This window comes from Phodopus roborovskii, unplaced genomic scaffold, assembly GCF_943737965.1.
Source record: "Phodopus roborovskii unplaced genomic scaffold, PHOROB, whole genome shotgun sequence".
NCBI lineage: Eukaryota > Metazoa > Chordata > Mammalia > Rodentia > Cricetidae > Phodopus > Phodopus roborovskii.
The window spans coordinates 14338180-14482358 of record NW_026125391.1 but is presented as its reverse complement, the minus strand read 5'-3'; the positions used below and the strand labels follow the sequence as shown (position 1 = coordinate 14482358).

General features: G+C 41.6%; 2 protein-coding genes across 2 annotated transcripts; one reads left to right on the top strand and one right to left on the bottom strand.

Moving 5' to 3' along the window:
- The first annotated feature begins 33275 nt into the window (after window positions 1–33275).
- On the top strand, window positions 33276–55307 carry Dld (dihydrolipoamide dehydrogenase). Its single transcript, XM_051175105.1, has 14 exons — window positions 33276–33420; window positions 34978–35056; window positions 39692–39771; window positions 40417–40485; window positions 41005–41074; window positions 42321–42421; window positions 42763–42906; window positions 43558–43659; window positions 49886–50076; window positions 50960–51130; window positions 51894–52083; window positions 53161–53298; window positions 54440–54529; window positions 54615–55307. Exons 1-14 carry the CDS (start codon window positions 33382–33384, stop codon window positions 54678–54680), a joined length of 1530 nt encoding a protein of 509 aa, XP_051031062.1. The 5' UTR covers window positions 33276–33381; the 3' UTR covers window positions 54681–55307.
- A 2827-nt stretch (window positions 55308–58134) lies between these two features.
- Window positions 58135–123492, bottom strand: Lamb1 (laminin subunit beta 1). The gene is made up of 33 exons (XM_051175101.1): window positions 123145–123492; window positions 121765–121940; window positions 119327–119462; window positions 116309–116382; window positions 110053–110241; window positions 109898–109961; window positions 105999–106201; window positions 103069–103189; window positions 101683–101871; window positions 101236–101415; window positions 101000–101112; window positions 99406–99485; window positions 91122–91257; window positions 89914–90072; window positions 88840–88967; window positions 88543–88666; window positions 87654–87858; window positions 86573–86716; window positions 86156–86387; window positions 82688–82851; window positions 81495–81719; window positions 80402–80616; window positions 79676–79772; window positions 70581–70950; window positions 68524–68708; window positions 67479–67720; window positions 64803–65006; window positions 64124–64268; window positions 62109–62316; window positions 61456–61597; window positions 60261–60437; window positions 58528–58687; window positions 58135–58410 (listed from the first exon to the last, which is right to left on the bottom strand). Exons 1-33 carry the CDS (start codon window positions 123323–123325, stop codon window positions 58274–58276), a joined length of 5505 nt encoding a protein of 1834 aa, XP_051031058.1. The 5' UTR covers window positions 123326–123492; the 3' UTR covers window positions 58135–58273.
- Between the last annotated feature and the right edge of the window lie 20687 nt (window positions 123493–144179).

The following is a 144179-nucleotide window of genomic DNA, read 5'->3' as shown; positions in this document are numbered from 1 at the left end:
GGCAACAAATTCTTTAACTGTCTTGTTTTAATCGCGGTACCCTGTCTTTTCAATAGAGCCACTAATTGCCCACTGAGCATTTCCTTAGAGTTAGTGGCCCCTTCAATACACCCACCTTCAATACACCCTTATTCACTTATTTTGCTGGCCGGCCTTCGAGGGTGATCTCTTAGGTGATCCTTTCTTTCCTGATCTTGGTGGGACCTCCACTTGTAGCGCCCACGCCACGATCTGTTCCACAAATCAGGCGAAGTCCTAGAGATTGAAATAAAGGCAAGACAACAGGCCATTTGTTCAATGGAAATGTCAGAACACCAAATGCCAATGCCCTTTATTGAGGGGAAAGAATGGGCTTAAATACTGACTTACAGCACAGTGGAAAATTACAGGAATTTTAGGCTTAGCTCCTCCCCACGAGGTGTGTGTTGTCACAAGGTGTGTTGTCATGAGGTATGTGTTGTCACGGGAAGAGTACCAACAAGAGCCTTGGGGCAAAGAGTTCCAGCCAACAGCTTCAGGTTTGCTCAAGGTGCCTGGGGGGGGGGGGGTCCATGCAAGGTCCTACACATATAAAGTTGAGTATTGTCCTTTCAAGGTCTATGAAGAATTGTGCTGGGTTTTGATGGGGATTGCATTGGACCTGTAGATTGCTTTTTTGGCAAGATTGCCGTGTTTACTATGTTTATCCTACCTATCAAAGTGCACTTGAAATATAAAAGACCTCATGCTTTTACAACAAGACCGCTTCTCATGAGTGATTTGGGGTGTTGCCTTTCCTGAGTGGGAGGGTGAAGGTCCAGGCTCTGTAGGTCTTTCATTTGGTGTGTTGGCCGGGAAACCATGATCACCCCTCTCACCCGAGAACCGACTTGGAGGTACGGGGATCCTCTCTGATGTGTGTGTATGTTTGTGTGTCGGCCGGCATCTCTGTTCTGAGTATCTGTTTTCTGGAACGTGCGTTTTCGGTTTTGGTTTGCAGCTGTCCTCTTGGGCCATAAGGACCAGGGGACTGTGATCAGCAGATGTGCTAGGAGGGTCACAAGCTGTTGCCCTGGGGAAACCCCCAGTGGGGTATAGGAGGCCTGGGGATGCCCAGTTGTTAGCTTCCTTCTGTAAGTCAGTGAGACCGAGTCTGTTGTTGAAGCGGAAGCTTTCTCCGCGGCCGTTTGATTCTTTTGCCTGATGGTAGAAGACTTGGACGGGTTGCCTGTGTCTGGATCTGTTAGTTTCTGTTTTGTGCGTTTTCATTCTGTGTGTCTTTGGTGTCTTGGTCTGTAGTTTTATCATAGGACTGACTGTGACGAACGACTCCCCTTAGTTTGACTCTTGACCACTAAACTGAAGTTAAGTCTCGGGCCCATAATTCGTCAGTTGAGGTTAGGGAGATTCTGGCAGACTTTTTGTGCCTGAGTTGGTGGACATTCAGTGTTGGATGGTGTTTCATTCTGATACTATCCAAGCTGTTAAGGCAACTATTTTTTTTTTTTTTTTTTTTTTTTTTTTTTTTAGTACCTGGCTCTCTCTCATCCTGACCCGCTGCCAGAGAGCGGTCAGGTCCATCTTTGGATGAGACTGTGAGCACACACGTCCCCCACCCCCTGGAGTGTGCCACTGCTGCCACTGCCGCCGCCACCAAGGCTGAGCTTCAGCGGAGTGGCCATGGGCCAGGGTAGCAGAGGCAGAGCCACACCGGAATGGACAGATGGGTTATGACCCTGCCACTGTGCATGTTTGGCCCCCAAAGTTGGATGGCCAGATTGCAGCCTCCAGTACTGGCCCCCCCTCAGATCTTTGTAATTGGAAAACTTACCCCCCCTTTCTCAGAGGATCTCCAACACCTCATGGGGTTGGTGGAGTCTCTCATGTTTTCTCAACAGTCAACAGCTGCTGCAGACGCTCTTCACAACCAAGGAATGGGAGAGAATACTATTGACTTGGGATTCCCTTGGCTCATCCCAGTTGGGACTTCAACGCTGCTCAAGGTAGGGAAAGCTTGAAAATCTGTCACCAGGCTCTGGTGGTGGGTCTCCGAGGTGCTGTGAGATGGCCCACCAATTTGGCTAAGGTAAAGAGAGCCCTCCTTTTGACCCTACATCAGAAGCCCAGAGAGCTTCAATGGCTCTGGCCTTCATAGGGCAATCGGGCCCTAGATATTAGAAAGAAACTCCAGAGACTGGAAGGGTTACAGGAAGCTGAGTTATGTGATTTAGTGAAAGAAGCAGAGAATATGTATTACAAAAGGGAGACATAGAAAAGAGAAGGAAAAGAAAGAGAGAGAGGACAGGCATGACAGAAGTCAGGAAAAAAAAATTGGACTAAAATCTTGGCTGCAGTGGTTGAAAAAAAAATAGTAGAGAGAGAGAGAGAGAGAAAGAAATTAGAAAATTTAGAGCAGGCCCTAGACAGTCTGGCAACCTGGGCAACAGGACCTCACTTGACAAGGACCAATGTGCATATTGTAAAGAGAGAGGCCATTGGGCAAAGGACTGCCCCAAGAAGATAAACAAGGGATCGAAGGTGCTAGCCCTGGGGGAAGATGAAGATTAGGGAAGACTGGGTTTGGACCCCCTCCCCAAGCCCAAGGTAACTTTAAAAATGGAGGGACAACCACTTAAACTTTTGGTGGATACCAGAGCAGAGCATTCTGTGCTGATACAGCCATTAGGAAAATTAAAAGACAAAAAATCCTGGGTAACGGGTGCCACAGGGCAATGGTAGTATTCATGGACTACCCGAAGAGCAGTGGACCTTGGTGTGGGCCGGGTATCCCACTCGTTCCTGGTTATCCCAGAATGCCCTTACCCTCTGTTAGGAAGAGACATTCTATCAAAAGCAGGAGCCCAGATTCATTTTGACTCTGAACAGCCCCCAGTAACTGATAAACAGGGAAATCAATTGCAAGTCCTCACTGTTAGGCTAGAAGGTAAGTACAGACTCCACGAGGAGCCGGGGCTTGACCTCGACTGTTCAGATGGGGCCGGAAACTCCAATATGGACTGGTGATTGGCCCACACTCCCTTAGCTTGGGCTGAAGTATCCGGAATGGGTCTGGCAAAACAAGTGCCTCCACAGATTATTCAGCTGAAAGCTAGTGCTACACCAGTATCAGTTAAACAGTACCCCATGAGTAGAGAGGCTCGGAAAGGAATTTGACCCCATATCCAAAGATTGATCCAGCAAGGCGTCCTGGTTCCTGTTCAATCTCCCTGGAGCACTCCCTTGCTACCAGATAGAAAGCCTGGAACCAATGATTATTGGCCGCTGCAGGACTGGAGAGAGGTCAATAAAAGGGCGCAGGACATACATCCAACTGTCCCAAACCCTTATATCCTCCTGAGTGCCCTCCCACCTGAGCAGAGCTGGTACACTGCATTAGACCTAAAAGAAGCCTTCTTCTGCCTGAGGTTACATCCTACCAGCCAACAGCTTTTTGCCTTTGAATGGAGGTACCCTGACACATGCAGAACTGGGCAGCTCACCTGGACCCGACTGTCCCAAGGGTTTAAAATTCCCCGACCATCTTTGATGAGGCCCTTCATAAAGATCTGGCCAGCTTCAGGATCCAACACCCCCAGGTGAACCTTCAATATGTGGATGACCTACTTCTAGCAGGATCCACCCAACAGGTCTGTTTGAAAGGAACAAAAGCACTGCTGCTGGAATTGTCTGACCTAGACTATCGAGCCTCTGCCAAAAAGGCCCAGATTTGCTGAAGAGAGCCCCCAGTCTCTTCGACCAACAGTTGATGGCAGTCATGAGTCACTGGTGTTCGCAAAGATCTTATGGACATCCCACTGGCCAGGGAGGTGCTGACCTGGTTCACTGATGGAGCAGTTACGTTGTAAAAGGTAAAAAAGGCCTGGGGCGGTGGTGAGGGATGAAACCTGCTCGGTCTGGGCCAGCAGCCTACAGGAAGGAACCTCAGCACAAAAAGCTGAGCTCACAGCCCTTATGCAAACCTTGCTGCTAGCCAAACAGAAGTCCATAAGCATTACATGGACAGCAGGTATGCTTTTGCAACTGCACATGTGCACGGGGCTATCTATAAACAAAAGGGGTTGCCTCAATCGTGGTGCTTAAAAATTATTGGAAAAAAAATTTCCAAAGATTTAAAATACCTAAGGGAGTAAGATCAGACAATGGTCCAGTTTTTGTTGCCTAGGTAAGTCAGTAACTGGCCAAGACATTGGAGATTGATTGAAATTATATTGTGCATGCAGACCCCAAAGCTCATGTAGAAAGGATAATAAAACCATTAAAGAGACCTTCACTAAATTGGCCGAGGAGACTGGCATTAATGATCTGATAGCTCTCCTACCCTTTGTGCTTTTCAGGGTTAGAAACACCCCTGGACCTTTTGGGCTGACCCCCTATAAATGGCTCTATGGTGTGTGGGGGGACGTCCACTGGTGGAAATTGTCTCTGTACATAGTGCTGATGTGCTGTTTCCCCAGCCTCTGTTTGCTAGGCTTAAGGTGCTCAAATGGGTGAGACAGTGAGCATAGAAGCAGCTCCGGGAGTCCTATTTGGCAGAAGGTGACTTGGAAGTTCCACATCACTTCCAAGTTAGAGATTCAGTCTACATTAGATGTCACCTCACAGCAAAACTTGAGACTCGGTGAAAAGGCTCTCTTTGCGGCCGTTCTAGAATATGTCCTTTTCCCCTGAGCCCAACCCCACACCACTCGAGGTTATAGGACCCAGGAACAGCCTCTTACAACTGCTCATTTTTATTCCTATCTTGTTGCTTACTGTTAGAAAAATTGTTACTTTTGTTAGGAAACGAGTGCGGTCCAGATCATAGTACTTAGACAACAGTACAAGAGCCTTCCGAGCCAAGAGGAGGCTGCCCTTTAGTCTTCCCAGTTCTAGGATTAGAACTTATAACAAGAGAAGAAGTGGGGAATGTAAGGATGGAAAAATACAGCCTAACTCCAATGACCCCAGGATGCTAGAAGTTTAAAAGTACTAAACACCTTAAATTCCAGACACTGTCCCCTGGCAGTAAGTCGGCAAAAGATCACATTCTTTGCTGTTTATGACCGGGAGACCTCTGGGGCTATAGAAAACTGATTGATCTGTAAAGCACAGGCTTGGATGGTTTAAATTGATTGGTCGGCACCTCGAGGGCTCTGGATGCTATGAGATGATTGGTTTAAGATGTGTAGGCTTTGTTGTAACCCTACTCAATTCTGTCTCAATTCTGTACTCAGGATCCTTGGTCCTCTACCCCTGTGTGGTGTATGACTGTGGACCCCAGTGCACTTGGAATATAAAAGATCTCATGCTTTTGCATCAAGACCGCTTCTCCTGAGTGATTTGGGGTGTCGCCTTTCCTGAGTGGGAGCGTGAAGGTCCACCCTCTGCAGGTCTTTCAGTATGACTTGAGGAGTCTCTGGATTTTCTCGGTGTCTCTTGTTATGTTCCCCTTAATTTCTGATTTTTTAGATTTGCATGTTCTCTCTCTGCTTTTTGGTTAGTTTGGATAAGGGTTTGTCAATCTTGTTGATTTTCTAGAAGAACCAACTCTTTGTTTGTTACATTGATTCTTTGTATTGTTTTCCTAGTTTCTACTTTATTGATTTCAGCCCTCAAATTGATTATTTCCTGGAGTCTACTCCTCCAGGATGAGTTTGCTTCTTTTTGTTGTAGGGCTTTCAGTTGTGCTGTTAATTATCTAATGTGACTATCCTCCATTTTCTTCATATGGACATTTAATGCAATCAACTTTCCTCTTAGCACTGCTTTCAAAGTGTTCCATAAGTTTGGATATGTTGTGTTTTAATTCTCATTGAATTCTAGGAAGTCTTTAACTAATTTCTTCTTTGACCCAGGGATGGTTCAATTGTGCATCGTTCAGTTTCCATGAGTTTGTAGGGTTTCTGCAATTTGTGTTGTTTTTGAATTCCAAATTTAAAGCATGGTGGTCTGATAAGATATAGGAAGCTATTTCAATTTTTTTTTAATCTGTTGAAGTTTGTTATTTTCCCCAGTATATGATTGATTTTAGAGAAGGTTCCATATGGGGCTGAGAAGAAGGTATGTTCTTTTGTTTTGGGATGGAATGGAATGTTCTATAGATGTCTGTTAAACCCAATTGGGACATAACTTTTGGTGGTCCTGTTTAGTGGTTGAGAGTGGGGTGTTGAAGTCTCCCACTATGAGTGTGTGGGGTTTTATGTGAGATTTGTATTTGGGGCATAGATGTTCAGAATTGAGACTTTGTACTGATGGATTTTTCCTATAATGAATATGAAATGACCTTCATCTCTTTTGATTGATTTTGGTTTGAAGTCTAACTTGTTAGATATTAGGATAGCTACACCTTGGGTCCATTTGATTGGAAGATCTTTTCCCAACCTTTTACCCTGAGGTAGTGTCTGTCTTTGAAGCTTAGATGTGTTTCTTGTATGCAGAAGGATGGGGTTATGTCTTCATATCCATTCTGTTAGCCTGTGTCTTTTTATAGGCCAGTTAAGACCATTAATGTTGAGGGAAAGTAATTTTTGTTTGTTTTAGATTTGTTGTTGGCAGTGGTATTGTGAGCATATTTGCCCCGCTTTTGGGGGAGGGGGTTCTGATAAAGTGGAATTATCTATTACCTATGTCTTTGTGAGTATAGTTAACTTCCTTGGGTTGGAGTTTTCCTTCCAATAATTTCTGTTTGGCTGGTTTTGTAGATACGCATTGTGGAGATTTAGTTTTGTCATGGAATGTCTTGTTTTCTCCGTCTATAGTGATTGAGAGTGTTGCTGGGTATAGTAGCCTGGGCTGGCATCCGTGGACTCTTAGTATTTGTAGAACATCTACCCAGGACCTTCTGGCTTTCAGAGTTTCCATGGAGAAGTCAGGGGTAATTTTGATAGGTCTGCCTTTATATGTTACCTGTCCTTTTTCCTTCACTGCTCTTAATATTCTTTCTTTATTCTGTATGTTAGATGTTTTAATTATAATGTGTTGAGGGCACCTTTTCCCCCAGTCTATTTGGTGTTCATTAAGCTTCTTGTACTTTCATAGGAATGTCCTATGAAATTCTTCAGATTGAGAAAGTTTTCTTCAATGATTTCGTTGAATATGTTTTCTGCACCTTTGAGCTGGGCTTCTTCACCTTCTTCTATGCCTATTGTTCTTAGGTTTGGTCTTTTCAGGGTGTCCCACATTTCCTGGATGTTTTGTGTTAAGGCTTTGTTGGATTTAAGCTTTTCTTTGGTCAGTGAATCTATTTCCTCTAGTTTATCTTCAGCGCCCGAGATTCTCTCTTCAATCTCTTGTATTCTGTTGGTTATGCTTGCATCTGTAATTCCTGATCATTTGCCCAGTTTTTCTATTTCTAGCATTCCCTCAGTTTGTGTTTTCTTTATTGTCTCTATTTCAGTTTTCAGGTCTTGAACTGTTTGAATTGTTTCCTCCATCAGATTGTTTTTCTTGGCTGTCCTTGCTTTCTTTAAGAGATTTGTTGATTTCTTGCATTTTTGGGGCGAGGGATGACTTCTCTTTTTCCTGTATTTCTTCCAATTTTTTGTTTGGTTTTTCTTTCTCAAATCATCTTTGATGGCCTCTATCCTTTTCCTAAAGTTATTTTTTAGGTTGTTCTCTTCTGCTTCATCTGCTTTGGTGTGTTCAAGTCTAGTTTGTGTAGAGCCCTAGATTTTGGTGGTGTCATACTGGTCTTTCTATTGTTGAGTGTTTTCTTGTATTGTTGTCTTCCCATTGCTTCTTCCAATGGGTGCAGGTGGAGTCTCTCTATTTTGCTGTCCTGGTGGGTGTAGATGGGTCAGGAGTTTGATGTCAGTAACTCTGGATGATACGAGCTCTCTTAGACATCTCTCAAGCAGAGGCCACACAGCATGGCCAAGGATAAAGAGAAGGCAGGCTCCAGTTGGTGGATGGTCCAGAGTACCAATACTGGACCACTCAGGCAGAAGGCAGGCAAAGGGGCCCAAAGGTCAGGTGAGGGCCAGCTCCAGATGACGGGTCCAGTATGTGCAAAGACTACCCAGGAAGTTCTAATCTGATGGTGGGAGTATTGGACCAGAGCTGTGGCCAAACGCTCACCCTGAGCAGTGGGCCCAGCAGGCACAAGTATCCATTCTCCACTTCTATTGTTTATTCCCTACCTCCAGGTTAGCACTAACTTTTTTTCTTGTATATTCTCATTGTCTCGGAGTCTCTTCCGAACTCCTGTTAACATAGTTCAAACACTCAACACTTTGCTATTTTGGTTACTTCAACAACTCCTTCTTTTAAGATAAACTTTTTCTTTTAAGAAAAACTCCGAAAATTAATCCTCTTGAGTGAGAGAGTTAAAGAAACACTTCTCTCTGATCCTAAGCCAAGGAAACTAGGCAGAGAGACTATTCCAGATCAACCCAAGTCACCATCTTTTAATTAACAAATATTATGTTAATGTACCCTTACTACTAAGCTTTCCTTTTGTTTCCCTGAGAAAAGCTTTCTCTATCAGTCCTGGTTGTCCTGGAACTTGCTCTGTAGACCAGGGTGGCCTCGAACTCACAGAGATCCACCTACCTCTGCCGAGTGCTGGGATTAAAGGTGTGTGCTACCACTGCCTGACTACTACTGCCCTTTCGTGTGTGTATATGTGTTCAGGTGTGTGTGTGTGTGCATGCAGGTGCACATGTACCTATGTGTGGGTGCATGTGGAAGCCAGAGGGTGGCATTAGATGTCTTCTTCAATTGTACTCACCTTGCTTTGGGGGGATGGAACCTCTTATTGTACCTAGAACTCATTGATTTTGCTTGGTTGTCCAGGCAGGGAGCTGCCTCTACCTTGGTAATGCTGGGATTCCAGGGGAGTGCTGCTGCACTGAGGTTTGTTTACATGATGCTGGAGATCTACATTCAGATCCTCATGCTTGCTAGGCAAGCTCTTTACCTTAAATCATCTCTCCAGCCTCCCCACCTTTGCTCTTAATTATTTGTTTGCAATTTCACTAATGCCAAGGTGTATTAGTTAAGTATCTTTTTGCTGCAGCTGACAGAGATCTCACCCGAAATTTATTATGCAAAACAACCATATGTTAGCTAGTTACAACTGAACAGTGCAAGGGTAGAAGCAAGTACAAGCATGGCTTCACTTGTGGATCAGCATCCTCATGATGCCACTTCTCTGTTTTGATTTGCTACAAATTCTTCTCCAGTCTGTCTCCCCTAGGGATGTGCATGGAACAAGAGAGTGCAACGACTCTTATCTGTGTCCACTTGAGCTTCTAAAAAGAACAAAAGTGTGTTGTCTTCCTCCTGTGTTTTGAGTCTGTGAACTAGTAACTGTGGCCAAGCTTGAGTAATAAGCACTTCCTACAGTCAGTCTTCAGGGAAAAGATGTCCAAAAGAGATAAAGTGATAGCCACAAATGTACTGATAGATAAAAGCCACATATATAATTGTAAATTGCTCTAATAGCCACAGTTTTTTTTTTTAATAAAAAAGGAACAGGGGGATTTGGATGTGGTTCACAGTTGTTAATCAGCATTGGAGAGGCTGAAGCAGGAGGATGAGTTCAAGGCAATCAATGTAGGCTACACATCAAAGTGTGTGTGTGTGTGTGTGTGTGTGTGTGTGTGTGTCAGAGAGAGAGAGAGAGAGAGAGAGAGAGAGAGAGAGAGAGAGAGGGAAAGAGAGAGTACCCAATTAAATAAAAATATCGTTATTAACATGTAATCAATATTTTTGAGCATTTTACATTCTTTATTCACATTGAGGCATCAAAACCCATCATTTTAAAAACTTTTTTCCTATGATTATATTTTTTTTATTTAAATTTGAAACAGCTTGTTTTTACATGTAAATCCCAGTTCCTTCACCCCCTCTCCTCCTCTGTCCCCCTCCTAACCCCCATCCCATCCCTTTTCTGCTCCCCAGGGAGGGTGAGGCCTTCCGTGGGGGATCTTCAAAGTCTATCAAATCATTTGGAGCAGGGCCTAGGCCCTCGCCCATGTGTCTAGGCTGAGGGAGTATTCCCCTATGTGGAATGGGCTCCCAAAGTGCATTCATACACTAGAGATAAATACTGATGCACCACCAGAGGTCCATAGACTGCCCAGTCCTCTTGACTAACACCCACATTCAGGGGGTCTGGGTAGGTCCTATGCTGGTTTCCCAGCTACCAGAGTGGGGTCCATGAGCTCCCCATTGTTCAGGTCAGCTGTTTCTGTGGGCAAAACCCACCATTTTACTGAGTGTCCAAACCACAATAAACTGAAGGTGGAATGAGACGTACTCTGAGAAACAGTACCCTGGAGACACTTGCTTCCTTAGTGAATCCAATCTCACCTTTGGAGCGGTCAGAGGCCTGCTGACATGTTTGAACTATCAGTGAAGAAGGCTGGGTGTACCTGGGTGGACTCTACTGTTGCTGCTACAATGTTTCCCTCTGTTGGTCATAGTATATATCACAATCCATATAAGCAAAAATGAAACTGGGCCTTTGATGTTTCTGGCAGCCTTCCTTCAAGGGCTCTTGAAATGACTTTCTTTTTTAATTTTGATGCATCACAGAGCAAGAGAAATCTTCATGGTTTTATCATGGCTTATCTTAACTTGCCTATCAGGGTTTTTTCCTCCCTGCTTATTACATTAAAATCACTGCCCTTCAAACCCACCATTCATGTCTATTAAAGTATCCATTGCAAGCATTCTTGTTTTCTGTTTCTGCAAATTTTCTACTTCTTAAGAAAGCAAATAGAAAGATGTTTTGACATTCCTAAACTTTAATTGGTTCAGCCATAAAATATTGGATGATAATGTTACTTTTATGGTTTGTAAAGACACTGCTTGGTATATTTGAAGAACATTGTTATATTGTTACAAAACCTTAAAATCTGAACAATGACACATTGTTTTCTGACAGAAAAATGTGAATTTATACTCTCTTGTTTTTACTTTTTAATTAATTAATTAATTAATTAATTAATTAATTAATTAATTTACATATCGATCCCAGTTCCCTCTCCCTTCTTCTCTTTCTCCCTCCTTCCCTCCCTCCCTCTTACCCTACCTTCCCCCCTCATACACACCCTGACCACCCTCCCCTCCCATCCCTCCACCCCAATTCCACATGTAGGGCAATGCCATCCAGGTGGGGTCATTTGAAGTAGGGACTAGGACTTCTCTCCTGTCTCTAGGTTAAGGGAGTATCCCTCCATGGGGGATGTGTCCACAAGGTCCTTTTGCGCACCAGGGATACATCCTGTTTCCACTGTCTGAGGTCCCTTAGACTGCTCAGTCCTTCTGGCTGAGACCCATATTCAGGGGGGCCTGAGTCAGTCCCTTGCTGGATTCCCAGCTATCAGTCTGGGGGGCCATTAGCTTCTCCTTGTTCAGGTCAGCTGTCTCTATGTATTTCTGCAACCTGGTCTTGTCCTCTCCCTCTGCATCTGGATTCTAGTTCTACTCAGTGTTTAGGTATGGGTGTTTGCTTCTGTTTCCAACAGGTATTAGATGAGGGTTCCTTGGATAAGTTAGTTGTTGATCTCACTATCTGCGAAGAGCATTTATGGTAGCCTTTCCATGGTTGCTCAAATTGTTAGTTGGAGACAGTCTTGTAGGTCTCTAGACCTTTCTTTAGGTTCAGTTTTCTCTTCAAACCAATAATGGATCCCTCTTTTATGTTTGTTCTCCTCTCTCTGTCTCTCTGTCTCTCTGTCTCTGTCTCTCTCTCTCTCTCTCTTTCTCTCTCTCTCTCTTCTGTCTTCTATTCCTACCCTGACTCAATCTTCCTAGTCGCATGTGCTTTCCTCTCCTCCCATTCTCTTTCTCCTACTTCTCACTCCATTCACTGCCCCCCCCCACTTCCTATGTGTTCTGGGGGACTTGTCCCTTCCCCCTTCTGTGCGGGACTTTATATGAATCTCTTAGAATACACCTTGTATCCTAGTTCCTCTGGTGGTGTGAATTAAAGGCTGGTGATCCTTTGCTCTAGGTCTAAAATCCATATATGAGCAAGTACATACCATGTTCCTCTTTTTGTGACTGGGTTACCTCATTCAGCATGGTTTCTTCATGTTCCATCCACTTGCCTGCAAATTTCAAGATTCCATTATTTTTTTCTGCAGAGTAGTATTCCATTGTGTAGATGTGCCACATCTTCTTTATCCATTCTTCAGTTGAGGGGCATCTAGGTTGCTTCCAGGTTCTTCTTGCATTACAAATAATGCTGCTATGAACATAGTTGAGCACATGTCTTTTTGCATGGATGTGGATCATTTGGGTATATGCCTAAGAGGGGTATTGCTGGGTCCTGTGGTAAACTAATTCCCATTTTCCTGAGGAACCGACATACTGATTTCCAAAATGGCTGTACAAGTTGGCACTCCCACCAGCAGTGGAGGAGTGTTCCCCTTTCTCCACATCCTCTCCAGCATAAGTTGTCATTGGTGTTTCTAATTTTAGCCATTCTGGCAGGAGTAAGATGGTATCTCAAAGTTGTTTTGATTTGCATTTCCCTGATAGCTAAGGATGTTAAGCACTTTCTTAAGTGTCTTTCAGCCTTTTTGATTTCCTCTATTGAGAATTCTCTCTTCAGTTCTGTACCCCATTTTTTAATAGGGTTATTTGGTGTTTTTGTTGACTAGTTTCTTGAGTTCTTTGTATATTTTGGAGATCAGTCCTCTGTCAGATGTAGGATAGGTGAAAATCTTTTCCCAGTCTGTGGGCTGCTGTTTGGTCTTGTCCACTGTGTCTTTTGCCTTACAAAAGCTTCTAAGTTTGAGGAGGTCCCATTTATTAATTGTAGATCTCAATGTCTGTGCTGCTGGAGTTATGTTCAGGAAGCGGTCTCCTGTACCAATTTGTTCAAGGGTAGCTCAACTTTCTCTTCTAAGAGGTTCAGTGTGGCTGGATTGATGTTGAGGTCTGTGATCCATTTGGACTTGAGTTTTGTGCATGGCGACAGACATGGGTCTATCTGCATTCTTCTACAGACCATCATCCAATTGTGCCAGCACCATTTGATGAAGATGCTGTCCTTGCCCCATTGTATTCTTTTAGCTGTTTTGTCAAAAATCAGGTGTTCATAGGTGCGTGGATTAATATCAGGATTTTCAATTCGATTCCATTGGTCTACCTGTCTTTTTTTGTGCCAATACCAGGCTGTTTTCAGAACTATAGCTCTGTAGTAGAACTTAAAGTCAGGAATGATGATGCCTGCTGAAGTTCTTTTATTGTATAGGGTTGTTTTGGCTATCCTGGGTCTTTTGTTTTTCCATATAAAGTTGATTATTATTTGCCATTTTTACTATGTTTATCCTACCTATCCAAGACTTGGAAGATCTTTCCATTTTCTGGTATCTTTAATTTCTTTCTTTAGAGCCACAAAGTTCTTATTATATAGGTCTTTCACTTGTTTGGTAAGCCTTATCCCAAGATACTTTTTGTTGTTTGTGGCTATTGTAAAGGGTGATGTTTCTCTGATTTTTTTTTCTCAGCCTCTTTGTCGTCTAAATTAAGTAGGCCAATTGATTTTTTTGAGTTTATCTTGTATCCTGCTAGTTTGCTGAAGGTGTTTATCAGCTGTAGGAGTTCCCTGGTAGAGTTTATTGGGTCACTTATGTAAACTATCATATCATCTGCAAATAGAGACAGTTTGACTTCTTCCTTTCCAATTTGGATCCCCTTGATCTCCTTTTGTTGTCTTATTGCTTTAGTTAGAACTTCAAGTACGATATTGAAGAGATATGGAGAGACGGGGCAGCCTTGTCTTGTTCCTGATTTTAGAGGAATCGCCTTAAGCTTCTCTCCATTCAGTTTGATGTTGGCTGTTGGTTTACTGTATATTGCTCTTATTATGTTTAGGTATGCCCCTGTTATCCCTGATCTCTCCAAGACCTTTATCATGAAAGGGCGTTGAATTTTGTCAAAGGCTTTTTCAGCATCTAGGGAGATGATCATATGGTTTTTCTTTTTCAGTTTGTTTATATGGTGGATCATGTTGATAGATTTTCATATGTTAAACCATCCCTGCAATCCAGGGATGAAGCCTACTTGGTCATGGTGGATGATTTCTCTGATGTATTCTTGAATTTGGTTTGCCATTATTTTATTGAGTATTTTTGCATTGATGTTCATCAGGGACATTGGTCTGTAGTTTTCTTAGTTGTGTCTTTGTAAGGCTTGGGTACCAAGGTTATTGTGGCCTTGTAGAAAGAGTTTGGCAATGAACCTTCTGTTTCTATTGTGTGGAAGAATTTGAGGAGTGGAGTATTGGTATTAGTTCTTCCTTGAATTTCTGGTAGAATTTTGCACTGAAGCCATCTGGCCCTGGCCTTTTTTTGGTTGGAAGGCTTTAGATGGCTACGGGTTATAGATCTATTTAAGTTGTTTGTCTGTTCTTGATTTAATTTTGGTAAGTGATAGTTATCCAGAAATTTGTTCATTTCCTTTGAATTTTCAATTTTTGTGGAATACAGGTTTTTAAAGTATGAACTGAAAATTGTCTGGATTTTCTCTGTATCCATTGTTATGTTCCCCTTTTCCTTTTTGATTTTGTTAATTTGCATGTTCTCTCTCTGCTTTTTCATTAGTTTGGATAAAGGTTTGCCTTTTTGTTGATTTTCTCAAAAAACCAACTCTTTGTTGCATTTTTTTTTTTGTATTGTTTTTCTGGTTTCTGTTTTGTTGAATTCAGTCCTCAAATTGATTATTTCCTGGCATCTACTCCTCTGCGGTGAGTTTGCTTCTTTTTGTTCTAAGGCTTTCAGTTGTGCTGTTAATTCTCTTATGTGACTATCCTCTGTTTTCTTCATATGGGCACTTAGTGCAATGAACTTCCCTCATACACTGCTGTCAAAGTGTCCCATAAGTTCGAGTATGTTGTGTCCTCATTCTCGTTGAATTTTAGAACGTCCTTAATTTCTTTCTTTATTTCTTCTTTGACCCAGGTGTGGTGCAATTGCACATTGTTCAGTTTCCTTGAGTTTGTAGGTTTTCTGCGATTTGTGCTGTTGTTGAATTCCAATTTTAAAGCATGGTGGTCCAATAAGATACAGGGGACTATTCCAATTATCTTGTATCTGTTGGGGTTTGTTATGCCACCTAGTATGTGGTCGATTTAAGAGAAGGTTCCATGTGGAGCAGAGAAGAAGGTATATTCTTTTGTGTTTGGATGGAATGTTCTATAGATGTCTGTTAAACCCAGTTGAGACATAACTTGTTAGTTCTTTTGTTTCTTTGTTGAGATTCTGATTGGTGGTCCTGTCTAGTGGTGAGAGTGGGATGTTGAAGTCTCTCACTATAAGTGTGTGAGTTTTTATGAGAGGTTTGAGTTTTAGTAGCGTTTCTTTTATGAATGTGGGTCCCTTCGTATTTGGGGCATAGATGTTCAGAACTGAGACTTTGTGTTGATGGATTTCTCGCATGATGAATAAGAAATGACCGTCTTCATCTCTTTTGATTAATTTTGGTTTGGAGTAACTTGTTAGATATTAGGATATCCACACCTGCTTGCTTCTTGGATCCATTTGATTGGAAGATCTTTTCCCAACCCTTTACCCTGAGGTAATGTCTATCTTTGAAGCTTAGATGTGTTTCTTGTATGCAGCAGAAGGATGGATTCTGTCTTCATATCCATTCTGTTAGCCTGTGTCTTTTTATAGGCGAGTTAAGACCATTAATGTTGATGGTAAGGACATTGATTGTTGATGCTTGTTTGTTTTAGATTTGTTGTTGGCAGTTGTATTGTGAATATATTTGTCCTGCTTTACCCTTGGTTTCTGGTGTAGTTAGATTGTCTGTTACCTACATCTTTGTGGGCTTAGTTACCTTCCTTGGGTTGGAGTTTTACTTCCAAAATGTTCTGTAGGGCTGGATTTGTAGATACATATTGGGAAAATCTGGCTTTGTCATTAAATACCTTGTTTTCTCCACCTATAGTGATTGAGAGTTTTGCTGGGTATAGTAGCCTGGGCTGGCATCTGTGGACTCTTAGTACTTGTAGAACATTTATCCAGGACCTTCTGGCCTTGAGGGTTTCCATGGAGAAGTCAGGTGTAATTTTGATAGGTTTGCCTTTATATGTTACCTGTCCTTTTTCCTTTGCTGCTCTTAATATTCTTTCCTTATTCTGTATGTTAGGTGTTTTGATTATTATATGTTGAGGGGTCTTTTTTCTTTGCTCCAGCCTATTTGTTGTTTGGTATGCTTCTTGTACTTTCATGGACATGTCCTTCTTCAGATTGGGAAACTTTTCCTGATGATTTTGTTGAATATGTTTTTGGCTCCTTTGAGCTGGGCTTCATCATCTTCCTTTATGCCTATTATTCTTAGGTTTGGCCTTTTGATGGTGTCCCACATTTCCTGGATGTTTTGTGTTAAGGATTTGTTGGATTTAAGCTTTTCTTTGGTCAATGAATCTATTTCCTCTAGTTTATCTTCTGTGCCTGAGATTCACTCTTCCATCTCTTGAATTCTGTTGGTTATGCTTGCATCTGAGTTCCTGATCATTTACCCAGTTTTTCTATTTCTAGCATTCCTTCGGTTTGTGCTGTCTTTATTTTCTCTATTTCAGTTTTCAAGTCTTGAACCATTTCCTTCACCTGCTTAGTTGTTTTTTCTTGGCTTTCTGTACTTTCTTTACTTTCCTTAAGAAATTTGTTCATTTCTTCCACTTTTTTGTTTGCTTTTTCCTTCCATTTCTTTAAGGGATTTTCTCACATCTTCTTTGAGGGCCTCTATCATTTTATAATGGTAATTTTTAAGTCGTTCCCTTCTGCCTCATCTGCTTTGTTGTGTTCCGGTCTAGTTGGTGTAGATTCCCTAGATTCTGGTGGTGTCACGCTTGTGTTTCTGTTGTTTGGTGTTTTCTTGTATTGCTGTCTTCCCATAGCTTCTTCCAGTAGGTGTTGTTGGGGTCTCTCCCTCTCTGTATGGTACTTCGCCGGTGGGCTTAGGTGGGTCAGAGTTTCGATGTCTGTAGCTCTGGGTCATCCAAGCTCTCTAGGAGGTCTCTTCACAGGCAGGGGCCCGGCGATGGGGGTCAGTGGTCAGGCTCCAGCAGAAGACTGGCTATGGGGGGGTCAAAGATCCCGAAGCCTGGGACTCGGGATTTTCCTTGTGCTTATAGGCAGATCTAGCCTGGGCCTCGCACTCTCCAGCTGAGGCCTCTTTAGCAGAGTTCTTGGGATGGGGGTCAAGGATCCAGCCCACAGGAATTCAGAGTGGTCCTGCAGAGATAGGCGGATCTCTGGGAGGGGCCTGGAACACCAATAGAGGACCTGCAGTAGGGGTCAGAGACCAGGAGGAAATTATGGATGGTCCCACATGGATAGGCAGAAGTCTCGTGTGTTCAGAGCCACTCCTGGAAGTTTCCTGAAGGTATCTGGATTGTTGGCTCCACCTTCTGTCCCAGTGTTCAACCAGAGCGGTGGGACAGTGGCCAGGGTAGGGCACAAGGTAGGGGAAGGGCAAGATCTTGGTGGGGGTGGGTGGGGGTGTATCAGAGCTCCAAGAGTGCTCTAGATGGGAACAGGACACAGGGGCATGGGGATCCTGGGCCAACCCAGGGAATTCCTGGGGAAGGATGTAGGGGAGAGTCCACCCAAATTGGTCCCAGACTCACCTCTAGCCAAGGCCTTGTGTTAGGGGACAAAGGCTGGGCTGATACTCAGGATGTTTCTGCACCAATAGGCAGATCTAGCTGGGACCTGGCACTCTCCAGCTGAGGCCTCTTTGGCAGAGGCCCTGCAATGGGGGTCAAGGATCCTGCTGGCAGGAACTCCTTATGCTCTCTTTTTAAGTCCTGTTCAAAGTCTTTCTTTTTGTATGTGCACCCTGAACTATTTGTAGATGAAATGATCTGATGGCTGAGATTTGCCCAAAGCAAAACAGGAGGAGGGATGTAGACGGTGACAAAATGGAGAAATATTGGCCACAATTTGGTCATTGTTGAAGCTGGATGAGAGGCACATGAAGTTTCTTTTGCCATTTTGTCCATTTGAAGTATGTTTGAAATTACTTCTAGAAATTTAAAAATTTTTTAATTAAAAAGTCCCCACAAACTTTTGTATTCTTCACAACACTGTATATAGTACTATGTATAGTGTGGCTACTACACACTGGTCTGTTGGTTAGTTACTACCATGGGTTAGATTTTTTTTTTCATTTCGGAGTAGGTTATATTTTCTTCTTAACAGACAAGCTCAAGGTTGGGCATGCTGGCTCATGCCTGTGATTTCAGCATTTGGAAGGCAGAGGCAGGCAGATTACTACAGACCTGGAGCCAGCATATTTATATAATGAGCTCCAAACCATCTACTCTGTCTCAAAACAAACAAACAAAAACCCAAAACAAAACAAAAACCCTAGACCAGTAATGGCACACATCTTTAATCTCAGCACTTGGGAGGCAGAGGTAGGCAGATCTCTGTAAGTTCAAGTCCAGCCTGGTCTACACAGCTAGTTCTAGGACAGTCTATAGCACCTCTGGCAGTGGAACCAGTATTTATCCCTAGTGCACAAATGGGCTTTGGGAACCCATTCTCTATGGAGGGATACTCTCTCAGCCTAGATACATGGGGGAGGGCCTAAGTCCTTCCCCAAATGATGTGACAGACTTTGATAATGCCCCATCGGAGGACTCACTCTCCCTGGGAAGTGAATAGAGGGTGGGATAGAAGGTTGGTGAGGGGAATAGGAAGACAGGAGGGAGAGGGAACTGGAATTGGAATGTAAAATGAGACAGTTTTTAATTTAAATAAAATTTAATTTTAAAAAAGAACCCTACATCCTTGTTCGATTTGAATGTAGGCTTCTAAACTGTGGTGCAATGTAAGGTTTCAGAGTTCTACAATAACTGTCACACACATCAGTGTATTTGAACACACTCCTGTGAGACAGAACTTTGCTGTCTTATGAGCCTGGCTGATCTCCAAAATATATAAAAAACTCAAACTACCAAATAATCCAATTAAAAATGGGGTACAGATCAAAACAGAGAATTCTCAACAGAAGATTCTCAAATGGACAATTAAGAATTGCTCAACATCCTCAGTCTGAAGGGCTCAGATCCTCACCCAGCCCCCTGCTTTAGCAGCCATGACAGGCTGCATAAAAGACCCAGCAAGATGTAGGCCCCTGATTCAGCAGCATGTGCTGAGCCCCCAATCTTGCCCAACCTTGCCCTAATGACTAGGAAGGAACTGCCAAATACCTCCATGTGACAAGGAACCAATCAAAAGTTTGCTATCAGGCTCTGGATGTGCTTTACTAATAATAGTGGAATGCAGAGTGTACCAACTGCCCTGGGATGGCCTCTAGGCATAGCAACCTTTCTGCAACTGCAGCTGGCCAATCAACTCAGGACAAGTTTCCCCTGCTCAGAGGTGTACCAATCCTGAGAAGGTTGCTATGCAACTAGTAAACTACAAGACACTCCCCTTGCTGGACCCCAATATATGCCCTGCCCCACTGCTGCTCCAGTCCCTCCTACTTCACCCGCTGTGTGGGACGGATTGAGGACCTGAGTTAACTCATGAATTAAAACATCTCTTTGCTTTTGCATTGGATCTGGTCTCTTGGTGGTTTTGGGGGTTCACAGTCCGGGAACAATAGTCATCAGGGAACTACAAATCAACATGACTCAGATATCATTTTACATTTGTCAGAGTGGCTAAGATCCAAACACTGGTGCCAGCTTATGTTGGAGAAGATGTGGAGTAAGGGGAACACTCCTCCACTGCTGGTGGGAGTGCAAACATGTATAGCCACTTTGGAAATCAGTATGGTGGTTTCTCAGAAAATTGGGAATCAATCTACCTCAAGACCCAGTGATACAACTCTTGGGTATATATCCAAAGGACGCATAATCATACCACAAGGACACTTGCTCAACTATTATTCATAACAGCCAGAACCTGAAAACAACTTTGATGCCCCCCAACCAAAGAATGGATAAAAAAAAAAAAAGTGCATTTGTACGATGGAGTATTACTCAGCAGTAAAATACAATGACAACAGAGATTTTCAGGCAAATTGATAGAACTAGAAAAAACAACCATCCTGAGTGAGGTAACCCAGGTCCAGAAAGACAAAAAAAAGTATGTACTCACTCATAAGTGGATATGAGATGTAAAGCAAAGGATAATCCATAGACCCAGAGAAGCTAGGTAACAAAAAGGACTCTCAGAGAGATACATGGATCACCCTAGGAAGGGGCAATAGATAAGATCTCCTGGGTAAACTGGCAGCGGGTGGGGGAGAGGTGAGGGGATGGGGGTAGAGAACATGAGGGAATGGTATAGTCAAGTTGGGGGAAGGACAAAGAGGGAGAACAACAAAAGAGATATTTTGATAGAGGGAGCCATTATGGGGTTAGGAAGAGACCTGGTGCCAGGGAAATTCCCAGGAACCCATACAAGGATGATCCTGGTTAAGACTCCTAGCAATAGCAGAGAAGGTGCTTGAACTGGTCTTCTCCTATAATCATGTTGGTGACTACCCTAATTGCCATCATGGGACCTTCATCCAGTAACTGACAGAAGCAGATGCAGAGATCCACAGCCAAGCACTGGGCCAACCTCCTGGAGTCCAGCTGAAGAGAGGGAGGAGGAATTATATGAGCAAGAAGGGCCAAGATCATGATGGGGAAACCCACAGAGACAGCTGACCAGAGCTAATGGGAGCTCAAGGACTCTGGACTGATAGCTGGGGAGTCTGCATGGGATCCAACTAGGCCCTCTGCACATGGATGACAGTTGTGTGGCTTGGTCTGTTTGTGGGGCCCCTAGCATTGGGATCAGGATCTATCCCTGGTTCATGAGTTGGCTTTTTGGAGCCCATTTTCTGTGTTGGGATGTCTTGCTCAACCTTGATTAAGGGAAGTGGGGGAGGGTTGGTCCTGCTGCAACCTGGTACGCCAGGCTTTGTTGACTCCTGATGAGAGGCCTTACCCTTTGTAAGAAGTGGATAAGAGTTGCAGTGAGGGGAGGTGAGGAAGGGAGCAGGAAGATGGGTGGGAGGGAGAACTGTGGTTGGTAAAATGAATAAATAAAATAAAAAAATAAAAAATATAATAAATCAAAAAGATCTGGTGGCACTCACCCGAAATCTGAAATCCCAACCCCTACATTCAGTTATGTATTAGAACTCTGTATTAGAAAAGCCACTTAATAGCCTCCCAAAATAGTTGTGTTTGTACAGTAGTTACAGCTCACACATTGTCTCCATTTAATCTCTATTTTGTTGGTTCCTTTTCAAACATGCTCTTCTATTCTTTAAACCATGTCATGCCAAGAACATAATAACTTTTTTCTTTAAAAAAGATTATTATTATTATTATTATTATTATGCATGAGTGTTTTGCCTGCATGTATGTATGGGCACCAGGTGCATAACATGCCCACAGAGATCAGAAGAGGATGTCAGCTGCTCTTGAGTTGCAGACAAAGTGGAAAGCCAAATCTTTGAAGGAGCAGCAAATGCTCTTAAACACAGACCCATCTCTCCAGTCCCCAAACAGTTTCCGTTTTTCCTGCTTTATCTCTAGTTCCATTAATACTGCACATGACAATAGGGTCCTAATCTCAACGTGCATATATTTATTTGTGTGCCCCAAATGTTTTGATCATTTAACTTCATTTTTTTTCAGTGTCTTGAAACAACTCCTTCACTGAAGCATCAAATGAGACACAAATCGTGAGCATTTTCAAGGTATTTACCCTTAAGTGCTGTTTCCACTTGGAGAGGTTTAATTCTGTGAGGACAAAGACTGTGAAGAGGCAATCCTTCATAAGCTGGCAGAAAATGGTTTGAGGGACACACTTCAGTTCTCCAGCTCCTCTTATCTCAGCTTTGCTGAGGGGGTTGGCAGATTGTGTCTTTTTCAATAAATTGAGCCAATCAACAGTATAATTGTGTTGGTTCAAATCCAAAAAAAAAAAAAAAAAAAAAAAAAAAAAGTGCTTGGAAACCATGGCTATGAATTCTGCATTGATGACTTACAGACTTGGGAGCTTGAAACAGCAGCTTAATCCTATAGGAACAGAAGTCTCCTACTTTGTTACTAGAAATGATGGGCTGATGATATTGACATCAGGATCTCTTTGTGACCAGGCCTAGTATCTGCAGAATTCTACCATCTGTGCAATGCCACTCTATAAACACACTCATCTGTAGAACCCTTGAAGGCCTTATACTACACAACCACCTTCTTAACCCTATATAGAAGAAGTCATCGACTGACTTAAAATTCATTTCATAAACACTTGACAAGTCCGCCTCCTGTAGGACAGCTCTAGAGTAATTTCCGGTTTTAAGTACTTTCTCTGAACTAGATACATGATTTGTAAGTTTTCTCTAATAATCTCAATGGAAGCATCATCATTGTTAATACATCATTATCATATATGAGAAGGGCATTGTTTAGAGAGACAGGCAGACTAATCCCAGGCACAAGTAAAAGAATTGTAGGAGGAGTATTTCTAGCAGTAGGCCTCACATAAAGTAAATTATTATGTCCATATCTCTTGTTTCTATTTTTCCCATGCCTCTGTGACTTAGCGATCACATTCACCCTGGTGTCTATTCTCTATCTAATAAAATCCTCACCACCCTTCAAGGGGTTTCAGCCCATTGTGGCATTTTCTATTCACTGTCATCCATAAGACGATTGTTTAAAACATATTTGGGTGGTGGGGAGGTAGTTGTATGTCTCTTGAGTAAAGGTTCTTGCTGCCCAGTCTGATGACCTGAGTTCTATCCCCAGAACCTAATGGTGGAAGGTGGGAGTTGACTTTTACAGGTTGTCCTCTGGCCTCCACATGCATTATACACAGCACTTCCTATAAGTAACTTTAAAGCTTTAAAAAGCATTTAATGTGGAAAACACTAGCCTGGGCACTGGGAGATGTACCAGTAAACATAACAGACAAGAATCAGAGCCTCCATGGTGCTTAGGTGCTGGTGGCAACAGACAATGTTAAAAATGAAGATGACAAACTAATTAGATGATAACTGTCATGGGAAAGATGCACCAACTCAGGGAGAATGAGAGTGCAGGGTGATGATAGCTTTGCTGAACATGTCGGGCCCCCTGAGAATGAGTATTTGGGATGAAGCTGTAAGAAGGTGGCAGCTGGGCTGGGTGGTAGGCATGCTGTAGAGATAGTTTAGTAGTTAAGACCACTGGCTGCTCTTCTAGAGGATAAGCATTGGGTTCTTAGCACCCACATGGCAGCTCACAGTTCCAAGGAACCTGTCACCATCCTCTGGCCTCGTTGGGCACTGCTTGCACACAGTGCACAGATGTACATACAAGCTACATACACTTACATAAAATTTAGATGGAAAAAGTCAGAAGGGGCAGGTCACTTGGGTGATGATGGATGGAAGAGGATGAAGTTGTAGTATGCATGGGTGAAAAGTCCTGTCCAGGCTGGCACACTAATACTTGTATTCTTCTTGCACAGGTGCCCATTTCCTCAACTAGAGTGGGACTTCCCCACAATCAGGGGATCTTGTTGATAATTCTTTTGTTTCCTACTCAGTGTGATAGTCTGTACCTAGTTTTTGTTTCTGTCTGTCCATGTTTCCAGAATTATTTTTAAAATATTATGGTAACCCTACCCCCCCCTCCCCCTACACACACCAAAACACAGGGTTTCCTTTTTGAAGCTTCCTACTTTCTTCTCGGTAGCCTTAAAGGAAATGCACAGTGGAGGAACACTGCCCCCGTCTGGGCAGTTAGTGCTAGTAGTTTTTGGCTAAATTCCCACTTACAAGGTTAGACTGTTGTTAACTTTGTAGCTCTTTATTATTTGGTTAATCGATCACAACTGCTTAGATTAATATTTTGATAGAAACTTTGTTTCAGATAATCTAAGAAAAATAAATCTCACAGGAAGAAGGAAATGTTTAAGATATGAAGTGTAATAAAACCAGCAGATGCACACAGCAATGGACTACGTAGCAGTATGAAAACAACCTGGCCTGTTCTTCTGGTGTTTGTTTTTTGCTCAAAATAGTTAAGGGATATTTAACCCTGGTAAACCTGTGCTGAAGTTAGGGTAGATCAATTCCAGGGATGAAGTCTTCAAACCCAAGAGTATGAGATAGCAGGAGCTTGGGAGATAGATAGCTCAATGGATAAAGTGTTTGCTGCACAAGTACGAGAATAATTGCAACTCCCCAGCACCCATGTTAAGTGCAGCAAGAATCTATAACCCCACACTGGATAGGTGGATACAGGTGGATCCTGGAACAGACTTGATGGTCAGCCAGTCAATGGAGACCTTGAGGTTGAGTGAAAAGCCCCATGTCAAAACATAAAATAGAGTGATTGAGAAAGATACCAGACATCAACCTCTGACCTCCACATGTGTGTACACACACATGCCCCCCACCATAAATTTCTTGGGTCAAAAGGGGTCCAGGTAACTGTTGCTTAGCAATTAGAACTGTGTCTAGCATGAGGAACCAAGGCATAGACTTGTTGGAGGATCTGTGGAAGATGCATTGAGCCTGACATTTACTCCCCATACAAACTTAGGTATGCTTTTAAAATTCTTTGGGATTCTTTTCCCTTTTCTATAAAGCAAGATTAGTTATACCTTGCAGTTATGATTTTAAGAGAACTGTTTTTTTTTTTCATGTTTGTTATATAGTAGCTTTCCAGTAAGTAGTAGCATACCCATCAGAATTATGGGTTGCTAATGACTTGAGAGAGATCATTTCTCATCCCTTTAAGAAAAGGGATAATTTATTGGTGGGCTATCCCATAGCCATAGAATCAGTGTGAAGATTTGAGAAGTAGGGTTGGCAAAATGGCAGAAGCTGGATGTCCTGTGAGATTTTCCATAGGCAGTTTGGATAAGCCATTGCTCTTGCCACATCCATCCTCCCATCCTAGAATCTCTGCTGGTGCCAGCATGAGTTAGTTCTAAGTTGGCCTGGTTTCTTCTTAACACTTTTTTCCTTAATTTTTTTTAAATGTACGTGTGTGTGTGTGTGTGTGTGTGTGTGCATGCACACACATTTTCTTTGCCAAACATTAATGGACAGTGAAGTTGTTTCTCTCATGGGTATTATAAATAATTCTGTGATAAACATGGAAATATAGATAGTTCATCAATATAACAATATCTTTTGTTGTTTTGTTTTGTTTTTTAAAGGTAGGGTTTCTCTGTGTAATAGCCACGGCTTTCCTGGAACCCACTTTGTAGACCAGGCTGGCTTTGGACTCATAGAGAGCTACCTGCCTCTGCTTCTTGCATGCTAGGATTAAAGGTGTGTGACACTACCACCCAGTCAATATACAGATCTTATTTCATTTAGCTATATACCCACCAGTTAGATTATGGATCACACGGTTGTTCTATTTTTATTTTTTCAATAGTATGTGTATCAATTTACATTTCCATCCACAACATCTATGAGTTGTATTTTCCCCCATCAACACTTCTTATTTTTTGTCTTTTTTTTTCCAGAATGGAGATCCAACCCAGGGCCTAGACACTGTTAGGCAAGTACTCTAACACTGTACTAAATTCCTAGCTTCTCTTCTTTTTGATAATAACTATTTCAATAGGTCTTCTATGAACCATCTCTTTAAAAGTGCTCGGATAAAAGCACTATAAGATTTGCTGTTGACATGTGTTTTAGGGCCCGCAAAGCCAAAAGATGGCTTATGGTAGATTTCACACAGAAAGTGAAGGGGCAGCAAGACTCAGAACCCAGGCCCCATCATTCCAGCATTGTTAAAACATTCTTTCTCATCTGGAGAATGGAGAAGCTTGCCTGAAGATCAGACAATAGTTAGCCATCGAGGTCTGGAGGTCTGTACAGACAGTCAGGAAATGATATGGCTGGAAGGAGAGAGGGATATAAGGTGGGAAGAGACAGGAGCTCACTCTCTTTCTTTCTGAGAAGTTGTTGAGGTGATGTGTGGCTGTGGCTTGCTCCTTTGTTTCTCTGATCTTTCAACATTTACCCCTATATCTGACTCCAGGATTTTATTAAGACTGACTAGAGCTTATGATAAAGTTTGGAATCCAGCTTTAAGGCATGGATTTATGAAAACGCCACTTGCCTGTATCTTTGCAGCCACTGGCACAGGCCGGAGTCACACATGGGGCCTCCCACTGGAGGCACTGCCAGCTAGGTTTTCTTTTCTTTTTCCCACAAGCATCTGAGCAAGAATTTCTTATTGCAACCTCTCAACAACAGTCTCCAGCTGCCACCCAAACTCCAGAGGTACCTGGGCTCCAAATGCCACAGGATTTACCTGCCCTAGACCAGCTGGATCTGCCTTCAGGCTGCTCCTGCCATACATGCTTCTTCCACATAATCCTGTGTGTCCTGTGTACATTTTCCAGACAGTGCTCTCTCTCTCTCTCTCTCTCTCTCTCTCTCTCTCTCTCTCTCTCTCTCTCTCTCCCTCCCTCCCTCCCTCTCTCTCTCTCATTGAGGTTAATAAGGATCAGGATAAACAGATAGGCCAAATAGATGTTTATTCAGGGAGAAATAACTTACAACCTAGACAGATGAACACCAGCAGGTTCTACTGGATGCTCTCCTCTCCGCATCTCGCCAGCAAGGGAGCGTTGAGATATCAATGGAAGGTTCTACAAGAGGGAATAATAAACAGACCCATCTTGTGCCAATATTTTGTATGGCAGCTTTTAGAAATGACACATAAACAATTTTCTCAATCTATAGTTTAACATTACATGGATGTCATATTATTATCTGATACAAATGTAGATACTTTAGAGAGAATATTTGAAGAAGTAAAGAAAACGTTGCCCTATAGGGTATTACAAATTGCTCCTGAAAAGTACAAATAGAAAGTTCTATTAACTATTTGGGATATAAAATCAGTCTACAAAATTTAGACCCCAAAATGTGCAAATTAGGAGAGACTGATTGCAGACTCTTAATGACTTTCAAAGGTTGCTAGGAGACATTCCCTATTTATGGCCCACTATTGTGGTAAAAATTGATGAACTGAGTAATTTGTTTAAAACCTTATAAGGTGACAAAGACTTGAATAGTCCAAGAGAATTACCAGCTGAAGCTGAGAGAGAATTGGCTTTGGTCGAAAAGAAATTATAGGATTCACATGTTGATCATTTGGATCCAGTGCTTGATTGTATTCTGGTTATTTTACCCTCTGAGCATTCTCCCACAGGAATATTAATGCAGAGGGGAGATATTATCTTAGAATGAATCTTTTTTACCACATAAACAAAGTAAAAAATTAAAAACTTATGTGGAAAAGGTCTCTGAGTTGAATCTAAAAGGGAAATTAAGCCTTTTTCAATGAGCAGGATTGGACCCAGAGCAGAAATAGTACTACTATAATTTCTAACTTTTTCTAATGATGAAATTGAAAAAAAATATGGGCAGAAAGTGAATCTTGGCAAAGAGTACACAGTCATTTTGGGGGAGAGATTCACAACAAATATCCCCAAACCAAGAGAATTCAATCTATAAAGAGAACTAACTGAATCTTTCCTCACATTGTACAGGGAACACAAATATCTGGAACCCCTATATTCTGTACTGATGCAAATAAATCTGGAAAGGCAGGTTACAAATCAGAAACTTTAAGTAAAGTGGCTCAAAGCCCTTATAATTCTGTTAAAAATTATATGCTATTCTCATGGTATTAGTGACTTTTACAGAACCACTTAACATAATGATTGATTCGCAATATGCAGAAAGAGTTGCTTTACATGTGGAAACTGCTGAATTTATACCAAATGATACAGAATTGACTTTATTGTTTATTCAGTTACAAGAAATATTCAGGAATAGGAACCATCCCATATGTATAAAACACATATCAGATCCCATACAGACCTGCCAGGCCCTCTAGCACAAGGTAATGAAAAAATTGATCAATTATCGATAGAAAATGTACTAGAGGCCTCCAGATTTTATTAAGAAAATCATGTCAATAGTGAAGGTTTGAAAAAAGATTTTTCCATCACTTGGCAAAAAGCCAAGGCTATTATAAGGAAATGTTCTCCTTGTTCTTTGTACAACCAAATTCCACTATCTGCAGAACATAATCCAATGGGTACTCAAAAGAATGAAATCTGGCAGATGAAGGTATTTTGTTTTATAGAATTTGGAAAATTAAAATATATATACAATACTATTGATACTATTTCATGATTTCAATGGACAACTGCTTTGAGTTCTGAAAAGGCTGATTCTATAATCACACATTTGCTACAAGTTATGGCCATTAAGGTATATCTGTATAAATTAAGACTGAGAATGTTCCAGCATATGTCTCTAGTAAAATGAAGCTTTTTTTTTTTTTTTTGCTTATTACAATATAAAGCATATTACAGGTATACCACACAATCCTATAGGGCAAACAGTTACAGAAAGACCAAATCAAACTCTAAAACATATGATAAAAACCAGGAAGGGGTAATAAAGACCCTGAGAAATAGGTTGTTTAGTGCTTTATTAACTTTGAATTTTTATAATGTTAATGGGAAAGGAATAACAGTTGTGGAGAGACATTGGATAATAGAAAACACTAAGAATTAAGTCCACCTGTATACTTTAAAGATGTGCTGACCTTAGAATGGAAACAAGGACATGTACTGCCTTGAGGAAGGGGTTTTGCTTTTGTTTCCACAGGAGAACAAAAGCTATGGATACCATGAAAATTGATAAAGGTTTGATATGACCAAGAGACACCTCTTCATTAGAAGAGATGACAGTTCATCAAACAGCATGACTATTCAATCTAAACTAACCTATAAAACTAACAAATGCTTTTCATTTGACCAGATATAACTTGCCATAAGGGAACCTCCCCAAAATTAGGATTGGGGGAGAGCTTTGTTTTTGTCTTTTCAGGAGAACGAAGGCATCCAGGTAAGGAATCTAAAGACTGCTGAACAAATGAGACATCTTAAGAAAAAGGACACATCATCCAAAAAAAAAAAAATTCCCAAGAAAAAGAATAATTTTCCCTATTAGTATATCACATCTCCAACAGGAAAAAATTTCATAAATCTTCCCAAATGTTTGTTTCTGCTTTTTCTCTACAGACATAATACAAATGGTCTTTTTGTAGTCCCAGTTTAATTAAAAGTTAAAGCTGGCTTTGTAATTGGAATGTGGCTCTCTCCTTCTCTAAACCCTAGAATGCTTGTAAAAGTAACATCCAAAGTCTCTGTCAAATGTCAGAAGAGCCACCTGATATGGGACAGAACTAAAACCAAACTCAAGGGACTATTTTATTGCCACTAATCTCATAATCCTTTGGTTTTATTTAGACTCTTTACAGCTTTTCTTAAGGTATAAATATTATATCAAAGTCTATAAGATTAATATATATATATAGTACACACACACATATATATAAACTTTTTGTCATGATATTAATGATCATATAGAGTACTAATTAATTGTAGAAAAAAAGACTTCATCTACCTTCCTGTATATATTTTGGGTTTGAGTCTCCATTAGGTAACTAGGAATTAAGTTTTTGTACTCTGGATGTACATAACAAATATTGGTTCTTTAACCTCTTTGAGATCTGCTGAATATGACATTTAAAATGTTTAAGTTTTCTGCAATGAACCATGACCAAGTCTAACAGTGACATTTGAAGTCTCCAAAAAAGATGATGGGGCCCCAAAGAGATTATTTTACCAGGACTATGTTTAACACCACTAAGCTGAAAAACACCACCTACAATGACTTTGGACTACAAACTGCTCAGGACAATTTCAAGGTGGCTAGTTGAGATGATCCAGTCTCACAGTCTAGTCTAGCCAGGACTTGAGACAAGCCCTGCACCTTCCCACTAGGCGGACACTGGATAACAAAAGGTATAACTACCTCTCCAGGAGTTGACAATTAACCCCAAATTTTCCTTTTTCAGGATCCTCTAAAGTTGCTGTTGCCACCAGATGCAGGAAGTAATGTTAAGAACACAACACCCACATTCCCAAGAGGTGGGGTGGGTGGTTTTTTTTGGTTATTTAATAGCTTATGGATATTTGTCATCATTTAAGGAAGTTGGTTACAAGTTGTTATTGGTGGTGGGCAGGAAAAAGTTGAACAAAAGAGATTAGATCCAGAGTTCCTGTTTTGAAAAAAAAAAAAAAAAAAAACAAGGCGGCAGTGAATATATATTTGATAGAATATAAGAGTAGATTATTGCATCTACTCTGAAAAGAAAAAGGGAGGAATATAGAAATAGGATAAAAAGTAGATTAGAATCTACTTTGAACCCAAAAAGCAGCTACTAGTTTAAATATTTTTTACTGATATAGATTTTTGTATATTGATATAAATTTAATATTATTTTTGATACAACATACTGTACATACATTAATAATCTTGTTCAAGGTATTGTACCCATGCAACTTATTTAACAATCTAATGTAAATTTTTACCCTTGAAAGGTATTATTACCAACTATTTAGGATAAGGAAATGCAGGTTATCAATGATCACCTATTATCATCAAACTTGTAGTCACATTAGGTATGTTTTCTAGGTCAAACAGGGGTGTATTTTAGATATCAAGTCATCTTCAAAAATAGTTTAGAGAAGTCAGGTGGTGGTGGTGCATGCCTTTAATTACAGTTCTTGGGAGGCAGAGGCAGGTGGATCTCAGTGAGTTCAAGGCCAGCCTGGTCTACAAAGTGAGTTCCAGGACAGCCAGGACTGTTATACAGAAAAATAGTGTCTCAAAAAACCAAAACCAAAACAACAACAACAAAACAAAACAAACCCAGGAAAAAACAAACACTTTAGAGATCTATAGAATATGGAATTTAAGATCTTTAATTTAAGATGCTCCTGGCAGCACCAATCTACTTCAGAGAAGATATTAAAGAAAGAGAAGGTATTAAAGAAACTCTACATGGAATTTACTTTCTTTGTGCTCTTTCCTCAACTGCTAACACTATGCTGTCCACATGGGACAATCAGAACACAAAAGAAAGTAACTGCTGAACTTTGCCTACATAAGGCAGCCCTTCAGAATATCCTGCTTCATATAAAAGTCTGTCAGATATGCTAGGCCTGTAGGCTGAAGATGGATGCTCCGACATTGCAGAGGAACATTGGATGACTGTCCAGGCAGCCAGCTGTTTCTGTCATTTCTCACATTTTTTTTGGAAGTTGCTTGCTTGCTCTTCCTGCTTATTCAGGTAATATTTTTTCCTTCTCAGATCTCTGATGGAGTTGAAGACTTTAGAGTTATAGTTTTCCTTGTTACCAGATTCAGGAAAGAAATTCACAAAAGAGGTGTAAAATATAAAAGGTTTAGAGACATTAAAAGATATTTTGGTAATGCAAGTTAGAATAGAAAGTGAATTAGACAATTGGACTCACCAAGATATGATAGATATGGAGTATTTTGGGATTCTGTCTTGTAGTAGCTGTATCTCTACATAAACTAAATTTGCATATTCAGTCCTACTTTGTTGGCAGAATGGCCATAGCTATGGGGGAGGAACATTGTTTTTATAATGGATAGTGGCAATGGTAATGACACGATAGAGATTTGAATAGCAACAAAGGAGAGGATGAGAATAAGGAGATCCATAATGAGAAAGGAAATAAGTTGTAATTATATTGACTGTTGGGGGGGTGTAAGGACTTAATCTATCCATTGCTTTGCAACAAACTGTCCCACAAATCATAGTAGCTAAAACAATGACAATATTTATTTTGTTCATAAATATGGCAATTAAGAGTATTTGCATTATAAACTGCCTACAGAGAGCAGGGTTAGGGAGAAAGAAGAGGAGGGCAGGAGAAGGAAAGAGGGGAGATGGAAAGGGAGAAGAGAAAAGAAAAGGATAAGGGAAATAGAAGGAGGAGGGGGGGGGTGTCTGTCTCTAGCCTGAGAGTCACCTAATAGCACTTCTGTTTCAATCTATTAATTAGAAGAAACATTTGCCTAAGAATGGCTCATATTCAAAAGAAGGTGAAATCAAGTCTGCTTTTTTAACTTGCAAAGTGTTAAGCTTTGGACTTGGTTTAAATACACTTCAATGAGAGTTATTCTATCAAAGATTATCAGAAATAGTTTAACATACAATAAACGAAGAAGAGCATTGGCCAGTATTTGGTCATATGCATGTACACAGCTGTATGGAACCTGGAAAAGGTATTTGCTATTCTGAATACATATCTGTCCAGCTGAACACTCTGTATATGTAAAGGAAGAACAAGGGCTGGAGATGTAGCTTAGGTGGAAGAGTGCTTTCCTGGGATACTAGAAGGCCTGGGTTCCATCCCCAGCACACAGTAATGCATACGTTTGGTGTGGTAGTAGACACTGAATCCAGCACCCAGGAGATGAAAACAGGAAGATCATAAATAAGTTCAAGGTCTTTCTCAGCTTTGTATGGAGTTTGAAGTCAGCCTGGAGCATACTTTCAAGAAAAGAAAAGAAAAAGGTAGATGAGAATGGGGAGGGATGAATATTTGGTAACAGCTAGCTTTCTTCATAACATTAAAACCATCCATCCAGTTTTCTCTCAAAATGGGCATAAACAGAGAAGTAATATCCATGTAGTGCTTAACTCTATGGAGTTCACTACAGTGCCTGGGTTGCAAACTTTTGAGAAATGTAGAATTAATGTTTTCTTACTAGAGACAGTTATTACAAAGTTGGAATCAGACCTCCGTGCTCAATCCTATAGACAAGTTACCGATCTTTTAAGGCGCACGATATTCTATGAAAACCTACCATCTCACCCACTATCCCCACCCTTTCTAGTTTGCTCTTGTAGGGGCATACAGAAACAGAAGGTAGTTTCCTGTACTTTCTTGTTTGCAGAGTTTTCAGAGCAGAATGTTGGTGAAGACAGGCTCAAGTCTGTGGCCCATCTATTCCTTACATGGCCTTTGAGAACAGAATTTACAAATCAGTAGTTAATATCGGCGCCTTTGTCCTCAGGGCCTCAGTTATCTCTCCGTTGCTTGCTTTGTTTAACTCCCTGAGCTCCATCCAGAAAATGGAAATACTTCATAACGACTTTGTAAAGTGAGATAAACCCTATGGGAAGTGTCCACGAATGCCTACCACAACCATGAGATTGTCAAACTGTCAAACTTTTCTTTCTCTCTTATCTACATTTTACTTTCTCTAGGCTTCACTGAGCAAACAACACTTTTGTTTTTTCAGCCCGTCTTCCAATTTAATTTGCACCTCTAGACACTTTGGCAGAGCCCCAGCTGCCACAAAGCATGGCGTTCGTTACGACAGTGTACGGCGTAGCGACCAGACAGCCTCCGCCAATCGCTCGGGCCAATCGCGCTGCTCCTGGGCGATGACGTGTCGCTCTTGCGCATGCGCAGCGCGGGGAGACCTTGGCTAAGCCTAGCAGTCGCTCCGCGGAGGTGAAAGCGCTGTCGCTAGGGTCAGGAGTAAGGGAAGATGCAGAGCTGGAGTCGTGTGTACTGCTCCTTGGCCAAGGTGAGGGCCTCCCTTGTGTGGTGGTGCTGGCCCGAGGCGCAGAGGTGCCGGCTCGTGGGTTTGGACGCGGCCTGCGTCCGGGAACCGCCGCGGCCCCGCCTCTGTGCCGGTTCGGCCCGGCCTCCCGAGGCAGCGCGGGCCCGAGGAGGGCCCGGCTGTGAAATGACTGCCCGCAGCCCCACGGCCCGCTTCCGGACGTGGGCCGAGGGGCCTGGGCCTTTACCCGGGCACGGGGACGCGCAGAGCACCCCTGTCACCCGCTGCGTGTCCCTACATCCCAACCCTGACCCGGGAGTGGCCTACTTCCCCGGGGTGGGTAGGTAACCTTGAGGCGCGAGTGGCCCAGACGTGGTCAGCCCCAACACACAGCCCTGCGAGTTCCGCTCTGGTCCTGTCTGCATTCGCGTTTCTACGCTAGTGCCCTCTGCCATCCGCCAGACCCTGGGGACTTATCTTTTTCATTGCGGCGGGCTATATCGTCCAAACTACTTTCCCATTTCACCTGCCAGTTAAATAAATACAGCCAAATTGAATGAATGCGGCGTCGTGGCAGGGTAGTGTGAGGACTTTAGAGATAATACAGAGATCAGACTAATTCATACCTGAGTCGTCGGTGTTCTCAAAAGTAATTGCAACATGCAAAATGTACTTTTAGGGAGAAGCTGAGCTGGGACTGAAACTCAGTACAGGCAGTTTGCCCTTCTTTGGTTGGCATGTCTTGATCTCAAGTGCAGAAGTTGTCTCCAAGCAAGGAACATTGCTACATCGGAGTATATATTGTCACTGCCTTCCATTATTCATTGATTTGCTCGCTATGATAGGAGCAGGAACTCTGCATTGTTTCTTTGTCTCACTGGTCTTAGGAAATGGTAGGCATAAAGTTTAGAGAATGTGAGGTTATGATGCAATTTGTGGAACTTCCAGAATGTGGATACACTGACACTTTTGGTATATTTCCTAGTTTAGTTTTCTGCTCCTAGTTGGTAGCTCAAGAACATTTTCATAAATGTGATTACTGACTGTTAGGTTGTTAGAAACACATATTGACAAGTGAAATGATTGTCGCTGAAGTATTCAGATACCTGAATTCAAAGTTTCAGACTTCTGATTAGAATACTAAAATGGTTCTTGCCTTTAAAATTAGCCTTGCTTTCTGCCATTTTAATAATACTAAGCCATTGAGTATATTTTATTAAGTTTAATATGAGATGGTGCATTTAATATTCATAATAAAAGGCGAATCTGGCAAGGTGAAATTTTGAAAGTTTAATATTGACAAAGAGGGGAAACTAATAGGATACCCTTTGTGATGACAGAAAGTTCATTAAGAGTCAGTGCTTGATGGATTTGCCTCAGTTGTCATCAACCTTCTAAATTACATTTATTTCTTTGAGAGAGAGTGTGTGTGTGCATGTGTAAGTGCAGACAGAGATTGAACTTGGGAAGTCAGTCTTGGTGGCAGGAGCCTTTATCCAACTATCTCACCAGCCCGTCATTGTAAGTAAGTAAAATTACATTTTACTTAACAAGAAACTTTTCTTTGCCTTTTTCTTCTAGAGAGGCCATTTCAGTCGGGTGTCTCCTGGCTTACAAGGAGTTTCTTCAGTGCCTTTAAGAACTTATGCAGATCAACCAAGTGAGTACTCAGTGAAGCAGTTTTCAATCAGATTAGCTGGCAGTTCTTTTTCATTTTTATGTTAGAGTAACTGTTACTCTGTGTTAGAATTAATCTATACACTGGTTTACTGTTGCTCTAACACGTAGTATGTTACAAGAGGTAAACAAGGCAGAACCTTAAGATACTTAACAGCTACTGTTAAAAGGTGGGCTCTGCGCAAGTAACAGGTGTTTGGAGAAGTAATTGAAAATTAAAGCTAGTTACTAAGAGCCTAGAGAGAAGTCAAGGAAACACTTTTGAGGAGGTGATCTCTGAGGGTGTGAAAGGTTCTTCAGTGAGAAAGGTCTGAAAAGAAACTTAATTTCTGAGCCTGCAGGAAAAGCAAAAAGACTAGGGTAGATGTGCAAAGTTCTAAGATATAAAATCGGATACATAGGCAGGGATCAGATCATGGAATGCTTCCAAGCCAAACCAGGTGGTATGGATTTTACTTCAGGTGTGGTGGAGAGCCACAGGTGGGTTTTGAGCTGAGTAATTTCATGTGATTAGAGCTTTTAAGAATTAATTTTGTCTACTGGCTCAGATTGGGTTGGTTGTTTCAAAGCTTCTGATGATGATGACTTTGACATCTTGAATGAAGTTCTTTAAGACTACCATTATGTGCAGAAAAGGAAACTGTGGGGTATATAACTTTCTTAATGCTTTTTTAAAGTTTTGAATTTTCTATAAAATATATGTATTTTTAATAAGCACTTTGGAACAGGATAAATAGGCTTTTAGTGAGGTATTTAACTTCCTAGTACAAAAAATACTTGAAGTGATTGTTTACTAAACTTCACCCATAAAATTTAAATTTTAAAATATTTTATCTTAATTTTGTGTCTATGTTACTATGGTGTGTGTAAGGGTGTCAGTACCTGTGTGCATGCCACAGTTCAGGTGTGAAGATCAGAGGATAGCCTGGGGTGTCATGTAATAGGAGAATGTTAAGATGTATTCATCGCCTTCTGTTTTCTTTGCAGTCTTTGAACAGGCACTTAGATTTTAATGGAGTGAGACCATGCTGGCTCGTTCTTGTCTACTCGACACAGACTAGAGTCACCTGGGAAAAGGGGCCTTCATTTGAGAAATTATTTCCATCAGATTGGTCTGTGGGCAGGTCTGTGGCTGGTTTTCTTGATGTTGAAGGGTCAAATCCACTGTAGCAGGTAGTTGTTAATTACAAGAAAGCAAGCAGAGCAAGCCAGTATTTAGCATTCCTCCATGGGAACTGTCCATTATTGAATAGATCATTTTTAATTTTCTGAATCCTTTGTACTAGATATCAGTTATTTTTCATATGTATAGCTGATTCTTGGGAGCTTTCAGCTTTTTTTTTTTGTGCAGAAGCTCTTTATTTCTAGACAATCCATTTGTCAGTTCTTTTTGTTTTGAGACAGGGTTTCTCTGTGTAGCCCTGGTTGTCCTGGAACTTGCTCTGTAGGCCAGGCTGACCTCAAACTCGGAGATCAACCTGCCTTTGCCTCTTGAGTGCTGGGATTAAAGGCATGTGCCACCACTATTTTTCGGTTCTTAATGTTATTTTCTGGACTGTGGGAGTGCTTTTCAGAAAATCTTTGTTTAGCCTGTACCTGAAGTATTTTCCTTTAGCAGCTTTAAAGTCTTATGTGAGGTTTGTTGGTTCACTTTGAGTTTTTGTACAGTGTAAGAAATGAGACTCTAGTTTCAGTCTTTTATGTATGGACATCCAGTTTCCCCGGCACCATTTGGTGGAGAGGCTATCTTTTTTGGTGTTTTAGTAAAAACAAACAAACAAACAAACAAAAAAACCATGTAGCTGTAGTTGAGTAGTTTTATTTCTGTGTCTCATATTCTGTTCCATTGCGTACATGTCTGTTTTGTGGGTTTGTGCATACAACACTACCTTGATTTTTTTTATTTTTTTTTTTTATTTTTTTTATTTTTGTTGCTGAGGTACTATGGTGTTGCTTTTTCCTCAGGATTGCTTTGGTGGCCTGGGGTCTTTTGTGAACTTCAGAAATTTTTTCTATTTTTGTAAAAGATTGCATTGAAATTTTGATGGGTATTGCATTGAGATTGTTTGTCTTGTTTGGTAATATAGCCATTTTTATATTACTTCTTCCTATTCATGAATAGGGAGGGTTTGCATTTTCTGGTGTCTTCAGTTTCTTTGTTCAATGCTTTAAATTTTCATTGTAGCTGTCTTACTCCTCTTTGGTTAAATTTATTACTAGGTTTTAATTTTTATTTTACTTATTCATTTGATGATATTGCAAATGAAATTTTCTTGATTTTTTCCCCCCAGCATGTTTATTATTGATTAAAAGAAAAACTACTGATTTTTGTACATTGATTTTGTATCTTGCTGTTTAGCTGAAAGTGTTCATCAGCTCTGAGAGTCAGTTTATCAGATCTGAGAGTCAGAGGAATTAATTTTTGTGGACAGTGGTATTGGGCTGCCTCTTTATTACCATAGAGCAGAACTGGAAATAAATGTAGCTAATAGAAGCTAGACATCTCTTACATATTTAATTACTGTTTTGTGCTGAGTTCGAAGTCTTTGTGAGGAAGACAAATATTTAACAAATACTTGTAATTGTGATTAACAGTCCAGTGCTAAGGATGGGGATTTATGAAATGTGTATGTGGATTGGGAATGGTTCTTAATTTACATTTATGTATATAATGATTATTAATGCCAACTTGCCAGTTCTGGAATCACCCAGGAAATAAGAGATAAACCTGGGACATACATAGTCATGAGATTAGGTTAGACTTGGAGGAATTATTCTTATTACATTGATTGATTGGCAAGGAACTGTATAAAATGGAGAAAGTGAGCAGAACATTCTGATTTCTGGTTGTGGGTGTGATATCTCCAGCTTCCTCAAGTTCCTGGTGTCTTCACTTTTCTGTCATGGTGACTGGCAGGACTTTGAACTGTGATCCAAAATAAACCCCTCTTTAAGTTGCTGTATTTGTCACATCAGCAGGAAAAGAAACCCAGGCATTGTCTGAAGAGGGATGGATGGACATGGGTGAATATTGTAATATGGGAAGAAGCACAATATATTTAAACCACTAAAAAGTGGTTGGGAGTTAGTACGGTGTTTTAAACGGAACCATCATAGGGCCATATTTATTTTAATGATCATTTCTGTTAAAGGTTAAGCTTTATTATTTTTTATTTCTCTCTAATCAGATCATAAGAGGCAGGCTAATCATCATGAACATATTCCAAGAGTTTAGTGTTTGAAATGTGAAATGCATGCTACTACTATGTAGTTCTAGATAGTGAAACAATGTATATACATAGGCTAGTATGTAGAATGGGGTGGGAGATGAGATTGGAGAAATACATACTGAAAAGATGTTGGTGCTTTACTTATATAAGGTGGAGTTGTTTGAGTAGGAGACAGGGAAATTAATAAAGAGTTAGAAAATTGATTTGAGCTGGGCTTTTCAGATCTAGCACAAGGGGTAGCAGCATTGGCCTTTGCCAGGATAGGAATGAAGCTGATGCTCATTTTCTAAAGTCTGGCCAGGCAGATCCAAGAAAGGAAGTAACATTTACTGAGTGCTTGGTATGTACCCAGAATGTAAGGTTGTGTAGTTATTATTGAATCCGGATTTGTTTTTAAATATTATTTTATCTTTATGTGTATGTCCACATGTGTATATATGTTCATCATTTGCATGTCTGGTGCCTGTGGTGTCCAGAAGAGGGTGTCAGATTCTCTGGAACTGGTGTTATCTCCATGAGGTTGCTGGGAATTAAACTTAGGTCCTCTAGAAGAGCAGCCAATATTCTTAACCACTGAGTCATCTCTCCAACCCCGGAACTTAGATTTGTTTGAGTCCTTATTTTACTCTTAAGGACTAAAAGTTTTTAAGATTATGATCAGAAAGTGAATTATTCAGTTCAGGATTTCAGATGGTGAGCACTTTGGGGTAAGAATGAGTATAATAAATTTATATGAGAAGCTTGTGAAATAGTTTGGAGATTAAGGTCATTGACAGTTTAAAAACCACTTTTAGCCCTCAACATTCTGCTTTATGACTATAAAGTAAAAACTTTTTGGGATTATTTTGTAGATGAAGGGTTAAAGCAAAGTAGGTCAGATTTTCCACCCAAGGTCACCTTGCTAGTGGTTTAAAGCTTTTTGCTCTGAGATTTTTAACTTATGAAGGCTGAAACTAAAGAAAGGGATTTTATTAAATAAAAAGAAAAATACCAGATGTAGTGTCAGAAAACTTAGTTTGTCTCTGCTACTTAATTGCTAGATAGTTTGGGCTAGTCAGTTTATTTCAGAACCTCTTATTTCTTCTTGAAAATGTTATGTTTATATTATCCTAGTCTTCTTCACATTACAGAGGAGTTATGCCATCTGATAATATGATAACCAGTAAGTGGCAGCTGGGTTCATATTCTAGGACTTAGCTGTGTTTGCACATGCTATAATGAATAGAAGATAAAAGTGGTATTTCAAAATTTATACCATTTTTAGTTGCATCAAAGAACATCAAATATCTTGGAACAAAATAATGCTGTGTGGGGCATGCTGATTATTTGGAGGTTTTTTGGTAAATGTTAGTGATTTACCATTTTATATCAATCTGCTCTTGCTATAGTTGATGCTGATGTGACAGTGATTGGTTCTGGCCCTGGAGGATATGTTGCTGCCATCAAAGCTGCCCAATTAGGCTTTAAGGTAAGATAGAACCAAAGTCAATGTTGCTTTCTTTTATATGGACCAAGCTTATTTTAGCCACAGCATCTTTTTAAAACTTTTATTCATATGGGTATTTTACATGCCTGCATGTATGTTTGTGCAGTGTGTATATGCAGTGTTCACAAGGGCCAGAAATGGTATCAGATCCTCTGGGACTGGAGTTATAGATAGTTGTAAACTGCCATGTGGGTGCTGGGAATTAAACCTAGGTCCTCTGGAAGGACAGCCAGTGCTCTTAACCACCAAGCCACCTCTAGTTCAGGAAATTACTATTTTTTTTTATTATAGATTTTCTTTTTTGGTAAATCTGAGACTAATGTACTTCATTTGTTATAGTAGTATATAAAAGTCAGCTATTTTTCTTCTGAACTACTTGATTTTGGTTTTTAAATATATTTGGGATACAGTGATAATAATGTTGGATAATAATCTTTTTATAATGATTCACTAAGGAGTTAGCCTCATTTTTTTATTATTCAGGTGGTAGATTTCAAAGGATTTTTAGTTTGAAAAAACACAGCTTGAGGAACTTGCTTTGCATAATAATTTAGACATATGTTTTGAATTGTAGTGAAATGAGATACGCATTTCCATGTAATTAAATAATGCTCTCTTTGATTGTAGACAGTCTGCATTGAGAAGAATGAAACACTAGGTGGAACATGTTTGAATGTGGGCTGTATTCCTTCAAAGGTGAGCATGTGTTTCAAATGCTGCAAAGATTGTTTTTCAGTAGCTACTACTGACTACAGAGATGTATTGAGACTAGATCAGTAATCTAATACAGTGCCTTAAAAGGAATCTGTGGATATTTATAAGACTTTTCTTTGTAGACCTTCAAGTGCTGTCACAGCTTATCATATATTCTGGAAATTCCTCCTATTCCAAATTCCAGTGTTGCAGTTTTGTTTTTTCTTTAGTTTTTCCATTGCCAGTGAAAAGATAATAAATTTTTTTTAAATGTTCTTGCCTGTGAAAACAAATCCTTTTGCCACCTTGAAATGTGTTCTTGTTTTACTTTTAAAGATAATTATTTTTTTTGTATTTTATTTTTATTTGTGTGTTTTATGTCACTATTGTTCATCTTAGGCTAATTGTATATGGAAAGATGAATTCATATTGTATGTATCATTCTAAATAGAAAGTGTCATTTTGTAAGTTTGTTATAGAATCTGTTAATGAGTATTTGGTAAATTTGCTTACTTCTTTTAGGCTCTATTGAATAACTCTCATTATTACCATATGGCCCATGGAAAAGATTTTGCATCTAGGGGAATTGAATGTAAGTATATTTTTTATTGCTAGTAGTATTAGTCATGTTTGACTCTCTTTGCTGAATACTGGTGTGTGTGAATAGATACTTATTCAAGATGAGTGAAATAAAAATCTTGAAATTTACATAAGAATGCTTGGTTCAAACTTCTGCCTTGACAACTTCTCTGCCTTTGCAAGCTTTTCCTAAATTTTATTTTTTGGTGTTAGTGAAGAGTTGGTTTTTATTTCCCTCACAACTTTTGAACATAGCAGAGGCTAGATCCCTGTGTGCTTTGCTAATGACAGGTATGATTGAAGGAAGGAGAGCAGGCCTACGTGAGTTATTGTAAATAACAGAACAGAGTGAGAAGGAAGAGATTTAGTGAGAAAAGAAGACTGTTACGACATTTGCATTTAGTCTGTATTGTTTTCTCCTTGTTTTGGAGGGTTGTTTTTATTCCTTTTCTTTCTAGTTGTATTTGAGAGATATTTCCAGGAGGTACACTTATGTACTTTGTGGCTTCTTTTCTTTCTTTTTTTCTTTTTTTTTTTTTTAAGTAATAGTTTGCTGAAAGAGGTTGTGTAGTCCAGCATATAGATTATGTGTATATGCAGCAGCAAATATGTCACAAGTCTGTGAAAGTGCCATGATGTTAAGACAAGGGATAGTCAGGAGGCAAGCCTTTCATCCTGGTGACCTTTGTCAGTCAGAAATGTCTAAGAGTCCGTATATGTATTGGCTGCATGGGCTGATTGCTATGCCTTTTCCTCTGAGTTCTGTTGAATTGAACATTTTTTATCTTTTATTGTTGCTTTAGTATTCTGAGTGAAATCTAGTTGATTAAACTCATTAAGCTTTTATATTTTGAAATGTTCAAATATATACTTGTTTTTGTTTCATGATATTTTAACATTTGTCTTTATAATTTCAGGTAATGATTTACTTTGCCAATTTTACTTAACTATTTTCCAGACTAGTAACCTTCATATAGTCCTTGTAGAATGTCTCAGTGGAATAGAACATTTTTACTTTGGACTGCATTTTAGCACAGAATCACATTTAACAGTGCTTGATAGGTTTTACTATTGTGATATGATGATTTAGCTTTGCTGACTGTGGTTATGACAGTTGCTAAATTTTAAAAGTTAATACCGCCTTTTATATAGTTTTAGCAACTGTGAGATGAATATTTTTAGATCTTGATTAGTTGAAAACTATCACTTAATTGCTTTCAGAGTTTAAATAATGACAACGTTTATCTAACAAATTACAGTGTCAGAAGTTCGTTTGAATTTAGAGAAGATGATGGAGCAGAAGAGTTCTGCAGTAAAGGCATTAACAGGAGGAATTGCTCACTTATTCAAACAAAATAAGGTTGGTTGGTGTTCAGTGCTCAGATTCACATAGACATGAAATGATTGCTTCATGCTAATAGAGATTGATGCTCTATGATCTTGGCCTGCTGTGGGATATTTCATTTAAATAGTACTGAAACATTTAAAAAAATGTAATGCATTTGTCATTATCCAAACTGTACAAAGAATCAAAACCAAAATAACACTACCCTGAAGCAGATGTCCGTGAGACATTGTTTTTGCTGCTGCATGTGGTACCCATTATTAAGGAAGTATTTTATGTTCTGTGTTATCTAGAGTACTGTTCCTGTTATTTCTATCAGAAAAACAGTTTAAGCATATAAATATTACTTTATAAAGGTTGTTCATGTCAATGGATTTGGAAAAATAACTGGCAAAAATCAGGTCACAGCTACAAAAGCCGATGGAAGCTCTCAGGTTATTGATACGAAAAACATCCTTATAGCTACGGGTTCAGAGGTCACTCCTTTTCCTGGAATCACGGTATGTATGTCTTCTAATTAATTTCTTAAGGTGTTTCTTACAAAATAGACTTCTACAAATTTGTTCTGTTTATAAATGTTTCGTTATTACTGACTGAAACACTGTAATTAGGCAGCCATTTAGCCTTGCAAAGTTACTTCTCATTATTTTGCAATGACTATGATCAGATACAGAACATTTTATAATATATTTGAGTTCAATATGAAGTTAAGCCAGGCATGATGGTGAATGTCTGTAATCCCAGTATTTGGAAGGAAAAGGCAGGAAAATTGCTATAAAGTCCTTGCTAAACTGGTTTAGTGGCAAGGACTACACAGTGAGACTTTCAGAAAAAGAGCTGGTGAGATAGCCCTTTTGATAAAGTGCTTATTATACACTTATGTAAACAGCTAGAAAAACTCCTGAATGATGGCTGAGGTTGACTTTTTGTCTCCACACGCATACATACTTGCATACACAACAAAACACAAAATATGAAGTTAACATTATTTTTATTTTGGAATATCAAATGATAAAATTTCAAATTAGCATTTTGAATGAGAGTTGATGAAATTGTGATATATAGAAGCCATGACATTTTATGGCATGAGATCATATAATAACTTACTAGTTTTTTTCAAGTAATTTTGCTTGTTTTTGCTTTTCTTATAGATTGATGAAGATACTATAGTGTCATCTACAGGAGCTTTATCTTTAAAAAAAGTTCCAGAGAAGTTGGTTGTTATTGGTGCAGGAGTAATTGGTGTAGAATTGGTAAGTAGTGTCTGTGGAGTTGAAAGGGACTTAAAACCTCTTGGGAGGCTGGGGAGATAAATCAGTGGTTAACAACACATACTGTTCTTCCAGGGGACCTGAGTTCAGTTCCCAGCACCCATATCAAGCAGCTCACAGCCACCTGAACTCTAGCTCCAGGATTTCACTCACCACTTATACTCATGCGCACATACCCACACATACATACACACATAATTAAAAATAAAATCTGTCTCTCAAAAAAAAAAAAAAAAAAAAAAAAAAAAAAAAGAAGAAAGGACAAGATGGGGCGTGTTTAAGGTAGAAGACAAAAGGGAGAGATGGCTCAGTGGTTAAGGGTACTTGCTGCTCTTGCAGAGGAACTGGGTTTAGTTCCCATATGGTGACTTTTAACTATTTGTAACTCCAATTCTAGGGGATCTGCGCCCTCTTCTGTCTGTCTCTGAGGGCACCAGGTATATGCATAGTACCCAGACACACATGTAGGTAAACACCAGTTCAAATAAAATTTTTAAAATCCTAAAAAAAAAAAAAAACCCAAAGACAAAAAAGCCTCACCTCTATTTGATTCTTTATTTCTTTATATAACACTTTAGGTCAGTCAGCATTGAGTTTGGCTTAAAACTTCTAGTAATGGCAAATACAGCTTTTCTTCCAACATAACTTTTAGGTAGTCATTATTCTTTCATATGTCCTCTGTTTTATAGTCTGCTTCTTTGTTTTCTTACTCTTTCTGATCATTGGAATGGGCCTCCTTTTTAATCTGATAATACTCAGCATACTGAAAGATAGTTTTCATTCTGAACAAATTGCATTCTAGTAAAGCCCACAGTCCTCATGATAGCATACATGGTGACTCTTCTTGAAATGCCACAGTACTGACAGTTTTGAGCACTGTAGTATTTCATATGTTCTGTCTGCTTTGTTGTCCTTTGATCTACTTGGCAAGTTTCCATATATTTGTAAGGAACCTTTCCCTTAATAGTTCAGGTGCACTCTTATAGGGCCATCACATCTTACTGCGAGGACTGCTCTCCCTCTACTGTCCTCATTTCAGACTTTCCCTGGCCACTCTTCTCGTAATTAATTACGCCCATGTAATTAGGTGCTTGAGTTTTCTAGTTGAGAAATTCAGTAGATTTTTGTTTTCCTGTTTTGACTGATTTCCTGATCAGTTTAGATTCCACAGTCTATTACCTTTAATTGTTCTCTTTTTTTTATACTAGAGACTGAACATAGGGACCAGTGTTAGTTGTTAATACAAGCCCCAGGCAAGCACTGTACTACTAATCTATATCCGCATCCCTCTCCTTTTTACTTTGTGCTAGAGCTTTTCAGTAAGTTGACACAGCTGGCTTTTTAATTCACTTGGTAGCCCAAGTAGGCATTGAACATGTGATTTCCTTGCCTCTGCCCCTGGGTAAGGGAGAAAAAGCCTGCTCTACTTTTCTGATATAATTGCCTGGAAAAACTCTTCAGTTTTGGTTGAATTTAGCTGTCAGTCTTCTTTTGTTATCCTTGCACCAGGAGGGAAGGAGACCCTTCAGATTGGTGCCTGTATTAAGTTCTTATTGAAGTCACAGACCTCAACTTGAACCTCAGCCTGAGTGATGATTCATTATTTCCCTAGCTGAGTTTGGTCTCTGCCATGCCTCTTAATTCACACTCTTTTTCTACCTCTACTTTCACATTGTCTTTCCAACTTCACATGGAACTTCTTGAGAAACAGAGAACATAGAATGAAAATGCTTTTGCTATGGTTTTCCTTTTGTTGTTCTTCCTCCTACAGTGAAGATAACCATTTTCAAGAGTAATCTCTTCACCTCTCCTTTATACTTCATAACATGTTTTTCTGCCTTCACAATGACTTAGTTTTATAGTTCTCTCGCTCTCTCTCTCACTCTCACTCTCTCAATTTAGTCTTTAGTCTGCTTTCTACCCTTCTCTATTTTATTGAGAGAGGGTTTATATAGCCCTGAGTGGCCTAGAATATGCTATGTAGCTCAGACTGGCTTGAACTTGCAATGATTCTCTTGCCTCTACCACCTGAGTTCTAAGATTATAGGCATGTACTACCACAACGAGCTATTTTCCTTTTGATTTACAGTTGATTTACAGCCTTAGTGTTTATACCTGGGTGTCACACACATGCTCAAGTGCATTTCCTTGCAGATACATGCTTATGTTTATGTGAATAAGCCTTCTTGTAAGCTTGTCCTTTAGTTACTAATTTCCCCTTAACTTTCTTTTCTCCATCAAATTTCTCACAAAAGTGTTCATGTTCTTTCTCATCATCTTCTACTTAATCCTCAGGCCATAGCCTCTTGTACTAAGAAATCACCCTGAAAAGAACACAGACATTTTATTATTCACTCCACTGGTTTTCTTTCCTGCTGTGTTTGTGATTTCTTGCCTTGGAAAATTTCCTAGTTTCTCAGACTTTTCCTGTGCTGGGTTTCTACCTACCCTATGGGTTACCTTTTTTACTTGTTCAGATTCCTTTGTTCAGGTTCCCTTTATTACTCTAGATTCCATTGCTAGGTTTTGTCTATCCACAAAACATTCTTTTCACTATCATGTCAGGGCTCACAAAATCTATATCTTTAAGACTCTTTGCTTCTGAATTTTTATTTCTGAATATACAACATCTCCACTTCCTGTTTTTCGTGCAGTTATAATAGTACTTTTCTATCTTCATTTTCCTTCCAAACAAAGCCACATTTACTTCTTGTCTAACATTTCCCTCCTCAGTGCATCTGCTGTTACACCTGATTTCTCACCTGCATCTTGTCCCTTAGTCATTCCCTGAGGTTCCAGCGGGAGTCACTTACTCAGATCCTAGTTCAGGCCAACATCATGTCTTACCCTAGGACTTCCTGACTTTAAGTTCTAATTATAGCCACTGATCTTCACACCGTGCATATCCCTTCCCTTCATTAGCTGAAGTCTTTGAGTGGCTGTTGTTTGAGGATAAGCACTTTGTGATACTGTGTTATTTCTCCAGCTTTATGGCCAACCCTCCTCCTCCTCGCACTGTGGTTTGGTTATGTCAGAATAAGTTCTGAGCAAACATTACACCAACTAGTAAACATTCTCTCTTGAATAGGTCTTTTTTGTTTGTTTTGTTTAGTTTGGATTGGTTTTTAAGATGGTACCTCACTGTATCCATGGCTGGCCTAGAACTCGTTATGTACACGAGGCTGACCTTGAGCTTACAGAGAGTCACCCCCGAGTGCACCCAGTGGGTATTTCTCCCTTCTCAGTTCTTCTTCTTTTTTTTTTTTTTTAAATTTATTTTATATAACCAAGTCCATTTAAATGAAAACAAACATTTATAGACAATACTTGGGAATTTGGGCGTCGTTCTTTCCAAACTACTTCCTGCTGGTAAGGGGCGCTGTCATGGGGGATTCTAAGAAGATGCAGAAATCCTGGCTGTAGTCTGCAAGGCTGCTTTGTCCAGCTGTTTTGAATGTAGGATCACCTGGTACTCTGTTTCAGGTGGTCTGGCTTGATCAAACCACATTAGTCTGGAAGGAATCCACAGCTTTTTATTTTCTGTGGAAACAAAAATAGAAATCCTTTTCCCCCAGTAACTTGTCCTTGAACTTAAATTTTGGAGTCAAAGCATTTTTTTTTTATTTATTATTTTACATGTCGATCCCAGTTCCCCCTCTCTCCCTCCTTCCCTCCCTCCCTCACTTTTACCCTCTCTGCCCTCTCACATGCACTCTAACCACCCTCCCCTCCCATCCCCCCCCACCCCAATTCCATATGTAGGGGAATGCCATCCAGTTGGGGTCATGTAGATCTGACAGGTCATGTGAAGTAGGGACTAGGGTTTCTCTCCTGTCTCTAGGTTAAGGCAGTTATCCCTCCATGGGGGCCGTGTTAGCAAGTTCCTCTTGTGCACCAGGGATACATCCTGGCTCCAGTGTCTGAGGTCCCTTAGACTGCTCAATCCTTAAGCAAGTGAAGGAAACGGTTCAAGACTTGAAAATTGAAGTAGAGAAAATAAAGGCAACACAAACCAAAGAAATGCTGGAAATAGAAAAACTGCCCTTCTCAGTTCTTGCAGTATTTTGAGCCTCACTTCATGAGAGTGGAGGGTCTTTGATGCTCCTGCTGTTTGTTGTATTATACCTAGGAGTTCTGTTTCTTATTTATCTTACTTTCTTTTTCTTTTTTTTTTTTTTTTTTTGGTTATCTTACTTTCTTGATATTACCTGATCCCTCTGATTTCATTAAATTATAAACACAAGGACAGGGATCATAGCTGTTTTGTTCACTATGTATCCTTATTACATATCAGCAGTTGTGCCAGACAGTTTAGATTTTATTATTTCTCAGTAGACATATGGTGATCACCTTTCAAAAGCTAGTTTAATAGTTGACTGTTTATTTATTTTTGAGACATAATCTTACTGTGTAGCCAGATTGGTTTCAAAGCTATGATTTTCCTGCCTCTACTACTTAGTTGCTGGGAAGACTGTGTTCTGGTGTTTTATCTTTTTCTAACTTGGAGTCATAGAGGCATCCTGTGTGCTTTGTTCTAGAAGTTTTAGTGTCTTGGGTATTATATCCATGATTCATTTTGAGTTTTGTATATATTTGTGGAGTTTTCATAGTTCAGTGTTACCTCTCTTCTGTTCATTCTTATCATAAAAATGCATGAAATTTGTAATGACTATGTAAATCTAACTTAATTAGAAAGATATTCTTGCCATTTAAACTTACTAGATGATTTTAATATGATATGAAATGTTAAATGATTTATTTTTAAAAGACTACATGTTTGCTTTTTCTCTAGTTCTAGGATTAGAACTTGAGTCTTGCACATTCCAGGCAAGCATTCTATTACTGAATTCTTCTAGTCCTAACTTCAAATTTTATGTTGTTTCATATTGAATCACGGAGACGTCAAAGCTATGCCACTTGTTACAATGCAGTATACAATTTAAGTCAAAATTTTAGTACAAACAAGTAAGCATGAGAAAATATTTCCTCAGCCAGCTTAAAATTTGCAGACCTTAGTGATTATTAGTAATAAGAATATATTCCCTTTTTTAGTTATTTGAAAATTTCTTACATATAATACATTTTGATAACACCCACCCTCCAGTCTTTGCACTGCATACTTTCCCCTACCCTCCCATCACTTTCCCCTCTTCACTTCATGTGTCCTCATTTTTAAACTCACTTAGTCCATTTAGTGCCATCTGTAGTGCTGTTTGTATGTACATGGGTATAGGGCCATCTACTGGAGCATGGGTAGCTTTTTGTTGCTCCATCCCTGAAGAAAACTTACTGTACCTCCCCCAGCACTGCCGTTACCAATAGCTTCTCACCTATGGGTGGGATTTTATCAGCCCCTCCCCTATGTCCATGCTGAGATGTTGGCTGCCTTAATCTTTTATGGCTCTTAGGCATATAGTCATAGCTGCTATGAGTTCCTGTGTGCAACAGACCTGTCATGACCAGCAAATACTGTTTTGCTGTAGATGTGTCTACTACTTATGTCTCCTAAAAATCTTTCTATCCCAATTTCTGCAGTGATTCTTGAGTCCTGGTTGGGGGGGTGGTCTATAGGTTTTGAGCTGGGTGCCTATCATTTTCTGCATGGTGACCATTTGTGTGTTTCTGTATTAATCATCTACTGAACAAGAAGCTGCTGTGATGAAGGCTGAGAGATTCAGTAATCCAGGTTCAGGACTGGGCCCCATCCTGGATTTACAACTTTGGCTGAAGTCAGTGGGATCAGTATCATACTTATTTAATCTCAGGACTCTTATATTTACTCTTCTCCTCTGCCCTGAACACTCTTCTCCCATTCTCTGCTGTAGTTCATTTCCTTTACTCCTTCATGTAATGTTACTTAGACTGAAGCATCTGTAGTTAATGCATCTAAAATGGCCCTGGTTCTGTCTTCTCTGTTTCTCATAGCACTTTATTATCCTCTAGCATGAAGTTTAGTTATTTGTTGACTTCCTCTATCATATTATAAAGTCCCCAGAAACATCAAGTTTTGTTGTGGTACCTGGCCTGTAGTAAGTAGGTGTCCAGTAATGTGGAATAGGTGAATAAATAGATGAAATTACTGTTTTCCCTTTAAACAATAGAGTTCCCTTAAAGGTTTGCAAAAGAAGACAATACAATTAAATATTTGATATAATTAGTAAACATTGCTATAGAAACTTATATAATTTTTCTTAAAAATTAATTTCAGGGTTCAGTTTGGCAAAGACTTGGTGCAGATGTGACAGCAGTTGAATTTTTAGGTCACGTGGGTGGAATTGGAATTGATATGGAGATATCTAAAAATTTTCAACGCATACTGCAAAAGCAAGGGTTTAAGTTTAAACTGAATACAAAAGTTACTGGTGCCACCAAGAAATCAGATGGAAAAATCGATGTGTCGTAAGTATGCTACATTTGTTTTTGACAAATTATCTTTCCTTATCTCAAAAAAGCATATGTTTTCAGATTAACAAATGTAGTTCAGACTTTTTATAACTTAGACCCATCTTATATTGCTTTGTGTTACACAGTATTGCCTATCAAATTAGCTAGTTAAAATTTATGAATAAGTTGATGCTAAAAACCTAATTAGATAGTCTCATTGTGATATATTTTTCACTGTATATATTCATAAAATTTAAAACTGCTTGTGTTTAGTAAAATTCATGCAGCAGTTTTAGACAGACACATGGGGGATTTGATGATAGCGATAGCATTACTTATATTGGTAGCATGTATCCTGCAGTTATTAAATACTTAACCTAGTTTAACAAAGTAAGTTCTTCATAGTCACACAGTTGGTGATAGGTGGAGCCAATCAGTTCTTGAACATGTTATTTTTAATATCTTTTTGAGGGCAGGAGTACTTTTTTCAGGCTTTCTCTGTGTAGCAGTGGCTGTCCTGGAACACTCTCTGCAGACCTGGTTGGCCTTGAGCTCACAAAGATCCTCTTGGCTCTGCCTTCCAAGTGCTTCCAAGTGCTGGTATTAAAGGTGTGGGTCATCACTGCCCAACCTATCTTCTATGTTTTTTATAGTGTTGAGACATCGTGCATGCTAAGCAAGTACTCTACCACTAAGCTACATCCACAGCTATGAAACTTATGTTCTTAACCACTGTCTTACAATGCCTAGTTTTATAAGATTTTAAGAATAAACTTAAGAATTTGTATTTTTGATTTCATGACTTATTTTATAATTAAATAAAGATACTAGAAATGTCATGGCTCCATTCAGCTGTCAATGTAGGTAGGTTTAACAGTTACCACTGTTTGATATTTAGTGTTGAAGCTGCTTCTGGTGGTAAAGCTGAAGTTATCACTTGTGATGTGCTCTTGGTTTGCATCGGTCGACGGCCCTTTACTCAAAATTTGGGACTAGAAGAACTTGGAATTGAATTAGATTCCAGAGGTAGAATTCCAGTCAATACCAGATTCCAAACTAAAATTCCAAAGTAAGTTAAATAACTACCTGTTTTCGTCTTTAAAATGTTCTGTGCATGTTAACATTTTTGGCTTTTTATAAAGATTAAAAAATGACACACATGATGAGGCATGTGTGCTGTAAAGGAATATGTAACAGCTCTACCCTAATAATTTTACCAAGCTTATAAAAATGATATTAATAGACTTTTTAAATCTTTGAATATAAATACTTTATATCTTTATTGTATGAATGTTTTACCTACATGTATGTCTATTTGCCTTGTGTGTTCCTGGTCCCTGTGGAGGTCAGAAGAGGGCATCAGATCCTCTGGAACTAGAGATACAGGCAGCTGTGAGCCACTTTGTGGGTGCTGGGAATTGAACCCAGGTATTCTGCAAGAACAGCTGATGCTGTTAACCACTGAGCCATCTCTCCTGCCCCAAATATTTTATTTATATTTCAACTATCTGTCTACCTTATTTAAAGATGGAATTTTGCTCTATGGTCCAGGCTAGTCTTGAACTAGTTTCAAGTGCTCCTGTCTTTCTTAGGCTCTCAACTGTGGGCATTTTTAAGAATTTTAAATTTACTTCAAACACTGTCTTGAAAATAAGACTGTTTAAATATAACTAATTGAATTTTTCATAGCTCAAAGATAGATACTTAGCTCTGGTTTTTTAAAGAGCTACATTTGATTGTCTTCTGGTGACTTATTAGCTAGAAACATATTTCTGTTGTATAACTAACCTCCTTAGATTTTAGAAGTTTACTGTGTTTCTTTTTTCTGGTAGTATCTATGCTATTGGGGATGTGGTTGCTGGTCCAATGTTGGCTCACAAAGCAGAAGATGAAGGCATCATCTGTGTTGAAGGAATGGCTGGTGGTGCTGTGCACATTGACTATAATTGTGTTCCATCGGTGATTTACACACACCCTGAGGTTGCTTGGGTTGGCAAATCAGAAGAGCAATTGAAAGAAGAGGTACTTTAAGTGTGGGATTTGAAATAATGGAACCAGTGACTAGAAAACACATCTTGCCAGGCTTAGTGGCAAATGCCTTTGATCCCATCAGTTGGTGGGAGGCAGAGCCAGGTAGATCTCTGTAAGGTTGAGGCCTAGTCCACAGAGGGAGTTCCAGAACAGCCACAGCTACATAGAGAAACCCTGTCTCAAAAAAGCAAAAACAACAGCAACAACTGAAAAACAAACAAAAACCCCACATCTTTGCCTTTTTTTTTTTTTTTTTTAAGCTCTGTATAACATTATAGCTCATGTATTTGTTCCTTTGTTAGGATCATAAGGAGATATTTACTCCTTTAATTTGTCAGCAATGGTAGAGAAGATGATAATAAGCCACCTGGACTTAAAACAACTACTAAGTGCAGTGCCTTGTTTTTTGTTATTTTTGCTTTTTTTTTAGAGACAGCCTTGGTTGTCCTGGAACTCACTCTGTAGGCAAGGCTGGCCTCAAAGATCATAGAGATCCACTCTGCCTCCTGAATGCTGGCATAAAAGGCATGGTTGCAGAGTTTTTTAATATTTGGCTTTGGAATACAGTCAAGCGGTATTTCTACTTGCTTACATTTCTTCCCACATTAAATTTCATTAACTTGTCTTTGGTTGTTCTTTCTGTGTGTCCTGAACAATTGCTTTCTTGGGACTTCTTTTCTCTCTCTTTTTATGATTCTTTTTATTTAAATTAGAAACAATCTTGTTTTACATGTCAATCCCAGTTCTCTCACTCTCCCCTCCACCCATCCTCCCTAATCCCCATCCCATCCTCTTTCTGCTCCCCAGGGAGGGTAAGGCCTTCCATGGGGGATCTTTAAAGCCTGTCACATCATTTGGAGCAGGGCCTAGGCCCTCCCCCATGTGTCTAGGCTGAGAGAGTGTCCCTCTCTGTGGAATGGGCTCCCAAAGTCCATTTGTATACTAGGGATAAATACTGATCTACTACCAGAGGTCAGAACTTATTTTCCTAACAAATGGGAGATGGTTTCACTAATGGAAACAAACTTACAGTGCTTAATGTATGTTCTCATTTTTTATTCTCCACAGGGTATTGAATACAAAGTTGGTAAATTCCCGTTTGCTGCAAACAGCAGAGCTAAAACAAATGCTGACACAGACGGCATGGTGAAGATTCTTGGACAGAAATCAACAGATAGAGTACTGGGAGCACATATTCTGGGACCAGTAAGTATTGCAAAGTCATAGAAGTCCTAGTAAGATTTCTGGGAATCATTTAATGGGTAAAGTTTAATACACTTGCTGTTTCCATTCTGCTGTTGCTGATTATTGGCCAGTAAGTTTGACTTGTGAAAGTTTGCTTTTAGTAGCAAGGTACCACAACAGCATTCTAAACAGCACTTCCACAGTCCTGCCTACAATATCATCTACTTCTATACTGCCTGAAACCCACCTTTGATAGATACTTGACAACCTCAGACTGTAAGGATATGAGGTCTTGCTAATTCTGGTTGCATTCTGCTCTGCCTTCCCCGCCCTCCTTTTTTGACCCCATCTTTTCTGTTCATCCTGTTTACTCATTAATTTCTTTTTTAAATTTTATTTTTATGTGTGTGGGTGTTTGCCTGCATGCATGTCAGTGTACTGTGTTAGTGCAGTACTTGCTGAGGCTTGGAGAGGGCATTGGATCCACTGGAACTTGAGTTGTGAGCCAGCATGTGGATACTGAAGATTGAACCTGGATCCTCTGCACATGCACCCAGTGTTTAACTGCTAAGCCCTCTGTCCAGCCACACTCTTTAATTTCTTATCATGTAAAGGGAGTCTTCTTCCTGTTCATAGCAGGCTAAGCGTGATTTGCAGTTTGGGTCCTGTCTGTGTGCATATAGTACCCTTGGTGTAGAGCACTCTACTTCCAGACCTGCCCGTTATCAGCCCAGACGTTACCTCCCGAGGGAAGGCTTAGATTTCAGTGAATCTGAAATGTATATTCCCCTGGTGTGTGATAGAACAGTAAAGTTAACAGTATTTGAATGTTTCCTATGCCACTTCTAACAACTTAAAAAAATCTCATTGTTCATATTTTCAATTACAGTATTATGGGAGAGTTGCTATTTTTTAAGCAAAGAAATTGCATAAAACACATAACAATAGCAAAGTACCAGGACTTAGGCCATTTTTTGGCTTAGAAGCCCTAGCTCCTCCCGTTACATTTTTTCTTGAGCTTTCCTTTTCTGACTTTTCTCTAGCTGCTGTAATAATAACCAAAGGTTTAAGAAGATTTAACGTCTGAAAGCCCAAAAGCCTGATTTGTTAGAGTATATAGTTATTCTTGCCTTGGAAACATAATTACATTTAAATTTTAAAGGGTGCTGGAGAAATGGTGAATGAAGCTGCTCTGGCTCTGGAATATGGAGCTTCCTGTGAAGACATAGCTAGAGTCTGCCATGCACATCCGGTAATTATTACCAATATACATGCTTAGTAGTTTTCTTTTGACCTACAACTATTTCATGTTTAATTGTCCATTGCTTCCCTTGCAGACCTTATCAGAGGCTTTTAGAGAAGCAAACCTGGCTGCATCTTTTGGCAAACCAATCAACTTTTAATTAGAAATTTTTTCCTAAAATCTGGAAGCTTGTCAAGGTTACATTTTTGAACAGGATAATCTCCCAGTTCCAAGAATTTGTAAGATGAAATTATGAAACTTCTGGAAGGTATTTAGTAGGTTTAAACACAATGGAATAACCTTGTACCTATATCTTAAAAAAATTGGTTCCAGTGCATTGTGGACAGAAAGCTACATATAATAACATCCTGGAAGTTTTTGACCTGTGTTTTCGTGCTGTCTGTGAGGTTCGACTTCACTGAATTGGCATTAATGGAGGTGAACCACAAGGAAGGAGCTGGAGAATTCATGTGAACAGCTTGAAGAAAACTGACAAAGTTAAATTTGGTTTTCATATTGGAAACGAGTCAGTGATTAGAACAAGATTGAAATATGTACAAACAACGTATGTAAATAAAAGTGATTGTCTCTCATTTTATTTAACTCCCAAATCCCTGGTAGTTTAGAGGTAGAATTACGTGTTTAAACATGGAGGTTGTAGTAAGTCCTATAAATGTAAGGGCATTCAGTTGCCCAAATGAAGATTCTCTCTGCAGAACTACTAAATGGAGATTCATGATTATACCAGGGAATGAAGATACCAAAATAAACATGTCTTAAATATTTATTTACTGGTTATTCTGAGTGCATATTAAGATGGTTCTAATTCTTTTAACTACCTCTGATTGTCTTTTTATTCTTTATCACTTTCATAGCACTGGATGTTTTCACATTGTACAATAATATTAAGGTATTTGAATAGTCATTTACCCTTCCATGTGTTTACAGATAACTATTAAATGTTTAGCCTATATTTTAGAGAAACAACATAAGGGAACCTGTAACCTGCTGTCTTTTCCAGTGTGGATTTCCCTGGCTTAGTAAATGGCTTTCTCTAGGTTTTTTCTTTTTCATTTTTTATCTTTTTAATCTTAGTAAATGGTCATTTTAAAAGTGCTACAAAGCTGGTATGTGATAACACATGCCTTTAATCTCAGTACTCAGGAGGAAGAGGCAAGACGATCTAAGTTTGAGGCCAGCTGTTGTATAGAGCAATTTCTAGGAGTACATAGCTCTGTCTCAAAAAACTTAAAAAAAAAAAAGGGGGGGGGGCTATTAAATGCAAAAAATAATTAAGTATCTCAAGAAAGGCCATGAACTAAACACTATACATCTAAATTTGTCATTTCAAATTTATTGAGTGGCTCCTAAATTTGATATAGTACAAAGAAAAGTGGAAACTACTTAAAAATACACAAATGAGTTATTTATTTGACTTAAGGAAACTTGGAATAATATTGGTTCTAACAATTCTTTGTAAAGTACAAGCTAAACATTTAGTAATTATCTGTAAAACAAATGAAAGGACAATGACCACTCAGATGCTTTAATATTGTTGCACAATGGAATTGCAGTTCTCTGTTTTGTTTTGTTTTTGAGACAGGATTTCTCTGTGTAGCCCTGGCTGTCTTGGAACTCACTCTATAGACCAGGCTGACTTCAAATTCATAGAGATCCATTTGCATCTGCCTTCCAAGTGCTGGGATTAAAGGTGTGTGCCACCACCGTCTGTTGTCTGTTGGAATTGTAGTTGAAAGGAAAGATTTTGCTAATTGTACTTTTTTTTTTTTTTTAAATGTCTAGTGGTTTTAAGATTGTTAGGGTAATGACTATTGTCAAGGCTGGATTCATTCACAAACCTTTATAAATACATTTTTTTTTCTTTAATGAGGCAGTTAAATTAGCTCAATTCCAATTTTGATAGCAATTTGCATCACAAATAGTTTAAAGTTTTGTTTTGTGCCAGAAGTCTACTGAGTTAGGCAGTTTATAACATTTTCTCCTTTATATTTGCCTCAAATTCTGTCTCTTTTAACAATAGAAAGTTGGCTTTTAATTTTCAAGTGAAAGCTTATTTAAAAACTAAGACATTCTGCTTTGCTGTACCTCTATGTTTGCTATGCAATGCCTTTACAGTTTTTTTTTTTTTTTTTTTGCTCAGAATTTGCAGTTAGCAGAGGGTCTATATATTTTTAAAATCTAAAATGTCAATTTTAGGTTAGATGATGGTTTATTTAAATCTCAAACAAGCCCCCATCCCCTTTCTCTCTTGGAATTTTCTAATTTGGAAATAGTAACACATAATTTAATATGATCTTCTGGCTGTAGAGATACACAAAAATAGTATTTGTCTAACTGAAGGATTCTCATTCAAATATGAGGATATAAATATAATCTAGGCGAATAAATGCCTAAGAGTAAAATAAATCTTAAAAATCTCCTTGCTAAACTCTTAGTGTTTGGGGGTCTTATGCAAGGACCTTATAGGAACAGTTCTATTCACTGAGCTGATTTAATTTATCAAATAAGGGCTTTTGATGGAAAAGACATGGGGAGTGAATTTTTTTAATAGATGAACCAGACATGGTGAAGTATGGTGCTTTTGGTATTTACTAAGATTCATATTTTAGATGAAAGGGACAGTCAGTTGCCTTGTTTAAATTATAGCTGTTTATGTAACTTTGTACAAGTCCAGCTTCATTTGCACCTGTGTTATATATGGGGCTCTAAGATTAGCCCACTCTTTCAGCTACTATGTAGTTGACACAAACTTATCTATTCTAAGCTAATGATTTTCTTTATGCACTGGAGTAAGTACTTGTTTAGAATAGTTGATTGTGAAGTTACATAAAGCATAATATAAAAGGTAAGAGTGTTGTGTGTTTGAGTAGCTTTGCCATTACCACAAACAGTTTCCATACACTCACTGGCCTAAATCACCAAAATCTTTCCATCTGGTGGTAAAACACAGAAGCCACATTGATGGAAGATGTCATTCTGTAAATATGTTTCTCGTATTGGTTAATGAATAAAGCACTGTTGGCCAACAGGAAAGCAAGATAGGCGGGACTAGGAGACTAGGAGGAGAGAGGAAGGTGGGGGAGGAGATTCAACATGGACGGCAGAGAGAGTAGAACTCTGGGCCCTCCTGTAAGAAGATAACACGTGGAAATTGGGTTAATATTTAAGACAGAGCTAGCCGATAAGAAACTAGTAACTGGCCAACAGCTTTATATCTAATACAGTGTCTCAGTGTGTTATTTGGGGCTGGCGAGGCTCTGGGTCCAGGCTGGTGGAAAAACTGCTCATAACACCACACTTCTTCCTTCTGATGTTTAGAAATGATTGGAGCAACACAGAAACCAGTGAAGTGGTATAAGGTACTCTGTATCCTTCCTTTTTAACTCCCACTCAGGATTCTCCACAGGGGGATTTAAAAGGAATAAAGATTTGAAGATAAATGTTGACATAACAAGTGGGTGAATATTGTTTATACATATAACAGAAATTAGCGTCTTAAAGTGCTTTACAAGTCCATCTTTACAGAGAAAGTAACATTTCTTGGTAGGATTCACAAAGACCAAATCAATAAAAGAAACAAGAATTGTAGTAAATATATTTATACAAAACCAAGGTATTTTATTTAACTCCATACAAAAGTGGGTGGATAAAAACATTAAATAGGTAATGAGTTAATTTTCACATGTTAGTTTACTTTGGTCATTGCAGTCTCCTCAAAGCCCTTTTCCTGGGTTATAAGCAAGTGCTGTAAACAGCAACCTTTTCACTTATATCCTTAAGGAGTGAACGGACCTCTCCTTCCAGTTGTACTAATTCTTGAGCTTTATCTTCTAAGTATTTTTGATTGTCTTCATATTTCCTTTCTAAGGCTGTGATGATAAAAATAAGGTTACGTTAATATAAGACCACTAAAAACCTAATCCAAAGTGAATAGATTTTCACCTTTATAAAAAACAATTGGAAGAAAATTGGAAGAAAAGGCCTACCTTCCAGCAGCTGAAGCTTGCTGTTGGCTTGAGCCAAGAGTGTTTTTGCTTCATTTTGTAGCAGCTCAGCCTTCCTCCTGGCATCTGCTGACTCTTCAGTTTTTTGGGCAATTAAACTTTCTACCTTCTTATACTTTTCATCAAGTTCACCATCTAGAGCCTGCAGTTCCATATGAAAAGACAGAAAGGTGAAAATGGTCAGTAATTAAATGTCGGTAATTAAATCTAAGAGCATTAAATCGACATTTTTTTGATAGGCAAACATTCTGAATTAAGGATCATCAAAGTATCCAGTTGTAAGTTTTAAAAAAACAATGCAAAAAATTTTTGGAATTGTAAGTCTACTGCTCTACTACTGTGGGGCTTACCCTGTTTACTTGGATGAGCAGTTACTATAGAAAATAAGCCCAACAAGCTATACAAAAGTACACTGAACAGCAGGAAAGCAGAAAGCACAGGTTTAAGGAAGAGGTTGAGAAGGTGAATGGCTGGCTGTGGTGGTGCAACCTTTAATCCGGGCACTTTGGAGGGGGTGGCAGATCTGAATTGAGGCCAGCCTGGCCTACACAAGTGAGACTGTCAAAAACAACAAAAATGAAAAATAGAGAATATGGGCTTTGGAATTATGAAGATTCATTCCCTAGAGCGTTAAAAAAATGTGAATAGGGGCTGGCGAGATGGCTCAGAGGGTTAAGAGCACTGGCTACTCTTCCAGAGTTCCTGAATTCAGTTCCCAGCAACCCACATGGTGGTTCACATCAATCTATATTCTGGTCTGCAAGCAAAACAATGTATATATGATGAATACATTTTTAAAAATTGCAACAGTATCATTTTTTTCAATTGCTCAGATTATTTGGGAGGTTTGTACATTCAGAACTACAGGTAAGTAGGAACAATAGGGAAGCATTGTCTGACGCTGGCAAGTTAATTTTTCTTAGGGTTTGCCTCTCTTCCCAACTCAGGTGCAGTGAAATTACTTTTTTGTAATCCTGAAAAGCTCCAAAAACAAATACTTCTTTTTAACAGGAAGGAATCAGAATTAGGTTATACAGCAGTTTTAGCAATCCTGACTCCACAATCTAGTTTAAAAAGCTGTCTTTGACCCAGGTAGTGGTGCCGTTAATCCCAGCACCCAGGAAGCAGAACCAGGTGGATCTCTGTGAGAGGCCAGCCTGGTCTACAGAGCGAGTTCCAGGACAGCCAGGGCTACACAGAGAAACCCTGTTTCAAAACAAAAACAAACAAAAAGCTGTCCTTAGAGGTAAATTTAGAAATAAAATGTGTGTGTAAAGCAGAAATCTGTGAAATTCAGTGCCTTCCAATGAAAAGTAAAAGCGAATTCAAAACAAGCCTGGCAAGAAGTGAGGTTTGATTTCCTACCGCTCCTTTCTGTAAAGGGCTCTTTTTAGCTCTCCACATTCTGTCTTTAAATTATTCTCAAAGGGCCAGCTAATTGCAACATTGTGAAGACCTTTCTCAGAACTACAGTTCAGAAATACCAGTCTAGTGTGCATCCTTTCAGACTACCACCCCAGCCCCAATTAATTCCATTTCCCTAAACTCATACCCAAGTGAAATCTGTGGGCCTAAGTTTGCAGTAGGGTCCCATAATAAATTGTTTTTCATGTATCTCTATAGACTTGTTTTAAAATAGGTTATTGGGGTGTTTGTATCTTATTAATGCCAAGGAAGGCAAAGTTGACTATTAACTTAGCTGTAAAGTTACCTACCTTCTTAACATCGTCTGCACTCTGTTTTACACTGTACACTACTTTTTCAATATATTCCGCCTCCCCAGAGTTCTGGGCAGCTTTCCGCTTAAGCTCTTCCACGTTCCTCTCAAGCTTGCTGATGCGCTGGGAGGCGTTGCTCAGGGTTTCCTCAGAAGCAGCAGTTTCCGATTCAATCTGAAGGTGTAATGTTAATCGGACTTCATTAATACAAAGTAAGGGGAGGTGAGTCTGCTATACTAGTTTGCACTAGACTTGACGCATTGACAGTTTTAAGGCACCTTAGTGGTTCTTAACCTGTGGGTCAAGACTCCTTGGGGGTGGAGGTATATGCCAGATATCCTGCATTTCAGATATAAGGGTTGCAGCATTAGGAGGGCTGAGAACCATTGGCTTAATAAAGCGCCTAGCTTAAGTCATTGCTGTATCCATCATTCTTTTAGTAACATTTGCTGATCTAAGCTACAACTGGTGTGAAGTTTTTTTTTTTGATGTTAAGAACCACCTTCAGACAATCTGATGTGTTTAGCTAAAGAACATTGACAAATGAGCAACTGTGAGAAGGATTTCCAATGAAAAGTCTAAATTAATGTAAAAGGAAAAATAATTTCCAGTCATCGTTTTAGAAATTCCTGTCAGCTCTGTGTTAAACTCGGTAATGAAGTAGAGTTAGCTAGTAACTGAAGACAAGGAGACTAGGGAGACTAGAAATACTGAGTTACCCCAAAGGAAGAGCTACCTGGGCAGCTGGTAAGGGTCTATAATTGATCTCATTGGAAGGACAAACACTGCCTTTTAAAAGCCAGCCAGAGCAAGCAGCCTGGCCTTTAGTATGTTTCATAAAACTAACAGAAAAGCAAAACATCTAACAAAGATAATACTGGTAGAGAAACAGGCCACAATTTACAAATCAAACCCAAGATTCTCAACCTCTTAAGTTTACCATTAAGTTGGAAAAAATTAAAATTAATAGTTAAAATTCTTAAGAAGTGGTGTTTAGTTTCTGACAAATTCACTTTAGAGGGAAAAATAATTAATGGCTCATTGTCTTTAGAGCCCTTATATTTTTTTCCCATTCAAACACTAAGAAATAGTTCACATTTATTTAAAGGAGTAATTTTTAGTGTTACAAAAATTCTTGTCCCTATGTAACAGTTATGTGTTTCTCCCATACAGCCCAGCTTTAATAGCTTACCGACGTTAGCAGGTTTTGAGTTCCCTGGATATCATCATCAGCTTGTTTGATGGCTGCCTCTGCTGCAATCTGGGCCTTTTCAGCCTCTTCCAATGCTTCCTTCACCATGTCCGCAGTGACTTTAACATCTGTTGCACTTTTGCTGAACAGAAGAACAAACACTGTTTTTAATATAAAAAATAGCATTTTCTTTGAAAGCGTATCTGTTAGGGAATATTATTTTAAAGTGTGTGATGTTTGTTGATGCTGCATCTGTTTAACTCTGTGAAGCTCTGTTACTACTGTGCCTGTCTAAAACACTTGGTTCTAATAAAGATCTGAATGGCCAACATTGAGGCAGAAGCAAGGATAGGCAGGGCTGGCAGGCAGAGAGTATAAATAGGAGAAACAGAACAAGGAGCCAGCCACCCAGCCAGCCATGGAGTTAAGAGTGAAAGTAAAATATACCTAAGTAAGAAAGATGGAAACTAAGAATGAGCTTCCATGTCATTTGGGGGCTGGGTGGTGGGTCCCCCAAAAGAGAAAAAATACCATTACCACATATAACATCCTGAAAGACACTTCATTAGTTAAAGAAATCCTCTTCTACAGCATGCTAATTACAGCAGATGACACCCTACCCACCCACCCAGATTGCCAGTGTCTTCACATACCTTGCTCTCTTCGCTTCTTCCAGTAGCATCTCAGCTCTGGCAATGTCAGCAGCACTCTGCTGCAAAATAACTTCTACTTGAGAAAGGGTTTCAACTCTTTCCCGGATGTCTTCTGTCAGGTTCTGTAACTGTTGTGGAGTGCTAGGCATTTCCATTTTCAGTACTTCATTAGCAACTGCTTCAATACTGTCCAGATCCGCACTATCCTCTGTGAAAAGCCAAGACAGAAAAATCATAGAGCTGGCTCACTCAGCCACATCATCTTATGTTTCTGCCACATCAAGGTTACAAGGACACCCTATTTCAGAGACAAGCCCTCACCCGGAGAAGTGCCATAGGCTGGAGAGGTCATGGAAGATGAGAAATCAAGCAGGTTTTGAAGGACATTTTGGGCTAGGGTGAATGGGCAGACAGAGAACATTGTTGTGTGTTAACGATGGCTTTAGGTTATGGAAGACTGAGGCCAGCATTTAAAGCTGGACCTGCAAGGCAATAAAAACCTTTACACAAGGCTGGCAAATACTGTGTCCCAACACAGGGCTGGGTTCAAGGCTAACCCAGTCCTACATAGCTAGGACTGCAATGAGATCTTAAAAAGAACAAACAAGCAATATTCCTTATCTGTTACCTAAATTTAGGAAATTCTAGATGAGAATGAGTGCAACACTCAATCGTCAGGAAAATTCTGGAGCTAAACGTTTCCTATGTGTTGTTAAGCTTTAATTAAATAGGTCAGATTTGTTTTCATTTTTTGACTGTCTAAGAACATAAATATGGACCCCAAAAGATTTAAACGGGGAAAAATACGTGGTTGAGTCATAGCTTTCCAATTGTTACCAGAAAGCAAGTTTTATTATCTTTCCTTTCTGTTAACCAGATATCGTTCCCCAACCCATAGCTATCTGATATCAGGTGGAGGATCAAATGAGCATTAAGTCTGCCTTTTACAGTCGCACTCCACTTCCAGTATCTACGTATGGGCCACGGTTAACTTCTGGCCAGAGATGCAAAGGAATGCCCTAAGGTTTCTTCCCTCCTAACAGGGTCTAACAAGGAGTGGGGAGGGGTCCTCTTCTCCCATCAGCCAGTGTCATCACATCAGACTATCTCAAGATGGGGCTATCTCAAGAATGAAGATGATTGGTTTAAAATGGCAGAAGAGAAAAGGCAAAGTGAGTGAGTCTCAGACCATTGAAGTTATACTACTTTGGACTGTTACGTGAGATCATAAATACCCTTCTTGACTAATTCTCACTCAATTAGAAGTTTTCTTGCAATCCATTAACATCCATGTTGACAGAATGTGAACTATACTCAAAACTTAAAATCTGGACCAGAGTCTAGAGAGTCCTTTCTCTACAGAAAACATCAAGGTTCTGGATATAGATGACAAAGGCCTAGGGGCATTGCCAAAATAACAACTCCTTCAAGGTCCTAATGATAAAAGCTCTAATTCAGTTTCCAGAGTAAATGTTTTGAGTTCTTGGTAGATTGCTTGGGATCCCCAGCAGGTATGGCAATGCCTGCAGAATACCTGGGAAGGCTATTTACAACATATAGTCCAAGAAAAGGAGGTCTACACAGAGGGCTTAGCATCCTTAGTGCTTACTGCCCATCAAAGTATCAGAGTTCAGAGATAGCATTCACTTGGGTGGCTTCCAAGTGCCCAAAATGCCAGCTCTAGGGGGTCTGATATCTCCCTTCTGGCTTCCTTGGGCACCTCTGTATACATATGTGCATACATGTAAATGTCCCCTCCCCTTTTAAGGCAGGCTGGGTCTCCTGTGGTTTTTCTATGTAGCCAAGGATGGTACTGATGCCTGTTTCCTGCTTCTTCCTTCCAGGTGTATTTGGAGATTTCAGGCATGTACCTACATATTCAGCTTGAAATGAAGGTAGTTCTTAACAGGGATATTTTCTGTTACTTTAAAATGCAGATAGGAATTCTTGCCTCTGAAACAGAACCTTGCAGGAACAAATGTCTGAAAGTAGAAGTAAAAACACATACTACTTACCAGTCAGAAAGTCTCTGATTTGCTTGATGAGATTCCTCAAGTCCTCGTTGCTCTTGTCCACTTTTTCTTTGGTAGCATTTGTTTTCAACAGGACATCCTGAGCATTCTGCTTAGCTTCGTCTGCTCTCACTTTTGCTTCAGAGACCTAAACATGAATAAGCCATCTCTGAAACCATCTTGCTCCCTCTAAAGTAGGCCAGAATGTCAAACAGTCTGCAAAGTACTGTCGACAAGCACAGAAGCTAATTCCTCTGTAAACAAAGTATTGTGCTTTTATATAGACTAAAATCATAATTTACACACAGGCATTGAGATTCCTGTTCAGTATTCTTAGGGCTAGCATTTGAAATGTTTCAAGGCAGTTTTTGGCTTGTCTAAAACGCTTGTTGATCTAAGAAGAGTTTGTCACTTTGGAACAATGCCCAATTTTGTGTGGGATAACAAGGTTCTCTCAAATTAATGTTAATCTAAAACTTATGCTGCTTTCTCCTAACATACATGCTATTTCCATAAAGAGAAAGCAAATTCTTAGTCTGAATAAGAACCTCTCTGCCACAGAAATATCAGCTTTCACAATGGACAGTGAATTTGGTCTGCATGGGGAGCTGACTTCTTTTCAGATCCTCCCTACAACTGCAAGCCAATAAACAACAAAACCCGAGTGCATGCAATGACCTACCATCTTGGAGAGCTGTTCCACTTCAGCTAGGGCACTTAGAACATCACGGTCAAAATCCATGGCTTTTTGCCAGGCGCTATGGGCCACAGTGACCAGACCACCACAACCAGGGCCCCCACACTTCTTCTCCCCTTCATCAGTTCTGCAGTTGGGGCCACCACATTCACTTTCAGAACAGTCAGCCCCTGGAGGTGTTCCGCAGGTCTGCAATAAGCCAAGGGTTCAGGGTAAGTCAGCAACAGAACAGCTGGGTGGTCCTCAGCAAGGATACTGTTCAGAGATGCAGGAATCAACCAGCTTGCTTCCATTGAACTTTACTCATCTCCATGTCTTCTACCCAAATGCAGAAGGATAGCATTTGAGCCCTGCTGAGTGATGACCATTATCTGCTTTATCAACTTCTGTCAGTGTGAGAGTTAGAACTGAGCTAGACTGGGATGGGAAGGTACCCTGGAGCTTGTTTAGGCCCAGTACCAAGGTGCTCTGCTGAATATGGTCTGCTATGGCACCTAACTTTGACTTGTAACTTACATCAACAGCAGATGGAATGTAGTGAGAAAAGCTGCCAAAGGACAGTGCTAGGACTTAATGTAAACAGGGAAACAGAAGGGTGAGATGTGAATTGAACATTTCAGATGGGGAGGAAGACAGTTTGTATGAATGAAGGTGGATGTAGCTCTTCCATGTTCCTTCAACCACCCCACCCATCTAGGACTCCTTCTTCCTCTACTAGAAAATTAAAGATTGTCACATGGTTACGGCACACAGATGCAATGACCTACCATTGCATCTAAGCATGCTGTATGATAGGAAAGGGCTGTGCAGGAAGAAAGTTATATTTAGCACATTTATGGAAACTGTACTGAAGAGGCAGGTATTACTGCAATGGGAAACAGTTACAAGAATACTTCCAGACAGGAAAATACTGTTTTAAAGATACAATGTTTTTCATAGAGATACTGTGAACTCTTTGGCCCAAATAACTGTAAAGTAACTATAACCCTATGTATGTTAATCTTTAAAATAAGGATCTTTTATGTATCTGGTTTATAGCCCATGAAGCACTTCTGAGTAATTGTATTCTTTGTGCTATGGAAGAAAATGAGTCCTACTCAAGACTAAGAGCCTTATGAATGTTTTCTGAAAATAGGCTGGCAGCACATTAGATATGCTTTGTTTCAACCAACATGAGCAGGGACAGAAACCAGCATGGCTGACTTTTTCTCTATGAAGGATGAGAAATACCTGAGGGACACAAAGAGAAGGCTCTTCGCAAGAAAAATGGCTGCACAGAGCCCTCAGAAATTTTTCACAGAATTCTTACAAGAACAAGAAAAGAAGCTGCATCTTACCAGAAAAGACTGCATAGAGAGGTGCTCATTTGGAAGGCCAGAGCCATTCCTCCACACCTACATACTGCCCGATCTTAGGTCGCCTTCTGTTACAAAGTAGAACCCCATTAGCAAGCTTAGCTGCATCTCAATGCAATTTGTAGAGATTTAAAAATGACTATTTTTTCTCATTAGTATTTGTAAAGAAGGAAGCCTGAAAGATGAAGAAAACTAGTGTTTCATGTGAAAATGCGGAGAGCTGAGCACTCTTAGGCGTAAATTATGCTGAAGCTAGGCCTTCATTTTCTATTCATCAACAAAATTGTGGTAAGAAATGTGTGTAGTAAATCATCATGAGATAATAAGAACTTAGCCTTGTAGGCACCCATACAATTGATGACAATACAAGAGACAGCATGCTTTTTTTTTTTTTTTAACCTTTTTTCTATTTCAGACTGTATGTGGATGGTGGGCAAGAGGGGCTATGGCAACCACAGAGTGGTTACTAGAAGTTTTCACTGTCTCCAGGAAATGAGAAGCAGCTCAGTTTGCTAGACTGTTGCTCTGTCATGGAAGGAATGTGGGAGAGGGTGGTGGGCAGATGTGGGTGCCCAGGGCCTTATAAATGGGTGCCCTCTTTGCAGGCTTTCCACCTGATTCTTAGATTCCTGTCTTGGCAGAGAAGAACTAGAACATAATGATGGCGTGTATATAAAACTACCTCTCAGTTCACTCTGGTCCCTCCCATGAAAAACAATAAGGAAGCTAGAGGAAAAAACTGGTTTGGTTTTCTTTTGGCTTTCTGCCTGATTTTCATTAAACTCACTACTCAATTTCATATGGCTCCAGAGTTACTTTTTAAAAGCTTCTAAGAAATTAATCTACATTCTAGGCCGGCTCAGACTTTAATCTTTACTAGGTAATATTACTAGAACAAAGGAACATTAGCAAACACCGATGGAAAAACTTGGCAGCCTGTCCCCAAACAGTTCAATTCTTCCCACTTGGATGTTGTAGTTCAAAGGAAAACAAGTTAGGTTTTTTTTGCTTTGTGTTTTTAGGCCACATTATAAGTAAGAAGTCCCTCAGCTGATACAGGTAACAGTGGAGTATCCTGACTCTTGGTGGTCTCAGAGGAGCAGCTAAAGGCGGGAGCAGGCTGGGACTCATGGACTCTGTTCTCTGAGACCTGATCATGGCTAACTCACATTGTAGCCCAGCACCTTGAACACTGGAGACACCCCTGCAGGTTTGCAAATGCAGTATTAAAGACAAGGCATAAGGTTTTTTGTTTTTTCTGTCTCTTAGGAGACCATAAAAAACGAGACCAAATCCCAAGCCTTACCATCTCAGCAGCAGCAGACAGATCGAGACTTTGCAGTTTGCCAGCCAGCTCATCCAGAAGGCGAGCCTGTTCCTCTTGCTCTTCCTTGAACTGGGATTCTCGCTCCAACATCAAATCTTCTACTCTGTCTCGGGTGAGGGCTGACTGGTCCACTGTGCTGTTGGGATCCGTGGTGGAGGCGTTCACCCTCTTTTCTGCCTCGAGAGAGATCTGGAAATACTTGGTGACACTATCCAAGGCACCTAGAGCAGGAAATGAAATTGTCTACAATTAGTCTCCCTGTCCCTGGTTCCTGACTAACCAGGGCCCATATATGGTATCTTGTGGCTCTGAATTAACTATAAAGCTTTAGGGTTCATATATATATATATATGAAGTAGAGATTCCCTCTAATGAGCAGTGGATCTCTTCTATCCCATTAGTACCTGGTCAAAATACAGAGGATGGGGAACCCTGGGGTGAAAACAGGAAACTAAGCCATCATGCACATATTGTTTCTACACATAGGCAAACATCTATATCCTGGTGTTGGGCAGCCTCGAGATGTCCAGATAACTTTCTGCTTATTTATCTACTTAGAGCCATTCAAATGATTATTATAGACCTAAAGAGCAGAGTTCTAAAACAAAGTGTATAATGCAGAATTGTGTCATTAACGTGTTTCACCTTTGTTTTTTTGGGAAGGGTCTTATGCAGCCCAGGATATTAATAAGTTAAATATTTTCAAAAGTTACTTCTTAAGTGAGCAGTAATCTGAAATGTGAAGGGATTTGCAGAATTAACAACTTAATATTTTTAGTACTCTCACGTCTAATAGGGAATTAAATTGGGAAGTGGGCCATATTTTCACTCAGCGGAGCCTCTGCTATGTTTGTCCCCAGGTCCCAGATTGGAAAACCGAGAATTTTAAGCCCCATTTGTGCCAAAGGCTCAAATAGCAAAGATTTAAAATGTTTAGAATGTTTTTTTTTTTTTTTCTCCTAAGGAAAAAGCAAGAGGGTTATTTATTATCCAGGTTTGAGATTCCTGTACAACAAGTCCTCACCCTGGATATCGGAGTTTTTGATGAATTCTAGCTGCTCGGCCAGTTCTTTCACAGTCTTGTCCAGGTTCTTTGCTTCAGCCTGCAGTGCAGCTAGCTCTCCAGCTGTGCTATTACTCTGTGAAGCTGTGTCAGATAATCTCATTTCTACTTGAGCCATCTTTTCTGTAACATCTTTGGTTAATTTCCTGTAAAGAGAAAAACAAGCTTACCTAAAATTGGCCCAAACTGTCAAATCTCACTCCATTTTCCACTAGCATAATCCCTCACCCTCCACCTTCAGACAAGCCCAGTGGCAAACCTCTATGTTCTAGTTTTAGTCCTATAAGACACAATTGAAGCTAACACCTTTTCATCAAATACTTTGAAGAAAACACAAAAGAAACCTCAGTTCTGTGGTGGGGGTTCCAAGCTTCTGATGTAAAGGTCAGTGCAGGCTGCCAGCTTTTAATGTAAGCAGCTGCAAGCCTTGTAAGCTCACAGACTCAAGACTCAGTGCAGGAGAATCTCCTATCCCCCTGCCAAAACCCTTTTCTCTGACTCTCACCTCAGGGTTCTCCTTCAAGACAGAACATGATGAGAGGAAGCCCTACCATGAGGACAGCGGAAGCCACCTGAAACAGCTAAGCTGCAAGCAAAGCTGCATCAAAGAAATCTTCTGTCCACAGAACACCACCCTTTATTCAGAAAAAAGCTGAAGAGGGGTGATCATCTCTGGAGAGTAGTTCCTCTGGCCTTGAGACCATCTCTGGAGATTTCTGTGTCACTTTTCTGAAGCTGTACTTCAGGACTCTGCTTGTGTACATATAGCATATGATGTCTGTGTGCACACATACCACAGAGGAATGTTCAAGAAGACCTGCTCTCTGGGGATTACTGGCTTACCTCAAAGAATCTAATGTCTTCTATGGAATATGGCGTCACTATAAAGTTCTGGAAAATCATCCAGTCATTGTGGCAAGTCTTTTCTAATCTACTCTGGGAGCTGAGGGAGGATTATCACCTTAAATCAAGAATCTGGGTTCATCGGGCAACAGACTAGACAGTTCCTGTCTCCTAAAGAAATCAACAACAAAACCTGTAAGATGTACAAATGCTACAAACAGGCCAACAGGATGGCTCCACAGCTAAACTATTTACCAGCCTGACAACAACCTCCTGGTTTGATCCTCAGGAGCCCCATGGTGGAAGGAGAAAACTGACTACCATTGGTTGTCTTCTAACACCACATGTGTTCTATGGCATAAGTCTATACACACACAGACACAGACACACAAACACACAAAGAGGAAAAAAAGCTAAAACCTTGGGTGGGTTTTTTTTTTTTTTTCCTAAGAATGCTACTTAAGGGACTGATGAGATGGCTAAGTCAGTAAAAGTTAAACCTGACAAATCAAGTTCTACCCCAGAATCCATGTGATAGAAAGATCTCTGCATGTGGTCCGAGGCATGCGTACACCCTGAATTCCCAAATATGTAAGTATTCTTTTTTTTATTAAATGATGCTCCTTAAGCTGAGAGGATAACACGAATGACCCAACAAAGGACAGGCACTAAAAAGGATTATGGAATCTGGTAGAATGACTTTCCTGGTGATAATTTCCCCACTGTTTCACATTTATTACACTACTGCTTCTAAGGGCTTTCATTTCAAGTCTCAAACATCTTTGCAATTAAAAGTAGTACCTACAGCTGGTTCAGCACATAAAAAGGCATTTTCTGCTAAGCCTGATGACCTGGGAAAAGAATGACTTCTCCAAGTTGTCTGGTGATCTCTATACATATACTACAACAGGATATGCCTACATATGTACAAATAAACAACGATTTCAAATATATATATATTTTTAATACTGGGGGGCAAACCTAGGACTTGATGTACTCTTAGTGCTGAGCCTCATACTCTGTGCTATTCACAGTGAACACTGTTGATAAGCAAGGGGCCCAGAGCCTGTGTAATCGGATTATGAAAACTTAGCACAAGTAACACTCTAGAAGATCTCGGGCATTCAAAAGTGGAAACCCCTTCAGGAATGATTTTCATCTCATTAACTACTTACTCTGCTTCCTCAAAGAGATTGCCAATGTTTTTCAGTGGTTCTGCTGCTGGGCTCTGCGCCAGGATGTCTTTTATCTCATTGACTTTCTTCTCCACAGAGTCCACGGTCTCCCGATATGGACCAATCACACCACTGATTTTCAAAGCTTTGGCTTTCTCCAGGAATTTGTGGGTCCTGTTGGTCAGCTCACCAATGATCACATCCCAGAGAGCAAAGCACTGGTGGCAGGGTGTGCAGTCAGGGAAGACCCCAGAGTACCCTCTGGTGCACTTGTCACAGCGTGGACCTTCAACACCCTCCACACACACACACTGGCCCGTGGACTGGTCACACTGTGGTGTCTCAATACCCCTGGGATCACAGTCACAAGCTGAAAGGAAAACAGAAAAAGCTTCAGTGACATAAACTGGCATTTAAATCCTCAATCACTGTTCCAGCCTACAGTGGGGCTTGGTCTAGCATTTGTGACTCATCTCTGTTGACCCTTTCTTAATAAGAGTATAGTAACTTAAAAATCAACAGGTAAGCCTTGCTGAACACTCACTTGTGGCAAGCATTGTAGACATGTTTTATATGTATCACATCATTTAACCTCACACCATCCCTAGGGTATAGGCAAAATAGTTACAACCATTTCTCTGAAACGGAAACTAAGGTAGGATCATTACATGACCTGTGCCACATCTCATGGCAGGGAAAGGACCAAGCTAGGAGTCAAGACTGAGCACTCTGCATCTCCAGAGGCCATCTTGGTCTCCATCCCACCTCTGCCTCTCTCTGAGCTCCCACCTAACACGTAGTATAGATGATCATACTGCATGCTGATGTGAGTTAAGCCCTTTGCTAGAAGTAATATCCTAAAGGAGCAGCATTTAAATCATCAAACCTACCCGCTCATGAAACAATGCACTGTGTACTGGGGAAGATACAATATACTTGATCAGCAGAAAACTATATCTAAAAGAAATATGAAGAATCCAAAATATCTGGTTTAAAGGCTTCCCCTACACATAATCCACCATGCATCTGCTACTGTGACTAAATACCCTCACAGTATGAGCAACAGATCCATAAAAATGTCAGAAGAGACCCCAGGGGGTCTTGGAAACCACCTGGACCTAATAATCTGTGACTGATCCAATATGGCTGGCACCTCACCTTACAGCCAAATGGCAAAAGGGAAATCCTGCCTGACACAGGGAAAAACCAGCATTCCTGGCCAACGGCTCACTGACATCACTTATTTTAACATACACTTTCTGGACTCTTGTTTAGATTTCTGAATCTCAGGCCACTGAATCATTTTTATGTCAACATTTGGCACTGCACAGTATTTGTGGTGTTTGACCAACAAAAGGTCTGTGTGTGCATGTCTGGTTTTAAATCCATTCTGGGTAAAGGTGTGAAAGTAACATAAATATGGCCTCTTACTTCCCTAAGCAGAGTGTAGACTCTCAGGGTAAGGGCATGTCATAAAGCCATTTTTCCACTTGGTACCAAGCACAGAATTCACTTGTACACAGGAGTCCAACAGTCTTTGCCAGATGAGGACCTAATTTCATGTACACGCATTCAAGAGGCATTTCACATATCAGTGTGAGAAACAACCAGACTAAAGCAGTAGTGTCTCTATAGCAAAGCTCTGTACCCAGACTGTACATCAGTAGGTGTGATTTGCCACCTAAATACTTTCTCATGAAATGTTATCCAGAATCAGCTGGACTGGCAGCCCTAAAACATGCTTATATCTCCAACCACTTCTCAACTCACAGAGATGCTTGCAGCCTTAGAGGGCTGATGACACCTGCCACACGCTGCTTGGTATCCCTTACTTTGTATTGTATCTATCACCTTTAACAAAGCTAAGGAATCTAGCACCATGGTTAGAAAAATTATGGGCTATAAATCCTGTCTTCCCCCAAATCCTTCTGTGCCCTAGAGCAAGCAAAGTGTGGCTAGGTCAAAGTGTGGGTATGGGGGAGGGAGGGGCACAATCATTGAAATGAGACAGGACTTCCACATTTGTAAGAAGGGTAAGGCTCACACCTACCTCAGGGAAATTCATGGCAAGTATCCTAAAGCACGTGTGAGAACATGCAGTACACAGCAAGCACTCGTCAATGCTAGGTCTTTCCAGTCACTATCCGTGTCCCTAGTATTCCGCAGTCTCTTGCTCCATTTAACCTGACCACATGTACACCCAATAAAGGTTAAGTGTATGTGTGTGTGTGAATGCATGTTTTGTGAGGTTATCTTCCCTTTGAAGATTAAAAAGAGATTTCAGCCAGGTGTGATAGTACATGCCTTTAATCCCAGCAGGCAGGTATTTAGGGTTCCAGGCCATCCTGGACTGCAGAGCTGGGGGCTGTGTGGACAGGAAGAATATTAAAGTCACAGGACTACATTAGGCTAAACAGTACTTTAGGTCATTCTCACTGTGGGATCTTACAGTGGGATGTGTAGTGACCCAGAGATACCAGGGAAAGACCTGGCCACGTCTACTTCCGTCAGTTTTTCAGGTAGCTAGGAAGAGATCTAGTAAGAACAAGTTTCCATTTCATTTGGCAATATGCAGTTGTCTCCCACAAGCTCCCTTCTCCTTGAAGGACTGTAAAACACAACACAGGAACCAAAGTAACCGAGCGTTTTAAAGGAGCCAAAAGTATTATTATTTTTGGATGGGCTGGTGACTCAAGGCAGCTGCTACAACAGAAAATCTCTGCTCAATTTTGAGTTATTAAAGAAAATATCTAAGTTGTAGTATCAAAGGAGTCTTCAGTAGAAAGGAAGAGATCAATTGAATATATGACTTTGCCATCCAGGCTGTATATACAGTCTTGGGAAGTCTTTGTTGATGATACAGGACTTTATCTTTGCTGGCCAAGTCAGCAACCCAGGTCAGGGACTATCAGCATAATGTTATAGGTATTTCTCAGATGTTCAAAATCAAGGGACAGAAAACTAATCTAAGAGAAACTTCCAGAAATGCTATTAAACACCAGTCAACTGATGACTGTATTAAATTGTTGAAAACTGCTGACCCTGGTTTCATTAAGAATTTTTGTTTCTGAACAGTGAACTAATCTCCCAGTAAGTGAAGTTCAACTATTTGCCCTTATGGCTGGCACTTCCCAACAAGTGTGCTCTCTCTCTCTCTCTCTCTCTCTCTCTCTCTCTCTCTCTCTCAAAAAGCTAGATATTATAAATTATTTGCTTGAAAACTCACCTGTGATGTCTGCCACAAATAGTACATAAAAGTCTATGACAAACTGGACTTATCTTTTAGAGAGAGGGAATCCTTTTAACCAGATAGAATGAATGAATGAGGCAAACAAATCTGAAGATGAAGGATTCATGGAAGATGATGAATGAAAGATAAGACTGTCCCAGATCAATTAACCATAATGGGTTTTACCTATGACACATCTGACCTGAAGCTCCCAAAACAAAACAAAAGCTTATTTGAGGAACAAGCAGATATGGTCCTCTAAGTGGTAGACAGTAAATGAGCTGTGCAGTTCTAGGTAGGATCTGCTATTGTTCAAATGATTGCTTGGTATGACCGTTAAAATACCTCTGCATTGCTTGACCTGGTATGGTACTAGGGGATGAAACAGTTTAAAATACATTTATGTGAAACTGTGTACTGCTCAGACCCTTTGAAATGCCTACAGTGTTCTATGGTCTTGACTGTGGAAGAATGTAAACAGCTCAGACATCCCCTGCTATTTCTAATATGCTGACCTTGTCTCTAACCAGCTAACAATTGTATCTCCTTTGACAAAGTACTGGGCCATAAAGGAAACTGGAACTGATCCATGCACTGCACACCTGTCAATACTGAAGAAGTATGATGTAGAGATGCTCATAAAGCCTGAAAAACCAGTATCATTTTGGATTATGAGAAGGAATGGCATCTAGTGCTCTTTGCTTTTCACAGATTTTGCAGAAGATTTTAAATGACTTATTCTTCTATGTTCTCCAAAAGTGCATTTTATAGCTGGCAACTACTTCCCCAGAATTCTGACAGCTGCTATATGGGCAGAGAGACTAACATGCTGTGAATGTGCTAAAAGTGAACATGAGGTGGATGTTATTATATGAAGTGGTAGCTGCTGTCATGGCTAAGGATTCAATGTCCCGGGAATAAAACCTGCCTAAAGGATGTAAATTTTTTTTTTTTTTTTTTTTGTATTTGAAAATTCTGGGTTTTTATTTATTTATTTTAACCAAACTAGCATGCACACATACGTACATATGTACATATATATATATTAAGAAATGCAAAGAGCATTAATCATGTATATTTTAAAAAGTAGTAAAGAAAGTATTGTCAACAACAACAAAAACCTAACTCCATTATTGTCTGTGTAGATATGCTGTTCTAGTACCAAAGTATTTTTTTAATCATGATTTCTAAGAGGTAGATCAATGAACAATACTTCACCTATTTCAAAGCCACTAAAAAGAATACACTAGCCAACTGCTCTCACAATGGGAATTTATCTATGTATCTATTTCTTGGACATGTAAAATTTCTGCTTCTTTACAGACTTCTCTGCCTTGTAGACCTCTTCTGCCCCCTAACAGAGCTCTCTTTTTACTGACCTGGCGCTAAGGCTTCTCACTATCTGGTGGAAACAAGGCTCAAGCTAAGATTGTTTCCTGAGGGTCCTTCTCATAGGCATGTTGTGACATGCCATTTGTGTTGTCTGCTAGGACAGTCATTTCCTCACTTTTAACACCAGCTGCTGGGAGGACAGGAGCACCAGGCAAGAGCAAGGACCCTGGGCTCCACAGGCCTGCTTCTGGTCCTGGTTCTGCCCTCATTAGAGACATGGCTCTCAGCAAGCCACTTAACCTGTGAGCCTGAGATCCAGCAACTGTGACAGTCTATATTCATCTGCATACGTTATTTGTTGCATCCATAAAATTAAGAAGTCGTGTATAATATACCTAAAAAAGTGCTCGGTACTAACAAAATTCTCTGAGTATTCACAGGCCCCATTTTTCCCAAATAGCCCATTAAGAGCCTCCTGGTTAGGGAAGATCACCTTCTGAGATAAGACTTCATGGAGCTCAGGCTGGCTTTAAACTCATTACGTAGTGAGGAACGGCTTTGAATTCCTTATCCTCACGTCTTTACCTCCCAAGAGCTAGGATTGATTACAGGTGTACACAGTCAGGTCTAGCCTACTCACTTTTCACTGTGCACCTACTGTGACTGTTCCCCTTTCTATTGGAAACTGAAATCTGATTTTGAAAACAGAAACGATGCAACCTGAGAATCAAGTAGTGGGTATCTACTGCCCCAACTTTCCATTGCATCCCATCCCTGCCTTTGCCCACAACCACCCCTTGCTACAAGGCTAAATATTTGCTGATAGTGTGTATGGAGGTTTCTGTTTCACTAAAAGCAAAGGAATACATGGCTGACCATTAGTTCACAGAATTCATAAGACAGAAGAGAACTGAACCCCCGCAAATTGTCCACTGAGTGCCTTATATATGCCAAGGCAGCCTCCAAATAGTAAACTTTTTGATAGCAAGGAAACTTTAATCCTTTCATCCTCTTATATGCAGCTTTCATTTTTCTGACATTCCAATCCTCCCCACTCCCCACCCCTGGCCTTGGTGGCAAAACCTCAGTTCTGGAATGAAGCTGAAGAATAACTGACTCCAGCTTTAATAAAGTCTAAAAGAGTAAAACATGTCAGGCATTGCTGGCCATTCTGCCTGTCTGGACTATTAAGTCTGGCACTGGAGCACAAAGGAGCCAGAAACAACCTATCAGGAAATGAAGGCAAAGTTTTATTTACTGACAAGTACCCTGGGGACATGTGTTCTATTATCAGGGTTATAAAAGACAAGACCTCTTCCTAACTGAAGTTACGGTTCTCTAAAAGCTCAGTCTTATTTCTTCAGTCACAATGGAAGTAACAATAAAAGGTAGTAGGTAGGCTGGATTTGGCGATGCGCCCTTGTAACTGTAGCACTTGGGAAGTGAGGATAAGGAGTTCAAGGCCAGCCTGGACTACATGAGTCCCCCCTATCTCAAAGGGTAGAGGGAGCAGGGAGGGGAGTAAATTGTGGAAGAATGAATATGTAGGCAAGGAATGTATGGTATTTCCTTCTCACTCTCTTTTTGTGTGGTACTGAGGAATGGAAATTAGGTCTTCCCACGTAGGAGACAAGCGTTGTAACACAAGAGTCTCCCAGCCCACCACCTAGAACCCACACTTATGCCTTGATATTGCAGTTTCACTGATTAGAAAACCACTGGCCTTTTAAGGAGTCCGTGGCCTTATAAGGGCATTGAACTCTTCCCTTTGCTATCTATGAATAGACAGAAAGATTCCTCTTGTGACCTCGACCCCTGCAGGGTACAGAACAAAGCTCCCGGCTGTAGATTGAACTAGCAAGTACAGCACTGGGTAGATGAGACTTTCCATCCCAACACAGTTGTGGTCTTGTTCGGACTTGGCACAATAGGCCAAGAGCCCCAAGCTGCCTGAACAATAGGAACATTCAACCGTTTGTATGCTGGAGGCTCCAATCATTTGTCTTTCATATAACTACATTTTTTTCCCATAAGGAGATGACTTAACTATGACCTAAGTCCTTCTATAAGCAGTTTCTGGATGGCAGAAGAAAGTCTAAATTTGTGCCCTCCAAGAAACTGTTTCAACTGAGAATAGATTGGCAATTCATTACATAACCCCAGAAGAGTGTGGTCTTTAATTTCATTCTAGCTGCTCTCTGGGGTCCTTCCATTGTCAATGCATTCCAGGACAAAGAGCCTTGAGCTGTGTCTTACTCAGCACTGCTGTCCCTGCCCTCAGCCAACACGGAGCCTTGCTGCCTCCCAGGCCACCCACAGCCCCAGGGCCGGCAATAAACCCCATTCTCCAACCCTTGAAGTTCCAGTCTCTCTGGGAGCTTTGTAAATTCTGAGACTTTTTAAGTCTCAATGGCATTTGAGGGCCCAACAGATTCTTGTTTAAGGGTCTGTCTGAAGGGCAGCAGGAAGGCAGGCAAACGGAGTGACCCCATGGCAAGGAGCAACAACTGGCTCATCGTGGTGATATGCTCAGTTTTCCTCTTCTAGAAATTTCTACACTCCTCCCCTCCTTCCCCCATTCAGTCTCAGAGACTGGGAGAGACAATGTCAACCAAAATGTTCAAAAACATGGTGACATTTTCTAACCAAATTGCCAGTGTGGACAACTAAGTCAAGCACCTTCTACCCTAGACTTTGACCCTTTAGGAGGCAGAACTTCCTGGCTCCATCTGAAATAGAGGAGGTTGGAATGATGGTAGGATTTAGGAGGAAGCAAGGAAAAACAGAACTTCTACATCCAGGTCCTATCAATCTCCCCTTGGGCATTTTCCCCCCTTGAATCTACAAGCAGAAACAGAATTTCCAAGGGGCTTAAAAATGACTTGTTAGTGGATGGGCTAAAGGGATGAAGAGTCTGGATCTGAGGGTGACAAATGTGGAAAGAGCAGAGATTAAACTTTTAAAAGTAAACTGTGTATTATACGAAAAACTATGTGTTTATGAGATGTGTCTATCGACACAGAGGCAGGAACTAGAAAGATCAAGGCCTCTGTCCTAATATAGAGGTACTGCTTGAACTGAAATCAGGCAGCTGGCCCCATAAACCTGCTCTCTGCCGTGGGGTCACTCCATTCGTCTGCCTTCCTGTGGTGCTTGTGCCCCTGGGATCAAGCCAGCATAATGATCTTTGCAGTTTCTTTGTAACAAGTCTGGTTATCTTAAGGAGAAAAAGGAAATGCAAAGGGAAGAACAGACAAGGCAAGTCTGCTCGTGATGATGCATTACAATAGCTGGTCTTGTGACTTACAGGACTACCTTGCTAGGAAACCACATCTGGGTTATAGAACTGGAAATGGGAATGTGCTTATTTATGGATACAACAGACATCATCCCTGTGTGAAACAAACCGTGACCTAAAATGTCCATATAAAAGCCTGCTGGCAAGCCTCACTGAAAAATCAAATCAGGTGCAATTTGTTCAGGTCTTGGCCACTATTTTACTCTCCTGTTGCTGAGGCATGAAGGTTCTATGTCTCTAGTTTCTACAGGAGTTACTGAGTGAGTTAGCTACTCACCAAAGATCTATCATTGTACTCAGAAGAGGAAAAGGCATTTTGAGTTAGACAAGGACCTACAAGGAAAATATATCAAGGAGCATGTAAAAAAGTATAGGAGATATTTACCCAAAGATATGTGTAAAACATAGGGAAGAAAAAAAAAATAGGAAATGGATAGGAGGCAGGTTAAACTTGATTGTTGTTGGTTTTTGGTTTCTCAATGCAGGATTTTTCTGTGGAGCGCTGGCTGTCGTGACACTAACAGAGATCCGCCTGGCTCTACCTCCCTGAGAGCTGGGACTAAAGGTGTGTGCCACCACCGTACAGCTTAAGCAACTTATAAAATCCTTTCATAAATGTTTTTTAAGGTCTGAAAAATAACTTGCCTGGTTAAAACAATGGTAACAGTATAAAAATCAATCAATCCTTCTGGCTGATGAGGTTTTAATACTTAGGCTTTTGTTTGTTTTTGCTTCTTGAGATGGGTTCTTGCTCTGTTGACCAGCCTGTCCTAGAACTTTTGCTTTCCTGCTTCAGACTCTTAAGTATTAGTGGCATTTACAGATAGTAAGTTTCTATTAGGAAAAGGTCCATTTCTTTCTGCCTACGTGAGAATCTGGGGTTGAATCACACTGAAAAGACTTGGGATTCCAGCCATATTCACTTAACTCTATGTCACCCCCCTCCTAGTCTCACTGGAGGATGCTGTAGTAGCAGCCTGTTGCAGAGTCTGCTTAAGTCTTGGAATTAACATATCTTATTATAGTAACCGCATCTACACACACAGGATTAAGGAACATTGCTTAGAGAAGGAAACAAATCAAACTGTCAGCATGTGTAGCTCATGTAGCCTCACTTTGATGAAAATCATTTTTAAAAGTGACTGTGTATACTGTAGAGTTCACCAAAGGCTCTTGCAGATGTAAGACCCTGTTCTTGCCCATCCCACTAAAGCATCAGCTTGGGTCTGGCCTCACCTCGACATTCCACATCGGGGTCTCCCCAGAAGAGCTCCTGGCATTCGCTGCAGGTCCGGCCTCCGAAGCCTGGCATGCACTGGCACTGCCCGGTGAACTGCAGTCCAAACACAGACTTATCAGGTGGTTTCAGTGGGGAAGCCAGTTGTAACTTGCCCCAACCCAGTTAAGTGACAGAAGCAGAACCTGGACACCTGTGCTGCAGAATGGGGACAGGGTGTCACACCAGCACTTCCTAACTATTTCTTGTAAGGAGTTTGGAAAGGTCTCTAGCATGGTAAGATTTTGGCATCTGTACTTTTTCTATAGATTGACACCAATCCTAGGCCACCTGTGGCTTGTCAACTCTGGGGGGAGTGTCAGTTTTAGCTTATGTCAGCAAGTGACAGCACTTTGCAATGCTGCCAATGGCTATGCAGTTGCTTTTAATCTGAGCAACTCTGAAAACTGTTTGATTTGGGGGCCAGACAAGGGAAAGACATGATACATGAGTGTGCATCCATAGCTGGGCACTATAATGAAATGAATGCTATGGATGCTAAATGAGGACCTCACACACAGTAACATTTCCTCAGCCAAGAGGACAAGCAGGGACTGGCAGCCAGTCTATGCTCTGCTTGCCAGGCTGAGTGCTCTGTGTTGGCCTCTTCCTTCATATGGGGCAAAGCCACCTCACCGACTAGTTGTCACAGAGCCCTTCAGAGGCCTCTAGCCACAACCCCTCACCTCATTGCAGGATGGCCCAAAGGAATGCACAGCGTTGCAATTGCATGGCTCACAACCGGTCCCGCTGGCCAGCTGCCAGGTATTGGGTGCACACTGATCACAGTTCTGCCCGATCACATTGGGAAGACACAAGCACTGACCAGTGGCCTTGTCACAATGACAGTCAGAGCCATTACAGTGCTCCTGCACGGTGCCCAGGTAATTGCAGACACACTCTGAAATAGAACAGCATGATCAAATTGTACATCTAGTCACATTCATGGGTACATAGCAACAGGGTTAGTTCCATATAAAAAGCTAGGCTTTTCTCTCTCCAAACCTCAATGTTGACATGTAAGAAAAAAAGCAAAAGTCATGTTTTTAAAAAAAAAAAAAAAAAAAAAAAAAGCCCTAAAATTAGCATCCTTTAGAAGGTCTCATGATAACTATGAATTTGGCACTTCCCTGGCAGATGACAAGTCCACAGAAGTGTAATGACAGACTTTCGCATGTCTGGGAGTATTTTCGTGATATACACATTCGAAAGATTCAAAATTTGAATTAAGACATTCATTGATTTCAAACTCCTGGCAGGAAGCAGCCATAGCATATGTCAGAAGCAGCAGGTAGAAGGCCTGTAAGCTAAAAAAGACTTTAAGGAATCCAGTCGTGCCGGGTTCCTAACATTCCACATGTTTCTAAACAAAAACAGATGCCCGTGGGCTTTGTAGCCAGAAAGCCTGGCTGCTCTCCTGATAAGACAAATAATAAGGTCTGAACAATTTTACTGCTGTTACTTTTTTCTCCACTTTTTGGGAGAGGCCTACTCCACCAATGACATCAGAACGACATAGCCCACCCACAGTGGGAATTCCGGTCTCTTAAGACCCATTCAATCAGTAAGTTCATGGAAAGAACACACTACCATGCACTCCACTGAGTGGCATTTATCTTGATGACAGCCACAATTTCCCCTGGCACAGAGCCACTTCTTGAGACTTGTCTTGCCAAAGAATGAAGATTTACAGATTTTATCACTTATTTCTGATTTTAACAAAGGGGGGTGTGTGTGGTGATTACCACAACGGGCATGCTAAACGAATGTGCATCTTACTTCTACAGTCTTGCCGAAGAGCATCGCCATAGTATCCATACTGGCAGAGCTGGCAATGGTCCCCTTCTGTGTGATACAGGCACTTGAGGCACCTTCCTGTCTCCTTGTCACAGGCTTCTGGATCAGTAGTATCAATGTTGTGGTGACACTGACAAGGCTGACATGACCCTCCAAAATCCGAGGGATTGCCAAAAAAGCCAGGGGCACAGTCCTCACATCTGGAGCCTATTTGAAAACAAAACCAAGTACATTGTTCATTTTGGCGTATGCGAAAGCCTGCTCACAAATTCATTGGCATTCCTGTCCCGGCAACCAACCAACCACGCAACAACTTGCTAGTATCACTATGTAATTTACTAAGGCCAGTGTCTACGATCTCAAAGAGAAGGTACAGCCTTCTAACTGTGAAGGAAAAGTATGCATGTGCTTTCCAAAACTGCTAAGGTAGCCTCAGCCTCAGAGGCCATGGTACAGTGGGCAGGAGAGCCTTAGCTTCTAGTCATACCAGGGTGGAGCAGGCAAGGAGCGACACAGAGATGAGGTCACTTCAGTGTAGCTGGGTGTTAAATTCTAACCCAAGCATGAGCTGGAAATGGTAGAATCGGTGATCCTCTGTGAACAGCCGGGAAAATGAGCTCCTCGTGGCGACCCTGTTTCTAAAGAAGCCCTAATGCATGAAATTCTTCTTGGGCTGTGTATGAGCCTATCTAGCAGCTGACCAGCAGCTTCATGGCTGGGATAAAAGACCCCCAATACACACACACACACACACACACACAAGGCTAACTTCACTGGATGTCAGCAGTAAACAGTATAAACATACTCAGCTATGATGTAACCTGCTCTCTGGCGATTTTCCACCCTATGGCCACCTCATTGTTTCCAAACACTCACTTGTGTTAGGTTTTGGGAAGAAAAAACAAAACTAAAAAGTAAGTTAGTCTTCTTGTATTGAAAACTGAGAAATTATTCTTAAGGAGATCCTGTTGTTTTCACTCCGTTTAACACCCAAGGGTCAGCTCTGTCCCATATGCTACATGGGTAAAGGGCAGGATCCTCATGAATCCCTTAAGTTTTAATGAAGGACTGACTGCAAAGGTGAACTTAACTGGTTCGTTCATCTTTTCTTCACTAACAATGAACACAAGACACACCTCCTGCCCCTTTGCTTCTTATGGTGTGTGCCCACTTACCAATGTAACCAGGATCACAAACACATGCAAGCTGGAGAGTAATGGGATCTTGATAACAGCTCCCGGCAAACTGGCGTCCACTGTTAGGGCCATCTGGACAAGGGCAAGGGCGGCAGTGATCTCCCGACCCAATGATGGGATCACCGTAGTAACCAGCCAGGCACCTGCAGCCGGTGCAGAAGACAGTGAGCCCTGACCCAGTCGTAAGAACAGGCTTAGAAACTGGACTCTGAGGACACGAATCCCCATTCCTCCTGTTAACAAGGGACTTTTTGGAGTCGCAACAAGCATTCTTACATTTTAGTTAAAACTCCATGAAGGACTTTGTTTAAATAGGTTGCTGAGCTCCTCTACCAAATATTTTGATTAACAAGGTTCCTGGTGGTTCTGAAGCTGGCTGACAGGGGAAACACTTGCAATAATGTATTTAGGATGATACTCCCCAACTAGTGTGATGATCTTTACTAACTGTTCCACAGACAAATAGTTTCCCATGTGGACTTCACTCTCCCATGGACTGCCAACCTGCCCTGGACACTTGGCTTTACATTCTCTTTGTTTTAAGGAGTCAGTCTGTCTGCATGCTTATTCTTCTTAGTCTGTGAGTATGGAGGATGAGGGGAGGAGACAGGAGATGCTAGAGGAGATACCCTAGAGTTAGCAAGCTCATCGTGGCCATAGGTCTAAGCCATCCTTCAATCCAGCTGATAGGGATGCTGTACAACTATGACCAGGATTTTTGAGACTGGGGAGCTGTGAAGCTTGAACAGTTTGCAAAAGCTTATACACCCAGACAAGGAGCCTCAATTCTGACTCAGCCTCCCAACTTCGAGCAAGGAATTACCTTGATGTGTCATGTGCTGCTGGACTCAAATTAAATGTTAACTAGGGTACTTTTTACTCCCAGTGTAACACAAGCACTTGAAGGAGCTTTGGGTTCACCCTGGCTATTACATATACAGGAGCTGGATATTCTTATTAATTCTCTTATAGTTATAAAGCAGTTAGAAGCACAGCAGGGTCTGCCACTCACCTTCAAGGCTTTCCACTTCATGTGATAGCCATGCTTTTTGTTTTGAGGTGGGGAAATAGTTTTTAAATGAGGAGGAAAATGAAGAAATGCAAGAAAGCTCTATACAGAATATCAACTACATATTTAATTCCATGCAGACATAGTATAGGAATATGTTCCTTGGGGACTTCTATAGTGACAAGCAGCTTTCTATAGGAACAGCTGAGGAAGTTTCTAACAAAATCAAAGATGTGCCAAAAATGGAGTGTTCATTTCCTGTCTCTCCATACTCTTCATCCTTGCAGGAACAATCCAACCAGTTTCCTTTTTAAATCAAGAGGATTAAAACTCTGACTGCCTGGGGATAAGGTACAGACTGAGACATTTGCTCACACAAGACAGCAGAATCTCCAATGATTTGGTGAAGTATTCCGCAAACCTAATCCTTAGTCTTTTTTCTTCTCCTACATCCTTTCCCATTCTCCACTAGAAAACAAAGTCCTTTTTAAGTAAGATCCAAGGCTAGTTGTAAATGGCCAGCCATTTACATCCCATCACACCTCTTTTGAATTGGCATGTAGATGACTGCCTCCTGGACCCCCTCTACTCTACTCTTCAAACTAGCCTTTTATCTCCCCTTGAAAGATAAACAAAAATTTAGGGCAGATAAAGATATCACGGGATACATTAACGCCCTCCTTTTGCTCTTGTGTGGCTCTTATTTTCTTTGTACAGAACAGTTTTGTGGTTAGAACCACAGCCACTGTGGCCTTCACTTTCTTCACTATCACACTAGCACTAAGCCAAAAGCCTCGTGTTTGGTTTCACTGAGAACTTGATACCTGCAATGGTTAATCTTGGTTGTCAACTTGATATAGCTTGGAAAAGGGACCTTCAGTTGAAGAACTGTCTGTCCCCAGTTGGCCTGTGGACATGTCTGTGGGGTATTAATGGGTAACAGAAGCATGAAGACCCAGCTCATTGAGAATGGTACCATCCCTACACAGATGGATCTATGTTGTGTAAGGTAAGTAGCTGAATGTAAGTCTAGAAGCAAGCCAGTAAGCAGCACCCCTCCAGAGTTTGTTTCACATTCCTGCCTTGAGTTCCCATCCTGACTTCCCTCAATGAAGGATTGTGAATTGGAAGTATAAGCCAAATAAGCCTTTACACCCCACATTGCTTTTGGTTATGGTGTTTGTCATAGCAACAGAAAGCAAACCGCAACAATACCTGACAAGGACAGCACATTCCATTTGCCTTTGCTGCTCTTTCATCTGATGAACAACTTCTGCACGAGCTACAGCACTCAGTGTCAGAGTGGCTCTTTGTAACACACGCCCATGTTAGTGATGTGGGAAGCTAATGGCTCTTAACCTATAAAGCAGGTCCTAACCAGTCTGTCATGAACAGTGTAAAGTGGCATGCATATGTCTACTTTACAAATGGACTGAAACTGCTCAGATCACTGGAGGCACATGCCATGTCCTGTTCTTAAAGTCTACTGTGGTGGTTTGAAAGAAAACGGCCCCCAAAGGGAGTGGCACTATTAGGAGGTGTGGCCTTGGTGGGGGAAGTGTGTCACTGTGGGGGCGGGCTTCCCTCGGTGTGACTGTCAGTTGACTTCCTGTTGCCTGCAAGTACTCTCAGCTCTAGCACCACATCTGCCTGCACACTATCATACTCTCAGTCATGATAATAATAGACCGAACCTCTGAACGTGTAAGCAAGCCATCCCAATTAAATGTGTTCTTTATACGAGTTGCTGTGATCATGCCGTCTCTTCACAGCAATAAAAACCCTAACTAAGGCATCTACCTAGTGTGCCTTGTATTCATGGTATACAATGTTATACAATTAACATTTGCTAACTGGAGAATAGCTTTATTTTACACATTTTATATCTCCAGGTAACTGGATGCATATAATGTTTTGAATAACAAAGCTATATAAAGTGAATAGTTCCATTTGAATGAAGTTTCTGCTTTGACCCAAACTAGACAAGGATATTTCTCAACTCTCATCCAAGCCAGAAAGTGTCAACGTGGGTGTTTCCTCAGTCCAAGGCTGAATTGCCAGGCAATCCCCAAAGGTCAGACTTTAGGGGGTGGTGATGCCACATCTCTAGCTCCAAAACAGTGCTTGGCACAAACCAGGTGTGAGCTACACTTGTACTAGATAAACGAGTGAGCTTTTAGAAAAAAACTAGAATGGTCAAAATTGAAAGAGTCATTTGGAGCATGCAAAAAGATTGATTTTGTGGTTTGTCCAAGACAATATTTACTTAGGCAAAGATGATGTCCTTCTCTTTCTTCCTTTTTCTTTTTGAGACAAAGCCTCACTAGTAGCCTAGTCTGCCCTCAAACACCTGATTGATCCTCTTGCCTCTGCCCCACAAGTAATGGGATTACAGGTGTGCCAGCCACCATGCCCAGTATGAGGCTGTGCCCACATACCTTTCACAGTTGTGGCCTGTGGTATAGTCCTGACAGCTCAGACACTCCCCTGTCACTGTGTTGCAGTCTTCAGCATGGCCGTTGCATTGGCAGGGCTGGCAGCTAGGAAAGCCCCAGTGGCCAGGGAGACATCGGTCACACTGCCGAGCATATATGCCCTGGAAACAGTGGCACTGGCCCGTGACAGCATCACAGAAAGCATCCACAGATCCTTGTACGTTGCAGTCACAAGCTGCAACAGACAAGGCAAACAAAGAACCCATTGAATAGACAGACATGCCTTTGCATGTGTGCAGCCCTGACCGACAGGGATCCAGGGCTTATACCATCAGGTTCAGAGCAAAGCATTGCCTTCGGAAGTAAGGGAATCCCCCAGGACCATCCCAGAATTCATTACAAAGTCTATGATACACCTACGTTTGCATCCGTTGGGGCCAAAGCCAAAGGTGCCTGGTGCACACCTGTCGCATGTTCTTCCAACCACATTGGGCCGGCACTGACACTGGCCTCCGTTGGGATCACACACTGAACTCAGGGAACCCTGAGGGTCACACTCACAAGCTGCAGAGGGAAGAGCAGTTAGACTAATAGCAGGAGCGGTACATCACACCTGCCTTCCCCAGAACACTCTCTGACCCCTTTTCTGCTCTAGTTCTAAACATCCCTGTGCTGACTAGGAGGGAACAAACCAGCTGCCCTGGCAGATCCATGCAGTTTTTGTAGACTGGAAGTCATTAAGGTTTTCTGCCCTTGACTCAGAGCTCAAATATCTGACAGCACTAACCCTCTGTGACCACTGAAATCTGGCCTCGCCTTCCCTAGAGAAAAACGTAAGCTGTCAGTTAGCCGATGCTTCTCTGACTCTCGGTCCTCCACAGCCATAGCCTATAGACAGGCTACATCCCCACATACTGTGTCTAGTCATCACTCGTGTATACCTGGGATTCATTTTTAATCATGTGTATGTTTGTGGGGGTAAGAGCACATGAGTGCAGGTGTCCATGGAGGCAGAGATGTTGGGCTTCTGGGAGCTGAACTGGAGTCGCCTACAAGAGCAGTGTGTGTGTGTGCACTGTCAACCACAGAGCTATCTCTCTCTACCACCTTCGCAAATTTCTTTAATGTGATTTGCATCTTTGATGGTGCTAAATGAAAAAACCATTTCTTCTTCCTTCCTTCCTTTCTTCCTTCCTTTATTTATTTTTATTTGAAACAAGGTTCCACTATAGAGCCCTGGCCTGAACTATGTAGACCAGAATGGCCTCAAATTCATAGGTATCTATCTGCCCACCTTTGCCTCTTGAGTACTGGGATTAAAAATGTTCTACTATCACATCAGGCCAACTAAAACATTTGTGAAAATAAAATCAAAGTCAGGTTAGGATAAGACACTGCTTCCTTCACCCTGTGTCACAAGGAAGCCAGGGTGTGTACCCCTTTGTACCTCCTAGTGACAAAAACACCCTGCAGCATTCACAGCTGCTCAAGCGACACCTACCGAGGCCCGTCTGGTGAATCAGGGCAGAAATGCTGAAGATGATGTTTCTGCAGACATCTGTCATCGGCGTTTTTACTACACTCCGGCTGTTCTCCAGACACCGGTACCTCTGGAAGGTTTCCCAGGCACTGTTGGTGACCTCCCCATCTCCTGAGCCTCCAACAGTGAAGATGTCGAGGGATTTACAGTAGGGCATGAGAACAAGCTATGGGTGAACAAGAGTAGCACAATGACCTCATGGAGGAGCCTGCATTATCAATCACAGCAAGTAAGCATGCCAAAACCCAAAGCCTTCTGCTCTGGGAACAGAAGCTCGTGACACTGGCGACACAAAGCAGAAACCTTCGCAGTAGTAAATATTCTGGCTAGCAAATGCTGAGGTAAACTATATACTGCTTGGTGGGCTTTGAAGAACTGTTGGTGAAGCAGTTCACAGATCAGTAGGGAGATGGTTTGGTTTGAACTACCCTTCCCAGAAAGGGAGAATGCTATTTTAAGTGTTAACAGCTCTAAAAGCCTCCCCAGTACAAGTGGCTCTGAAGGGGAGAGGTATCCTAGCAGTCTGAAGCTAATAACTGCCACAGAGTCAGTCACACCACCCAGCAAACCTTACACAAGACTTATTGGGAAATTGCTGAGATTTCAAATCCTGAGCTTGGAGCAAGCCCAGAGATTGGTGGGATTTCGTGCTCAGGGATTGGTGGGTTTTGGTCAGAGATTTTTTTTTTTCCCCCAGAAGTGGGCTCAGACCTTTTTCCCTACAGTTATAAACAAACAAGGAGAATCTGGAAGCACAGAGGGCCGTTCTGCCTTAGTGCCCAGAGCTGTCCCTCCACACAGTACTGGGTGGGCACTTTCCACTGGGCTCTCTCATACGACAGGCACTCACTGAGTCAATGAATGTGTAGGGATTCTCCACGTCACTGCCAGATGCTGTGTACTGGGGCAGTTCCAACCGCACTGTGTAGTTCACTCCCTTCTCAAAGCACACTGGGCGAGGGAGGACGACATATCTGCCCCAAGACAAGAGAGGAATAACAGAAAGGCAACTTTTAAGCTTCCAATAACAACAACAGGAAGAAAAACAAAGGCTGCTGGTGGTGATCATTCCAACAGAAGACTTTCCACAGCCGGTGCCTCACTCCGAAATGGTGACCCAGTCTGTAAGACCCACTGTCACACTGACCTTAAACCTGATGACAAAGACACCACCTGGTTGTCATCATCAGGAACAGTGTTTCCACAACGGCTGCTAGTTGGAATCTTTCCAGGTCGCTGTACGGTGATGACAGCTTTCTCCCAGTGGTCCGGTAGCTAGAGCAGGAAACAAACAAACAAAAAAAAAAAAAAAAAAAAAAAAAAATGAAAGGAACTTCTCTGTGAGCCCACCGCAGCCAGACCAGTTTGGAAGGGCTCTCCATAGTGGCTAAGCTTCAACAGAAACCACACAGTCGCTTTCCTGTCCCTAACTCTTCCTCTGCTGCTGCCCAGCTCCAGCCCTAACACCTGCTTCCTTCCTACACACCTTTGCTGTCTACTCTCAGGATGCTCATGAATAGACAAGCTCCTGCTCAATACACAGTTCCGAAGCCTGTTCTCGTCCTGGTACTTTCCCCTGGTGCCCCTCTGACCAGATCCTTCATCTAGCACTGGGAGTGGTTCTCAACAAGCCCCTCTTCACCTCTTCTCCTTTCCTTCCTTTGGGTCAGTTTTTCAAAACTCTACTTATGTGCTGTATGTGAAGAGGCTGAGGCAGGACTTTGAGCTCAAGGTTAGCTTCAGCTACAAAACAAGACCCCATCTCTAAAGAAAAAAAACCAACAACCAACAACAACAACAACAACAAAACAGTAGTTAACAAGTCCCACTCTTGCTATAAGGCCTGTAGGAAATATTCTAGAAGCCTTAGCTCATTGCCCCGTACACAAGTCTCCCATGTTCAGGTGCCATCTTCATCTCTGTTATAATGTCACCTCTGGCCTTTTACTGCATTAGGGGAACAGACACGGGACAGCCAGGCCTCAGAGGGAGGATAGCTACAATACACCATCACCTCCTTAACTTAGCTAGGTTAAGGACCTAACAAGAGACCGCTGAATGATAAGCTGGATTTGAAAAAGCACATTGAGATTAGGAACACCCGTGGCTGGTATTTATTTCAATGCAAACTCATCTTCACAGAATGTTCTAGTACCTATTAGGACTAACGTTTTTCTAGTAACAGCCCCTAGTAACAATGTATACTGATGGCTTTCTTCACCTGTGGCTCGTAGCGAATTAGGATGTCATATTCCATGGAATACGGTATGTTGTCAATGAAAAATTCCAGGTAAGCCCCCTCAGGCACTCGGACGAAGCCAGGGCCCGTCCAGGAAGGAATCCGGTCCTGGATGTACTGCCGTTCCACCACAACTGCTCCCTGGAGACAAGGGGGCACTAGTTATTATTTGTATGAAATGGAATTCACCTCACAGCCAAAGATGTCCAGTGATTCAAAACTGTGGCTATCTTCTGTATCCTAGCTACAAATTCCCTGGGCTGTAAGTTGTTTTTAGGTTTGTGTGCCTGTTTCTTTCCATTCTCACATAAACAGATAATTGGATGCTTTTACTTTTGTGGCTGGAGTCGACTTGGGACGTAGGAGATGGAAATCAAAGGTTTGGACTATACCTTACATGACATATAACCAGTGGGAAAACAAAGGGAGGAACATGATGGCCTCTAAGCATGTCTGGGAGTGCTGAGTCCTCCTCAGGTCTGCACGGCTAGCTCAGTATCTAGCAGAGTTCGTTCTCTCGCCTCCTCCACTACCTGAGTGTGATATGCTGGTGGGTCCTCCTTAATGATTCGTCCACTGGTGGACTGCTCAGTTATTACTCAGAACCTGTGGCTGGTCATCTCGAAAGATGGCCACCACCAAGTCCTTCTTAGTGTCTGTGAGGAGTTTTGCCTGCTAAGATGCAAAGCCAATGTTTCACTCCCTGTGAAAGATGCTGGCCCAGGGAATTGTGAGTGGCAAGAGTTTCTTCCTTACTGGAAGTCAGAAGCCATGCTTTGAGGATGCTCAAGGCAGCAGATCACGTAGGAAAAGATACCCTGGCTCCAGCCCCGCCAGCCAGTAACGCTTAAATACATTTTACAACAGAAAGGTTTGGGATGGGAAGTGAAGTTATATCTGAGCCTATGTGATAGAAGAGCTTTGAAGCACAAATGAGAGGAGTGTAAAATATTTATTCTTGTAGACACACCAACCAAAAGCCTCATTGGAGAACTCTTTAAAGTCTACCTGTGAATTCCACATCTCCTTACTTTCTTCATGTATGACAGCATGTCATGTCCCTACCCTTATTCTGTGCTGACAAGATCTACAAAAATATTTCTTAAATGACACCCTGATGAGGCATGTGGATCCCCACCAGTCCTTACAAAGTGCTGCTCTACCAAGGTTGCAGAAACTCCGGTACTTACAGGCCCCAGACCGGCATCCTCGGCTTCATAGATGTAGTGGTCCAGGGTGGTGAAGTAGTAACCAGACTCCACCTCATTGCACTGGCGCCCAATCATGTGAGGCAGGCAGGAGCACTGGCCAGACTCCTCCGAACAGCTGAGGAGGAAGCATGGCTCATCAGAGCTTACTGAAGACACAGACTAACCCATTACAAGTCCTTCTGTTTTGCAATTAAACTTATCAGGGGCAGTACTTTCTTATTTCATTCAAAGCATAAAGTACATGGGGAAAAATAATAATACCTGTAAACAAATCCCAACCTTGTCTGAACACATGACCCTGAATGTTCTCGGCCTGGTCTTTCCCTCTCTTCCCCTGTGCTCCTTCAAAACCACATTGAGACTTTCTGTAGACATTACAAATTTTCTTGCTTTGGAATCTTACACTATTAGTTTTCCTCCCCCCCCCCATTTAGTTTATGTATATGGGTGTTTTTGCCTGTATGTATATACACACTACATGCATGCCTGTGCTCGAGGAGGCCAACATAGAACATTAAATTCCCTGGGACTTATACATAGCTGTGAGCCACTATGAGAGTGCTGGGACTTGAACCCAGTTCCTCTAGAAGGACAGCTGGTGCTCTTAACCACTGAGTCTCCAACTCCTCTTTTGCTTTTCTTCTAATTACAACTCCCTTTTTTGACCTCAGACCCAAATACCCAACTCCCTGAAGGACATCTTTAACTCAGCTGTCCCAGAGTTTCCTCAGAACAACTGATCCAAAGAAGCATCATCCCTCCCTTCTGTGTTCTCCCCTGGGCCGATGGCATCCCATCCACATTGAGTCACAGAACTAACTTCTGTGCACTTCCCCTCCAAGTGGCCATGCTATGCTTTTTTGTTCTCTCACAGTCAGAAAAGGTGCCAGTTTTCTAATTGGTATCTAGGATGGTTTGAAAGAAAATGGTCCTCAAAGGCAGCGGCACTATTAGGAGGTGTGGTCTTGTTGGAGTAGATGTGGTCTTGTTGGAGGAAGTGTGTCATTGTGGAGGTGGGCTTTGAGGGCTCACATATGCTCAAGCCATGCCCATTGAGACAGTTTACTTCCTGCTCACTGAATGTCAACAAGTATTAGCTAATACATGTCTGCCAGCATGCTGCCAAGACCTGTCATGATAATGGACTGAACCTCTGAACTGTAAGCAAGCCACTTACAAAGAAATGTTTTCTTTGTAAGAGTTGTCATGGTCAGAAAACCTAACTAAGACAGGATCCTTGTCAAATACAGAGCCTAACACAATTCTTCCACACAGCTGTCCCTCAGGATCTTTCTAGAAGACGTCAACCATGTGATTTCCTGGCACAATGGGCAGGTGTACTACACCTTCTAGTCTGGCCTTGTCAGCCTAATGTCTCCCAGACCTCACCAAGCAGCACCTGGCACTACTTGCAACTTGTCAAATGCACTAGTGACTGTGACTTCTCCCCTGACTCAGTCTGGATCTTCAGCCCAGGATGACCTCTCCCTCCTCCCTGTTGTGGCAGTTCCTGACCACCAGCCCCAATCCTGTAATTCAGACTTCTTCTTTCATGCCACTGCCTTACTTCTGTATGCATACAGTGTACAACAGAGCCTTTCACTTCCTTACAATGGAGCCTGGAGCGAGTCCTAAAATGTGCTTCTCGAGCCTAGACTCCTCCTAAGACTTACTTAGTTTCTCACTTCCATCACTGACGATGAATTTATTTTCCCCTCTGCTATATTTGTTTCTTCCCTTGCTATCATGAGTCAGATAGAACTCAGGTTCATGCATCCTTTGCTGGCTTTATTATTCTTAGGATGGGGGTCTCCGTAAACAGCTCATGCTGCCCTGAAGTTGCTATCCTACTTCAACTTGACTGCCAGGATTTCAGACTGAATCACCACACCTGGCCTCAGCTGTCCATTTCCACTCCACTAAAAGTCAAGATATGATTTACAATGGTACTTAAGCCCACTACCAAAGTTAAGGGAAATGGAGCTCCAGGCAAGCTACAACTCTGGCAGCTGGAACAGGTCATGGCTTGCTGTCATGTGACATCCTTACTAGCAGAGCAAGTCATTATCCCAAAGGAACAAGAGTTCTTAAAGCTATAGAACCAATTCCAGGAAAGAAAAACCTATTCTAGTTAGGACCTAGCACTCTTGGTCCAGGACACCAACAATGGCCATTTTCAGAATTTAGCCATCAGACATTAATGGCATCATATGGACCCACTTCCCCTACAGAAGATGCTTACTGAGGAACCAAATCAACCATCAAAGAAGGCAATTTGTTCCTATCACTAGAAACAACCAATGACGATGAGGATGAAGATGCTGACAAACTCTACTTTCGTAGGCAGCACAATTCTAAATAAACAACAATCCCAGGAAGATATGACCACATGGAAGCATCTAGAAGGACCTTGTTTCTGACAGCCCTGTGATCACAAGTCTAGTGACAGGCTGGGATTACTGTCACCCTTAAGGAGAGCTTCAATTCCACACTAACGTTTTTGTGAGCCTCCCTGTGCTTGTACCAGTCAGTTCCCCGTGGCAGAATACTATTTTCAGGTGTGAGGCTTTTGTTTCTGCTGCATTTGTTTGACTCTGTGAAGCTGCGTTACTGCGCCTGTCTAAAACAGCCGGTGGTCCTAATAAAGAGATGAACAGCCAATAGCGAGGCAGGTGAGGCTGGCAGGCAGAGAGGATAAATAGGAGAAGAATTGAGGAGCAGCAAGAGAACAAGGAGAAGAGGATGTCAGGAGCCAGCCATGGAGTAAGAAGGAAAGTAAGATGTACACAAATAAGAAAGGTAAAATCCCAGAGGGAAAAGGTAGATGGGCTAATTAAAGTTAAGGAAAGCTGGCTAGCAACAAGCTAAGGCTGGGTATTCATAAGTAATATGTGTGTGATTTACTTGGGAGCAGGGTGGTGGGCCCCTCGAAAAGAACTAAAGAACAAAACACCAAAATAACAAAACCATCTCAAACAGTTCTCCACAGATGTTCTTCACCCTTACATTCCCAGCAGCTCCAACTATGGGTGAGGCACGCTCAGCCACACTCTTAACTTCGTTGGTCCTGATGTGCTCAGCATCATTCACACCACCATCTCATTCTCTCTTCTTAAACATAGATTTTTTAATCCTTCCTCATGGTGTGAGATAAAACTTTCTTCTTCCCCAGCACGAATGTTAAAGCCTTATTTCAGAGTGCTTTCCCACTCAGCAGCCTCCTTCTCCTGCCACTGTCATTACCTTGGGCCATGACACTACCATCTCACGCAGGTTCCTAAGCTAACCTCTCCTGTGTTCACCATTACTACTCAGTCCACCTTCCCAGGGCCCTACTTCCATAGATGAGTGTTCCTTGTAGAGAAATAAGCGTTTCTCTGCACCTTGTTGTATGTCAGGTGATAACGCCTCTGTTTGGCTTCCTGCAGCTCTACAAGCTCGTCCCCTGAAAATAGTTGCTCCTCTTCCTGGTTTGGCCCCATGCTTTCAGACGAGCCACACTCCTCGTACTCTTCAGCAAATATTTACTGAACAAATATTGTCCCTGGACACTGCGTGCTGGCATCAGTGCCCTCATACTTTAGTCCAATTTGCTTCTGAAGCAACCCTTAATTATTTATGAGTAAATAATATGGGATGGGCAACAGAATCTTACTGGGAAGGTAAGTAACAAAGCAATTAACCAAGACAAAACATGGCCAGAGGCAAAGCACTCTGGGTGTACACAGGAAGATGTAATTCATCTGATGAAGGAAATTAAGGGAGACTTCCTGGAAGATGTGGTCCTATCGATGGAGAAGGACGATTCTGACATGCAGAGAAAGGATGGGAAGGATGAAAGCAAAGAAGTGGGAGAACCTGACCCACCCATCCATCCCCTGCTTAACGTCTGCCCACCCCCAACAATTATGAGGCCATTCAACCTTACTCTGCTTTTGAAACTCATTCCCAAATCCAAGCTCTTCCCCAACAAAAGATGGCATGCAACTATTCTTTACTGGTCTAAATTCAAACAAAAACCATGTCAGAAATACTATACAATTTCTCATACACTTATTACACATTTTCCTGAAATCTGAATTCAGAGTTTGTTTAATCAGTAACAGAAAGAGAACACAACACAGAATAAAGGCTCTGAGCAGCAGAGGCTTGGCATCGAAAGACACATTTATCCTCTCTGGGACCTGCTAGTCCGTGACCACACATGGCAGATAGCATTTTGCAGATGTGATGAAGGGCAGGAACCCCAAAATGTGTGAGATAATAATGGATTATCTGGGTGGACTCCCATCTAGTCCCAGAAGCTTTCAAAAGTGGGCGAGGTAAGCAGAAAAGTGGGTTAGAAAGCTATGGGTAGAAAGCGTTTACTCATCGTGGCTTTGATGAAACAGGAAGGGAGTTATGAGTGCAAGGAATGTGGATCCCTCGAACAGCCTTTAGGTAAAGTCAGCAGAAAACAGCCTCCAAGAAACGACCTGCAACTTGAATAAGCAGAAAACACTTTCCTCTGTTGTCCATCAAAAGCCGAGGACCCTACACCAACATCTGTCTGCAATCCACAGAGACAGCTGCCCTACCAAACTGTAAGATATTAAGTTTATATTGTTTTCAGCCACTAAAGTGTGATAATTTGTCTGGCAGCAATCAAAAAACTAATCCAAACGCTAGATTTCCCAATAGGTCAAGGTTAAGATTACTTAGCACAGATTTCTCACAAATGCAGACAAAATTCTAATGGAACATAATTACTTTTAGTGACACATGACTGAACAGGAAAAGTGAAGTTCAACTTTTCTCTATTAACAATTGGAAATTTCTGAAGTGTAAAAAGCATCATTCCTAAGGGACACCTGCAGTACTCAACACGGTTGTCTCGTTCACAACTGATTCCAAATTAGAGCTGGTTTATCTTGGAGACAAGCAGCACCCATTTTTTTTTTTTTTTTTTTTTTTTCTGGGTAGTGTCACCACCACCCCAACTACACTTCCTAACAAGAAGAAATGATGCTGCAGAACCCCTTAATGCCCATCCCTTGGAGCAACCAACAAAAGGCTAGATAAAACATAATTATTCAGAGAGCTGAGCAAAGTGTCATGTAACCTGTGCTCTGCCTTCACAGGTGCTAAATTTCAGAGTCTCATGGATGGAACATCTGCATGCCTCAGTGCTGGTGCCAAGGGAACAGAAAGCAGAGTAAACAAATGCTGAAAGAAGATCGGGAGAGTGTTCAGAACTTCAGAGAAAGTAGCACCTTAAAAAAAAAAAAAAAAAAAAAAAAACACCTCACTTTCATCTGCTCAGGGAAGACTTGGCGAGGGTGGTAACATCTCTGAATGCAGGAATCAGGATTGCATGTGACAGACTAAAGCCTCTCTGCATTTATGGGACCATTCCAGCTGCCCTCCCCCCTCCAGAGAGTTTCTAAGAACAGAGTTCTCTGGAGGTAGAGACCACAGGCTGCATTGCATCCCAATATACTCTGGAACAGAACAACCCCAAATGAAGGGGCCAGAGAGAACACATTCTGGATACTTCACATCTGAAGAGTTCTGAAAGCTTCTGGGAAAGTAGCATGCACCTTCTAATGCACTTCTAAGAGGGAAGACTGAGGGTATAGCCTGGAGCTATTGCCAAGACATGGTGGGCTGCAGGCCAAATGCACAGGGCTGACCCAAGGGCTGACATTTAATTGAGAACATTTTGAAGGATGCTGCAAAAATGTTGATTTAAAGTACTGTTTATCCAGCAACCAGTTCCATTAATTCTTATTTATTCGTTAAAGCAAGCAATCTAGACAAAAATTATCCTAGCTTAGTTCTATTACTTAAAACAATTAGGTCTGAGTTCTTTAAATGTTTAAAAACGCAGATTAGTTGTCAACATGAGTTCTTTAAATGTTTAAAAATGCAGATTAGTTGTCAACATACTAAATGTGGATGACAAAGCCTTTACTGTACAACTCAAATTCCATTTGGCTAGCTCTACAAAATGTTTCGAAGTGTTTTTCACTTTAAATACTTTTGTACTTGATTCTGTCCCTAGCTAAAGTAAGCAAAGGGTGTTTGATATCATTATTTAGAGACCGCTTCACCTAGGAAGCAGATGCGTAGTTACTGCGTCTTGAATAATCCTTTTTGCGTCTCACATTCTCTTAGTCAATATTTATCCTGCATTATTAATATGTGTTCACAGGAAAGGGAAAATGTTAGTGAGATAGATAGGTAGCAGTGTCTGGTGCCAAGCCTAGATGACCCACAGATCAATTTCTGGAACACCTATTATGATGGAGGGGGAGAACCAACTTACTGAGGACTGTACACACACACACACACACACACACTGCAAAAATAGTTTTTTGAAAGGATATGAAAAAATTATCATCTGTGCCACAGCCCAATTCATCCAGCAAGTGTTCCCAGACTGCCTTGGATGTGCCAGTTTCCTAGCTGAAATGGTAGGTTTTGGGACAAGCCTGGGTAACTCTTTCAGAAACTCTACTTCGAGGAAACACTGGACCTGACCACCACAGGACTCCTTCCCCTCCCCAGAACTGTGTGTCTCATCAGTTATGCTAGACTGGGGGACTACCTCCTTTAAAATTCTCACTAAAACTCTTTGTTTCACAGAGTCTTCGGATGAACATATTCTGATGTTTGAAATTTTTGCAGGAGAGATAAGAAGCCGGCTAGGATGGAGACCAAGACTGGAAATGTGTGTGCAATGACAAAAGGAAGCGAGTAACGACCATGTAGGGTAAGGGACACCAGACATGCCTGAATTATGAGGGCCACTTTTATCTGCTCAGGAAGGACTTGGCGGGGGTGTTGACGGCTATGAAGGGAAGAATCAGGATTGCATACTATGGCAGGCCAGAGCTTTCCTCCCAGAATCTATGGGGCCATCCCAGCTGCCTCCCGTCAGGAGGTAGAGGCCACAGGCTGCACTGCAATCCAGTATACTCTGGAACAGAACGAACCCAAGTGAAGGGGCCAAAGAGAACACATTCTGGAGACCTCACATCTGAGGCCTTCCTAGCACTGCGCAGTTGGGAAATAAAAGTTGTCAGAGAGTCAAGATTTGAGCACGCAAAGCTTGCTCAATGAATTCAGCATGTTCTCTTGAGGGAAGATTGAGGAGACAAGGAAACATCTGTCCCTACAGTCGCTTACACTCTCCCTGCCAGATGTTCTGAGACCAAAGCTCTTTTCAGACTCAATTGTGGTTAACTCAACTCCCACAAAAACAACTGATAAACACATACTATGTATTTCTGTAGAAATTCACTTTTCATCAATTCAAAGAAACTAGCACATTTCAGTAACTAATAGATTAAAAGTTACCCAAAAAAAAAAAAAAACCGAAAAAATTCTCGAAACCAAATGAGAATCTAGTTCCTATGTGTTAAATTAGTGAAAAGGAGCTGAGCAGTGGTGGCACATGCCTTTACCCGAAGCACTCGGGAGGCAGAGGCAGGCAGATCTCTGTGGGTTCGAGGTCAGCCTGGTCTACAGAGAGAGTTCCAGGACAGAGAAACAGTGTCTCGAAAAACAAAATATAAAACAGAAAGACTTTCAACAGGCATATTTAACTCGTAACTGCCTGCATTACTTTTTAGGGAGCAACAAGAAGCTGCCAATAGTGGCAATTCTAGCATTTCCCAGGAGAAACTTGGAAGAGAGAACAGGCAAACATATGCCTTTGCATTTCAGTTCATAGTTCTTTGAACTGTCTGAACTCTTTACACGGCTTCCATAATTTAAAAGATATGGAGAAATAAAGCACAAAACTGACTAACAGCATTATTAAAAAAAAAAAAAAAAAAACCCAGACATAAATTTCCTAGATTCAAAAAAATTACCTTTTTTTTTTTTTTAAAAAAAATTTAATTATGTATTATGTGTCTTATGTCTGTGTCTCTGCACATGAGTGCAAGTGCTTGTGGAGGCCCGAAGAGGGCGCTGGAGTCTGGAGCTTTAATTACATGCAGGCATGAGTGAGTGACACAGGTGCTGGGAACCAAAGGTGGGTCCTCTACAAATACAAAACCACCTCTAAGTCAACATGCAGGATTTTTAACACTAACTCCTGGCATGATAACAACCCTTGAATTCACTGAGACCATAGTACAAATGATTAGCTGGTACTCAAAGCAAAGATAAACACACTTTACAGACTTTCTTAAGAGACAACAAAACTTCAGATTTCCACAAGTCACGAGTTTCCGTGGCGCCTGGGTCAGAATACAAATGAGACTCCACTTACCTATTGTTTAATGCTCCTCCAAGGTCACAGTCACAGGGTCGACATCCATCCAAATCATTGCTTAAGCCCCAGTGCTGTGGCTGCAGAATAAAAGATTAAACATGTAAAGAGGATTCCTTTGACTATACAAGAGACTCAGCAAAGAACAAGCTCCTGCGTGTCTCTGTTATTCCAAGCATTTCTTTCAACCATGAATACAGACAGAGGGTAGGAATATTCTAAAAAAAAAAAAAAAAACAGAAAAGAAAGAAAAAGAAAAACTCATCTTTGAGTCATCTGAGGGAAAGTGTTGCCCACTCTGCTGAGCAAGCAGTTTTCTTCATTCAAATGGCTCTGGCAGGAAGAACAATTATGACAAGCATTTGGCATGCCTTAACATTTCCCTCAATTCAGTCTGTCACAAACCCCACAAGGAAAGCTTTAGGATTTGTGTTGGAGCAGAAGTTGAGGAGAGTTTATTCTCCAATAAAAAGAAAGGCAACTCTACCAGGCTTTGGGATGTTCTTGATACAGAGGAGATCCATGCATCTCAAAAAAACTAGCAGGTTCATCTGCTCACAGACTCACTACTTTAAGCCAGACTTCTAGATATTAAGCATCTCTCAGGATTGTGCATACATATTTAGTGGCCACAAATACATGTATATATGGGGCATGTAGATCCCCTAAGCAGAACTAAATAAAAGCAACAAGAAAACGTCATGGAAGCTGTAAGATAATTTATGTTAACTACCCTCATGTCTTCTATTCAGGGCTATAATTAAGGTTCAGTGTTAAAGCCCAACACACTTGCAAGGCAGAGGGTTCAATGGCAAGCCCCTCCCCCCACCCAAGAAATTATTCCACCGAACTGTTTTTCATTGGTGTACTTGCTCCAGATTTTGTCAATCTTGATGAATTTTTTTTCCTGCATGAAGTATTTGGTCTCTCTTTTATTCTGTTTTGTTTGTTAGCAAAATGATGTAAACACTTCCTTGCATTAGTGTCATTTTCTACAGGAACTGATATCACTCTGTATGGAAATCCCCAAATTTATGTAACTAGGTTCCCACTGCTGATTCCAAGTATTCTGCCATAATTAGGATGCAATGAATCTTGTCTAGTTCTCTGAGGATCTCATTGAGAGCCTCAGAAGTGGGGTTACTAGGTTAGGAATATGTACATTTTACTAGCTCTTGAGAAAAGTGTTTCTGAAACACTTTTCACAGTGTGAGTCAACTTCCATTTCTGTTCGAAGCTCACAGTCTCACTAGCAGTTAGCACTGCCATTTTTAAAAACTGTTAACTTGTCTTCATGAGTAGTATTTGTTATGGTTTGTCAACTAACTCCCTAGGAATTCTCATTTTGGCCTTTCTCCCTGGATCTCTTAGCATTACCTTGTAAGGATAATGGTAAAATCCACAATGGGAAAAGGATTCCTTATTTGTCAAGTATGGTGGTACATATAAATCATATAAGGACCTAGGTGGCAGGGATGGGAGGGCGGTTGTTTCAAAGCCAGCCTTGGGTATATATTGAAACCCTACCTCAAAAGCAAAGCAAGACATGTCATACTCACTAACTTCTCATCCCCAGAGATTAGGATTTACTTACCAGACACTGGTCACAGCGCTGTCCTGTCACCAGTCGCTTACAGTAGCAGTACCCAGTCTCAGAATCACAAGGGTTCCCACCAGGAATTGTCCCCAGAGGATTGCAAGCACACGCTTTATTAAAGACAAAACGAAACAAAGAAACACAAACCAAGTGAGTCCAAAGCTGTGGTGTAGCTTTAGAATTTCAGTGTAAAATGGAACTGTGTCCCCAGAGAACGCCCCAAAGAGTCTTACATTTACAGCCAAATGGGTCGTCAGCACTTAAATCATAGAAGCCTTCTTTGCAGACGTCACAGCGCTCTCCTTCCACGTGCAATTTGCACCGACACTGACCAGCAATGAGACCCACAGAGAAATCGGTGTAACCGTCACAGATTCCTCCATTCTCAGAACCGGCTGGGTCACAGGTACATGCTGAGGAGAACAACTCCAGGTTAAAGGGCCAGGAATCAGGCCATGGCTTGTTATAAACACGTTTGTCTCTTCCACCCTCCAAATCCAGCCAAAGAGAACTAACTTAAGGCTTGACTAGCAAGCGCTTCCCCCAGCATCCTAGACAGCCATTAGCTAGCCACTCTGGCTATGCTGCTCAGCCTGAGCTCCAAGAGGAGGGCACTGGCAACAAACTACTCCGAATGAAAAGTGCTAAAACAGGTCCTATGAATGACATTCCCAACGTACGTTCACAGAGACTGGGGTCTCGGATGTCCCTCTCAGGGTGTTGGTAGTAGAATGGCTTGCACTGCTCACAGTTGCGTCCCATGGTGTTGTGTTGACAGTCATCACACACTCCCCCGCTGACGTTCCCAGTAGCCAGGAAAACGGCCATGTCGAAGTGACAAGAGCTGGAATGTTCGTTGCAGTTGCACTCTGTATGACAAGACCAAAATCAAGAACAAAACTTTTACATCTATTTATCAATGGAGGTTGGAGCTGGCATGAAGGCTTAGCAAAGTGGGGACTGCGTTCAAGTAAAACAGCAATTAGGGAGAAGGCTCCAGTGAAGAAAAAGGACATAGCTCTTGTTGACCCTGGTTGAAACCGCTTATCAGGTTAGCAACTTTAAAATTGCTAGGCTGGGCCACGGTGCCACATGCCTTTAATCCTAGCAGTCCGGATGCAGCGGCAGGAAGGTCTCTGAGTTTGAGGTCAGTCTCGTTGGTTTACTTGGCTGTTTTCTTAATGATAAAAAGTGACCAACATAGGAGGAAAGGTGCCACTCCACTGAAGGTACCTTTGACCCCACCCAAAGTAGACTCGATTGACACACTTTCCACTATTCTAAGGGACATGCTGGGTGATGCATTCCTAGAAAAGCCTTAGGTTTGAAGAAGATGGCAGTATGTGTGGGGGATGACAGTGGCAGGCAGGTGGTGCACCCTGTAATTCCAGCACACAGGCAGCTCAACAATAGGCCAGACTTCTTTCAGCACAGTGACAACAAAGGAGGAAGGCTTTACTTCAGCTCACAGTTTCGGAGGTTATACCCTACAGCTGGCTGGCTCTGGGATAAGGCAGAGAATGATGGCACAGAGCCATGGAATCTCAGAGCAGCTTCCTTGAAGACAGCCAGGAAGCAGAAGAACAAATCAGACAGGGCTGGGAACAAGAAACAACATCAGAGGCATATATATCCACCTCCTCCGACTGGACCAGTCAGCAAGGAACGAATCAGTGAACTACCCACTGGTCAAGTTAGTGCCCTGGGGACCCAATTACTACTCAACAGCCCCACCAGGTAGGGACCAAGTCTTAAACACATGATCCTTTGGGGGCACCTCAGACCCAAACCAAAAATATACTATATTTGCCTTTCATTTATCCTGCTGCCCTCTTGTCTTAAAAGCAGATACAATGTCATGGACACCACTGCTATTTTCCCAAGCCAATGCCAAACATACTAGTTCCTGTTAATTTAGCTCAGTGAGTACATATTGCTCTGGGACAGACATAGTCAGGAGAGCGGCGTTTTCTTTCCTCCCCTTGGCAAACAGTGTAATTGTAGAGCACAGATCCCCAGAAAGCGGATCCCACCTGCCTCCAATAGCCCTCCCTACTAACACTTACTTTTGCAGGCATTGCTGTTCCGACCTTCAGCAGGTCTCCATGGCAAATCATGGTAGAAATCCATGCACAGCTCACAGTTCAAACCTTTGGTGTTATGCCTGCACATGCAGTGCCCATGAACCTGGGAAGTTACAAACCGGGAGAAGCAAAGTCAGAAACATACAAAAAAGAGGTCACATTTTTTCCCAGTCAGCAGAAGATATAATCTTTCACATACATCCCTAGCTCCTCACAATGAGGGCTAAGTTGATGACTATCATCCTTGCTTCTATGATACAATGACCATTCAATTGAATAGCTACACAAAGAATCCAGATGAGCAAAATTGACAGCTTGAGAATTTTTCTTAAAGGAACTGCAGGCAGCTAAAAATACCGACAGCAGGCAAAATGGTCCTTCCCAGCCAAGAGCACACCAATTGGATATCCAATACCAAATGATCATCCCTGAAAACACACATACAAGATAACACACAGACTGAACAGGTTATACTCTGATGTGTCTGTGTGCATATATATCTATGTATGTTTGTATATATACAAAAACATTCACATATGTAACAACAGCTAATGAAAAAAAGAGGCCACAAATTTAAAGGAGAGCAAGGATGTATATTGGGAGGGTTTGGGAGGAAGGAATGGTATGAAGAAAATGATGTAATTATAATATAAAATAAATAATTTTCGGGATTGTTTAGGAATTAAAATAACAACGAAACTCACCTACGACCTGTGAGATGGCTTAGTGGATAAAGACTTTTGCCACAAGCCTGAATACCTGAATTTGATCCCCATTATCCATATGAAAGGAGAAACTGACTCCCTCAAGTTGTGCTCTGACCTCCATATGAACTCAGTGACACATGTGTGAGGACACACACGCACACGCGTGCACACACATGCACACACACATACATGCACACACGCACGCGTGCGCACACACTGAATTTTAAAATGCATTATATTTTCGAACTAGGTATTTAAGAATAATTTTTTTAAAGCCATTGTAATGGAAACCTGTAAAAGTGAATGCGTTGGTCTCCAGGAACCAGTTTTAACCACTGTGTATTTTACACTGTGCCAAGTGATCATTTCCTTTAAGAGGTTTCTGCTTTCCGCCCATCCCCCACTTTAAACACAGCACATACTTTTTCTTAACCATAATAAAAACATGTTTCCAATCATTTGCCATGTTTTTCTTCAACTAAGAAAACAAAGCTATGAGAAAGACATATGAACTTTTCTAGAAGATTTGAGATGCAGCACTGTACGCCATTTTACTGCTTAAGACCCTTGCAGCCTGCAAAGGATAATTAGACCATTTTTACAAACAAGTATGCACACACATAAGCCCTTTCTGTAACCCTGATGTTTACTGCATGGAATTCAGGAACAGGACAGACAGGTCCCTCCTCTCTTGCACCTGTCCTGACGGAGGAGTGCAGTTAGGTAGAGATTAAAATCCTCATTCCCAGGGGCTGAACTGAAGAGCAGTCAGCCAGCCCACAGCACAAGACTGCACCTTAATGAGCATAGTCTGAGGCCATGAGAATGACTTGACTTAAAGTCACAAAGATTTTTATGCCATCTAAAGTCTGTCTCGAATTCTCAGAAAGATGTGCTGATTAGAAGCATATCCCTTCCTTGGGGCTGTTAAAAAGCTGATTCGTTTACCCATGAAGACTTCCAGCTGGAGTAAAAGGAGGACAAAGGTTTTAGAAGGACAGAGTACACACACCCTTTGGACAAAGACTAATGAATTTTGAAGAGACAAGACAGCAAATAGACCACGCATACCTGTCGTCAGGGGAAGCCCAGAGACTATGGGAGGTGCCTGGGGCAGAGGTAAGGACTAGGTTTGTATGTCCACTACTAGTTACTCATTTAGTAATTGCTAACTTTTCATTCCCCTTGCTCAAGGTTGGCTGAGTCCCTATTTGGTATTAAGCTCCTCAGGGTTTGAAGATTTTTTTTTTTTTTTTTTTTTCTAGAAACCACTTAAATGGATTAAAGTACAATACCCCAGCCTAACTGCTGCATTTTGTTGCTCTGTTGTTGTAACCAAAACCAACTTCGGAGAGGAAAAGGGTTTATTTGGCTTACACTTCTTACGTGTTTGGTTGTGAGTGAGCGGAGCCTTTAACAGCTAAGCCATCCCTCCAGCCCACGGCTTACACTTCCAAGTCACAGTCTATCACTGAGGGATGGCAGGGCAGGAACTCAAGCGGGAACCTGGAGGCAGCAACTGAAGCAGAGTCCATGGAGGAGAGCTGCTTGATCCCCAGGACTCACTCTAGTCTGTGTTCCTTCTTTCCAGGGGACTCTAGTCTGTGTCAACTAGACAAAAACTAACCAGCATATTAACCATCTGGCAAAGAAATGAAATCTCAGACTTCAAACATTTGATTTGCAAACACAGTATAAACCTGGCAAAGAAAGCGAAGCTTTAGGAGAGGACAGAAAGAAAGCTCCACTGGTCTCAAAGCAGCATCTCCGGTCCTGGTTACAATTGCCAGTTTCTACGGGCTGAGGCCACCTTCTTCTTGCTAGTATACAGCCTGAAGGATTGTGGTTTTTAATCTTTCTTAATGGAAATACAATCTGGGTTGTTATTTAGACAAGTTTTTAATCCTTGGTAACTAAAATACTTCAGCAACAGCCTACAGCAATGGATTCCAACAACTAATTCAAGATCTATGAAACTAGTTGTTTTTGCACACGTTCACATAACCTAAGCAACTCTTAAAGAAAGAAAAACCAGCGTGTGACCACCAGTATCACACACACACACACACACACACACACAAACACACACACAAAATCAAAGTCTACTTTGGGAAATTAAAAGCCCTAAAACAAATGTGACAGGCTTAACGACAAGTTTTGCCTTGCCTTTCAGATGACCTGTGCAAGCATCCACAGGACACTTACCATCCCTTCCACTTCCTCGTCAATTCCATCCACGGGGGCACATTCGCTGGCATGTCCATAACAGAAGCAGTTACCACGAACCACCATATCATAAACGGCATAGTAGTACTTCTCTCGGATTTCCATTCTAGAGTCCAAAAGGTTATCTCCCAAAGTGTGCAGTTTCACGAACTTTATTCTCAAGTTGGTGATTTTTAATAGATCTACAAAGGTCACCGAGAGGAAAGGTCTCATCAGACAGGTGAGCATGCTGTGGCAATTGTATGTTATTTCTCTTTAGTGATGAACTGGACAAATGACAGCAGCTTAAGTTAACTTCACTCCTTCTGAATGAACTAGATGATGGTTGTAAACCTTACCACAGTTAACACCGTGCAACAAACAGCCTCTGGAAGCAGGGAAGGGACCTGTCTCCTCAGATTAGTAAGAATGTCAGTTATAGTCTCGTATCAGAGTTCCAGAACCCACTGCCCCTAATCTCAAATACTATAGTACCTCTGCCTCCCACAACCACTGTAGTCAGTAATTCCTTTCAGGTGGAAATGAGCTTCTACTGGATACCAATTCTAACCATAACAGGAACAGATACGTGTTTATTTTTGAATAAGAAAACACTATCTGAAGTTTCTTGCTACTTAAATCCAAGTTACAGGTTTAACACTAGAGAAAACTTCCTTTCTAGGGGTAGAATGTCTCAACCAAGCCTTTCTTGAAGAAGTTTTTTAAAAGTTTATGTATGTAGACTGTATTTCTATCATCCCTCACTCTCCTCCCTCCAACTCCTCCCTAGTCCCCTGAACTCCCTCACAAATTCATGGCCTCTTTCAATCATGTTTTAAGCAACATTATAGTCTACATTTAAAAAAAATATATTTATTAATGCAGTATAGTGACATGAGGATAAAGGCGCTTAGTTTAGGTTGCCAGGCAAATTGTTTTTCCTACACAAATGTTTCTTACAAATCAGTATCTTCTTTTATCTTTCCTTTTTCTTCCTGGGTCTGTAGCCCTAAGCTTATTCCAGAAGCTGGGCTTGTCAGTCACATTCTATATAACTAGATAGACCAAGGGCCAGTCAATGTGCTACTCAGGTGTTTTTCCTTAATGGCCACGCTGCTCCTCCAGAAGTGGACCCCACAAGAACTGGTGAGCCCAGTGCCTCGGATAGTTTTGGAGATCAAATGCAGTTTTAAATAATTATAACACACGCATGGTTTACAATGAAGACAGAAATGGCTAGCAATGGAAAGGGAAAGTCTGTGCAGTAAACGTAGGCTCTTTGTAAAAATCAAATACAAAACAGAACCCACAATCTTTCGCTGATGGCATCCATGAATGGCAACAAAATGCTCATGCACACAGTAAGCACTATGGACAAAGGCTAAAAAACAAACGCGAAGGGCAGCTGGGATACTTAGAAACCCTTGAACTTCACAGAAGCCCTCAGAAGGGCAAACAGCCCCCCCACTCTCTCCTGCCATACGGAGCAACAACAGAGCCTCAGGCTGTCTGCCTTTTCTAAGAGGCATCACTTTGAAGTGAGTCTTTGGGGTCTCAACGATACAAAGAAATTCTGCTTCCTTGATCACTAAGTAAATCAAAGGCACAAACAACTAACATGGGGACTTCCTAGAAATAGGTCCAGGAGCTACTAAGCAACAAAAGGCAAGAGAACCGAGTCATGAATTTGATACACTCTACAAGTCCCACACCTCAGCTGCAAAGCAGAACGTGTCTTTTTAGGGACTCTGGAGCCATTTGTCATGATCAGGTTGAGACCTATAGTCACTGTCTTATTATGGCTTGCTCAGAGATGGCATGAACATGCCATTAAATACTTGGTTTTTTGTTGTTGTTTTTTGTTTGTTTGTTTGTTTTGGTTTTTCAAGATAGGGTTTCTTTAACAGTCCTGTCTGTCTGTCCTGGAACTTACTCTGTAAACCCGACTGGCCTCCAACTCACAAAGAGATCTGCCTGCTTCTGCCTCCCAAGTACTGGGATTAAAGGAGTGTGCCACAACCCAACTAAATACTTGTTTTACAACAGAATGGATGAGTAACTACAGACCTGAGACAGTCTGGGACATAGGCTAAATTAAGTTGGAAAGCAGCCTTTTCTGTCAGCATACCCTGGATATATATCTTCTACTCTGTTCTCCCATGTTTTAAGCTCCAAAGTTCCATGAAAACTTGGTTAAAAATAGGGCTGTGCAATTGGCAAAGACCAACGTGAACCAGGCCTGTTACTTGACTGATTGCAGCCTCATAACAAGGCAGAACAAGGGAGGCTATCTTTCTCCTTCACTCTGACACTCTGTCATTCACTCTGACAGAACTGGCTCCATGCAAGACATAAGCTGCAGCTGCTTAGATCACCACCACCCACAGCCTCAGTCAACCAAAAACTTTCTACCTGTCTGGCTCATTTTCTCTCCAACAACCCTCTGGTATTTCTATCTCCACTCAAAGATGGGGAACGGAAAGTTTTAAGTACTTGACCAAGGCATGGACACTATGACAGAACGACATGAAAGCTAATGAGCCTAACTACTGAACATCCTGCTCCCCAAGATCAATATGTAGTCCCGAGATAACATTTGTTGTTAGTGGAACAAGTGTTGACAGTGGAAAGAGCTCCGAACTAAGAACTGTATTATATGAACTGCCATTTCTCCTGCATCACCTTATACAGGTTATCTAAGTCGCACTCGGGTTCCTCATTATCAAAAGCTAGACAATCCTCGCCTTACTGCACACACTGGTCATGACTAGCATTTCTGTATTTCTCAGTATTCTCACTTCCCACTGCTTGTGGATAAGACCCCCTTGCCAAGAATTTTAGCAGGGCACAGGCCACATGACCAAAGATATTTCTCAGTATCTTCTGTACTCTAGCTGCAAAGCTAATTATAGCAATGAACATGCACAACCTCCATGTCTTATCTTTACTCTTGACTTCTGGAAGGAGGACACAGTGACAGTGTTCTAACCCTGCTAGTGTGGATAATCCTGAGAAGGAGAGACAGCCTTATAGCTGCAGTTACTGAATTTAGCAAGTAAAGGATGCTCAGTTAAATTCAAATTGATGATAGACCCTCATTTTTTAGTTTGAGTAGGTCCCCAATAGCAAATGATACAAAATTATATGAACCATTAATATAGCACGGAACACATTTGTACCAAGCAAAAATATTACATGTGATCTTTAAAAAGAACATGTTATTTATCTGTCATTTAAATTAAACAGGGTATAATCTTGCATTTTATATAGTGAGATTAACTGTGGCAACTGAACTGTAATTCTTTGAGAATCCCTCCAGTGCTGGAGAGGTGGCTCAATGGTTAAAAGCACTGGCTGCTCGCTCTTCCAGGACTTGGGTTTGAGTTCCAGCGTACACGATTGTCTCACAACTGTCTTTAACTCTACTTCCAGGGGACCTGACACCCTCTTCTGGCCTCCTAGAGCACCAGGAATGAACATGGTGCACATACATGTAGGCAAAACACCCATAACACATAAAATTAAAATTGAAAATCCCTTTTGTTAGTTTCATACAAGCAAAAGAAACATCTGTTTTATTTGAGCAACTGTATTTGGGGGATGTTTTACTACTCAGCTTAATTTTTACTCTAATATACTGAGCAACAAAAAATACAAGGTGTCATGGTCAATATGATTGCTGGAGTTCTTCTGACATGATCAAATGTGTCCCTTTTCAGTGAAGGCTGATTACTGTTAATTTGGAGAGCTTCTGAAGACTACAAAGAAGGAAGAATATGTAAGTGGATTTAAGACTTGAGTATCAAGAGACTTGTAGCAGTAGCAGGGCTCTGGATAGGATGACACATGTTTCATGAGTACTGTTTTCTACCCCAGCATTTATTAGAAAACTAGCTTACTCTGTATCCTTGGGCTATAAGGATCTTCTATTTTGAAAGCAGGATCTAAAGCACGAAATATCACCTAAAAATAGATAAGAGGGTTAGCATTTTCGAGATGATAAAACAACAACAACAGACTACCAAGTAGAAATAAAACAAAGAGCCATACAAACCTCTCCTTCTGTTGAGGGCTCAATATCAGAATATCGAGAGTCGCAGATGATGTCATCCACTTTCTTCATGGGGCCAGTTGAAATGCCTGGGAATGAGCTCTCACAGTCATAGGCAAAGTATCTGTACACACCCCAAGTCTTCCCAAAGTCAGAAGAGCGCTCTATCAGCATAGCAGCTGGACGGAATGTCTGAAAGCGGGAGGAAAGTTTCAGTTGATGCTTCTGATCGCTAATCTGTCCTTTTAAAGATGTCACTCGTCGCATGCCACAAGCCCCGACTTCGTGTGGTTGGTATGTCAGAGTTGGCTGACTACTGAACACACTCCACGCTGTTCTGTGGAGGCTGTTCTCGCAAAGAAACACTTCTCCCACCCTGGTGTATCAAACAGCTGCTTCTCTTCGGAAGCTGATTATAAACAGGCCTTTGTAGCTAACACGCTTCGGTATATTTAGTCACTGTTCCCATGATGGAACTGAATTTGAATGCTTGCTCTTTTACGTCTTTATTTAATCATTCAATAGATGTATTGAATGCCATCCATATGCTGCGCAGTCTAATAAGCAATATATACGAGCATAAAAATCATAGCACAATATGTCAAGCACCACAGTGAAGTCACAGGAAATGTGAGAAAACAGCAGAATTATTCACAATAGCCAGAGTGGCAACAACCCAAGTGCCTATAAACTGGTAAAGGAAGAACAAAATGTGACAAGTACAACAGAGTGTAATGCAGCTGCCAAAAGAGGAACGCACCATACTCGCCGGAACATAGATGGATCTTGAAGGCACTGTACTAGGTGAAATACGCCATGTAAAATTTCAAATATTACAATTCCATTTATGTGAAATACCTAGGATCGTAGACGGAGACAGAAAGGGGTCACAGGAAAAGGGAGTGGCAGTGAGAGAGAGGTTACTGCTCAGTGACTAGCCCGAGTCCCCATCCGGGGTGATGGCAAAGCCCTGGAAACTGAGAGCAGTAATAGATGCATGATATGTTGAGTGTCTCTAACATAGGAGTCAGACACGTAAAAATGGGGATTTTGTTATGCATAGTTTACCGCAAAAGTAAATATTGTTAAAGAAAAAAAAATTAGAAAACGTCTCACAGAGAAGATGACGTCAAATGGGATCTCAAGGGCTGGATTTCTTCAATAAATGAAGAGATCATACTTAGAAATATAACTCTGATAGCATTGCCATTAAACATGGAAGATGACAAGAAGCGGAGAAACCAAAGAATGATGAAGGCCGTTAACTCCAACAGTTTTAACATAGACAGAGAGATATGAAGTTCTGTATAATTAGTGACAGTACAATGCACTGAATTATGAATTATACTTGGTCAGTTAGATTGTAGTGAAAAAGAAGATAGGCCCCAAAGCATGGGTGGCTATGTTGAAAATGCTTTGGGGTCAGTGATACATGGGCATGGCGCTCACATACTACTTGAATCTCTAAACAACAAAGCAAATGGTAAGGGAAGAGAGGTGAGCACTCTAGGAAAACGCCTGAGAGGCTGAACACAGGAGAACTGTTGCCAGCAACGGCTCACACTGTACGCTCATAGGTGAGCCCTTCTCGCCAGCAGCAAAGCAGAAAAGTAAAGATCAAGGTGCCAGAGGAATAGGAAAAAGACCAACTCCTCAGAACAAGCTGAAGATTTCAGAGGGTGTGAGGAAAAAGGTCATGTGGAAATAAGAGAAAAAGCAGATGGAACTCTAAAAATAGGCACAGGCAGATGCCTCACACCCAGGAGCATGCTGTGTGCACAGGCAGATGCCTCATACCCAGGAGCATGCTGTGTGCACAGGCATATGCTTCACACCCAGGAGCATGCTGTATGCATAGGCAAATGTCTCACACCCAGGAGCATGCTATGTGCATTGGTAGATGTCTCACATCCATGAACATGCTGTGAGCACAGACAGATGACTCATACCCAGGAGCATGCTGTGTGCACAGGCAGGTGCTTCACACCCAGGAGCATGCTGTGTGCACAGGAAGATGTTTCACTCCCAGGAGCATGCTGTGTGCATTTTAGGATGGGGAAGTAAAATTATCATGGGGGGGGGGATTCAAAGGTAAATTCAGCCAACCTAGGACACAGAACTCAAATAAAGATGAATTTCTGAACTAAAATCATCACTTGGGAAAAAAAAAAAGTATAAAGTAAAATAAGATCATCACTTGACAGAATCTCTTGCACAGTGCTGATCTTGGAAATCAACAAAAATCCACTAACCTATCTTTCACTTTCCTTAAAAATTTCCACATTTCCAGGTATAGAAGAAAACAACACTTTATCAAACAGAAGAGGATTAATTGTAGACTAAACATTGCTTTAAACAGGGAGTGAGAAGCACCTTTGATTATCTGAACCTGCTATGACGCTGGCACAGCCAATCCCATGAGGCCAGGCTGGGAAGACCTGAGCAGGCTTGGGAGGTGCACACCTGGTCTAATGTCTCAGTATCAAAAGGCAGCAGAGAAGAAACACACAAAAGCCAGTCCTAGCTGTGCTTCCTTCTCTCTCACTTCTGGGAACTTCTAAATCCCAAGGGCCATTGACCAGTCATCCAATTTCCTGTGGAGCTGTGAAGCTTCGGGAACTGGAACAGCACACTTCACCTAAGGGACAGAAGCCTCCCCCCCCCCCACCCACTCTGCTTAGTCATCAAGATTCTCAGACCCTGTATTGCTACAAAGGGGCTACTGAATGCATAATAAACAGAGGGATTGGAAACATCTGTCTGTAACAAAAACAATGGGTAAACACACACGAATGAGTTTTTCTAGTCTATGAAAACCCAATCCAGCTAGCAAACGGCCATACCCGCACCAGCCTGGCTGAAAATAAACGGTTCCTCATCTTTGTGCTGGCCTTTTCTCTTCCATTTACAGTGCTTTTAAGGACAAACCCCCCCCCCCCCCCATACACACACACACTTCTTCCCGAGGACTTGGACTTATAGGTTATTTTGGACACAACCCTTTCCTTCCTGTCCTGCCTCCAATCTTTCTCTACTTCAAGGCCAACCTTTAATTCTAAGGCATCCAAGTGATGTTCTTAGAAACAGGGGATCCTGCTCTCTACCGTGGTTCTCAAAGCAAAAGGACAAACGGTGGCGGAGTGTGGAAGCAAGTGAATTAAAAAAGTATCCAAGAACAGGAGAGCTTCTGGAATTTAAAACGCTCCATAATCCAAAACTTTTTTTTTAAAAGCCAGGGACTGGCTATGTAGCCTAGGCTAGCCTGGAACTTTCTATATAGATCAGCCTGGGTTTGAACCCAAAGAGACCCAACTGCTGGCGTGCTGAGCTTGTGCCACCATGCCTGGTTTCCTTGGCAAGCTTTTTCTACTTCCTCTGAGTCAGTGGCTCCCTACTTCCTATAAAGTTTACATTCCACAGCAGAGTCAAGGGTCTTCTGCCTTCTTTAGATCTGCCTTTCCCCTCTTCCATCATCACTCTGAGCTTGAAGGATGTGGCTGCAAGGACTAAATGAATAAGCCCTATAGAGTGATCACAGCAAAGGTACACTGCTCTCAGACTCATCCATAAAGGGCAGTTTTCCTCAATCTTTCCCTCTGAAATTCATCTCATCCCTGAGGTTTTTTCCCTTATGTCAAGCTGTTGTGTAATCATTTCCTCTAAGATTAAAAGATTCCATCCTGCAGGAAAGCTCCTTAAGCAGGAAGGTAAACAACTCAAAATAGCTTCAGGAAGTCCCCGAAACTGACCAGAGTCTCTAGGCCCCCAAGGTAAACTAAGAGTCCCTGGAAGAAGAAAGTCAAGCTGTAAAGAAAACTCTCAGAGCAGGGCGGTGGTGGCACATGCCTTTAATCCCAGCACTTGGGAAGCAGAGGCAGGCTGATCTCTGTGAGTTCCAGACCAGCCTGGTCTATAAGAGCTACTTCCAGGACAGGCTCCAAAGCCACAGAGAAACCCTGTCTCGAAAAAAACAAAATGACACTCTCAGACTAGACCAGCTACAAGACAAGCAGAAATCCCCTTGCCTGGAAGAGGGTTAGACCATCTGAAGTACCTGGAAAGGACACTCTCCAACCTACTGAGCTGCCTGCCAGCTGTGCAGTATGCTCCCGGTTTCCTAGCTTTTGTGAGCTGTCATCCATGCTGGAGTCCTTGGTGATGCAGCTGTCTGTGAGACATTAATGTTCCTACGTAACCCCTTACCCATAATCCTGTAACTCCAATAAAGCTCACTGGCTCACCAACTTGGGCTTTGGTGGTATCTGAACTTTGGTTTGTCGTGGGTTCCCTATCTGGGGTGAGTAGATGTGAATGTTTTATCTCCCCTGGAAGTTTTGTCACAACCCAAGCTTACATTAATATCACCATCTTCTGCTGAAGTACAGCATTTACAAAAGCTGTCAAGTTCCCAAATAGGCCAGGTCAGGAAGATTGCCTCTGTTCCCAGAGCACAGGGGACCTTTTGATATAAGCATTTTCCTTCCCCTTTACAGTGAGGAAGCCAAAGGTCAGGTCCCATATGCCAGAAATGAGCAGACACAAATTACCCCAAGTCTGCCCTACCTGAGGGGTTCTGCTTTCTCACAGAAGCTTGGAACCTGAAGGATCAACCTTCTCCCTTACAATGAAATTGACATCACATACCCACAGATTATGTCTCACTGCCTCCTCAGCCTAACCTTTAGCACCTAGGTGCAGAATCGAATTTCATTTCTGGCCCACTGTATTCCTTGAATTCAATCACAGACTATGCACTCAAAGGACTCTGATGTAAAAGAACTCAGAGACATCCATGTATGTGAAACAGATGCTTTCTCCAAAGTAAGACAGGGCCACAGACATCAATAAAAAGGTCTGTGAATATTTTAAAGAGTCACATAACATAAAGATGACACCCTCACGTGGGGCTGGGCTTGAATTTAACCACTAGGTTGAGTGTGGTCAATGAAAGGCTAAAATTGGTGGCAAGCAGTCTCTGATAAGTTAGTGATAGCCCTTATCCAACCACTCTCAGTATTAGGTGTCACTATGAACTTTACTGTCCCAGCAGTCATCACAGTGGCTACTTTGGGGGACAGCAAAGGTGATGTGCACAGACTGGAACCATAGAGACTGATGCTCTCAAAGTCACGTTGTGACTCTCACACCTGCCCTTGTTCCTTTGGCTTCTCAGGCTTGAGGACTGGACAGAAGTGAGACTTCTGTGGCTCCTTGCCACTGAGGTCAACTGATCCCCAGCCCCTTTCCCTAACCTGAGAGAATGCCAATAAGGCCCCTGATGGGAGATGTTATTCTGTTAATGAATAAAGCCCTGTTGGCCAATAGGAAAGCAAGATAGGTGGGACTAGGAGACAAGGAGGATTCTGGGAGATATAGTAGGAGAGTCAAGATATAGGGACTTGAGAGAAGTCTGGACCCTCTCCCCAGTAAGATAAGACCATGTGGAAACACTTAGATTAATAGAAATGGGTTAATATTTAAGACAGAGCTAGCCAATTAGAAATGCTAGTAACAGGCCAACAGCTTTATATCTAATACAATGCCTCTGTGTGTTATTTGGGGCTGACGCAGCTCTGGGACCAGGCTGGCTGGAAAACTGCTCTTTACAGGGCCCCAAATCCAACTGAAAACTATTCAAAATTGATTTTAATCTGGGAGCAGTAAGTAAACTATGAGCGTCGTGAGTGCCAACAAGTACTTTAAGCCATGTGAAGCCTGTCATTTCCAGGCAGCTGTTTGAGAAACAAAGGCACTTTGTACAGACACTCCCTAGTCCTAGAGTCATTTTACATCCTGAAAAGAATCATGGAGAGAAGAAAAAAAAAAAAAAAAAAAAAAAAAGACAAGCGCTGCCTTTAAGAAGGCATGCGTGTTTCTTTAGGAACTGAGAAACTCTTCCCACAATTTTTGCAAAATCTTTGGAACCTAAGATAACACACTTCCTTTTGAGTTACCAAATTCTGCATTTAAAATATAAACATGAAGGGTCAGAGATATATTGTGCAGATGTTTTATTGTGATTTGAGAGGGAGCCCAAACATTAGTCTCTTTATGGGAGAAATAAAGAGATCTCTAATTAAAAGTTTATAGAGGAATTACTCTGGGATAGAGTCTACTTGTTAACATGAGAATAATACATGGGGAGGGGCAGTTATCCATGTCCCTGTTTAAAGTTCCTCAATTATCCCAATATATGACAACAGTAACATTTAAGTACTCTCAAGCCTGCATGTGTGAAAGGGAGGGAGGGATTCCTTACCTTGAAAGTCATTATGAGATGAGTGAAATGGAATTCTGCTTCCAAATCCAGTTGGATAGTTACATTCTCCACGCCTATGGATTTTTAAAACAATAAGGGACATGGTGAGATCAACGGGGAACATCTGTGAACAGCTGACTCTCCTCTTAAAATGGCCTTTAAGCTCCTCATACAAATTCCCTCTTTTGTCTTATAGCTGGAGTTGAAGCTATTAATGGGGGTCCTTTGCAGTTATTTAGAGGTGAAGCACAAGTCAGAATGATTCTTAGTTTTCTATATATCACTCCAGAGTTCAGCTTAGTGAAGCTGCTCACTGCCACAAGACATCTGGCTGAAAGCCTGTTTGCTTTGTAAACCATAACCACTGCCCCCACCCTCTAAGCCAAATGGGGGGAGGGGTACACAACTAGTGCACAGCAGGGGGTCGTTTTTCAGAGACAGGGTAGAAACACAAATGTTCCCTTTTTTTCCCTAAGCAACAGGGAAGAAAGCAGGTGAGTATCACATGTGTAACATGCTAACTCTGGGGAACTCATCCTTGATGGGAGCAACCTTTGGCTGCACTTCTACATCTGGGGGGGGAAAAAAAAACAACTTTCTTTTCCAAGGAGGCAAAGCACCACCAGTCAGATAAACAGACCTGTCCAGGAACAAATGAAAACTTCTTCCCTTTCAGGGCGAAAGCCTGAACAAATAAGCCTTTGCACAGTAAGTACATGGTGCCCTGAGGGTGAGAGACCCACTTGAACATACTAAAAAAGCCAGTGGAATTTCAGGGATAAGAAGCAAGGCCCTCCCCAAGGCCCTCAGGTCCTTCAAGGTGCCCCCTGGGTTAAGAGGACTGGTTTGGTTGTCCCTGTAAGAAGATGCCTTTAGGGTCCATCTTCCCAACAAAGAAGTCTTGAATGCAGGAAGACAGGAATGTGTCAGAATGAATCATGTTCAGCTGGTATATTTTCAGGAAGTCAGTAGGACCTTTTGAAATAAACTCGCCTGCTGGAAAATGGCCAAATGGAGCGAGGGGGAAAAGTGGTCACTGGAACGGATGTGAGTTAGCTGGAATGCTAAAGAAAAACACTATAATCACAGCCATGAGCTTATCTGAATTACTAAAAAGAACCATCTTACAAAACTACTCTAAGCGTTTCTTTTTGAGTGAAATATTAATTAGCTAGGCAGCTATGCATTTCTGCTCTTCTAGACTTTTGAAATAACGTAAAGCACAAAGCAAGACTAGCACCATCCCTGTAACAAAGGGACTCTCTCAGCAATGTGTGTCCCTAAAAGCACATTCCTTTCAGATTCACAGCCTGATAAAGCAGGACCATTGGCACTTTTTCCCCTTAACATGGAAAGGAGAAGTATCTTTGGAGAAGAGAACATGATTATTTTACAGTGTTTTATTTTATCCTTGTGAAGAGTGAGAAGTCAGACATTTCAGGCCAGTCCCTGAACCAGAGCATTAGACTCAACTTCACCCTCTAACCACCCAGCGCGTGCAGAACACACAGAAAGAAGATAAAGTCACAATCACAGAGAGTCTTCAACTGTGAACTATCAGACAAGAGATATGACAAAGTACAGGGACAATCGGTGACTTTCTGGAAGCTGAGCCCCCATCTGTCTAATCTCAGCTGCCCTCCGTGACAGAGCTCAGGCCCCACTGTTTGCAAAATCTTTCTGGCATTTGGGATCTTTTGTTCCCCTCAAAGCTATTCACATGAATGAACTCCTGATATCATTAAGAAAAACCTTTAACATTTACCATGTTAAATGGGGCCATCCTTCTCCCAATATCCAGGAAGCTTTGTATTTACACTTCACTGCAGGGTCAGGAAAGAAGGTGGGCGATCAGGGAGAGCTCCCAGACCCTGTGCATCAAAAGTTTATGCTGTTCCTGAAAGTCCTCTGGGACTCAGATTGGTAGAATCTTTCTTCACTCTGGACTAACCAACCAGTGTAGTCCCTTGTAAATACAACCCATTCTAAAAAGTTAATCTACATGCTGAGGACTCATCTCTCTCTTTCTCAAGCAAGTTTGTAACCAATAGCACTCTCAAGACTGACCAATGAGCAAACAACCTTCCCTAGAAACCGAGACTTCTAGAAAACCTATAAAGCATAGCCAGTTACTGAAAGCCATAAAGGAATTCCTCATAACAGGGATCAACGGCAGCTGCCTACAGGCACCTAAGAACTCCTGAGACACAGGATCTGTAATGAAGAGATCTAGTTGTTTCCAGGTTGTTTAAAACCAAGCTTAGGTTCACTTCTGCAAGGGCTTCTTCCATAATTAAAAAAAAAAAAATTAATGTATGAAAGCATGCATGACAGCATATACCTGTAATCCCAGTAATGTGAAGACTGAGGCAGGCAGGGGGTTTCAAGTGTGAAGCAAGCCTGTGCTTCATGTAAAGCAGCAGGTTGTTCAAAAAATAAATCTAAGATCTAATGTTAGATGGTTAACCAACACAGCAACTCTTCCTGTGCTCCCTAAATTTCACATAGCTTTGGTTTTACAGCAATATTAACATATTGGATTAAGCCAAATGACAAAAAAGAGGCTGAATTCCAATCACTGCTAACAAAGAGGCATGTTGACAAACTGTACAGTCCCATTACATGCTTATTTTATGGGAAGGTGGGAGAGGAGGGGCTGTCTGTGAATTTGCCTTCTCTTGGGGGCTGGTAACAAAACATGCTGCTCTGTTCTATGGAAGGGCCTGAGTATGCAGCCTTCCCATGCTCTCTTCCTGACTCCCCTCAACATACATGCATTTCCCCAAAGCCCCCTCAGGGTGAGGCCTACTAACATTCCTTTAGTCTAGCATCCAACACTGCTTCCTGACAGGACCCAAACTTCATTTGACGGAGCAAGTTGAGTGCTCCAGAGAACATTCTAGAGACAGGTGCTCTAATCACAGGACCAAGAATGAAATCAGTACAAACACCCATGCGAACTTCTTCCCAGTAACAGCCAGTTACTCCATGGAACTTGCTCCCACACCAATCACGTACCATTTTCAGATTGCCACCAAATTTTAAGGCGGTTTGGAGCAAATGTCGTGACCACATTTTCAATGAGATGGCTGTCAGGATTGAAGGCCTCATTGTAAGGGTCCTGGGAATTACATATGAAGCATTTCTTGTCCTCCTAAAAACACAACAGTTTCATGAGTCTATGAAACAATTTCATTAAAAAACAAAACAAAAAAACATTAAGTCCACAATACAAAAAACAAATGACCACCTTCAAGAAAGGTGAATATGTAAAAATTATGCAATATATGTCATATTTTTCACTTTTAAACTTACTGAATTGTCTAAAATGCTCTGGAAAATTATCTCCTTCTTTCTTGGAAACTTAAGATCGAGAATAAAACAGGGCATTGTTTCCATAAGCTACTAATTTAATCAAATTTAAATCTCTAGGCTTAAATCTAAACCTCAGTAAATAGCTTATTAAGTAAAATGCAGAAGGGGTATTAGAGTGTTTTTGCTGACATGATGCAAACCAAAAAAAAAAAAAAAAAAAAAAACCAACCCAAAACCAATTCAGTTGGCCTGATTTTCTAAAGCATATATGAAGTAGAGACCATGTATGAGACAAAGTATCGAGTATTTGAGAGTCAGCCAGCCATATTCCTAGTTTCTACTTCATTCAAGGTTGGGGTGGTGAGCAGGTTGGGAGTATGGGAGAAGACCTGTGCTGGGATCAGCATTAACCAGGGGCATTTCTGAGGACCCAAATGGGCACAAACTAGAATGACAGACTTTGGTTTCCATACAAGCAAATCAATTTTTTTTCTAAACGGCAGTCACAGCCCTCAGCATCAGATCTCTGCTCTTCACAGTATGTTACAGTGAGCCATAAACAGAGCAGCAGTTCAGGGATTCCTTTCCCATATGGAGCGTGGCTCTGTGCCTTTATTTTCTGGAATACAGATTATCTTTACACCTAAAAATGATGTTAAGCCTGAAATAGCTACAGTCTGACAAATATCTTTTTATAAACAGAACTTGGTCAAGGATGATGATATAAAGCCAAAACACTGCAATTTTATAATTGTATTTATTTAGCATCTTGACAAAAAAAAAAAAATGATTTGAAGATGGGGGTGGGGCAGGCATCCTGGAACAATCAGGGCCAAGATGCAAAGTGGTCAGGAACTACACACAGTTCCCTGCGTTCATTTTATACCCACTCGTTTCAGAACAAGAAAGCCTTGAGGCCAGTGACAAGCATCTACAGTATCACAGATAGTCATGCGACTCGGGGAGTCTGGCCCTGCTTGCTTTTAAGTGCAGTTTTCACCATGGGCAAGACTGATTTCAGAGTCTGGTGATTCACTGGCAAAGGGCCCTGACCTCTAAAGTGAATGTTAGCAAGGCAGTTTAGGTGAAACTGAAATGCTAATATTAGAAAGGTAACATTAATTGCCTTCATTAACTTGTAGTCAAGGAAACCAGTACTAAAGAACAATTACCAGAACTTAAAAAAAAAAAAAAGTTTAATTATAGCCTCTCTTCTAATCAGGAGGAAGCAGTCTAGACAGCTCTCTATAAACCTGGAAGCAAATGAGTAGAATCCACTTTGCCACATTGGGATTCCATCTTACTACATGTGCTAACAAATCCCAGGTCACTGTCCTAATGAACCACAGTCACTCCAGCAAGCCTGGGTGGACTGAGAGGGCTCTTTCTGCATGCAATTACTTTGTAAATTTCCCTGCATGTGAGAACAACACCTTCTGCTTTGTCAGAAGCCCCATCTCTTTTACAGCCTGTTTTTATTTTTTTCCAGGGAAAGACTGAGCAAAAGCATTCTGCTTAAAGATACTATATTATGTTCTTTCTTTTATATTAGCTCTTATATAAGTACGGCTTCTGAAATCCAAAACCCGAGTCCACGTTTAGAAACAGGTACAGCCCAGAAATTTCATTTTGGTCTTCCACAATCACGATGCCATGACAACCAGGGCATTTTTCAATAAGGAAACGTGTCTGATCCTGACTGGAGCACCTCACAAGGCTTCAGTGCTTGGAACATCCTTATATTCAAGTGAAAGATGGAAGACCCAACACCACGGATTAGCACACAAAGGCTATGACTGAACCATCTTCAACACACTTTCAAAAGGGCTTGAACAAACAACACCAGCAACAACAAACACGCAGGACCCTACAGGGTACAGGACAGAAGCCAAGCTCCTCTGCAGCCTGGGCTTCCCCTAATGATGGTGGTGGTGGCAGGAAATGTTTGGCGGATGCGACTGTGCAAACTGAGCCTGGGAAGACAGGGTGAACTACCGGCCTAATCCCAGGGCTCTTTTGCTGGCTGTACTTCCTATCTGAATTGAGAGCAGGATGTGAAGTCTCCTGGGCATGCCCCTTTTGGTCAGCCAGGAGAAAGAGGATGCAGCCCACAGTGTGTTCACCAGCCATACCCGCCTTACCTGCAGGTGGCTGACAATACAGTAGGGCTCTGGTTTGTACAGTCCGCATGTCGAGGTCACTGAGAGCTTTTGAGCTCGGCCGATAAGAAGGTCGCCAGTGGCAGGGTAGCAGCTGCCTTCTGCACAGCCATAGCTGAACTCTGGTTCCTGAGCACACACTCCGGTACCCCACAGGGCTACAAGAGAGGAAAGAAAAAAAAAAAAAAAAAAGACGTTTGGGGGCAAGGAGAAAGAAAGCAAGCGACAAGTCAGAGCATAAGAAAAACAGTAGGAAGGAAGACAGAAAGGATTCAGAAGAAAGGTGAATAAAGCACACACACACACGCGCGCGCGCGCACACACACACACAGAGACAGACAGACAGAGAGAGAGAGAGAGAGAGAGAGAGAGAGAGAGAGAGAGAGAGAGAGAGAGTGAGAGAGAGAGAAGCGCCAGAGAAGGCAGGACAAGGAGAGAAGGGAGAGGAAAGAAAAACAGACACTTCATTAGGTCAGGCCAGCAGTCAGCTGAGTGTATCACCTAGGAAATCCACCCAACTCTTTTGTCTACTCTGCTCTGCCCTAGCCAAGCGGCCTTTCCGCTAAAGGTGTATGTTGTGACCGGGCCACTTCGAGGTGCCTGGGCCAGAACGCAGAAAGGTCCACTCCGCCACGCGCTGCACACCCGCTCGAGAGAACCCGAGTGCACATGGCGGTGCGCGCATCCTCGGTGCGAGTGGGGTAAATCTGTGGGCGTGGGGACACGGGAATATGTACTCGTGCACGCGCCAGGGTCACCGGCGATCACGCCGGGGTGAGGCATTGCGTTTGCCATAGAAGCCAATTCCCTGAGGTAAAGGCGGCTGGCGTGTCTCTGCAGTTCGGTAGTGGCTTCAACGCTTCGCCATTCCAGCAAAGCACCCAGCCCAGCTCTTCATGGTGCCACCCCAAGACAAACGGCGATAGTTAATTAAAGCCACATGGCTCCAAACTGTTCCCAAGACGAAGCTTGTTCTGGGCTCTGGCACTTTTGTGCGTAATGGGTTTTTCGAGGATCCTCCGCAGCCTGCCCAACCATGCCAGGGAGCCTGCCTTCGGTGGTGGGGAAACAGAGCGAACTGATAGTGGTTGCAAATCCCCGGAGCGATCGCTTCGGGAGTCCGCAGGACTGCGATCTCTGTGCGCGGAACCGGGGGATGAGGGTACGCCGACCTCCGTGTGCGCGTCCTCGACCACCACCGAGGCGAGAGCTGTGGCGATCGACCCCAGAGGGGTCATTTCCAACCACTCCCTCTCTCCCGATCCACCAAGGTTCCCTTCAAAGCAGGAGCAAACCGGTTTGGGGATTTTCTTCCCTAATGCCTAAGCATACCCCTCCCCCCAAGCCCTTCGCCTGAGTTACCTAGGACACCGAAGGCGAACACCTGGAGCAGCCCCATGTCCAGTCCCCGTAGCCGAGGGGACGCGGCAGGGGAAGGAGGACGCAGCAGGCAAGCTGCTTGCCTTTTCTTCTTGTCTTCCTTTCTGGAGAGGTAGAGAGGGGAAAAAGCAAATGTTGAGAGAGAGGAGAAGAGCTCTTCCATTTCCTGCAGCTCCCACGGACGCGGAGTGCTGGACCCACAAAGGGGTCAAGTCTCTTAGATACTTTGTTCTCCTCAGCCGGCGGGACCAGCGCTGTATGGGCTCCTGGCAGCCCACCGGCCCAAAGAAGGGAATTACAAAGTTTCGCCTAGGGAGGAACCGAGGGAAGCGCCTCTGCTCATGCGCACACGGAGAGCGGGGGTGGGGTGGGGGGGCGGAGGGGCGGGAGGTTAGCAAGGGGTGGGGGCTGAGGTCCGGGTCCCACCTCCCTAGGCGCCTCTTTTGTTTTAAGGCAGCATCTGCGGTCGCTGTAAGGCTTTGGTGCTTCCAATTCCCAGCGTGGGCTGGTGGGTTCACTCCTGGGCGCACCTCCCGAGCGGAGCGGGTTCCGAAGGGATACGTTGGGGCTGGTCCTTGAGGTAGGCGTACAGGTCGGCCAGCAAAGGCCACCCCCCCCACCCATAGGACCTCCCGCGTACTCACACATTTACTTTTGTAAGAAGTCACGAAGTGTGCCAAGGCTAAGAACTCCCGCACCTAGCGCTGGGGGAAGGTGGGTTGGGTTAAGCCATTAGGAAAAGGGTCAAACTGCTTGCTTCTTAGCTTGAGCTCCCATAAGCGTCATTACCCGTCTTTTCAGGATGAAAGAGCTAGAGCTTTGCGAGGATGCTACATGTGTGGTGTCTTCATATTTCACAGGAAGGACACCATTAGCTGCACATTCTTTGCGCACGAATTTATTCAGGACATACCTACAGACTCTGCTACCCAGGGATCTGTTCAAACATACACAAAGTTAATAGCCCACATCTTACCTAAACGCAGATAAGTTCTTGATCTCCTTTTCCCACCCTAGGATAGAAAGGCTGGCATAGACAGAAAGCTGGAGGTTTTTGATGAGACGTCCTTCTCCACACTGCAGATACAGAAACCTGCTAGTAACTCCAGTTTGCCCAAGTGGAGAAGTGAGGGCTTTAAGAAAGCCTCCCACAGCACGGAATGTTAAGTAGGGGTAAACAGAAGGTCCCCATTACTGAGGGTTAGAAAGGAAAAAGAGATTGGGGAACAGACCCCCAAACCTTCCTAAGATCCCAATTCAGTTGCCTTAAAGCCTTCCTTAGTCCTGCTCTGGATAAACGTTCCTGGAATGCGGGGAGCATCAGTCAGTTGTTAGGCCAGTCAGATTTGATTGTTTTTCAGCCATCTCAAGAAGGGATTAAGTGGCTGATGGTCAGTTTTTAACTTAGCTGCAATTAGATTGGGCCTAGGGAAGTTTATAATCGTTGGACCATAGAATAAGCTGTTTTTCAAGTTTAGAAATGTGCATTAATTATTCACCAAATTAGCACTTACTTTGCTGCATTTTTTCCAACCTCTTGGATGCTTGGGATCCTCTAGGGCTGGCTGCACAGCTCACCGGGCACTGAGATAGAATCCTACTATTGAAATGTTCTACTACTACAGCTGAGGTCTATAGACATTAACAGAAAAGTAGTCAAATGCAAACTTCTTTTCTCCTTGGTCATCTTTCAGGGCCCTGAACCAAAGTTTCATATTAGCTTTACATCCCCCCCCCCCCAGTTGCAAATGCCATGCCATTCAGCTCTATGCCTGGCTCCTGCTGTACCAGCAGACACATCCTTCTGCCAGCCACTTGTCCCATGTGTCATCCCTGTCCCCCTGTCATCGTGTCATCATGGCACCCCCCCCCAGCAGTGTCCTCTCTCTTTGCAAAGGATTAGTCACCTTCAGCACTCTTCAAGAGATGGCTGCTTTCCTGACTACCTCACTCACCCACCAGAGAGTCAATTTAACACTACTGAAAAAACAAACAAACAAACAAACAAAAGAAGTTATTGTGTTTGTGTGCGGTGCATGTATGCACAGAGAACGGCAGTTGAGATCTGGTGTCTTTCTCAGTTGTTCTTATTTATTGAGACAGTGTCTATTGAGTCTGAGTCTGGAGCTCGCTGATCCCTCCCCTTATCTCCCAAGAGCAATGTGTTCACATTAAAACCTGCTGGGTTCCTTTGTCTTCGTTACAAGTAAAAGGTGCCCTGACTTTGCCTTACACACCCCCTGTCCTCCATACCTTCCACTCTGCAGCCCAGGCTCTTGTCCTTGCTTTATCTGTTTCCTCAAGTTCCTCCTTTGCCCCACCATAGTCCTGCCTGCTCTCATGGGCACCACACTACACATATCTACAGACCCTGTGGTCCTCTTTGATCTCTTAGGGACATATACTTCAGGGGACCACACCTTTCCTCTTGAAGACTCCTTTAGGACACAATTCTGAATGTTTCTTACTGGGTTTGATACTTTTCCATTTCTCTTGACCATCTCTGATCCCTTAAACACCAGTGTTCCTAAAGGTTATATCTTCATCATTTGTTCCCACACACATGTTCATTCATATGCAAGGACCCCGTCAACTGGCCAAGTCATCCCCCACTTCTTGAATCTATGTCTGTTCCCATTATCTGACTCAGAACTTGTACCTGGTTTCTAACAGGCCTCTAAGTAGCTCCACTTTGCTGATGAATAGATACATAAAATTCATGCAAAACTGAGTTTTTTCTCTCCACCCACCCTCATAGAACAAAGTAAGTTCTTTTCTTTTTTCTTTTTTGGCTTTTTGAGACATGGTTTCTCTGTGTAGCTTTGGAGCCTGGCCTGGCACTCACTCTCTCTGTAAGCCAGGCTGGCCTCGAACTCACAAAGATCCACCTGCTTCTGTCTCCCAAGTGCTGGGATTAAAGGTATGTGCCACCACTGCCCAGCAATGCGTTATTTCTTATTTGAACTATCTGTGCAATGGGTCAACCCTTATTTCCAGACAGAAACCCAGACACAGCCCTGGCATGAGCAGCAGGACGCAAATGTGGAACTCCTTTAATAATAATCATGTTAATAGTGACAGTGACAGCAGAGCATTAACCTAGTACAGGGTTCTCCTGAATGCAACTGTATAAAACCCATGTCAACAAAGCCAGCCCAGCTTGTAAAATCATGGCAATATCTCTTTAAACCTCTCCTTTGACTCAACTGTGAGGTCCTCCTATGGTTTCTTAGCAGCTAGTCGCTGTGTGTTCCTTGGTATTGTTATTATTTCCAGAACTTCTCCTCTCCAGTCAGCTCCTGCCCAGTACTCACAGGAGTCTTGGGAGGTACAGCCTTGATCATAATTCTCTTCTTCAAAAGCTATAGAGAATGTCTTTATGACTCTTTTCACGGGCCCTCTGTAGGGACTAAGGTTGTACTTTCACACAGCTTTTTACACACCCTTCCCCTCTTCCAGCACCATGTCTGATGCAGCATATGTGACACAATACTGTAACTATGTGCTTGTGTGCTTATCTCTCCCAGGAGACAATGAGGCAAGGACAAGTAAAACATGTCCCTCCTCCAGCCTTGCACTGGCTAGCATACCACCAACCCCATCACAGATGCTTGGTAAACAGTTTTTAATCAGTGAAGACTAGTCTGTTTTCAAATCTTCCTTAATTTATATATGTCTACCTTCTACTTACCTACTATGACTTTGTTTCTAGTCAGAAAATATCACTGCCCACTTGAATTTGTTTTAGGAATACTTCCAAATTTTACAAATGAACAAATTCTTAGAGCTCACATTTTTATACAGCTTCCTTGATTTCTGAAGATGTTGCAAGTTCAGGAGGGGTAGATGTCTTGTTAGTAAGCCTTCACTCTGGCTGGCAACATGTTCACTTACACTCACCTGCCTGCATCTCTGGAGAGTGCTCTGATTTAGAATGACAAGTGGGATTGCAAATTATTGGCTATTGGTCTCAAAGAATATAGGTCAGTTACCTCCTGGAGGCGTTTATTATGTCCACTTGAAAACTTTCCACCAATATTTATTTTCAAGGTCATCTTTATTTCACAGTATTTAAACACCAAGTATGTGCCTCATCTTACATTCTGATTAACAGTGAGGCAGGCATCAAGGACTTTTCATTCAAGACTTTGATCTTTGAGACTGGAAAACCTGACTATATAAGCTTGTTCTCAAGAAAAATATTGGATTTTTTACTGTTTTGAAAATTAGATTGAAGACCAGGCTGTGGTGGTGCTTGCCTTTAATCCTAGCACTTGGGAGGCAGATCTCTGTAAGTTCAAGACCAGCCTGGTCTACAGAGCAAGTTCCAGGACAGCCTCCAAAGTCACAGAGAAACCCTGTCTTGAAAAACAAAACAAAACAAAAAAACAAAAAACAAACAAACAAAAAAAAAGAAGAAAGAAAAAAGAAAATTAGATTGAAGTGTATTTCTAGTTTCTAGAGACTCCAAATTGATCTCTCTCTCTCACATACACACATAAGTTCTTAGGCCTTGAATGTCTGTTTTTTGAGAAAATATGAATAGTCACACTTTCTTTGGTTAAGGAGAAAAATAAACATTGTCTAACAGTTCGTTTCAGGGATACAGAATTCCACTTACAAACCAATTCTTGTGTATTGTAGTTCTTACAACTTCCTTGGTTTCTGAAGGTGTTACAGGTCTGGGAGGCAACAGTCAGATGTCACTGGTACCTTTGTGCATACCCCTTGAGATGTTTTGAATGAGAAGGTCATCCACAGGCTTAAGTATGTGAATACCTGGTCCCCAGTTGGTCAGGAAGTTCAGAAAGTATGACCTTGCTGGAGGAAATTTGTCACTAGAGATGGGCTTTGAGATTTCATAGCCACATCCCTCCTCCAGGTCCTTTCTCTGTTTCCTGATCAGATGAGAAGATGCAATCTCTCTTTTTGCTCCTAATGACCTGCCTGTGCTTGTTGCATACTTCCTCATCATGACAAACTCTTACCTTCTGGAACCCTAAGCCCAAATAAACTCTTTCTTATCACAGCAACACAAAAGTAACTGCTATGCCCCTTTTATAACATGCAGATCACTATTCTGCAGTTTTTTTTTTTTTTTTTTTTACAAAATAGCCTTGTCCCTGGGAATTCTTTGAAGGCAAAGTCTGTGTTTTGTCTAACGTATTCCCATTAGGGAAAGTTTTCTAGTATATTATAGGTATTGAATATCATTTGTTGGATGAATAAATAGCCTTCCTTTCACAGCTTAGAGACCACACAGGGACATTAATTCCTATTATCTTCCATCATATGGAAAGCATAGACAGGGGTCATGGCATGTTATGCCTCAAACTTTATAATAGAAGTTGTTATTTGTGCTTGTGTTTATGTCAAGTCTCCTTTAGGGACTAGATGCCTTTAGGTACTAGTCCTCTTTGTTTCAGCCCAATGGTGTTCAGCCATTATCATATCTGTTCTTCCAGGGATTGGTTCAGGGATGGTTGTGAAACTCATGGTTTCCAGTTACAGTGACTCTGAGATTGTGTCTGTCTGTCTGTCTGTCTGTCTGTCTGTCTGTCTGTCTCTCTCTCTCTCTCTCTCTCTGTGTGTGTGTGTGTGTGTGTGTGTGTGTGTGTGTGTGTGTGTGTGTGTGTGAATTCTTTGGAAGAAACTCTCTTAGTCCCTGTAACTTAGAGTTTTGTAACTGCCAGTCTGCAATGGTGGAGGCCCCTTGAGCTTGGAGTTAAGAGCAAAGAAAGCAGAAGATTTATTTTTAAAAAAATGGTTAATTTATATGTGCATTTGTGTTTGACCTGCAGGTATGTCTGTGTGTGGGGTGTTGGATTCTCTGGAACTGGGGTTACAGACAGTTGTGAACTGCCCATGTGGGTGCTATGAAATGAACCTGGGTCCTCTGGAAGAGCACTCCTAACTGCTGAGCCATCTCTCCAGCCCCCAGAAGGCATATCTTAAGGATCACCTTGAGGTGTGAAGTCATCTTCCCTCAGCTGGTTAGTATTTTTGGATGTGTAGCATGAGTGAGGAATAAATTTGGTCTTAAGGTTTAAGCAGCTTTCTTTTGCTGCAGTGGATCATAGATTGTACTGTCTGAAGCTATCAACCCTTTATAAATACTTCCTTACAAATGGCTACCCACCTACAGAGCATTGCAAAACAGGTATCTCAACTGAGAGGACCCAAGTCTGTACCAGAATGCTTTAAGAAGTAGGCATTGAGATATCATCCAAATTTTTCAGGCTTTACAAAGTCTACACATCAACTGCATTTCACTTTCCAAGAAGATGGCAAGATCGAGTCCTGAGTCACTTTCTTTCCTCTCCCCCTCTCCCTCTCCCTCTCCCCCCCCCTCTCCCCAAGACTGATTGATTGAGTGGTGCATCTGTGTAAGTGAATGTACATGTATGTGTGCTAGTGCTCATGTAGACTCTGCTTAGTAGAAATTAGAAGAGGGTGCTTGTGTCCTATCACTCTCCACCTGTTAATCTGAGGCAAGGTCTCTCTGAACTCAGACCTGGCATTTTCTTGCTACACAGGAAATTATCAGGACCTAGCAATCCCCCTGTGTTGGCCTTGGGCAGAGCTGGGGTTACAGGGTGGGCTGGAGCTGGATTGCCATACAGATCCTGGGACCTGAACTCCGGCCTTTGTGATTGTACAGTAAGCTGAGCCATCTCTCCAACCCACTTTCACTTGCTCTGTCTATGACTGTCTATCACTATTGACTCTCTCTCTGTCTATGGATTTGGGCACCTGGTTGCTAAGTTGACACTTAGCAACTAAATCAGAGACTGATAGCTGAGGTGGGGATAGATAGCTGTAGAAAGCATTTTAAGGAAATTTCTTAAAGTAGATTTATAAGGATTAACTTAAATGTAGCCAGCTAATCACTTAAGACATGAATAATAGCCATCAACCCCAGCTTCACATTCTGTGGATTCTATCTGTTAGGAATAGTGCACATGGGGGACCTTGGTGGATTCCTTGGCAGGCAAGGGGGACCAAGGTGAGGGACAAACATGCCAGGCAGACAGAGCTTAAGTGAGAAGTTTCATTAGAAAGGGAGAAAGGAGAGAGAAAAGAGGTAAAGAGACACAGAGACAGAGAGGACAGAAAAGGGAGACAGGAAAAGTCCTGTCTGCCCCAGAGGGTTGGGAGTTGGAGGGGGGTGGGAAGGAAGGGGGAAGCGTTAGTGGGCGGGGGTCTTTCTTTGAAAGGGGTGCCTTGCACCTGCCTGCTGACCAGGGCACTGCCTGAGTGCATTCTGCCAGGTGACAGGGGCAGGCCAGCATAAGGCCTGAATCCTTACACTGTCTTTGCTTTTATTATTCATGAGTGACTTACCATGTCTGCTGAAAACACCCTTAGAAGATTAAACAAGCAGCTGAGTATTAACTCTGTGGTAGATGCTAAGTTTTACAGAGAAAAGCAACTTAAAATGAAGCTTAGTGACCTCATCTTTTAAAACAATCTACCTAAATTTTTTTAAAGGTGGTTTCCGAAATCTTTATTTGGGTTGATGGGACCTGCCTTTCCAAGCTCCGTAAAATGCTAAAACCCACACAAGCCAGAAGCAACTCATTCCCATATCTAAAGTTTTAATTTTTCCTTTACTTTGTTCTTCAACCCAGTCTCTGTCTTATTAAAAGGAGGTCAAGGCCAGACTTTCTATGAGCACCCGAATCCTCCCCATTGCTTCCCTCTGGTAGTGGATCAGTATTTATCCTTAGTATATGAATGGACTTTGGGAGCCCATTCCACATAGAGGGATACTCCCTCAGCCTAGGCACATGGGGGATCGCCCATGGAAGGCCTCACCCTCCCTAAGGAACAGGAAGGGGATTGGATAGGGGATTGGTCAGGGGAAGAGGGGAGCTTCCCACAGCTCCAAGTGCACTGGATGAATCCTAAGGAATACAAACAGACTTAAAACAACAATAAACAACAGAAAACCGGTTTGCCTATGGTTTAAACTGGTTGGGTTCAGGGCATGTCTTTGTATCAGAGACTCCAAGTGACATGTTTGTAACCATAGAGTTCTGGGTTGTTAATTATTACCTGGGGTTGGTCATTCAGGAACCAGGTTTCATTAGCAAGCTGAACACTCTGCTGTTTGTGGCTTATAGCAGAGCAGATTCTAATTCCTAGCTCAGGCCTTGTTCCCCAGGAAAATAAGGTCTTTGGCCTGATTGTGTTTCTGAAGTGATGGCAATGTTAGTGGAAGCCTTGTCCTTTCTCAGGCAATGGCAGTCCTGCCTCACCTCCACCTCAATACAGTGCCTTTGGTTTTCTATATGAATTCAGGCTCAATCTGCAGTTCACCTGAGAGAATGGACTACCCTTCTGGAAAGTGCATTTATCTCCTCACAGGGGCTCTGCTAAGGCTGCTAATCAGCTTGAGAGAGGCCAGTCCACCCTGAGCCGAGTGGCCTATTTTTATCACTTCAGTCAATGTGGTGATATTTTCTTTGTGATCTAACAAATAAAGCCTGTGTGAAGATCAGAGTGTGGAACTAGCCACTAATTAGCTCTAGAGGCCAGGCAGTGGTGGCTAACACCTTTAATCCTAGCATTTGGGATGACATACCTTTAATCCCAGCCCCAGGGAGGTGGAGACAGGAGTGATATGGCTGGGTAGAGAAAGAAATATAAGGCGGGAGGGGACAGGAGCTCATTGCATTCAGTCTGAGCATTCATAGGAACAGGTCTGAGGATTCAGTAGGGTAAGAACTAGTGGCTGACCCCTTTGCTTCTGCTTCCATCAGCTACTGGATGAAGCCTCTAGGATGACATATAAGGTAGTCATCAATCTCCTTATCAGGGAAGGGCATTTAAGGTAGCCTCTCCACTATTGCTTAGATTGTTAGTTGGAGTCATCCTTGTAGATCTCTGGACATTTCCCTAGTGCCAGATTTCTCTTTAAACCTATAAAGGCTGACCTGAACAAGGGGGAGCTCATGGACCCCATACTGATAGCTGGGAAGCCAGCATAGGATTGACCCAGACCCCCTGAATGTTAGGAGGGCAATCTATGGCACCTCTGGTAGTGGATCAGTATTTATCCTTAGTATATGAATGGATTTGGGAGCCCATTCCACATAGAGGGATACTCCCTCAGCCTAGGCACATGGGGGATCGCCCATGGAAGGCCTCACCCTCCCTAAGGAACAGGAAGGGGATTGGATAGGGGATTGGTCAGGGGAAGAGGGGAGGGAGAGAGAACTGGTATTGACATATTTTTTTAAAAAGCTTGTTTCTAATGTAAGTTTTTTTTTTTTTTTTTTTTTTTAAAGAAAAAAGGGAGGGAGGGAACTAGTGACTGGCTGCTCTGCTTTTTTTTTTTTTTAAATCTTTCTGTATTAACCCCTGTATTTGACTCCGGGCTTTTATTATTAAGACTAATTAGAATTCACGTTACAAGTCCTATGTTTCACTCCAGAATTAGGTGCTGTTTAAATATTGGCCTCCTGTTAACCCAATATGATAGAGGGCATGCTGGTTCTCTTCACCTTAGCTAACAAAATACCTCAATTCCAGTGAGGGTCCAAGACTCAATGTGTCTAACTCATCTTGTTTAGAAATCATGAAGTGTGATGCTTATAATACAGTCATCTATAAAGAGCCCCCCCCAAACACACACACACAAGAAGTAATGTTACTTCTATTTGATTGATTTTTAGCTTTGGAAGCTTCACTACCTGGTTAGTAACTTTAAGTCTACCAGTGGCACAGCTATCATTCCTTAGTAGGCATTTCTTCAGAACCCATTATATGCTAAACATTGCTACATACAGTGACAGATAGTCTACTCACAAGAAAGATCAGACTTACATTAGTGTATGTATTATTGGCAAAAATAAACAATGGCTCCAATTTAAGATGATGAGAAAGTCATTATTTTTTTTCCAATGCTAGAGTTAAAATGTAGGATTTTGTTCATGTTAGCAAAAGACGCTGCTAGTGAACTACATGCCCCAAAACATGATCTGCTTCCAGAAATGAAATACACATTTATATAAAAACATGATAAAAAGAGACACATAAGTGATGATGCTTTTGCCTGTTTTTATATTTTTTATTCTTCTCTCACATATTACGTCCTGAACACAGTTCCCCTCACAGGTCCTCCTCCCTCTCCTCTCAGAAAAGAGCAGGCCTCCCAAGCACATGGCATAATATTCTATAACAATATGCTACATAATATGCTGCAGTAAGACCAGGCACATACCATTGCATGAAGATTGGACAAGGCAAGCCAGTAGGAGGAAAGGGGTGCCACAAGTAGGGAAAAGTATCAGAGACATGAAATAGAGTTCTTAATTGGTCTAAGTAATAAAAACCCAGAGTCAGATACAGAGGAAAATGCTGAGAGATCAGGGAGAAGGAGCAAGCTATGGCCACACCTTACTTCCTTAGCATCTCAGCAGACCAGAGCCATTTCCTGTTTCTCCCTGCTTATATCCTGTCTGTACTGACCTCCAGACTCCTATGATTAGTCATTTGGCAAGCTCTATCCTCTGACCTTCAGACAGGCTTTATTTGTACAAGCAAGTTATCACCATAGAGACACCCGTGCTCCAACTGTTAGGGATGCCACAAGAACACCAAGCTACTCAGCCGTAACATACATGCAGAGGATCTGAGTCAGATAGACCCAAACAGGCTCCCTGATCTCTGTGAGCCCCATGAGTCATGGTCAGTTTATTCTATGGGCCATGTTCTCATGGAGTCCTTGACCTCTCTGCTCCTCCTAGCCTTCCTCCCGCTCCTCCATAGGAGTCCCTGAGCTCTGCTTATTGTTTGGCTGTGGGACTCTGCATCTATTCCCATCAGTTGTTGGATGAAGTCTCTGGTCTCTTTGATGATGATTCTGCTAGGCTCCAGTCCCAGAACACTCTGCAGGCAGGACAAAGTGTAGGTTGAAGGGTTTCTGGATGAGTTGGTGTCCCAGTCCCTTCACTTGAGATCCTGCCTGTTTACAGAAGATGGTCTTTCACGCTCTGGGTCAGCTATTACTTGGAGTCTTTGCTAGGATTACTCTCATAGATCCCATGGTGTTTCCCTTGAATGAGGTTTCCACCTTACTCCCCAAATTGCCCACCAGAACCAGTCATTTCTCCCAGTATTTTCTGCCCCCTGTTTCCAATCCCAGTTCACCTGTAAAATCTATTCATTTCCCCTTCCCGGGGAGATCCTTTCATCTCCCCTTAAGCCTCCCTTGTTCCTTACCCTCTCTGGGTCTGTGAAGCACAGCATGATTATCTTTTACTTTACATATACCTATAAGTGAGTACAGACTGTATTTGCCTTTCTGGGTCTGAACTACCTCACTCAAAATGATTTTTTTTTTATAGTTCCATCCATTTGTCTGGAAATTGTATGATTTTTTATAACAACTGAGAAATACTCCATTATGTAAATGTACTGCATTTTATTTATCTGTTCTTCAGCTGAGACATCTAGATTCTTTCAAAAAAAAAAATGTGTTGGTGGCAGAAATAGGCAGATCCCTGTGAGTTCTAGACCAGCCTGGTCTACAAGAGCTAGTTCCAGGACAGCCTCCAAAGCCACAGAGAAACCACTTGTCTCAAATTCACCCCCCAAAAATTATTTTATGTACTTTGTTGTTTATGCCTGTATGTATGTCTGTGTATCAGGAGTTACAGATAGTTGTTAGCTGCCATGTGGATATTAGGTCCTCTGGAAGAGCAGTCAGTGCACTTAATCACTGAGCCATCTCTCTAGGCCCCCAGTTTCTGACTAGTATGAATAAAACTGCTATGAATATAGTTGAGCAAATGTCCTTGTGATAGGATGGAGAAACCTTTGGGTATATACTCAGGAGTGGTATGAGGTAGATTGATTCCCAGGTTTCTTAGAAACTGCCATATTGATTTCCAAAGTGACTGTACAAGTTTGCACTCACACCAGCAGTGGAGTAGTTTTTTTCTTGTTCCACATCCTCCCTAGCATGAGCTGTCATCACTTATGATATGGATCTTAGCCATTCTGACAGATGTAAGATGGTATCTCAGAGTCATTTTGATTTGCATTTCCCTGATGGCTAAGGGTGTTGAATGTCTCTTTAATATTTCTCAGCCATTTGAGATTCCTCTGTTGAGAATTCTCTGTTTAGATCCGTGCCCCCTTTTTAAATTGGATTATTTAGTTTGTTGATGTCTAGTTTCTTGAGTTCTTTATATAATTTGGAAATTAGGCCTCTGTCAGATGTGGAGTTGGTGAAAATCTTCTCATTCTGTGGGCTGCCATTTTGTTCTATTGATGGTGTCCTTTGCCTTACAGAAGCTTTTCAGTTTCATGAGGTCTCATTTATTAATTGTTGATCTTAGTGGTGGTGCTATTGGTGTTCTGTTTAGGAAGTTGTCTCCTGTCCCAATGCGTTTAAGGCTATTCTCCAATTTATCTTCTGTCAGATTCAGTATATCTGATTTTATGTTGAGGTCTTTGATCCACTTGGACTTGAATCCTATGCAGGGTGATAAATATGGATTTATTTGCATTCTTCAACATACTGGCATCCACTTGGACCAGCACCATTTGTTGAAGATGCTTTCTTTTTTCATTTGTATATTTATGGCTTCTTTATTAAAAATCAGGTGTCCAAAGGTATGTGGATTTAAGTTTGGATCTTCAATTTGATTCCATTGATCGACATGTCTGTTTTCATGACAATACAGCTTGAAATCAAAGTACAGCTTGAAATCAAAGATGGTAACACCTCTAGAAGTTCTTTTATTGTACAGGATTGTTTTAGCTATCCTAAGCTTTCAGTGTTACCATATGAAATTGTATATTGTTCTTTCAAGGTCTGTAAAGAATTGTGTTGGGATTTTGATGGGAATTCTTTGAATCTGTAGATTGCTTTTGGTTAAATGGCCATTTTTACTATGTTAATCCTATAAATCTGTGAGCATGGGAGATGTTTCCATTTTCTAATATCTTCTTCAAAGATTTGAAATTTTTTATCATGGGTCTTTCACTTGCTTGGTGTCATAGGGTTTTTATTGCTGTGAAGAGACACCATGACTCTGGCAACTCTTATAAAGGAAAAATATTTAAGTTGGCAGTAGCTTAATTTTCAGAGGTTTAGTCTGTTATCATCATGGTGCACTGTGGTGGTTTTCTGGCAGACATGGTGTTGGAGAAGGAGCTGAGAGTCCTATATCTTGACCTGCAGGCAGCAGGAAGTGGTCTGAGTGTCACAGTTAGCATAACTTGAACATAGGAGACCTCAAAAAATGCCCCACAGTGACACACTTCCTCCAATAAAGCCATACCTACTTCAACAAAGCCACACATCTAAATAGTGCCTCTGCACTTATGGGGACAAATTACATTTAAGCTACCATACTTGGTTAGAATTACCCCAAGACATTTTATATTATTTGTGGCTATTTTGAAGGGTGTTGTTTCCCTGATTTCTTTGTGGATAGATATTGTTTAAATTTGACTTTGTCATGCAATATCTTGCTTTCTCTATCTATAGTAATTGAAAGTTTTTCTGGGTATAGTAGTCTAGGCATCTGTGGTCTCTTAGAGTCTGCAGGACATCTGTCCAGGCCCTTTTGGCTTTTTGAGTCTCCATTGAGAAGTCCGGTGTGATTCTAATAGGTTTCCCCTTATGTGTTACTTGGCCTTTTTCCTTTGCCATTTTTAATATTGTTCATTTGTTCTGTGTGTTTAGTGTTATGTGGCAAGGGGACTTTCTTTTATGGTCCAATCTATTTGATGTTCTATAAGCTTCTTGTACCTTTATAGGTATGTCCTTCTTTAGATCATGAAAAATTTCTTCTATTTTTTGTTAAATATATTTTCTGGGTTTTTAAACTGGGATTCTTCTTCTTCCTCTATCCCTGTTATTATTATGCTTGATCTTTTCATAATGTTGCAGATTGCCTGGATGTTTTGTGTTAGGAATTTTTAAATTTATCATTTTCTTTGACAGATGAATCTGTTTCTTCTGTCATATCTTCAACACTTGAGATTCTCTCCCATCTCCTATGTTTTGTTGGTGATGCTTGCATCTATAGTTCTTGCTTGCTTACCTAGATTTTCCATTTCCAGAATTTTCTCAGTTTGTGTTTTCTTTATTGCTTCTACTTCCATTTTCATGTCTTGAACAGTTTCCTTTGTCTGTCTCCTCCCCCACCCCTTGACTTTCTTGGCTTTCTTTAAGGGATTTATCGCTTACATCCAATTCTTGTTTTCACTCAATTTCCTTAAGAGATTTTAAAGTTTCCTCTTTAAGGGCCTCTATCATCTTCATAAAGTTGTTTTTAAAGGTCTTTTTTTGTGCTTCAGTTATGTTGGAATAGTTCAGGTCTTGCTGTTGTAGGATAGCTCGGCTCTGGTGTACCCTATTACCCTGGCTTTGATGATTGTATTCTTACACCGGCCTTTAGGCATCTGGGTTTGGGATGATTATAGGTGTAGGTACTGATTTCTGAGTTTCTCATTGTTGGATAGGTATTTTGTTCATCAGTTTCTGTTTCCTCTTTGGTTTTCTGGTCTGTGGCCTGGATTTCTGGAGGTTTGCTTGACCTCTGATCCAGTAGGGAGTCTCTGTCCAAGTTGGAGCTGAACTTCTGGCAGCTAATTTGGCCTTTGGTGTAGCAGAGGTTCTCTGCCTGAGTTGGGGGTAGGCTACAGTGATTAGGAGGGGAGTGGGGATTGTGGGCACTGAGTGATTGGAGGAGTTCTGCTGGTGGGCAGCTTATTTGTGGTTCTGGTTGCAGGTGCAGTCTCTGGTCATACAGGGAGTCCCTGCCTGAGTTCACCAATCTGGTTTTCTGGTTGCTTGGCCTGCACCAGTCCTTCTGACTGGTGGGGTCTGCACCTGAGCAGGGGAAGGCTGCTTGAGTTGAGGGTGGGGTCCTGGCAGCCAGGTGGACGGTGCAGTGGGAGTGGGGCAGTAGGATGGGTCTCTAGGAACCTAATGTAGGGAGCGGGACAGTTCCGCTGGCAGGCAGCCACTTCACCTATTCTTTTGACTTTGTATGCTTTTTCTTAAGCAAGGGGAATGTGTTGGTCTGGACTGGTAAAATCAATTGAAAATTCTAACAAGAAATTTTGTTCTGAAGTAAAATATTTGTCGTACTTTGAAAAAAGAGGGCTGAAGGGCTGAAGGGCTGAAGGGCTAAGCTGCGGTTCTTTCCCTGAAATAAAACTCCAAAGGTCCATGGGGTTAAAATGCACCTGTCATCAGTGAGAAGTGCCCTCACATCTGTGTTCCTCGGTTTTCTTATCTGTGAAACAGTACAAAGTTTAGACTCCTTCATCAGTATGCAGGCCATTGAAATCTGATACAGACCCCATCTATCAATCAGCCTCCCCTCCCACCCAGCTAGCTTCAATCATTTGCAAGGAGTGTTCACCGCTTGCAAAACCAGGACCCTGCTTTTGATTCCTCTAATTCCTTTCATTTAAAATGCCTTCTTTCTTGAGAAGCCAGTTTTTCCTTATTCCACAGTTAGCTTAGCACTGATGACTGTTCATAGGTAGGAAGAACCTTCTCAATCCTACCCCAGGTATAGTCAGGACTTGGTCCCATGCTAATTGGAGAGAAACTTTCTGAACAGTTCTAGTATAGATGAACCATAATTCTAGGCATCTTAACGTCTGTTACTCACTGTTATGTCCTTGACACTAGCACAGAGCACGGCACACTATTAACTGCAGTGAGTGTCTGCTAACTTAGCAGGTATTGTATAAACAGTTTTTCTGTGTATTATATTTTAAGTGACCTGGGAACATCTTAGAATAGCCAGTATTGTACACAGAGCTACCTGACAGAGGCTCACTCCCTAGTTGTTGAGAGCACTCAGGATGAGGAAAAAATACCTGGGACTAAACCCATTGATCTTTTGGAGAAGTCACTGACAGATGAGCCTTTCACCAGAATACCTCATGGCGATACACATGAACACTTGTAAAAGCATACAGCATATTCCCTTTTTGTAGTAGGATGTACAAAAGACAAGTAATTTGCTCTGCTCTGATTTAGATACACAGAATACTAATGTATAAACTATGAATTCAAGTTTGTATAGTGACCGTTTGGCAGTAATGAAGGCAGTATAATCTCTGTAATCTATGTGAAGGCTACTAAGAAGCTACCCAACTAGTCATGTTAGAGCTCAAGTGGTGACAGTTCAATAATAAGTTAATGCCCCCAGGAATTAGCTGCTTTATCTGTAACAAGACCATGAGGACAATAGTGTAAACAGCTATTGACATATTAAACTATGCTTCTCTGGAAGGCAATATGAAATACATACTAATTTAAAGTACTCCATATCTGATTAGTAAAATGCACCAGATTATGTCTACAATATTATTTCAGTACAGAAAAATGAAGTAATACAAAATGTCTGTCCCTAGTGGTTCATATAAAAGAACTAAGTAATAAGATACTCAATAGTTGCCTAGAAATGTTAGAGGAGAAATAGCTTCCAATTATGGAAATCCTTAATTCATAGTGAAGTAAAAGCAACCACTCATGGTGTCTTAGTTATGATTTCTATTGCTGTGAAGAGACACCATTATCATGGCATCTCTTATAAAGGAAAACATCTAATCGGGGTGGCTCACATTTTTCAGAGGGTTAGCCCATTATCATCATGGTGTGACATGATGCTGGAGAAGGAGCCGAGAGTCCTACATCTTGACCCATGAGCAACAGGAAATGGTTCGCCACACTGAGCATAGCTTGAGCATAGGAGACCACAAAGCCCACCTCCACAGTGACACACTTCCTCAAAAGGCCACATCTCTTCCAACAAGTTCACACATCCTAACAGTGTCACTCCCTATGAGTTTATGGGGGCCAATTACACTCAAAATACCATACATTTGGAGCAGTTAAGAGTACGTATTGCTCTTCCAAAAGACCCAAGTTCTGTTCCCAGCATTAAATGTAACTATGAGGCATCTGATGCTCTCTTCTGGCCTCCACAGGTACCCACTTATAGGTGGCATATGCAGACATAGAATCATAATAATTAAAACAAACAAACAAAACCTTGCTGGGTGGTGGTAGCACCTGCCTTTAATTCTAGCACTTGGGAAGCAGAGACAAGTGGATGTCTGTGAGTTCAAGGCTAGATTAATCTACAGAGTGAGTTCCAGGACAGCAAGGGCTACACAGAGAAACCTGTCTTAGAAAAAACAAGCAAACAACTAAAAGAAGAAATCAAGCTTGCTAATGTTCCCTTAAAAATGATAGTGCTTTTTAATAAAAAAATTGAGTTTGAATATGGAGTGCTATGGTCTGTTTTGGTTGGTATACAGTGTTAAAAGTAGCTATGATTATTTTTTGATAACTAAATTCCTTCATTCTTATATCCTAGTTTGTAAGGAACATAGTAAAAAAAAACTGCCTTTTAGACATGTAAAAATGGCTTAGTCAGAAACTCCACTATACCCACTGAACAGTATACTCAAGATAACCAGACACAGTCCTAGAACCTCATGGCACCCACTGGACAGTATACAAGCAGAGACCAAGAGCAATGCTCTGCTCTGCATATTTAGGGAGACACCTTGATCTGCTCTGCAGCTGAAAAGCCTCCCGAGGATCCTGACCCTCAAATCAGATACTTCTGTTAGAGATAGGACTTGACCTTCAGCTAAGATACATCACACAGGTGAGCAGCCCTGGGGAGAGAGGCTTGGGACCTTAGTCAGCAATTTAGAGTGTGAACCTTGTGTGATGACCCTCAGCACAGTAGAATATAAATTTTGTTATACCAAATATGTACATCTACCTTCTTGCTCCTAACACAGTCAAAATACAGAAATGTGTTAAGAGCAGAGACAGGTTTTTCTCCTGCTTCAAGAAATGTGTTCAATCTTTCATATTGTTTGCATATTAGTAATTCTCCCCAAAGTGGGTTACTAGGTTTTCTATTTTGTTAAGGAAATGAAGTTTAGAAACATCTATACATTGCTATACATCTGCTCTATAGCCATCTGAACAATGGAAGAATACAACCAAGATGATTTGAAAAAGAAACATGATTATTCTAAATATCTAGGGCTAGGGGTATAACTTAGTGGTAGAGTACTTGCTTGGCATACAGGAAGCTTTGGACTTAATCTACAACATGAGAAAACAAGACCCCCAAACCTGTGTTAATTATGTCTAAAGAGACTGATATTGTAATACTGATTTATGAGAAATGGTAACTTTCTGTTTCCAGTGAAAGCAGCTCTTAATCCTGACTACTCCATTTTTCCCATTCATGCTTTGCCTTCTTTAAATGAATCACAGAGCAGCATGACTGCCTCAAAGCTGAACCTGGACATCATAAAGATCCCCATCTGTTTATCTCTAGATACAGAATGTTTATACAGCTTTCCCAAGTGTTGAGTATTTTCCCATGGCACGGAACTCTGGAATTCCCAAACACTGGCTTGGTTGTCAGATTTACAGTCTCCATGTAACTTCTATTTCTAATTCTTTCCAGAGAGCAAGGGACACCCTTCATTGGCTCAATAAACAGAGACTCAAGAGTTAGATTCTTTCACTGAGTCATAATTTGGATTCCTGTTTGGGTTTTTGGAAAGTTCTAGAGATTTGTGTTATATGATACAGAGCTATTGTTCTTTTCTGTTTGTTTGTTTTTCAAGACAGGGTTTCTCTATGTAGCTCTGGCTGTCTTGGAACTCACTCTGTAGACCAGGCTGGCCTCAAACTCAGAGATTCCCTCTGCCACTGCCTCCTGAGTGTTGGGATTAAAGCATGTACCACCCCTCTCACCAGAGCCACTAGTCTAAACCAAGTCTTTTTTTTCTTTTAGTAATTATGTGTGTGTATAGTTTTATGCATAATCAAATAGATTTTATTGAATCAATACATTCTATAACATAAAATTTGACACTTACAATTTTGCCCTCTTTGTTATTTTTAAATTGAGGGTTGTTTTACAAAACAACACAGAGTGTTTTGAGGACTTTGAAAATAATTTTGTCAAATGTGTTTAATAACTTAAACTTTATGTATGTTTGCACAGTTGCCTATTCTCAAAAGACACACTGATCTCAAAAGATTCTACAATTTTATTCAATTACATTTCAAAGACAAAGCATTGTGCTGTTTCTCTTTTTTGAGAATTACTTTCTGTGGGAGCTGGAGAGATGACTCAGTGGTAATGAGTGCTTGCTGCTTTTCAGAGGATCTGAGTTTGGTTCCCAGCTCCCATGTCAGGTGTCTCACAAACACCTATAACTCCAGTTCCACTGGATTCAACATCCTCTTCTGACATAAGTGGGCACACACACACACACACACACACACACACACACACACACACACACACACATACACTCGAATGCATACACATACTCAAGCACGGATGCACTCACAAATAAAATTAAAATATAATTACTTTCTGTGAAATTCATCACATGTTCAAAATATTTAAGTCACAACATTGGTCATTTACATAAATTAATAACTTTAAGAAAATCTTACAAGTATATGAAAATATAAGGCTTTATATTTCTAACTGTTTTAGATATGTTCTTTAATTTTCTTTTGCTGAGCTGCATGGGGCAATCTGTTTTCGGATGGAAGTTCCTGGAATGGAAGAGAAAGCTATCCATCCATTTGGCTCAATAAACTCAATCCAGGAAGTACAGCTGGTGCCTGTCTTGGGGCCATGACCTTCCTCAGGGACAGTTTATCCTAATTTATGGTCAAGTGAACTGGAAAATAGCAACAGTGTGTTTAACTTAACATAAGGAGCTGTGGAGGATGACTCCGTGCTAAGGGAAGAGGCTAGATCCGGGAGGCAAAAGGAAAAAATGAGCAAGAACGATTTTGGTTTGGAAACTAGGGAAAAGAGTTTTAAGAAAAAGTGCTGTAGTTATTATATCAACATCATCATTATCATTGTGATTGTATATAGTATATGCATATGGTATGTATATAGTATATGTGTTTAGAATATGCATAGTACATATGTGTATTGAGCCTAGGACCTTCACATCTAGGCAAGTACACTGAGTCATATTCCCAGTCCTAAGAGAAAGGATATTTTCAAATTCTTTCTATCTATCTATGTATCTATGTATCTATCTATCTATCTATCTATCTATCTATCTATCTATCTACCTATCTATCATCTATCTTCTATTTATTTTTGCAGTGCTGGGAGCTGATCTTAAGGCTGGTGTAAGGGAGGTATTCTAACAATGAGCTATATTCTGAACCCTAAAAGAGAAGATTTTTTAAAAAAAAATGAAGAGCAGATTTTTAATGACTCCTATAAGGCATAGCTTCTTAAATTGTGGATTTGAACCCTATGTGGGTCATGTAACTGAATGTTGTCTTCACTACAGGCTTAATTCTGAACATGCAGCATGTGCAGATTACACTGCACTTAGTCACACTCTCCAAGGCCAAGGAATTCTTCCTGGAACATTTTGACAGATTTCAGATTGGTGTGCGTTTTTTTTTTTCTATATGTACAGATTTTTCTCACATCTATTTATATGTGTACACATTCACAAGCATGCCACAGGGCACATGTCGGGGTCAATAGATGGTTTTCACAATTCAGTTCTCTTTTGCTACCATGTGGGACCCAGGGATCCAGCTCAGGGAGTCCGGCTTGGCAGCTTTACAGGGTGAGCCGCACAAAGTCTTCCATCCTTAAAGAAACACAGTGGTTTAGTTCTAGAGAAAAAGACTTTGCTGTGTTCCTTCCCCCATCCTTCAGCATGTGAGTGTGGATTTGCTCATATTTGGATTGTATTTCTTAGAGCACTTGATTTTAACAATTGCCATTTGATTTGCTGCCTTGAATTTTGAAGAAGGTCTTTAAATGAATTTTAACTTGAGGATTAGGAAGAATTTGCAATAATTTTTGAAACATTTCTAATTACACCCTTGCCGTTTTTGTACTATGGATTTCTGAAAAATGATATTTCAACATTGATGATTATTGGTCAACTCTGAAGAATGTTGAAGACACCCTGCATTCTGTAGTAGC

What these genes read in the sequence shown, in the direction of transcription:
- Lamb1 (XM_051175101.1), bottom strand. Translation starts at nt 123,325, where the DNA reads ATGGAAGAGCTCTTCTCCTCTCTCTCAACATTTGCTTTTTCCCCTCTC. An exon ending in AGGATGCCGGTCTGGGGCCT is followed by an intron (nt 90,073 to 91,121) that starts GTAAGTACCGGA and finishes CCTTGTCTCCAG; the next exon opens with GGAGCAGTTGTGGTGGAACG. An exon ending in TAATTCGCTACGAGCCACAG is followed by an intron (nt 88,968 to 89,913) that starts GTGAAGAAAGCC and finishes TTCCTGCTCTAG; the next exon opens with CTACCGGACCACTGGGAGAA.
- Dld (XM_051175105.1), top strand. Translation starts at nt 33,382, where the DNA reads ATGCAGAGCTGGAGTCGTGTGTACTGCTCCTTGGCCAAG. An exon ending in CTGCCCAATTAGGCTTTAAG is followed by an intron (nt 39,772 to 40,416) that starts GTAAGATAGAAC and finishes CTTTGATTGTAG; the next exon opens with ACAGTCTGCATTGAGAAGAA. An exon ending in TGGGCTGTATTCCTTCAAAG is followed by an intron (nt 40,486 to 41,004) that starts GTGAGCATGTGT and finishes TACTTCTTTTAG; the next exon opens with GCTCTATTGAATAACTCTCA.